The 138,683-nt window shown below is 49.6% G+C and overlaps 5 protein-coding genes across 11 annotated transcripts; 3 read left to right on the top strand and 2 right to left on the bottom strand.

The window, feature by feature from the left end:
• The first annotated feature begins 19,403 nt into the window (after window positions 1–19,403).
• On the top strand, window positions 19,404–23,361 carry FEM1A (fem-1 homolog A). Of its 2 annotated transcripts, XM_062510299.1 has the most exons (2): window positions 19,404–20,253; window positions 20,389–23,361. In XM_062510299.1, the coding sequence occupies exons 1-2, from the start codon at window positions 19,507–19,509 to the stop codon at window positions 21,511–21,513; spliced, it is 1,872 nt and encodes a 623-aa protein (XP_062366283.1). In that variant the 5' UTR covers window positions 19,404–19,506; the 3' UTR covers window positions 21,514–23,361. The 2 variants fall into 2 exon arrangements, with proteins under 2 accessions (XP_062366283.1, XP_062366282.1); XM_062510298.1 differs by having other exon boundaries at window positions 19,404–23,361.
• Window positions 23,362–25,801: 2,440 nt separating this feature from the next.
• TICAM1 (TIR domain containing adaptor molecule 1) lies at window positions 25,802–27,889 on the bottom strand. The gene has a single exon (XM_062510297.1). The coding sequence runs from the start codon at window positions 27,887–27,889 to the stop codon at window positions 25,802–25,804; it is 2,088 nt and encodes a 695-aa protein (XP_062366281.1).
• Window positions 27,890–30,198: 2,309 nt separating this feature from the next.
• Window positions 30,199–40,913, bottom strand: LOC134054356 (perilipin-3-like). The gene is made up of 10 exons (XM_062510068.1): window positions 40,808–40,913; window positions 34,559–34,635; window positions 33,912–34,107; window positions 33,282–33,364; window positions 32,489–33,013; window positions 32,024–32,137; window positions 31,798–31,894; window positions 31,174–31,373; window positions 30,861–30,989; window positions 30,199–30,780 (listed from the first exon to the last, which is right to left on the bottom strand). The coding sequence occupies exons 1-10, from the start codon at window positions 40,911–40,913 to the stop codon at window positions 30,199–30,201; spliced, it is 2,109 nt and encodes a 702-aa protein (XP_062366052.1).
• Window positions 40,914–44,326: 3,413 nt separating this feature from the next.
• On the top strand, window positions 44,327–55,460 carry UHRF1 (ubiquitin like with PHD and ring finger domains 1). 4 transcript variants are annotated; one of them, XM_062510286.1, is made up of 16 exons: window positions 44,327–44,479; window positions 47,019–47,282; window positions 48,044–48,216; window positions 48,626–48,841; window positions 49,588–49,694; window positions 49,864–50,047; window positions 50,817–50,940; window positions 51,015–51,122; window positions 51,879–51,983; window positions 52,516–52,622; window positions 53,173–53,335; window positions 53,437–53,574; window positions 53,938–54,045; window positions 54,178–54,327; window positions 54,570–54,668; window positions 55,212–55,460. In XM_062510286.1, exons 1-16 carry the CDS (start codon window positions 44,327–44,329, stop codon window positions 55,356–55,358), a joined length of 2,346 nt encoding a protein of 781 aa, XP_062366270.1. In that variant the 3' UTR covers window positions 55,359–55,460. The 4 variants fall into 4 exon arrangements, with proteins under 4 accessions (XP_062366270.1, XP_062366268.1, XP_062366267.1 ...); XM_062510284.1 differs by having other exon boundaries at window positions 53,938–54,049; window positions 54,170–54,327; XM_062510283.1 differs by having other exon boundaries at window positions 53,938–54,049; window positions 54,170–54,354.
• Window positions 55,461–57,921: 2,461 nt separating this feature from the next.
• On the top strand, window positions 57,922–128,408 carry KDM4B (lysine demethylase 4B). 3 transcript variants are annotated; one of them, XM_062510255.1, is made up of 23 exons: window positions 57,922–58,003; window positions 66,511–66,661; window positions 68,276–68,451; window positions 69,403–69,517; window positions 70,832–71,025; window positions 85,973–86,022; window positions 88,304–88,407; window positions 90,929–91,066; window positions 100,522–100,718; window positions 101,158–101,190; window positions 104,153–104,322; window positions 108,564–108,988; window positions 109,456–109,576; window positions 112,242–112,420; window positions 113,693–113,915; window positions 116,800–116,876; window positions 117,048–117,103; window positions 117,579–117,687; window positions 122,234–122,419; window positions 122,907–123,071; window positions 123,760–123,879; window positions 124,709–124,801; window positions 125,485–128,408. In XM_062510255.1, the coding sequence occupies exons 2-23, from the start codon at window positions 66,521–66,523 to the stop codon at window positions 125,668–125,670; spliced, it is 3,258 nt and encodes a 1,085-aa protein (XP_062366239.1). In that variant the 5' UTR covers window positions 57,922–58,003; window positions 66,511–66,520; the 3' UTR covers window positions 125,671–128,408. The 3 variants fall into 3 exon arrangements, with proteins under 3 accessions (XP_062366239.1, XP_062366238.1, XP_062366240.1); XM_062510254.1 differs by having other exon boundaries at window positions 108,561–108,988; XM_062510256.1 differs by lacking the exons at window positions 109,456–109,576; window positions 112,242–112,420; window positions 113,693–113,915; ... (6 more) ...; window positions 124,709–124,801; window positions 125,485–128,408 and having other exon boundaries at window positions 108,195–108,566.
• Window positions 128,409–138,683: the final 10,275 nt, after the last annotated feature.

Below are 138,683 nucleotides of genomic sequence, written 5' to 3'. Positions count from 1 at the left end.
GTCTGCAACCTGTACATTTTGCATCTTAGAATTGCAACTCAAACCCATCCCTGCCGACACCCCCAGTCAAACACAGGAACATGAGTGTTTCTGGAGGTGAGGGTGAGGAAATAAATTCGTTCTCAGTGCTGAATGCTGTGCTCCTTGGCACACTTGAGGGAATAGCTGACCTCCTAGCTCGGGAAACAGGAGGGGTCCAAACTCAGGCCCAAACCCCCAGGCACTCAGATCTGGGCTGTCTTTCAGTTCGGTGTGTCTGGGAAGAAATGGAGGGTTGGGGCTTGTGCCAGCCCCGAAAACAGGATGTTAAGGGCTGAAGCTTGGCTTGTCCATTGTAGTGGGAAACCAGAGGGTACGAGCCCCAGGCCGAGGGACACCAGCAGGATGGAGAGGACAGGCTGGTGGCGTTTGTTCCTGGGGAATCCAGAGCAAGCGAACCCCACAAAGCAAAGCTTCGGTCTCACGCTGGAGCCAGCTGGGCTCTGTCTCCCGGCGGGCCGTCCCCGCTGTTCCCCCTCCCAGGGCGAGCTCGGAGCGCGCTCCGCCGGCGCTGCCCCGTTTCCAGGGCTCGCTGCTCGCCGGCCGGACCTGTTGCCGTGTCCGCCTCTGCCGAGCGCCGCTGAGACTCTTACACTGAAGGCGGGCGGTCCCATGATGTAATGCTGCCGCAGCTGCCCGGAGCGGCCGCTGCCGTTGGCCGAGGAGCGGAGTCCCCGCCCGGGCGCTCCTCCCGCCGCCCCCCCGGCGGGCCATAAAAGCCCCGAGGCAGAGGCAGGGCAGCTTCCCCGGCCCCTCCGCCGACAGGTGACCCAGGGACAGGTGAGCCCCGCAGGTGCGGAGGCGGTTCGGGGATGCTGCGAGGGGCCCCTCCCGGCCACCTGTAGAGCCGGTCCCGCCTCTGCCGGGCGGCTCCGCCGGCGCGGGGACCGGCGGGTGCGGGGAGCGCTCGGGGGAAGGGGCCGCTCTCCCCCGGCCCTGGGGCAGTCGGGGCGGACGGGCCGGGGCGATCCCGGGGAGATCCCGAGCGGATCGCGGCGACGGGGCCGCGATCAGCACCACGGACAGCGCCCGGCCGCGCCTCCCAGGCGGGGCTGGACCGGGACACGAGCCCGGCACCGGGAACCGGGCACCGGGAACCGGGCACCGGCGGGGACGCGCAGGACTCTCCGGGACATCACCGCCCGCCCAGAGCCACCGCGGACCGTTCGCCGGGCCAGGGTGAGTCCAGTCCGGAGGGGTCTCTGCGGGAGAGGGGAGGCAGGAGAGCGGCAGACGGGAGCGGCTCAGCCCGGACTCCTGCCCGCAGATCCCCGGGGCCGGCCAGGGATGCCCGGGTCGCGTCCCCATCCAGCCCTGCCCCACGCGGACACACGGGGGTCGGGAGCGCCCCACTGCCCCCAGAGCGGCGCTCGGGAGGTCCGCGGGGTCTGGCTGAGAGCCCAGGGCTGGATGAGGTGGGAAGGGACATGGGGATTGGATGCGTTTTCCAAACATCCCGGCCAGCCTCAGGTAAGACACACTCACAGCCTCGGGTAGGGCAGGGAATAAAAACCTTTGGGAAGCACGGAATGAGTCCATAAATCCAAATGTTACCTGCGCTTCCCATCTACTCAACATCAAAGCTTTATGCTGGAAAACCCAACACTCTTGTTTTGAAAATGTGTCTGACTGGTAGTTCATGTGTAAAGTTGCTCTTAAAATTCCCTAGTTTGTGGGGAAAACAGGACATTTCACCTAGATACTGTTGGGAGATGATGCTTCATGAACAGTTATTTGAAATTATTTTTCCTCCATGGCTGATTCTATCTGATTACTCAAATCTGCCTTGCAGTAGAGGCACACTTTGGGTCCATTGACACATTGTGTTATATTGACACATTGTATTATATTGAAGTGCTCCATGGCTAAATCACAGTGGATGACTTTCCCGAAAATGCTCCCCCCCCCAGAGAAAAAAAAAATTGAGTGTGAACAAATTAAGCAAAGTGGTTGGTTTTTGGTTTTAATTTTGACAAAATTAAAACAGCAGAGTATTTATCTCTGGCTCAAGCTGAAATAAAACATTTTTTTCTCTTTAGATTATTAAAGCAAGGATCTAATGTAGAAAATAAAAAAGATAAAATGTTCAAGTGTTTGAGCACTTTGGAAATTAAGCATTTTACAGAACTATTGCCAGCTGAATTGATTTGCTGTATTTGCTTTATCTCCATTTTTGGAAGCTGGGATATTCCCTGAATGAATTCCTGTTCACTGGAAATTGTCCCCCAGCTCTGCTAAACGTGTGTTTAAACACTTTGCTGAACAGAGGACCAAGGTGGTTCTTACACTTGCATTTTTCCTGAGTGATGTTGGTCTCTGAAAGGAAAAGGAAACAAGCTGTTCTCCATTTTAAGGATACTCCTATTTATTGTTTCAGAATTAAATATTCTGGGGAAAAAGAAGAAAAACATTTTGAAAAGAAAGTTATTTCCTTTCAGGCCTTGAATATCCACACAGCCTTTAGGCATATTTTATTAATTTTAAGGGTGGTAATGTTTCCCTGTGGAACTGGAGTGGAGAGATACCTTTGTTATCTCTCTGGAAATCTTTTAACATCTCCCATCAGTTCTGTGATGTGACTCTGATCTGTCCTGAATGCAACAGCTGCTGAGGTTCAGTCTGGGCAGTGCCTTGTCTCTGCCAACACCAATATCAGGCTTTTCCACTTGAAGTTCAGCTGTAAAATAAGGGGAAAAAAACCCCCATATTCTTCACCTCCTGCCTCAAAAAGCCGTGCAGAAGAAGCCAGAAAATTATGTTGTACCAAATACCTATTCCTGCTTTTATGGGTTTATCTCCACATTCTGGGAAATTGTATAATCAGATTTCATATTTACTATAAAAAACAGTAGGATAGATGATATCATATCCTCAAAGCTAACTAAATTTTGTATTGTGCAGTCTTGCTTAATCAAAGTTTCACTTCCATTTCTTCAGGGCATATTTTGTCACTTTTTTTTTTTTTTTTTTTTGCTGGCTATTCTCTGTAGATCTCATAGATGGATCCAACCCAGAGGTCTCTGAAGAACAGGGGACTCAGGGTAAGGTTTGAACTCAATTCAGTTTAATTTCTGACCCTTTAAGTATTCTTCAAAATGAGTAAACTGGAAATCAATCTGGCAGGAGGGTCCCACGTCACCTGCTGGAAGGAAATATTTGAAGTTTTGCTAGAAATAAATCCCATCCAGATTTTTGTTGTTTAAAATTCAATAGAAATAAAGCCTGCTAAAGGCAGGATCCTCCTTGCCCTGTCCCCCTCCCACCACACAGACAACGTTCCAGGCTCCTGGCTCTGTGTGCCTTGCACAAATATTTGTCTGTGTGTCGCTGCCACTCCACTGCAATCGTGGCATCTGGTAGTAGCTGGAGACTGGGAGGTGCTTGGGAATCTCAGCAGGAAAAGGAGAGTGGATTTCAAACACAAGAGCCCCGATAAACAGGGTGAGGTGCTTGTGCCTTTGGCAGGGATTTGCTGTGCCCAGACACCTGCAGAGGGTTCACCTCTTGGCCTGTGCCAAGGCCAGCCCTGCTCTGGGGCACTCCTGGTCCTGCCCAGCCCGGCCCTGCAGGGCACTGGGGACACAGGACCTGCCCCAGCCCATGCCCGCCTGCTCCTGCAGGCTTCAGCCACAGCTCAGAGAGGAGATCTCGGGGAGATCTGAGCAAAGGATTTGGTTTTTCTGCTCACCCAAATCACAGAATCACAGAATGGTTTGGGTTGGAAGGGACCTTAAAGCTCCTTGGGACATGGAAATTGTGTTCCGTGTGCGTTCAGCACTTAAAGATTCCAACTCTGGGACTCTGGCTCAGGGGTTTAGGAAGGGCAAAGAAAAGATCTTTCACGGTACAGTCTGTGACTCTACAAGTGAACACATGAACCTGCAGCAAGCCAGCAAACCCTGTGGGTCCTTGAGGAGAGAACTTTGCCTTTTGATTTATTTTAATTTGGAGACTCAGAATTTTTCATAAACCTACAGTAACTTACACAGTATCAGGCCCCTCTTCAGGAGAATACAAATGCACTTGCACAAACTTCAGCACTGAACTCCCTCAGGAATCAAACTAAAGTCAAGCACTTGGCTGCACTGAGATTAAAGGATGTTTCCATAATGTTATGCAAAGATCTTTTCTTTATCCTGTGTTACTTAAGGCTGTACATTCTTCCCAAGTCATGCTCAGAAACACAACTCCCTCCTCTGTGATTTTCCAAAGCATTTTAGTGTTTTCAGGTGCCCAGCATGACATATTCCAATTAATCCTGATTTTCAGGGACTTCTAAGCACCTGACTCTTGTAATCAGTTCCTTTCAGAGTGTCTCAAACACAAATGTAAGGTGTCCAAAATTACTAACTACTTTTGAGCCATGATGAACAGTCCACCTACAAGATTCCAGCCCAGGTGAAAATTGCATGGATTCAAGCCCCCCAAAACCAGAGGCAATAGTCAGTACGTACTCCCGTGGGATGACAATGCACCCTGCCATTAGAGCAAAGTTTCTCTTAGAAAGGAGAAAATTGCACCATTCCCAGTGAGATCAAACGCAAATCTTTTCAGTTCAGCTCACAAAATTATTAATGTTGTGGTCTGTAATTCTGGCTAATCAAACATTCCGTTGCTCCGTGTTGCCAGTCGAATGTTCGTGGAGAAATCAATGTTATGAAGAGATGGAAAACTTTGCTGAGCTCCTCCCCTCAGACAAGGAGTCCCCATCTGGAGGGCAGAGGCTCCAGCAAAGGGCAGTGCTTTGGATCAGGAGCAGTGGGAATTTCCCAGGAGCTTTGGATCAGGATCACTGGGAATTTCCCAGGAACAAAGGCCAGTTCAGACAAACCCTTTCCCACTGGCAAAGAGCTCAGGATGTTGAAAGAGTTCTCAGATGCTCCAATGGGTTGTTTAGATCTGCTCAGAGATAATCTGTACCCTGAAAGCAGAGGGGACAGGAGGACAGTTCCCCGATCCCATGGCCAGGAGCACGGCTGAATCCTGACCCCACCAGGATCAGGGAGCAGCAGCAGAGCTGTGCCCCTGCACAGTGCCTGCCTCTGGTGACAGCTGCTCTGGTTTGACCAGCTCCTCCTCAGCCCTGCCCGAGGCACGGCGAGAGATGAGAAACAAAGAAAAGGCAATGGTTTGACTGATCTTTGCAATCCTAATCTGAAATCTAAAGCCATTCCTAAATGAGGTACCTCAAAACCCTTGTCCATAAAGACAGTTCTTGTGATCCCCATTTCCAGGGTACCATAAAACCAAATTCAGTAATATCTGTAAAGCTCTGGTAGTGTGGGAACAGATGGAACCAGAGAACAGAAAAAGGTGATTATCCTGTCAGGTTTGGTCTGGGAGGAAGATTATCCATCTATCTTGCCAGACCTATTTATCGTCTGATTTTCTCCTGGCTTAGCTTTTATCACCTTTCTAATCCTCCCCATCTAATTCAGACAACATTTTATCTCAGCAGTCCTCACCCTGTGCTGATGAAGTTGGGCTTGGAGCTCTGGGTAGGTTTTATGTGACCTCACCAGGGGCTGCACGGGTGGGTGGAACATTAATTGCCAGCTAATGAGTTCACAAGTTTCCAAAATAAATGAGCTGCTGTATTTTTCTACAAGGGAAGTATTATATCTTTCTGCTGTTCTGTCAATGAGGGAATGGGTTTGGAAGAACTCATTTTCTGGAATTTTTAAAGAATGGACTCATTCCATGTAACACACAAATCTAAATGTGTGTGTGTGTGTGTGTGTGTGTGTGTGTGTATCTATACCTGTTGTACAATGTGTACTGAGGTGGATGTGACGTATGAAGTTGGTTTCTGGGATGGGAAATACTGGGATGCATCATTTGAATCAAGCAGGACTCAAAGATAAATTTGAGGCAGGTGGTGTTTTTTGAGTATCGCTCATGATTTGAACCCACTCAGAGAAAATGATGAAATTCCAGGACTCCCAGTCCCTCCCAGTATTCAAGACCCAAATCCCAGTGAGATGGAGGTTCCTCTGGATACCACAGCCCTTTGCCTTTTCCCTTTTCATCCCAAATCAATGGGCTCTTTCCCCACCTTGTTGCTGGTGAATGCATTAGGGGCTAAATTTTATCAGCGATTCCCAGAATAGCTGCAAGCTGAGCACTGGTTAGGGACAGCCAGGAGGCTGGCAGAGATGATTACCTTCAGGCAGTCTCCGTGGAACATCCCAGGGTTCCTACAGGCACAGCCTAATGCGGGACTTAGGATGCTGAACAGAATCCCATTACAGGGCCAGCCATCTCCACACTTCCACACGGAGAGAGCTCCTCGTTAACATGCACACCAGTGGCTCCAGAACACAGCAGCCAGTCGGGGCTCATTAAGGGCAAAATCATTCCAAGGGACGTGGTTTCAGAAAGGAAAGAATTTAATTTCTCTCAGGGTTGGGGTTGAGTTGCAAAGGGCCTGGGGATTTTACTCAGGGTTGTCTTGGAAGCTGTCTTGGAGCATGGAGCTGGACTCCAGAGGCTCCAGAGGCTGTGGTGGGGTTACCTTGAGAAGGACCCACAGTATCTGCCCCAGAGGGACCCTGGCTCACATCAGGGGCACATTAAAATAAATCTTTGTTAGACTTTAAAGCCTGTGTGTCCCCTGGCAGTCAGCAGCCAAGGTGGGAATCGCTCAGGCACGAGCCACAGGCTCTGCACTGCTGATGGAGGCTCTGTCTCTGTGCCTGGTTCTGCCCTGTCCCTGCCCCCCACACCTGCAAAGGTTTGGAGACCAGGAGGGGCAGTTGTGATGAGGAAATCTCAGTCCACTTTTATCACTAGGTATAAAAATCCCTAAGAATTATCATTAATAGATACAAATGAGTCACTGCACAGCTGAAGTGTTGACTTTCTCCTGTTTACCATGGAACAATCCACTAGAACACACAAGACATCCAGTGCTTCAGTAATACACTGCAAATAAACATCTAATTATCAGGTCTGAGAGGGGAAGGACTAAAAAGCAACAAGGATGAAACCATTTGATTTGTCATCCCAGTTTGATTTCCTGTACAGGGTCCTGCACGAAGTGTGCTGGTAGCTCTCCTCTCCCACGTGTGCCACTGCTCCTTGGGAATAACTCTGATGCCTGTTCATTCAAAGCTCAGCTCTATTTTAAAAATCTACTCTCTCTGAAAGGGCCGTCTTTAGAAAAGCCAAAAAATTGTACAGGAAAAAGGACAAAATTGCTTCTCAACAAAGGGGCTTATCAACAGCCTGTCAATAATGTGCCAAAGGCCAGAACCTGCCTTTCAAAGAGGCTCTGAAGCCTCGACGTGTACTTTGAGAGCAATTAAGGGATGTAAGCAACATGATGATTATCTCATGGGTGACATTTTCATCGGCTCTTTGGGAAAAAGGAGAGATGGGCTTGAGATGGCTGTGATCAATGTTCATCCCAGTCCTGCAGAAATGGCAGGAAAACATGTGGTAGATGAGCCTGGAAATCAAAATTGCACAAGGAAAGGAAGGGTGGGAGGAAGAGGTGATGAAGGCAGAAGGATTTTAAATCACAGAAGCTGGGAGAATGAGTTACATGAGAAGGAGAGAGAGAACCTGAGAAATGTAAGTGGGAACCTGTGACTCTTCCTTTTCCCATCTCAGGCCTGTGTCTTCTACCTCCTCACTTATCAGAGCACAGCTCCATCCTGAGCCTGAGCGAAGAGGAACAGAACATTCCCAGGGACTGAGCGATGCCTCGGGGCTGACATGTGCTATCATCACTCTGCTCTTTCTCCAGAGTATTGCCCAGAGAAACTGTGTTTGGGTCATGGAGTCCAACCATGAACCATTCCATCAGATCCATCCCTCCATCCATCCATCCATCCATCCATCCATCCATCCATCCATCCATCCATCCATCCATCCATCCATCCATCCATCCATCCATCCATCCTCCCTCCCTCCCATGGAGGCAGACGGAGCTGGAGGGACAGGAGGGGTGCAGGACAGGGCTGCAGGTGGGAACCTCAGCCAAAGTCTCATTCCTTAGGATAGAGCTTGAGGTGTGAGAGGAGCCTGGAGCTTACCCCAGGAGCAGGGGGATGAGCTCAACCCCAGCCATGCTGGACTGGGAGAGCAGAGCCCACATGGACTCTGCTGCCAGCATCAGACCAGGACAGAAGCCAAGCAGAAGCTCAGATGTTACATGTACCCAGCTGTTTTGGAGCTAGGCAAAATGTTTCATGGAAAACACATCTGCAAAAGCACATTTGGCTGCAGTATTTTCCCAGTTTGCTGAATTTCTTGTTTAGGAAAACAAACTTAATTGCAGCAGAACAAAATGTTGCTTAATTTGCTATAAAAATCTTCTTCCTACATTTCATTTTATAAAAAAAAATTAGAAATGTTAATGTTGAGTGAAACTTTTAAATGTTTGGAAATCTCCATTGTCCCAAAAGATCCTGTTTTATTCCCAGCTCCTCACTGCATGTATCAGCACAGAGGAGTACAAACCCAAATTTCTGAGTGGATCCCCACAAGTGTGCACTCACATCCTGTGCAAACAATTCCAGGCAGCTCTGACAGGCATAAGCTGCTCTGCATCCTCCAGGAGTGCCTTTTGAAGAGAATCTTAATAATAAAAATAATGTTATGTTACTAGTTAAACACTGGGAATAATTCGTCCATCACAGGCAAGCTGTGCAGAAGCCAGGAATGAACCCACACGTTCCCTGGGAGGAATCCCCAGGGTCCCAGCAGGATGCATTAACAGCTCGTCTCTCCAGTGAGCCGTGATAGGAAGAGCAAGGAGCAAAAAAAAGGTAAGGTGGTTAAAAACAACTTGTATTTTTAGAGCCCAGTCTCCCACAGAAACCTTGCGAGATGCTGAGCTCTCCACTTCTGATTTGCAAGGAATAATAGTTTGGAAGCCCAGCTGAGACTCCTGGGCTGTAAATTTTCTGTTATGTTTTTCTCCAGATCCATTTGCTGTCCTGCTAATTAATCCAGGTAATGGCTGGGTTGTTTTTTCCCGTCAGCAGCAGTTTTCCTTTTTGTTAACGCGAACAGAAAGAACAGAAGAACCGATCTCTCGAAGGATCCTGGCTGGCAGCAATATCAGCATCTGACTGAAGAGAACTCAGCCACACGCATAATCCTCGGGAAAATTCATCTCCACCCTCCCGCAGACCCCGGTGAGAGCCCTTGAAGTGGTAATTAAAGTCTATTGAGTGGCAACTGCACCTGTTTAGAGAGGAGAGTGCGGGTAAGAGGTGCACAAAGGGAGATGAGCAGCGCGGAGAGAGGAACTGCTGGAGGTGGGGAGGAAGAGAAGTGCAAAGAACGGGGGGGGGAGGAAAGTGTTGGTTTGTTGAAGTCGATCCAATCAGTTGTGCATTTCCATGCTGCCCTGGATCTGCTCCCTCCCTGCTCTCTCAGCACTGATGGAAAAACTCCGGGGGGTTTCCACCAGCCCAGCCCCGGCCCCGCTGGTGTCAGTCCCGTGGTGTAAAACCTCAGTTCTGCACTCTCCTTGAAGACTCACAGCAGCCCCAGCTCAGCGGGGCTGGTCCTGGACATGCTGGCTCTGGTCCCTCTGCCCCAGCAGAGAGCAGGTCCCTGTGACAGCCTCAGACCCCGAAACCTCCAGCAGCAGAGGGAATCACCGGTGTTTGTGGGTTCTGGCAGATGGGGCCAAGAGCAGAGTCCAGGCAGGAGCACAGGGACATGGAGGGACTGGAGTGGGGCAATGCCCGTTCCAGTAAAGATGCTGAGTTTGCCCACATCCATGGCTCCCAGGTGTGCTGACCCAGGGTCACCTCACGTGTCCTCACCGTCTGTAGGAGAGGCCACACTAATACACTTATTCATTAATTTGATTCATGGATTTTTACAAGGCCCAGAGAGCCAGAGACCAGTGCTGCAGGGTGGTCCAGGTGCAGGTTCCAGGGAAATTTTCATTCTGAGACCCATGGCTCGATCACAGAATTCCTGGCTCCTTCTGTCACAATCCCAGTGTGACCTCGGATGGCAGCAAACAGAGTCCCAGGCTGTTTGCCCTACAGATGAGTTCTAAAACCTTAGTCAAAGACCCCTGCAAAAGCTTTTTATTGTAGGAGTAAATAATCACCCCTTACACTCTACACAGGCACTACTGGTACCATTGACTCCCCTTACCCAGCCCCCAAATCCATTGTTTATGTGGCACTAGAACAGTAATGTGGGCTTTGTCCCCTGTCACTGCAATCCTGTGTGTGCCCCAGAATCAGCTGGGCTGAACCCCCAAGATTCCTGGGGTGAGAACAGAGGGGGACAGAGCACCCCGAGGCTGAGCTGAGCAAACAAGTCAGGCAGAAGAATTCCAATGGTGATGGCAAATTTTTCTCTCTCACTGGACTTGATGGCAGCCAGTCCCCTGTGAATCCCTGACCTTCACACTCCACACGCTGCCTGGGATGGCTCACAGAAACCACAGGAGATTTTTTCCTGTTCCCGATTGTCAGAGCACACAACAATTCTGGTGTGAATGTAGTTGCATCTGTTTTGGACAAGTCCTGTCACCAGCACCTCTGCAGCTTCCCAAAGCTGTGCCAGGACATGCTTTGGTGTGAATGAGGATAGGGAAGAGCTTGTACTCTGAGACTCACAGAATCCCAAATGGTTTGGGCTGGGAGGACCATAAAGCTGCCATGGCTGGGGACACCTTCCGCTATCCCAGTTTGCTCCAAGCCCTGTCCAATTCTACTGACTGTTCCAGGTGGGATTTGAAATTAGTTGTGTGTCTGATCCAACCATTTGGGTATAGTTTGTGGAGACAGACAGACATTCCTGGACAACAGGGTAGCCTGCCAGTCCAGTCCTGTCCCAGGGTGAGAGGAATTGTGCTCACTGGGCAGGGAGGCTTCATGACAACAGTGAAAGCCCAACTGCCAGAAAATCATCCCTAAAATACCCTCCTTGCCTCTTTAACTCCAGTCTTGTGCATTACCCAACTCACTGGGTAGAAGGGCACCATGTGATAACTCACCTCGTTTCTGCCTTTTGACTCCCTAACACTCCTCTCTCATTTTTCCCTTTTAGCCCTCCTGTCCCTTGGCCCTTTTCTCTCTCCACCTTCCCTCTGATTGCTGAGCAGCTTTTTGACTTTTCCATCAATAAGTTTAAAGAGCATTTGAACCGCTGTGGTCCCCCTTCTCTCCTCCCTCCAGTTCCAAATCAGGCAAGCTCATCGATCAGAGGAGCTCAGGAAATATCTGGTGTTTTGTTGTCAGGCTGATAATAACATTGCAGTTGTGAATGGGCTGCTGCAGGCCTGATCATGGACACCTGCAGGGTTTGTTTAATTGCATTTAATGACAAATCCTATACAGAGGAGCATTGCCAGAGAGATTTATTATCTGCCAAAGGGGCAAAGCACAACAGCTCAAAATATAATTTGCACTGAGCATTTTTCCCCCTGCCTCTCTTTAAAGCACGGTAATAAATGACAAATCGGGTAAAGTGGGAGACATGGGGCTGGGGAGGAGGTGGGGGGCAGAGGACAGAGATTGAAACCAAAGGAAATAACAGCAATAAGGCCACATTGTTCTCTCTGCCCTCCCTGTGGTCTGGTGTAGAGGAAATTCTGTTTGTTTAATTTATAGCCTGGAAGTGCAGCTGGGGATCTCTCTGTGATGAGCCTGGTCAGAGATAGCTGGAAGCCAAGAGTCCCCAGTCTCTCCAGAAAGGCTTTTTCCCGTGCTCTGGAGCTAAGTTTAGCTCCCATCCATAGGAACAATTACCGAGGAGCCTCCCCGTGCTGGGGAGAGGGGCGAGGTCCAGCTGCTCTCAGTACAAGGAGCCACGTCCCTGAAATCTCTGGGACGGACCAGAGGTGGCAGATCCCTTCCTGACAAACATCACACGGAGAAATACGGCCCCGCAGGGACAGTCTAGACAAAAACCCCCCACACCTCTGAGCCTGTGATTTCTGTGTCCTACTGAACACCTGGCTCTGAACAGGGAATGGCTGGGTGTGAAACCATGAGATGAGCTCTTGCTCACACATCTCCTGTCTTGATTTTTACCTGTCTAACAATGGTTTGTGGTAAATCCCTTTGTGGAGCTGTGTCCCAGAGCAAGGACTGGAAACTGCCCTTGTCACCTGGAATTCCAGTCCATTTTAGCACTTCCCAAACTGTCTTCTCTCCCAAATTAATTCTTCATTACAATTCATCCTCTCTTCCAGTTATCTTGGGCTGAAGATTGAATTGTCCTGAATTTCTGTTTCTAAACGTTGTCTCACTCCCCAGATGTTTTCATTGCATATTCACTACTGTTTCACATGATATTCGGATTAGAATCACAGAATATCCTGAGTTGTAAGGGACTCAACAAGGATCATCCCAACTCCTGGTTAAATTTTACCTGGGGGGTTTGGGGTGAAGCAGTTTTGTACGAGAACAGATCCCCCCACCCCGTGTTCAGCAGTTGGCTCTGTCCTTACACAAACAAGGTGTTGGGTAACACCTGGGCCCATTTTTATCTGATTTCCTGGACAATGGCAGTATCACTAATGCTCCCTGTTAAATAAGACCACCTGGACATCTCCTGGTATCAGCCCCAGCTATCACAAACACTCCTGCTACCTAGGTCAGCACAAAGGGCTGTTATCTCAGAGCAGCACAAATCCCCAGACTGAAACACCCATCTGGAGTTAGAATAAAGTGTCCACAGGAAGCACATATGTTATAAAAAAGGGGAGGGAGGGAAGGATGGGACTGCTCCCCACGAGCTCGCACAGAGCACAGCCCTTGCCAAACCCTCTCCTGCTGCTGCACACTCTTCATCCTCCCATGGAAGGAGCAGCCAAGGCTGCTGAGCAATGGCTTTATTTCTTTCCCTTTTTTCCCCACCTGCTTACAAAAGTGCCTGTAACAGTTGGGTGAAGATGGGAAGAGGCTGTTCCCTGCCTGATTTCAGTGGCTGAGGTGAGTAAAGCTCTACTGGACAAGGAATTAAAGTCAGGTCCTTTCCATGGGCATGAGCCAGCACTGTCCTTCCACACCTCACCCACGTGAGGGATTAACAGAGAAAAGCTGGGCAGTGAAAGAAAAGCTGGATCTGCACCAAAGATTGCTCATCAACAAATCCAGAGAAGGGGAACAGCAAAAGAGGTTTGTTTTCCTTGCTTAAGTCAGCCTCTCAGCAGGATCCCAGGAAACTCAGCACTATCATTATCTTTCTCTTTGCAGAGTCCTTTTCTCCAGTGTTCCCCAGCATATATTGCATTTGCTTATTGTAGTCAGACTCAAATACAACTGGGAGACAGACAGGTTGACAGAGCACTCCTGGAGAAGTTTATCACAGGGTAGGGCAAGAGGAGTCCCTGCTGAGCCCTGATGTTCCTGTAGAGTCTCTGGAGTGAGAAAATGGAGCAGAAACTCACGGGAACAGCACAAATTGGAGAGATGATTACAGGGAGATTTGATGTGGTCTCAGGAGGAACGCTGCAAAGGGCAGCATCCATCCCTGAAGGAGAGACAGGAACAAGGATTACAGGAGGAGAAGAGCTGAGGAAGGCTGCTGGGAGAAGATGTGCAGGGGGACGTCCCTGAGGAGGAAGCGCTGCTCTCCTGGCCTGGCTCTGTGTGGAAGACTAGTGATTTTGTTGTTGTGTTTGTAAAGGTGACAACAAATCATAGCCTGCCATACAGCCCAGGCTGCCACAACCCGGGTGTGCAAGTTTTGGGGTGCTGGAGCTCCTGTCGTGGCTTATTCTGCTCCTCAGTCCAAATGTCCCTCAGTTCCTTCTTCAGCCCCATTTATATCTTGAGCACGATGTCCCATGGTCTGGAAAATCCCTGGGGTCAGCTGGGGTCAGTCTCAGGCACCCCCAGCCCCTCCCCAGAGTGACTGGATGAGGGCAGGAAAGGCCTTGGCAAGAAAAAAAACATCTGAGTTATCAGCCCTGTGCTCAGCACAAACACAAACACAGCCCCAGAGCAGCCACTGAGAAGGAAATTCACTCTGCCCCAGCTGAAAGCAGCACAGGACCCGAGGAACCCTCCCCAGACACCCCCAAACACACCAGAGCAGGGTCAAGGCACTCGGGCACTGCTGGGACCTCGGTGCCTGGCAGGGCTTGTTTGGAGAGTTGAGCCAACAGGGCCTTAAAATATAAAAAGAACAGATTTTCAACACCACTCAGAGCCTCCATTCTCAAAGGCATTTTGGTGTGAAAATGAAACTCCTGAATCTTGCCGAGGCCAGTGGTAAAAGCACTGAAATATCTTTAATAATTTGGGTTGTTTGTGCTGTTGAGCACTTTTCTCTCTCTCCTTAAAAACAAAACAAAACAAAACAAAAAACAAAAAACACCCCAACCAAACAACCAAACAAAAAACAAAAAAACAACAAAAAAACCCCAACAAAAACAACAACAACAACAACAAAAACAACAACCCACAAAAAATTTACCAGGCTCAGCATTGCCCACATCACTGGTATTATGGCATATGTGATTTAGGAATCACAGAATGGTTTGGATTGGAAGGGACCTTAAAGCTCTCCCAGTGCCGCCCCTGCCATGGGCAGGGACACCTTTCCCTATCCCAGGTTGCTCAAAGCCCTGTCCAACCTGGACTTGGACACTTCCAGGGATCCAGGGGCAGCCACAAATCTGTTGCCAGAAGAGTTTTAAACCTGTACAGATCCCTGTCATTTGATGGTGCCTGAAAGAAAAGATCCAGGTTTCATAAACCACAACGACTCGCTCTCCCCTGTCTTTTACTTCCCCAGATTAAATCCACAGAAAATTAAATCCACTGACACATTAAATCCACACAAAATTCCGAGGGCAGCAGTGCAGCCATAAATGCTTCAATGGCCAGGCTGGTGTCTGATGTAAATGAAACTTTGATTTAGTGTTCCCCCAGAAGCCTCCCCAAAGTGTTCATCCTCTGCAGGCTGATCAAAATCCTCCCTCCCAGGTACCCGTGGCCTCGTGCCCCACATCAGCACAAAAATTAATGTCATCAGAGCCCTGCTGATGGAGGCACAGGACAAAGGCCCTGCAGCAAGGTGGGGATTGGGTCATCCTTCCTGCTCATGTCAGGGTGCCATTTCTCCCTATTTTTAGAATTGTTCCCTTTGTACAGCAAATTGTTTAACTATAGAGACAGTCTGATGTTCACTGGCTCTGGGAGCAGGGACCCATCTTCCCTGGCTTCAGGAAATCACACAAGCTGCTGAAAGCTGGAGATGGATGAAACCTGGGTACGCAGGAGCCTGAAAACCTCAATTTACACTGAACAACCTGAGGAGCTGCTGCAGCCCTGACTGAGCACAAAATAAATTTCTGCAGGTTTCTAAATTATCCACTCTGCTTCAGAAGGAACTCAGGGATTCAATAAATCAGTATTGACTCTGCTCCTAAATTATTTTGATGCTTTTGGAACTCTTAGAACAGCTCCAAACTTCTCCACATTTTGAGGGAAGAGATGGAGAGCAATGGATTAAGAATTCTGGAGCCTTTCACACTGAGGATGTTCCAAACTATCCATCCTAGCCCTTTGTTATTCTCCACATTGTATATCGTGGCTGCCCCAGACACCTCAGCATGGGTTGAAGCTATTTGGCTTCAAAGCAGAGCAAACACAAGCTGTAAATTCCGAGTTTGCAGCCTAAATAAGGCAGGCAGACAGAGAACAGTTATTATTCCCGTGTTATTGGCAGGGAATTGAGACACAGGAAGATTAAATGACTGGCCCAAGGTCACCAAAGGAGCCTCCTGTAAAGGTGAGGGCTCAGCCTGGATTTCTGAAGTCTCTGCCCAGTACTTCAGCCATCCATTCACTTGCTCTTTAAGTACCCTGTCATTATTTCTGTGAAGGAAATTATGCTCCTCCTGCAGCAGCCAGCACCGTGTAATTCAGCTTGTCTGAAAGGGAATATGAAATGGCAGTTTCACAAAAAATTAACCCTGCTGCCACGCAGCCTGGCAGCCCTGTCACAACGTCTCATTTTTTATCTGCTCTTCCTCCCGTGGGGATTTAACTCCCCTCTTATTCCCAGAACTCTGGCTGAGGCTTGTTCTGTGTTATCCCAAAAACCCTACACAGGTGTCCCCTTTGGGGGACCATGGTCTGTAGGGGAGGGACGTGGGGGGTTTGAGCCCCTCGTTCCTGCCCCAGATGTGGGGATTCACCCACGTTCCTGAGCTGCTGCTGGCACAGGGAGAACCCCTGGGAGGAGCAGCAGCAGCTGGAGCTCAGCAGAGAACCTGGGAGCAGCCACATGGCCCCGACACCCTCAGAGCGATGGCACAGAGCCTTTGTTCCCAGCTGTTGTGGCAGTGGAAGTGGGAGCTGTCCAGGAAAGAGGCTCCAACTTTGGAACAGCCTGGGAGAGCTGGGGCTGTTCACCTGGAGAGCTCAGAGCCCCTTTCAGGGCCTAAAGGGGCTCCAGGAGAGCTGGAGAGGGACTGGGGACAAGGGATGGAGGGACAGGACACAGGGAATGGCTTCCACTGCCAGAGGGCAGGGATGGGTGGGATATTGGGAGGGAATTGTTCCCTGGCAGGGTGGGCAGGCCCTGGCACAGGGTGCCCAGAGCAGCTGTGGCTGCCCCTGGATCCCTGGCAGTGCCCAAGGCCAGGTTGGACATTGGGCCTGGGAGCCCTGCTCTGTAAAAGGTTGGGGATGAAGCCCTGAGGCTCCAGGACATTCCACATCCAAGGATCTGCAGGGAGAGGCTGCTGTGACACTTCTCCTCCTACTCTTTATTCCCTCATTACTGAGAAATTTCTTATTAATGGGAAAACCATTTCCATCAGCTGCACTTTACCCCACGAGGTCTCTGAGCCCAGCCAGGAAGGGGGGGGGGCGGGCTCTGAGGTGGATTTGGGACCTAAAAACCTCTGAGGTGTTCTGGTGAATTCCTAATGGATTCTATGGAGGGGAAATTAATAGGAAGCTTTGGTTAATAGATACTTCAGATAAAAGAGCGAGTGCATCTGGTCACCATGGCAACACGAGAGCCAGCGGGGAGAGGAAATGTCACCGTGTCTGTGCCATGGCCTGCAGCACAGGCAGCCTGGAGCTGGGGTTTGCACTGGGTGTTCTCAGAGGGGACAGGGACAGGCACAGGGACAGGGACGGGGATGGGACAGGGATGGGGAAGGGACAGGGATGGGGAAGGGACAGGGATGGGGACAGGGACAGGGACGGGGACAGGGACAGGGACGGGGACAGGGATGGGGAAGGGACAGGGATGGGGATGGGACAGGGATGGGCACAGGGACAGGGACAGGGATGGGGACAGGGACATGGCAGAGGCACAGGCACAGGGACAGGGACGGGGATGGGGATGGGACAGGGATGGGGAAGGGACAGGGATGGGGAAGGGACAGGGATGGGGACAGGGACAGGGATGGGGACAGGGACAGGGACGGGGACAGGGACAGGGACGGGGACAGGGATGGGGAAGGGACAGGGATGGGGACAGGGACAGGGATGGGGACAGGGATGGGGAAGGGACAGGGATGGGGATGGGACAGGGATGGGCACAGGGACAGGGACAGGGATGGGGACAGGGACATGGCAGAGGCACAGGCACAGGCACAGGGACGGGGACGGGGATGGGGACAGGGACAGGGAGAGGGCACAGGCACAGGGACGGGGACGGGGACAGGGACAGGGCACAGGCACAGGCACAGGGACAGGGACAGGGCACAGGCACAGGGACAGGGACAGGGACAGGGACGGGCACAGGGACAGGGACATGGCACTCCCAAATTGGATACTCACAGCCTGGGAATGCCCAGACACACCAAGAGGGTTCACAGTGCTCAAATGAAACTCGTGGGACTTTTTCTGGGTGAAAACATGACGACCTCGTGCCCATTGTTGTGTGTTCTCACAGCCCTGAGGGAGAGGTTGGACCTGGTGATCCTCGAGGGCTTTTCCAACCTCAAGGATCCCTTGGTTCCTCCTGTCCTGACGTGCAAGGAGCTTGCACAGCACAGACACCCTGGAGATGTTTAAGGGACCTTTGCCCCTTTTCTTCTCAAACACAGAATTGCTGGGTCACAGAATTCCAGAAAGTTTTGGGCTGGAGGGACCTTAAATCCCACCCAGTGCCATCCCTGCTGTGGCAGGGACACCTTCCACTGTCCCAGGATGCTCCAAGCCCCAGTGTCCAACCTTGGGCACTGCCAGGGATCCAGGGGAAGCCCCAGTTAGCTTTTCATGGGAAATCCATCCCACCCTCACAGGGAACAATCCCCGGGCACAGATCTCATGTGGCAATTCTGCCACGGACACTCTGGCTCCAGGAGCAGCTGCTGATCCCGGGGACTTCCAGAAGCTGCTGAAGTGAAAATTGGGCTCCTGCTGCCTGTTATGCAAAAGCAGTTTCTTAGCAACAAAAGTGATATTCTGTGTGAAGGCAACAGGCATCAGTGGGATAATCCACTGTAATTCCAGACAAGACCTAAAACGGGTGGATGGACTGAATAATAATCATGACAGACAGAATAATAATAATGGAAATAATGAGACTAAGCTTATTTCCCTGGGTTGGAGAAACCCAGCTATAAAGAAAATACAATGGGAGAAACCCTGTGCCCCTTCTCTGTATAAAGATTAGGGGCACTTAAACTCAACTTATGTCCCAAAAATAGACTCTGGTGAGCAAAGCTTTGCTCATCTAAGCTGAGCTATTTATTGCTTGAGTGTTTTCCCTCACCCCGGGCAGGTATTGTCACTCAAGGATGGAGCGAGCTGGACATAATGTCCCGTAGGGGGAACCGGCGCGAATAAATCTGTGTTCGCTGGTGGGGACGAGGCTTTGTCACCTCCAAGGCAGGAAATTCGTACTTTAAAACGCACCCCCAGACCTGTGCAGGGCCGTGGGCTGGGCTGCGTCATCCCTGTGGCTCCGTTACCGCTCAGCACATTATGACTTCATAAAACCTACAATTAAACCACGTCGGATTAATGCCGTGCAACCGCAGTGTTTTGAAGTGCCAGAACATCAAGGCATTTATGAGAAACAAAACCGCTATGAAATCAGCACAGGCGGGGAGTCACAGACACACCTGGACAGCGCCTGGTCCGCGCGGGGCGCGCTGGGAAGCGTAGTCCTGGCGCTGGTGAAGGCCGTTTAGGGGCACTACCCATCGCGGGGCGATGGGACTACACTGCCCAGCATGCCCCGCAAGAAGCGGGCGCACATCCTTCCCACCTCTCCCCCCCCACCCGCTCTGCCTTCTGGGAAACAGAGTGCGCGGGGCGCGCCGCCGGCCGAGCGGCGCCGCTGCCGGGACTACAATTCCCATCATCAACCGCACGTCCCGCTCCGCCCCGCGCGGCGCCATTTTGTTCCGCAGCACAGCCTGAGATGGCGGCCGGGCCCGGGCGGTGAAGGTCCCGCCGCGCTGAGGGCAGGGGGTCCCGCCGCCCCCCGCCCGCCCCGCGCAGCGCTGGGGCCGCGCCGCCGCCGCCGGTCCATGGCCTGGAGGCGGCCGCTGGCGCCATGGACCTGCGCACGGCCGTGTACAATGCGGCCCGCGACGGGAAGCTGAAGCTGCTGCAGAAGCTGCTGGGCAGCCGCAGCCGGGAGGAGCTGGAGGCGCTGACGGCGGGGCCCGGCGGTGGGGGCGGCCCCGGGGCCGGCAGCACTCCGCTGCTGATCGCGGCCCGGCACGGGCACCTGGAGGTGGTGGAGTACCTGCTGGATCACTGCGGGGCCCGCGTGGAGGAGGGCGGCTCCGTCAGCTTCGACGGCGAGACCATCGAGGGGGCCCCGCCGCTGTGGGCGGCCTCGGCTGCGGGGCACCTGGGCGTGGTGCGGAGCCTGCTGGACCACGGCGCCTCGGTGAACCAGACCACGCTGACCAACTCCACCCCGCTGCGGGCCGCCTGCTTCGATGGGCACCTGGAGATCGTGCGGTACCTGGTGGGCGAACGCGGGGCCGACCTGGAGGTGGCCAACCGGCACGGCCACACGTGCTTGATGATTTCCTGCTATAAAGGGCACCGGGAGATCGCGCGGTACCTGCTGGAGAAAGGGGCCGATGTGAACCGGCGCAGCGTGAAGGGAAACACGGCCTTGCACGACTGCGCCGAGTCGGGCAGCCTGGAGATCCTGCAGCTCTTGCTCCGCTCCAAGGCCCGCATGGAGAAAGACGGCTATGGCATGACCCCTCTGCTCGCTGCCAGTGTCACCGGCCACACCAACATCGTGGAGTACCTGATCCAGGGGGGGCTGCAGCAGGACGAGGCTGCGGGGAGCCAGAGCGGGACCTGTGCCTCAGGTGGGAGCCATCAGAGGGGCTGTAGTGAAGAGGGCTGTGAGGGATGCGGTGCTTCAGCTTCCAGTCAGGACGAGGTCCCGAACGTGTTCTGCACTCGAGAGGCTGCCGTGGAAGCGCTGGAGCTGCTGGGTGCCACGTTTGTGGACAAGAAACGAGACCTGTTGGGAGCGCACAAGTACTGGCGCAGGGCGATGGAGCTGCGCTGTGAGGGTGGGCAGTACCTGCCTAAGCCCGAGCCCCGGCAGCTGGTGCTGGCATACGACTACTCGCGGGAGGTGAGCTCTCTGGAGGAGCTGGAAGCCCTGATCACGGACCCCGACGAGATGCGCATGCAGGCGCTGCTGATCCGGGAGCGCATCCTGGGCCCTTCCCACCCCGACACCTCCTACTACATCCGTTACCGCGGCGCCGTCTACGCCGACTCCGGCAACTTCGAGCGCTGCATTAACCTGTGGAAGTACGCCCTGGACATGCAGCAAGGCAACCTGGAGCCCCTCAGCCCCATGACTGCCAGCAGTTTCCTTTCCTTTGCCGAGCTTTACTCCTACGTGCTCCAGGACCGTTCCAAAGGCACTTTAGCCACCCACCTGGGCTTCTCCGACCTCATCGGGGTGCTGAGCAAAGGGGTCCGGGAGGTGGAGAGGGCCCTGGTGCACGGCAAGGACCCCGTGGCCGACTCGGCGCAGTTCACCAAGACGTTGGCCATCATCCTGCACCTGGTTTTCCTGCTGGAGAAGGTGGAGTGCACCCCAGAGCAGGAGCACCAGAAGCGCCAGACCATCTACCGCCTGCTCAAGTGCAGCCCCCGCGCCAAGAACGGCTTCACCCTCCTGCACATGGCCGTGGACAAGGACACCACCACCGTGGGGCGTTACCCCGTGGGCAAATTCCCGTCGCTGCACGTGGTGAACTTGCTGCTGGAGTGCGGGGCGGACCCGGACAGCCGGGACTATGACAACAACACCCCCCTGCACGTGGCTGCCCGCAACAACTGCCCGCTGATCATGAGCGCCCTGATGGAGGCCGGGGCGCACATGGACGCCACCAACGCCTTCAAGCAGACGGCCTACGAGCTGCTGGACGAGAAGCTGCTCACCAAGAGCACCATGCAGCCCTTCAACTACATCACCCTCCAGTGCCTTGCTGCTCGCGCCCTGGACAAGCACAAGATTCCCTACAAGGGATTCATCCCCGAGGAGCTGGAAGCCTTCATTGAGCTGCACTAGGGCGTGACAGCCGAGGGTCCCCAGCCTGTCCCACCCCACTGAGGTTGTGTGGCTGGAGGGCTCGGGCTGGCTGGGCCAAAGTGCCCAGGGCCGTCGCTGTGCTGAGCTTTGTCCCCATCTGTCACCACCCAGCTGGCGTGTCGGGGCAGGGGAGGAGGAGGCCCCCGAGCTCATGGCTGTCCCTTGTTGTCACCTTCAGGTACCAGCTCCCTCCAGTGCACTCTGTCCACAGAAGGCCACAGCCCCCTGCCCTTCCCTGTGCCACCATTGTGTCCCGAGGAGGAAGGAAATGGAGATTCCCTGGGACCTGCTGCCTCTCCCATTAGTGCTGGATTAACTCAGTGTTCAGCTTTGGAGCAGCTACACATCCCCCACATGCTCTGGCCCTTCCCACCCCACACACCCAACAGATAGAAAGTGAGTGAGGAATAAAATACTCTCCAGCTAACCCCTTCCCCTCCCTCCTGTCAGGTTTGGGACAGCCCATGCCCAGCAGCTGAGGGGCTCGTGCTCTGCCCAGGGATGGCACAGGGCTGGGTGTGCTGAGGATGGGGTTTGTCTCTCTCTTGGTTGGCCAAGTACCAGATGGTGTTAAAGGCCTGAGATTTCCATGATTGTGCATAAAGCTGGGATGTTTTTTCTCTCGTAGAGCCAGGCCCTATCTATGCTGCAAGACTTCTCCAATCCTGTAAGATAGAGGAAGGTCAGTTCTGGTTATACAGTTTCATCCGTAGATGTTGTAGTTTATGAATGGGGAGGAAAAAACTATTTTAAGAACAAAACCCTGGTGTGGTGTTCAGGCCCTTGGCTTGTCCATTCCACACCCATTTTCTCCGTTCCCAGCACGTTCATGCTTTGGCTCCAGAGGGCAGCAGGGGTCGAGCTGGAAAGGTGAATGTGGATTGTTTGGGAGCCAAAACAGCACATGTGGAACTACTTTGGAGGCTGAGCTCTTGCAAGCCCTTTAGGATAGGAGGTACCTGCAGTGTGGAGGTGCTTGGAGGGAGTTACAAAAGCAAGTGAGTTTGTAGTGGGTTTGCACCAGGGTGGACTGAAGGAAGAAGCACGAAATGAAAGTTTAAGGTGCCTCCTTTAGTGTCACCTGCTTGGGCTCTGTTACTGCCCCATTCTGAAACCTCATGCAGTTGGTTCTTAGCAGCTAGTTTGGGCTTTTGAGTCTTCTTTTTTTTTTTTCCTTTTTAATTTTTTTTTTTTTTGTAACTTCACTGAGGATGGTGCTACTTCCAAGGTGGAATTTGAAATCTCACCTGGCTGCTGTTTGGGCAAGCTCCTTCCTTTGATGAGGATCTGCACACACCTTGTTTTTAACTGGGTGGTCTCAGGGCAGGTTTTTGCCTCCACAAGCAGAACCCTCCGTGGTGGAAAACAAAAGAGTTTCCAGCAGTTTGTCCTTGTGCAGGCAGTGATGGGCAGCCCATGGCTCCTTCCCTGGCCCTGAGCAGGGTGGGAAGCACAGCTGAGGGGGAAGCAGCTGCCTGGAGCTCTGGGAAAGGTCCCACCTGGGAGAGCAGACCCCAGCCCCACCCTCGCTGTCTGTGCTACTGAAGCTTCTCTACTTGTATTTATCAGCCTCAATAACCACGCTCTCTGCCCCTAAAAGATATTGTAGATCTGCCAGTACATTTTGCAGTGTTAACTATAACATTTATTTATAAAGTGAGGAGGTTTAACTTGAATTGAGCTGTAAAGTGCAGAGTTAGTTTAGCTGCCTTCTATTTTTTTCCCCTTTTGGCTGAAACCTGGACTAAACTGCAGGAATGGGATTTGTTCCTTTGTGAGCTGATGAGCGCTCTTAACTTTAAATAATAAAACAAAAAATGGCTGCTAGAGTGCAAGTGCCTTGGACTTGTTCCTGATAAGCCTCTATATTCAGGTGTTTTCCTCTATTTTCAGTTTGTTTCCATCCAGGGATGAGACACAATGGGTGTGGAATTTTGGGGTGTTTGCAATTAACGGGTGTGATTGGTTCATTCCATGGTTAGTCCTGTGAAAAAGCAATCTGTGCTGCAGTGGCAAACATTTCCCCTGGAAAAGAGTAACACTCACACTGAAATGACACCTCTTCTTTGTTTTGCCTTATATTTTGTTGTAAATCGAACTGTGAGAGGATCTGTGTTGGATCGGGTGTTACCTGCCTTACACACATGGGGCAGTGGGCACAGCAAGCAGAAAGCAAGGACACGGGGTCATCAGTTTGGTCACCACCCCCAAATCCATCAGGGATGGTAAAAACAGAGGAATTAATGGTACTGGAGTTAGTTCCACACTTTTGGGACCGGGATCCCAAAAATGCTCAGTCTTCCCAGGGAGGGTGGGTGGATAAAATATCTGAATGTTTGTCCTGTCATTAATTGCTCCATCCTTAGTTCTTGGTGCCTTGATGAATGATGGTGCCTTTGTGCTCAAAGTGCCATTTGAGCAGTGTCTGTGGAGCCTGGGGACCCAGACATTCCTCCTATGCAGGTGATCTCCAGGTGTGGGGTGAGCAGCTGCCAGGCAGGTGCAAGGAGCCAGGGCAGGGACTGGTCAGGGCAATTCCCTCTGCAGCCAGGGCTGCAGGCTGGAGAGAGGTGGGAAGGGGCTGGGGGATTCAGTCAGGTGCCACAGCCCCAAGGAGGAGAATATTCTGTGTGATGGAAAAGGCTTCACTTTTTTTTTAACATATAAATAATCTGTAATTACAGAGGGCCCAGCAATTAAATGTTGATAGTAATTACAGGGTGGGAGAAATCAGTGCATGATTTAGGGGTAATTGCACTGAACAGGCCTGATTGACTGTAGGGCCAGCTCCATGTGGGGAGCAGGGCAATGTTTCAGTGATTATTTTGTTAATTCCTGGACAGAGAGGAGTTTTTTCTCTGCTGTGGTGGCTGCAGACCTTCCTGTCCCCCAGACACAGCCCTCCTTCCCCTTTGTGTGATCCAGGCACGCTGGATGTGGCTGTGCTGAGGTTGTTTACGAGCTGGAGCAGCTTCCAGTTGACTAATTGTTTTTATTTATAGTAGGAGAGGAGCTGGAGAAGGAGGGATGTGTGAGTGCTCCCAAGGGGAGGGACTGTCCTGCACCAACTGCAGGGGACAGGAATTGCAGTAACACAACACCTCTTAATGGTGCTCTGGAGGAGAGAAACCAGGAAAGTAAAAGGAGTTCGAGCTCTTGGAGGATGCCAGCAGGCTCTGGAAGGAGTAGATGAGTTAATCCATTGTCACTGGGCCCTGCAGAGTTAAAATCCAGTCTGAGAGCTGGAAGCCAAGTGTTGAGGGCTGCTCAGAGTCTGCTCCCAGGATTTAGAGATGTTTGTGTCACTCAGGGGCTGGCTTGGGGCTCGGAGGGCTCTTGGACCAAGGCAGCAGTGCAGAATGAGGCCCTGAGAGGGCCCAGCTCGGGCAGGCCCAGGGCTGGGATGGTCTCTTGGGCTCAGATCCTGCTGGAACCTGCTGGGGAAGCCAAAGAGTGACAGGAGCACACACAGACCTGCAGGAGTACCGGGAATGGGGTCACTTCCCTGTACCGGTCACAGGGAGTGGCTCCTCGGGAGCTGCCAGCTCTGCCCTGCTGCTGGCCCGGGCTGGGCTGGCTCCGGGCTGTGCTCCGGGAGGGAGCAGCCCCATTTCCATCTCCCGGTGGCTTTGGGGTGACCTCTGCTGACGATCAGGGAAATGGCTGTGCCTGGAGCAAGGGAGGAGGAGCAGGGGCTTTGCTCCAGGTACCCTCCTGGTGTAAAAGCTCAGTGGGTACCAGCCTGGTACATCCCTTGCTCCCCTCCCACTCCCCATTCCTGAATTTCTCCATCCTTCTGCGCTACTCTGCTCACTGCTTTTGGTTTTTCATTCCATTTCTTCCTTAAAGGCAGCTTCCCAAAGCATCCCTTGGAACTTGTCCCTCAAATAATTTGTTCAGTGCCATCTCCCAGCCCCTCCAGCCATCATACAGAATAGTTTTCCGTATATCCCTGATTATCCCTTTTCTAATTCTACAGGAAAGTACCAGAGGAACACAAATAAATTAATTAAAATTTATTTATAAAATCTTCAAGTAGCTCCAGGCAATCAGGAAAACAATTCTCTCAGTTACTTGAAAATAAGCAGAAGGAAAAACAGTTCCAAGAGATTGCCACATCTTTTTTTCCAACAAAAAATACAGACTTTTCTTTTGTGCTTCAGGAAAATGGCACTCTTGATGCATAGAATAGTAGTCCCAGTCCCAGCAGAATCACTCTGATCCAGGATTTGAAATTGATTTTGTCTCAGACCCTGACTGTCCCGGGTCAGACATTGTCCCTGGTGTGCTCCTGGCTGTCCCCTGGCCCAGGTGGGGCAGTTGTCACCTCCATCACATTGTGGTTCCCGATCTGAACCATGCGGGCATTCTGGATGATGAGGGGTGGGATCCCTCCCTGGCCTGGTGGGATGCTGTAGTGGCTTGGGGAGAGCTGTGCTTGGGAAGGGGGAGGATGCCTCTGAGCAAGAGGGGGGTCCGTGGGGGCAGGGGGACACCGGGGCTGGGCTGATGGCTCTGGTGGCCACGGCCATGGTGCTGCTGGGGGCACCCACGGACGGGAGCCCAGGCTCAGGGCAGCCAAGTTCTGCTGGACTTGGTGCCGTTCCAGACGTGCCTGGAGCTTCCTTCTCTGCATCTGGTCCCACAGGGATTTCTTCTCCGTGATCCTCTTAGGGTCAAAAGTCCTGAGTACTTTCTTGGAGAAGAGAGGAGAGCTCTCCTTCAGGGTCACGAGCGCACTGAGCATCGTGGGGATCTGGCTGTGCTCCAGGGCGTTTGCCTTGGGTAGGAACGGGATGACTGAGTCTTGTTTGGCGGGGTCCAGGATGGACTGCATCAGAGCAGTGTCTGTCTGGAACAGGCACAGCTTGCACGGGAAGTTCTTGGTCAGCAGGAGGATCATGAAGGCAGAGTTTTCCATGGCCTTCTGGAAGCAAGTCATGTGGCTGCACCCTGGGATGAAGAACTCCTCACTGAGTGTGGCACCATTGGGCACCCCCATGCTCTCCAGCAGGTTCTTGACCTGGTGGGCCACAAGCTCATCTTCACTGGCGTGCAGGACAACAAATGTGAAGAACTCTGGCTCTGATGGATCCTGGAAAGCAGGAGAGGCTGGAGAGGGGGATGAGTGCAGGGGAGGGGGATGTAATAGGTTGGAGTGAGATTCCTGAAGAGGAGGAAGAGTTGAGGAGAAGGAGTAAGTAGGAGGAGGAAGGGAACAGGTTGAAACAGAAGCAGGGGCAGAGTTCCAGGGAATGCCTGGAATGCAGGAGTCCTCTATGGACCTGTGGGCAGGAGCAGTATCCACTGCAGCCCTTGGGTCAGGGACACCAATAGAGAATTTCATCCTTTCATCCTTCAGCTTTTCATCCTGCTCTTCATCCTGTTTGTCTCTTGATGTGTGAAGCTCTGTCACTGTGCTGGACACATCACTGTTTCGGGCAGGCTCTGCGGGCAGCGGCGTCTCAGGAATGGGGAGAGGGCTGGGATGACAGGGACTGGCCTGCAGAACCTTCTCTGGCCAGGGCCCTTGGACAGCTGTGTCCTGCCCAGGGAGAGAGCTGGGAGAGCTGGCCCAGCTGGATTCCTGCGGGCCGTGGCTCTGTGTGTCCCCGTCGGGGTGTCCAGCACAGCTGGGCCAGGGGACAGACTTGGGGACAGAGGGCTGGGTGTGAAAAGCACCTGTTGGTGATGCACTGATCTCCAAACAGCTGGACAGGGAGAAGCTCCCCTCGGAGCACAAGGTCCGTGGGCCTGAAAGGCCTGAGGTGCCTCCGATAGGCACTGGTGAACTCCTCACCACGTAGTGGGAGCTGGCTGTCTGGGGAAATCTTGTGTCCTCATGGGATCTCAGCGTCCTAAACCTGTCCCCTGAGCCCCCGCTGGCTGCAGCGCTCTGTCCGTCCCGTTCCTCGGCTGGGACGTTGTTGAGTGTCCCCAGCTGAGTGTCCTTGCTGGTTTTGGTGGCAGCCTGGCAGGCTCTGTCCCTGGCCTCAGAACTGCACAGCTTTTCCTGTGCCAGCACTGTGTACACCTGTGCCAGCAGGGCTGTGGCACCTGCATCCAGCTGGGGAGGCTGCACAGCCTCCCCGTCTTCCCGCACTCCTGCAGCTCCCAGTTTGATCTGGTGGATGTACTGGGCTGCCTGGTTATCCCTCAGGGCATCCAGACAAATCCTTGCATCCTCTTCTTGCCCCACAGTAAGCAGAACCATAGCTTGCAGTACCTTGCTGCAGGGCCCAGGTATGGAGTGCTCCAGTTTGAGTTTGAGGCTCAGCAGTTTCTCTGGTGGGGCCTGGCACAGAATGTTGAACACGTCCCTGAAGCTGAGCTGCAGCTCAGCGCTCTGAGCCATCTCAGCAACCTCTGGCCTGGAGCACAGACTGCAGCAGGGATGGGAAAAGCATCTTATGGCAAAGGGTTGAACACGTCCAAGCCTGTGGGGCTTGGGGTGCCCTGGTCGACTCCTGGTACAGCGCAGTGCCCAGAGGGCTCGGGACTGGGGCCTCTCTGTGCTGGGAATCTGCGAGGAGAACAGAGGACAGCGTTCAGAGGGGTGATGGGGTGCTCCTGGAGCTGCCAGGCTCTCTCTCACACCTCCCCAGTATTTTTGCATCTGTTCTGTGCTTGCAGATGTTCCAGTGCTGTCTGCATTATTCCAACTCTGTGATTAAGCAGAGAGCACATTCTGTGTATTAATTTCACATTAATTACAACTGGTTTAAAATAATTGATGAACTAATGCTATATTTAGGTACATCCAAGTGTCTCCTCCAGGCAGCTGGTTCCAGGGCTCTTGCAGGCTCCTGGTGATGGCAGTCAAGGAGTAAAAGAGGTGTAGAGGAAACCCTTCCCAGTGATAACCTGTTTTATCAGGGAACAATTCCCTCCCAGTATCCCACCTATCCCTGCTCTCTGGCAGGGGAAGCCATTCCCTGTGTCCTCCTCTCCATCCCTTGTCCCCAGTCCCACTCCAACTCTTCTGGATCCCCATTCAGGCCCTGGCAGGGGCTCTGAGCTTGCCCCGGAGCTTCTCCAGGTGAACAGCCCCAGCTCTCCCAGCCTGGCTCCAGGGCAGAGGGAGCAGCTCCATGGCCTCCTCTGGACTCTCTCCAGCAGTTCCACGTCCTTCTTTCATTAGGAGACTTTAGATCCCCATCCACAGGTGATCGCGGAGCCCCTGCACTCACCCCAGGCCTCTGATGGGGTTTAATTAAACAACAGGAGTGTCTGGAGGGGAGGAGCGGGTTCCCGGTGGGACAGTGCCTGAGCCCACTGCAGAAACTTTCCTTATTTAAAGGCAGCCCCAGCAAACGCTCTGAAATAACTCTCAGCTGGGGAAAGTTTCCAATTTCGGTTTTGTTTTCCTGTTTCATGAAAACCCTGCAATTACCCAATTGCCTTCGTTCCCCGGAGGGCCGGCTCTGCCCTGTGTCCCCGGCTGGCACGGAGGTGACACGGCCGGGCTGGAGGAACTGGGGAAGCGCCGGCACCGCGGGAGCGCTCCCCGGGAGGGAAGAACAGGCAAGGAAAGGGAGAGGATCAGCCGGGAAGGGGAAGGGAAGAGAAGGAAAGGGATCGTCCGTACCTGCTGCCGGTGCCCCGGGCAGGCGGAAGCAGCGCAGGGCAATGGGCACGGGCGGGGCCGGGGCTGCGCACACGGGCACCGGGACAGACCGGGACAGCCCAGCCCGGGCTCGGTACCCCCGGCAGAAGGGCCCTGTGCCTTCCCCAGGAGCACCCGGATGGGACAGGCAGGGCACGGACCGAAAGCACAAGGCTGAAGCTCCAGGTAGACACAGACGCACAGGGCTTTGAACACAGGTCACGCTTTATTCCAGTGTCTGCGCACCAGCCCTGGCCCAGGGACAATGCCAGGAAAAGTTAGCAAAATAAATTACATTAGAAATTATTACAAAGTAGTCTTTTCTGGGAAACAACCAGAACCTGGATTAAAATCCCTCTTATTTTAATAACAGGGTATCCTAATTCTGTGGCAGGCAGAATACCTGAAGGGAAAAGCTGCCTCATTCATTGAATGGCTGTGAAGTGTTTTACACATGGAGTTACTCAGAGATAATCCTTGAAGTAATTCACAGAACTAGCAAAGATGATTAAAGAAAGGCCACACTGCCATGTGAAGGAAAAAGTGTGTGGCTGATCCATTAAGAGAAATCTCTTCTTGAGAAGCAGCTCCTTGCCCCCAGCTGTGCCAGATGTGCTGCAGAGCCAAACCTCCCTGGAAGCACAACAGGCACAAAGGAAGTTGTGTTTTTAAACGTCGAAAAAGGCAGGAAACTGTATCAAAGGTCAAGCACAGCATTTTCTCATTTCCACATCTTGGGTGAATTAAAAACAAATCCAGCATTAAACATAAGTTGAGATCACTTCTCTCCCACAACTTGTTTTGGCGAGATTTAGCCACTCAGTTGGGCTGAGTTAAAAAGCTGAAGTGAAGGTCCCATCTCCCCTTTCAGCACAGCACTTGGATTTAAAAACAGTAAATCAAGATTCAGCATCTCCCCACCTTGGTTATTAAATCTCCTTACAACTACATGACTGTAAAGGCAGAGAGCAGAAGCACTCGTGGCACAAGTGGGCATGCCCTTAGAAGATCCAGTGCTGTTCTAGCCAAGTAGCCTTGGCCAGAAGAGCTGGAATTTATCAGAGATCTTCCTCTGGTACACGGGTTTTTATCTCCTTTGCAGCCAGGGCCACCTCTGCATCCTTCCTTGCCTTCTCTGGCTTCCCCACCTTCTCCTCCAGCTTCTCTAGCACCTCACACCATTTTTCTGAGAGCCTGTTGGTTCCCTTTGGCTCTTCAGGTGCCTTTGTCACCTCCTGTGATAGCGGAGCCTTTTCCAGCCCGGGTAATTTTCTATCACTCCTCATCTCTTTTTTCTCGTGAGTTCTGCCAACCTGTGTCCCCTTGGCCATGGCCCTGAAGGGCCCCACAATCCAGTTCAGAGGGGTGTTGTGAGTGACAAAGTCCAAGAGGACATCGAGGGACCTCCGGGCCTCTGCCACACGGTCCCGGCTGCGGGCCAGCGTGGTTCTGGAGAGGTCCTGGAAGGACACGGCCCTGGAGAAAGAGCTGTGGAGCTTGTGGATGTGTCGAGTGGCCCGAGACACGGCTTCCTGGACGCTGCTTGGGAGCCCGTGTGTGCTGAGCCGGAGGCTCTCGTAGGCGGGCTGGAGCTGCTGGGTGATGATCCTGAGCATGGCCAGAGTGCGCGGCTCCACCTGCTGGGACAGACACAGCTCAGCCTCGGGCAGGGGAGGGCAGGGCCCGCCCCGCGGGGCTGCTCCGGCCACCTTCGGGATACCTCTGGCTGGCACGCAGTCCTCACTTGGTTTCCTTTGGGCTGGGTCAGGCTCCAGTCCACCCACAGCTGATGGAGCTTCTCCTGCCCCTCCAGCAGCTTCTGGCCAACCTCCCGTTTCACAGATTCTATCTGGCAGGAAAAATTAGAAGAAAGGTTGTACTGCAAGCACACCCAGAGAGGCTCAAGTGCTTCCCTGCCAGGGAAGGATCCAAGGTGACATGGGGCTGGTGCGGGATGGAGGAAGAGCTTCCAGCTGGATAGCAGAGCAGGAAAGGCTACAGACAGGAGGAAGAAAGGCAAAGCGTGTTGGTACCAGTTTTATTGCCAGCTGCAGCCGTGCCAGGGTGTCCTGGGTGCGCTGCCTGAAGCCCTGCAGCTTGGCCAGGGAGTGCTGGTAGGCTCGGTGCCGGAGCCTACCCGACAGCGAGCCCAGGCGCACAAAGTAACTCTGCTGCCTCTTCTGCTCCTCCACGGAGGCCACGCCAAAGCCCTGCACCGTGGTGGCCAGTTTACCTGGGGGAAACAAGAACAGAGCTGCAGCTGTGCTCCTCTGCCAGCTGGGAGGGGTGGGAGAGGTTGGATCACCCATTGGAAAACACAGAGGCTGAAGCTTGCTGTTGGAGCAGGAGGTTTGTAGTTGCTCCTGTGTTAAAGGCAGGTTAGTCCCTGCTCAATCTTCAGGTAAGCAGACTTGATGGAGAGGTTGAAGCGTGAACCCACTTGTTTATTTACTTTGAGGCTAATGGACAAGGACCTGCCAGCAAATGCTTGAACTTGGTCCCATACCATGTGGCAATTTAGTGTTGACAGCCAGAAACATGGTGACAAATTCAGAGCTACCTGTGTGCTTCAGAAGCTGAGTCTTGCTGTGTCAGGTGCTCTCTACTCACATGGTAAAGGACTTGCACCTACAAGCGCCAGGTAAGTATTTTCTTACCTAGCTCCTCCTCGGTCATCGGGAGGTAATGATCCACCAGATCTTCCGACATTCCCAGGACAGATTCCACACCTCCAGCCACTGCCTGGCTCACTGCCTTGGCTTTGCTTATGCTGTTGGTCATCACAGAGTTGGTCATCTCCACACCCTCCTGGAGAGCCTCCCTGCCCTGCTCCAGAGCTGTGTTGATCTTGCTGGTGATGGTGCCATAGGCAGCATCCAGAGCTGTACTGACTGTAGAGGTGACCACAGATTTGGTCTTCTCAACACTGTCCTGAACAGCCCCTTTGGTCAGGTCCACTGCTTCAGTCACCTTGTGGGTCACCAGCTCCTTGGCTCCCTGGGCAGCCCCCACAGCTGCAGTGATGGTGGAAGCAACAGCAGACTTGGTCCTGTCAACGCTGTCCTCCACCATGTGCTTGGTGACATCCACGGCCTCTGTCACCTTGTGGGTCACCAGCTCCTTGGCTCCTTGAGCAGCCTCCACTGCATTGACAATCGTAGAGGCAACAGCAGACTTGGTCAGGTCAACACTGTCCTCTACAATGTGTTTACTGAGGTCCACTGCCTTGGTCACCTTGTCTGTCACCAGTTCCTTGGCCCCTTGAGCAGCCTCCACAGCACTGACAATCGTGGAAGCAACTGCAGTCTTGGTCAGGTCAACACTGTCCTCCACCATGTGCTTGGTGACATCCACAGCTTTGGTGACCTTGTCCACAGCATCTGTCACCTTGTTGGCCACCAGGTCCTTGGCTCCCTGGGCAGCCCCCACAGCTGCAGTGATGGTGGAAGTCACAGCAGCCTTGGTCCTGTCTACACTGTCCTCCACAAGGTGCTTACCGAGGTCCACAGCCTCTGTCACCTTGTTGGTCACCAGCTCCTTGGCCCCTTGAGCAGCCTCCACAGCGTTGACAATTGTGGAGGCAACAGCAGACTTGGTCCTGTCAACGCTGTCCTCCACCATGTGCTTGGTGACATCCACTGCCTCTGTCACCTTGTTGGTCACCAGCTCCTTGGCACCCTGGGCAGCCTCCACAGCACTGTTGACAGTGGAGGTGACCACAGACCTGGTCAGCTTCACGCTGTCCCCAACAACATTTTTAGTGAGGTCCACAGCTTCAGTGACTTTATCAGCCACCGCGTCCTTGGCCTCGCAGGCAGCGTCCATGGCAGATGTCACCTTGGTGGACACCAGCTGCTTGGTGTCTGAGATTACCTGCACCGGGAAGAAGCACAGAAAGATTTTTTTGTTGTCGTTCCAAAACAATGTTTTCCCTCCCTGAAAAAGCTTTTGCACTTGGGTTAGTTGTGCTTGCAGTCTGTGGGAGGGCTGGGGAGGTGAGCACACCTGTATTGACATGGATGTGTTCAGTGCCTCTCCAGCTTTCCCTGCTGCTGCTGAGCTTTATTTATTTCCCCATCTTCTTCTGTAACCATTACAGTTCCATCAAGCCATGGCTTCCTCAGGAAAAGCCTGTCCTTACCTTGTCTGCTGGCTGCTGCAGGAAGGGCAAGCTCTCCTCCAGCTGATCCAGACCTTTACAGGCATATTCATTCACAAGGGCAACTGGAAGAGAACAGGCACCAGATAATTCTTACATTTGGGGATGGCTTTTTGACCCTACAGTGGCCAGTTTGGGATACACTCATGAAAACAAGCCCCAGAAAAATAAATCATCATTCTGGGGTGGGATGTGTTAAAATTGAACAAACCCTTACATTTGGCAGGTTTAAATAGTCTCCATTTTGCCTTCCCAGGCAAATCCAATTTGCAGTGCTGTACCTGCCCTTGGTGGGTAGGACATTGGGTTTAAGAGGCTGGAAAGTGTTGGGATAGGCCAGACTGAGCTCTACCCTGGACTGACACTGCCCCTACCTGGGATGATCACAATTTAGAGTGAGGGAGACAAGCAGGGAATTGCTACTTAGTAACCTAAAGAAGTCAAACTCAATTTCTGCTGGGAACCCTTTCATTCTGGGGCAGTTCAATGTCCAGGAGCTGCTGAGCAGGGGGCTCGGTGCTGGAGGAGAAGGTGCTGTGGGAAGTGGGCTCACCCTACAGGCACACAAATGTCCCCTCCCTCTGTCCCAAGGGTCCCCAGCCCTGCACTCACTCTGTGGCTCGAGCTGGCTCAGGATGGGCTGGGCTCCCCCGACCACACTGCCCACGGCCACGGCAGCCACGGTCTCAGCCACGCTGCAGACACCCCCGAGGCACGGGTGGGACTCCTTGGTGTGAGTGTAGGCAGAGGAGACCAGGTTGAAGGCAGAGCTGAGCAAGGGCAGGCTGGTGACTCGATTGACAGCGCTCTAAAGCCAAGAGAAACAGTGAAATCACAGCCCAGCCTGAGCTGGTGAGTGAACACAGCCCTGTGTCTGTTCTGAAAGGTCCCAGCAAATCCATCTCCTCATCCTACTCCAGCTCAGAGCTGAGGAGACTCATCCAAAGGCCTCCCCCAAGTGAATGAGTCAGGGTTAAGAATTCTGAACTCTGTGCTCCTGAATTCAGAGTCACAGTGGTTTCAGCACCAGACCAGATGTGGAAGTAGGATCTGTAGCAGCTCCAGTTTCAGAGCTGCTTTCATCACTTGGCCAGCCCCAAAGTTGTCTCTTGAGCAAAACAACGACCTTCTGTCCTGAGGGGTTTTTGGTTTGGCCACAGCTTCCTAGGGCTAATCTTTCTGTCCCCCCAGCCTGGCTTTGGGGTGCTGGCAGAGGTTTACCAGCACGTGTCAGTGGGTGATTTATTGCTGGCACCTACCGCAGTCTGCTGCTCCTCAGCCTTCAGCAGATCTGGGGTTGGGGTCTTTCCTGAGGCCATACTGACTTCAGTTGCAGCTGGAAGGAAAAACAGGAGTATCATGAGCACAACTTGATTGCCTCTAAAGAAATAAAATCCTGCCAAAACAGGAGAAAGGCAGAGGGCAACAAATCCATTAGGATCTGTCATTCAGCTGCTCCCAGGAAGGCTCAGGTTGTGTTTTCTCTCTGGGGTGGGATGTTTCTGGCTGGACACCAGGTACCCATCAAAAAAACTCCATCACCCACCTCCTCAGCGGGACAGGGGAGAGAAAATACACCAATATAACCAGTTTGGGAAGGACATGAAAATCCTGTGGAGTTTTCCCTGGAGGATGAGCCAGGTTTCCCAGCTGCAGCATTCCATGGCTACCTGGAGACTTGCCTTCCCATCCTGCTGACCAGCAAGGCAGGAAATCTCACTTCCTGTGAAAGCAAGGCTGAGACATGCTCATGACATAAGGGGATTGAAAATAAAAATGTTGCAACAATCTGAATTGGTATTGGTTCCCCAGCACAGATCTCCTGTTGTATCTGGACACTCCAGTGTTGGTGCTAAACCCAGGATTACTCTCAGCCTCAGGCACAGCAGGGATTTCAGCACATTTGTTCTTCAGAACAGAGTCTGCTTTTCTCTCCTTTGCCAGTTAATTCCTATTCTTAGATTTGTTATGACATTTTCCAGTGGAAAACCCTCAAACCAAAATTCCTCCCAAACTGGATTTCCAAGCCATGCACTGCTCCAGGCTCACAGGCAGACTCTTCCCAAAAAAAGCTTGCCCTCTGAGTTGTGGTGGAGCCCATTGTCTTGTTTCTCGTGTTCTTTGCTGAGAAACAGGAACAGAGAGATGGAGAGAAGTAGTGAAACCAGCATTTGTGAGCCCTGGGCTGGGCTCTGATGCTGGCCAGGGACATCTCAGAAGGTGACTTGGGTCAAATATTGACACCAAATACTGCTGCATTAACCACTGAATCAGTCAGAATTCAGTGAGATTTGAGCAGAGCAGGGATGCTGAGTATCACACGCCTACAGCAAAAGCTGTCACACAAGTTGTCACCTCCAGCCTCTCCAGTGAGAAGCTGGGAGCCAGTGCTCCTCTGGGAGCCCTCCCCAGTTTACCTGCACAGCAAAAACACCAATGGATCCTCACCAGACTGGGAGAAGTTGTAAAAACCCACTCCAAACAAAGCAAGGCTGAATATAAAATCTGAGTCCCAAAGTCCACGGGTTTGCCCCTCTCCCTCAGAGCAGGTTTGTTATTTCTTTGGAGCCAAGCAGGGCTGACTCAGGGGCAAAGCACAGCTCTTTCAACACCATCACAAACAACCCCTTTGCTCAGTTATTTTACTTCTGGACACATAGAAAAAGCTCAAATGGTGGAGTTTGACACAGTGGTGGCCTTGGTATCAGGGCCAGCACAGAGACACTGCAGCAAAAGGAAGAGAGGAGGACTCTGGTTAAAATAATTCAGCAGTAACTCCTTGGCTGATGTAAAACCTGATATAAAATTCGTTTATACTTCAGATTGTACCTTTGAAGTACAGGGATCCTGTGTTAATGACGGATGCAGCCTGCCAGGGACAATCCTTCTTCACAGTCATGTTGGAGCAGGGTTTGCTCTCCACTGTGTGGGAGAAATCCATATTTTGCAATGCCCAGAAATACAGTGTGGGCAGGTCTCCACTGCATGGTTTTATTTACTCTTTCCCTGCAGAAGTGCTGAGCAGCCCTTGCTTTATTTCAGATATTGCAGGAAAGCCCAGTGCTTGGCAACTCTGGGTCAGGTGGTTCTGAATCCTTTGGAGAAGCCACAGCCAAGCCAGGATGGTTGGGAGTGGAAATCCCAGTGGGCAGAGGAACAGAAACAGCACGACTTTGTTTTGGTTGTGGTTTGTTTTGTATGAAAGTGATGACCGGATGATTTCACAGCATTGTTACACCCAAACTATTAGGTCACTGCTGGAGAAAGCTCTTAAAATAGGTGGTTTCAGAATGATAAAACTTCAGTGCTCTTTTCTAGCATCAAGGTCAAGAGATCTTCTGGGATCAGGAGCTGAACTTCAGATCATTGCCCAGTTGGAGTCAGTTTGGAGCAAGGGCACCAAACCCACCCAGCTGCTCCCTTTTTCCTGCCTCATCCCTTACTGGCCTGGCAGAAGAGCCAGGAGCTCTCCTGCTGGATCAGCAGCTCCCTGATTTCTGTCACTGGCAGTGACCAGTTCACCTAAAGCTGGTTCTTCACTCCCCTTGGCTGGAAGCTTTCCCTGTGGGAAGCAGCTCCGTGAGAACAGGCTGCTGCTGGGTGGTCCTGGAGGATCTTCATGTTCAGGGAGCTTCTCCCCCTTCCAAGGGGTTGTTCCTTGGGAGTTAGACTGAGCCACAGCCAGCATGGCTGGTCCAGTGGCTTAACTAGCAATTCCTTAATGACCACTGAGGAAAACAAAGCTAAATTTAGTGCTTTAGATGTGAGCAGGGAGGGCTAATCAGGGCAGAGGAATCCAATTGTGGTTAACGCACCTATTTACATTCTTGTCGAGATTTGTCACTGATACCCGGTTCCCAAAAATGCAGAACTGGGTCATGGGATCTCTGTGGGGAATGAGCTGCAAATGCTCTGAGGACAGAATCACTTTTAGGAGGAAGATCAGATGATTCCCAGCTTTCACCTGAGGAGAGTAGCTTCAGGAGGGCTGGCAGAGGTGCCCATCTCACCTTTCTGGATAAACCAGCAGCACTAGGAAACCTCAAAGATCAAAGCCACCCTTGCTGATGGATGCAGGACTTTCCCCTCACACCTCCAGCAGAAATCAAACACCACGACGTGGCCACCACTGGGTCAGTAACTGCTTGGAGCAGAGATATTTTAGGAAAGAGGAGAGGAAGTTTTAACTAAAACAGCTTCTCAGTACTTCCCAATCTTTCCATGAGGACAGAGCTCTTGGTTTCACCTGGAAGCTGAAACTTGCAGAGCAAGCAGCTCAGCACATTTCTATCTGGAATTTTCAGCTTCAGAAACTGAAATCCTTCCCAGCCATCCACAGCTCAGGGTAGTCATGACCACATTTAAAGCCTTGCTAGTCTTGAGAAACACGAATCCAGTTTGCCAAAGCTCGCCCTGGGAGCTGGCAGAGCCCTGCAGGGACAGGCTGCTCCTGAGCAAGAATTCTCTCGTCACTCAGTTCTCGTGTCTCCACCAGAGGATCTTGAGAAACAGCCCCAGGCAGGGCTGGCATTGCTGTCACAGGAAGGGAATGCCCGGCTAGTCACCCATCCCCCGGCCTCTACAGCATCCCTCTGGTCCCCAGCACCCCCAAACAACGCTGGGTTCTGCACGGGAGGGTGACTGGGGGGAGTCACCTCCTGTGGAGCTCCCCAGGCCAGGATCCACAGCAGACGTGAAGCAGAAAAGAACTTTTAAACTGCAGAGTGCTCAACCACAGGACAGACATTCATGGAGTTACCAAGGAATCATCTCAAAGCTGGGAAGGAGCCTTTAGGGAAGGGTTTAAGTGCCACCATGGTTTGGGTTGGGAAGGACCTTAAAGATCACCGACCTGCAGCCCCCAAACCTGCCAGCTGTTACCCAGGGCAGGCACATCACAGCACCAGAAAATGTCACCTTTGGCCTTAGAAAGCAAAGCCCACCCCATGGACAGCCAAAGCAGGGACACAGCCGCCGGCTCCCGGAAAGGAAAAACCTGTGGCACCCCCAGCCAAGGGACCTCCGGACCACTGCCCTGGCGAGGGACAGCCCCGGGGAGTCACCCCAACCCCCAAACAAGCCATAGACCCCCCCCAAGCCTCCCCCCAGCCCAGCCTTACCTGCCTCCTCCGCGCGGCACTGGGAGCACTGGCGGCACTGGGAGCAGCGGGCGCGGCCCCAGTTAAATACCCCGGGGTGATGGAGCCGGCCGGGCCAATGGGGAGCGGGGGTGGGGCCGCAGGTGAGGGGCTGGGGTCCCTCGGGGCCTTGGAGGCTGTTTGGGAGCTGCTCTTTGTCCCCCCAGGAGGGACGGACCTGGCAGGGTGTCCAGGGGATCTGGCAGAGGGTGTCCATCCCTCTGTGCTTTAGCCTTGGGCTCGTGGAATTTTGGAATAGCCTGAGTTAGGAGGGGCCCCCAGGGATCACTGGTGCAAGCCCTGGCCCTGCACAGACCCCCCCAGCTATCCCCCCGTGCCCGGGAGCTGCCCCTGCAAAGAGCTGCTGGTGGAGCAGGGTGCTGGGACAGGAGCTGAGCCCCTGCCTGTCCCCCAGCTCTGCCCTTGGGCTGCTCCTTGCAGGGGGACACAGATGTTGTCACCAAGTGCCAGGGAAGCAGGACATGGGTTTGTGGTGTGAACCATCATCATCATCGTCCTGATGTTTTCTTGGCAAAGCTCCCCCTCCCCGCAGCAGGGCTGCTGTGCCTCCCTGAGGAGTCAGACGTGCTCTCAGCCCGTGCCAGCACACACCTGATGATGAAACCTTGTGCTTCTCCTGTTTGCTGGGATTTTCAGGGTACGAGTTGATTTATTGTTTTTGTCCTCACAGAGGGCACAGCAATGCAGGACTCCAGGCAGCTCGGGGCTTCTTAACAGCTATAACAAATACTGAAAACTCCAGTTAATGCTTGTCTTTTCCATTTGTGCCTTTTCATCTCCAGCTCTCAAAAACTGGTTTGAGAACATCAGTTAAGCTTCCTGTTGTCTGTTTTCAAGATCAGTGGGAGAGGAAACTGAGGCACAGGTAAAAATTATCTGAAGTCTTCTAATGCTTACAGTGGTTGAGTCACCTTGTTTTGGGCCACTGCATGCAGGAGACCTTAGCTCTGTTTCTGTATTGCCATTCAGGCAAGGAGGGTGCCAATGGTTTTTGAAAAATGTGCTGTTAAGATGACAAAAATGTAGACAATTGTCACTCCTCAGCCTTGGGACTGGAAGGAATCCTCATCCTGAGGCTGACTTAGCTGGGAGTGTTGGCTTTTAATAATTGTGATGTTTGTAAGGGAAATAAAAGTTGTTCTTGCCTATCCTGTGAAGAGTTGATGGGATGAAGGGTTTCTTACAGGAACAGGGAATCAAGAAATGAGTCCTGTGTGTTTTGGAGTGTTGGTCTGCCATGGCCAGTGCTGCATCCTCAGGTAATGTGTCAGTGATCCAGGTGGTTCATGGGTGTGAAGTGCCCCAGTGGGTCAGTTGTGGTGGGATGGTGAAAGTCTCATGGGACAGGTTCTATTTCAGCACTGTCTGCATGATGCACCTTCATGTGGCTGTGGTTGGGCGCAGGGGAATGTGAGAAGTGATAACCAGTAATTAAAATTAACCAGGCAGTGTTTAATATCTAATGTGTGCCTTTGATATTAGGGTAAAATATCAGTGCTGGGATTTCCTGTTGGGTGGTAGAACTGCCTGCAGGGTCAGGACACTGCATTTGGGGGATTGCAGTGTCAGAACAAAGGTTTGCACAATCATTTCTGTGACCCTTGGTGCTGTATTAAAGACACAGATTTAAATCTGAGATAAAATCATCACTAAGAGGTTTGGTGGGTGTGGGAGGAGCGTGGGAGGAAGTGGAGAAACACGTTTGGGGAAGGGAGAGGAGGAGCAGTGTTGGTTGGAGCACAGGAGCCTGTGCAGATCTGAGCAGAGCTGCAGCATCCAGAGCTGGGGCAGGATCCTGCAGGTGTGAACCCCTCCTGCTGCCCTGTGGGAGCCAGGAGCCCTGTCCCTCAGCCCTGCTGCTGCTGCTCCTCTGCTGTCCTTCAGCTGCCTCCTGGCTCTGCCTGCAGGGTTTCTGTAGAGTGCAAACCCTGCAGGTGTCTGGGGGGTTTGGAGGGTCGGATCCCCGTGTTGGGATCCATTCCTTTCCCTGCTCTGTGATGTGTCACACTCAGCATTGTCCCTTTGGGGCCCAGAGGCCACACATGACACTGGAGTTCCCGCTGCAGATGTTTATCTGCTGCATCTCCCTGGGCACTGACTGCATGAGTAACCTGTCACCATGCCATGGTCCCCTTCCCCATGTCCCCTTCCCCACATCCCCTTCCCTGGAGCAGGCACAGGCACGAGAAAGGGTGAGAATGATGACACTGATGATTCAGGGCTGGGGTATGAGGAGCTTTGGTTCTGTTCCTCGGCTAAGCAAAGGAAACCCTTGGGCTTCCAGAGCTGCCCAGGCAGAGGGGACAGCTTTGTGTCATTGTCATTCCCTGCTGTGCCAAGCCCACCAACCTTCCTGGTCCCCCCAGGCCTTCAGAGCACTTTCCTGGCTCAGGATGTGCTGCAGGTCTCTGCTGCCCTCCTGCTGCATCAGCCCAGCATGATCCTCCTGTCTCATGTGCCTGCTCAGTTCACCTTGAGGGTCCCCCACTCCTGCTCCCCTTCCAGCAGCTCTCCTGGGCTCCCCAGCCCCTGTTCCCTCTCCAGGCCCTGCTCTCCTCCCAGCAGCTCAGCCCACCTCCCCCAAGGACAGGTGCTGGCAGGTTCCTGCTCCCCTTCCAGCCTCCTTGCCCTCAGCAGGGAAGAGCCTAATGCTTCCTGGCTGCTCTCCCAGTATTCCAGTTCACCTTTCTGCTGCTTTTTCAGGCTGCAGGATGGTTTTCTGCGTGCCTGGCTGCTCTTCCCTCTGCTGCTGCTCTCCTGCCTGAGGTCAGCTGGGATTGGTTTTGGTAGATGGGAGAGGGGATGTGTCCCCTCCATCCCTGATTGTGGCTGAGAGCCCAGGTCCTGTTTCCCCAGAGCCTCCTTGGCACGCCCCAGCCCTGGGCTTTGCCCAGCTTTACCCCTGTGAACTGCTGCCTGTTCAGCTCCCATCACACCAAGATTTGCATGGAGGGAGGGGAATGTGGAATGTGGAGAGTTCCTGGGTGCAGTGTGACTCTGGATCATCCCAGAGCACGTGGGGCTGGAACACCCCTGCACTGCTGCCCCTGACTGCAGCCCCACTGCCTCACCTGGGGGCAGGTTTCTCGCTGTGCCGCGTGTGACAGGCCTGAATCATCACCTGTCCTTGGGAACAGCTATGCCAGGAATATGTATTTATGCACATAAAAGCACAAATTCCAGTGCCCGTGTCCTGCTTTTGGCTGGGATAGAGTTAATTTTCTTCCCAGTAGCTGCTCCAGTGCTGTGTTTTGGATTTAGCATGGGAATAACATTGATAAGAACTGATGTTGTAATTGTGTCTGAGTTGTGCTTACTCCAAATCAAGGACTTTCCAGTTTCCCAGGATCTGCCAGTGAGCAGGGGCACAAGGAGCTGTGTGGGAGCATGGCCAGGAGAGCTGACCTGCACTGGCCAGACAGATATTCCATTCCTGCCAGTACAGAAACGGGGGTTTGGTACCTGTCTGTCACTGCTGTGGGACGAGCTGGGTCAGGGGTGGTGGATGAATATGTTGGACAGCTCTGGCAGGGAAGAATTCCTTCCCAATATCCCAGAACCCTGCTGGGCTGCAGGAAGTGCTGTGGTGGGTTCAGGTAAATCCTCCAGTACATCTACAAGGACAAGAAACGACTTTGTGTCGAGGCAGAGCCTTGGGTCCTGGGAGGAAATGAAGCCTGGCTGCTTCAGGCTGTGGGTCAGAAGACATGGCCCGAGCTCCCCAAAATCCCCCAGGCCCCCGGCACCGAGCCCATCCAGGCCTTGGCTGCCAGCCCCTGGTCCGGGGCTTGTCCAGGTCACAGAGAGGAGCGGGACAGGGCAGAGGTGCTGCCCTGAGCAACCTGTGCAGCAGCCAGCACACCCGGGCTGGGAGGCCACCACGTCCTGCTCCTGCTGCTCTGTGTGTTCTAGTGCAGAGGGCAGGCTGGGGAGCGGGGAGGGGAGCACGGGAGGCAGGGTTTAACGGGGTTTAACAGGGTGTAATGGGGTTTAACGTGGTTTAACGGGGCCTCCCGTGCCTCGTGTTCCTTTGTTCCTCGGCGCAGCCGTTCCAGCCCAACCCGCCCGGCCTCTGTCCTCCACAATCACCAATCCTCAGCCTTTCACCCTCCTCTTCAAGCAGACTTCTCTCAGGGGCCTCTTGGCCATGCTTTCCCCCATCCAGTGGTTGTTTTAAGCAAATAGTATCACTTTTAATTTCCCTATAGCACCAGTGGTTTTGGGGATAAACACCCTGCCGGACCAGTCCTTTCTGTCGGCTCACACGGCCGCGCCATGGCTCTGCTGTGTCACCCAGGCCACATTGTCACCAGCAGGCCCTGCCACAGTGGCACAAGTCCCTGCGGAGCTAACGGCCTGGGGAGTTACAGCCCTTTTGTGGATTAATTGATTTATCCTGATTATTCTGTTTATTTGAATTCGGTTATTCGGTTTATTCGGATTATTCGGTTTATTCGCATCAAGGTAGGGCCTGGCGGCCCCCCGGGGGGGAACAGGACACTTTGGGGGAAGGGTGGCTGTCACAGTGGTTATTGGAGTCCCCTCTTCTGCTGGGGCTCACCAGGTTTTAGGACAATAACCGGTATCGTGCCCACGGCCCCTGGGATGAAGCCATTGGGGATTTGGGGGTTTTTGCCTCCACCATCGCAGCGGAGTGGGGCGCGCCGGGCCGGGTCACTGGCGGGGGAATCCCCGTTGTCGCCCCCGGTTCCTGCGGGTGTTTTCCCGGTCCCGTTTCTCCCCCAGGCCCCCCCCTCCTCCGGTCCCGGTTGGCGGCGGCGGCCCCGCCCCACCCGCGCGTTCCCGCCAGCGGCGGCCAATGGGCGCGCGCGTGGCGCGCGCGGGGCTTTTCCGCGCCAAACTCCAAAGCCCGCGAAAAGCGCGCGCGGCACCGGCTCCAGCACCGCACCCCGGTGAGTCCGCCGGGACCCCCAAACCCGGCACCGCACCCCGGTGAGTCCGCCGGGACCCCCAAACCCGGCACCGCACCCCGGTGAATCCGCCGGGACCCCCAAACCCGGCACCGCACCCCGGTGAATCCGCCGGGACCCCCAAACCCGGCACCGCTGCCCCATTGCGATCCCGCCGCGGGCCGAGGAGCCGCCGGTGTCACCGGGAGGGGAGGACAGCGAGGGGCGCGGGGGGTTCCCCGCCGTGGCCGGACCGGGAGGCGGCGGGAGCGCTCCGCGGTGCTCGGGCGGTGACAGCTGGGTCCGGTATCCCAGACCGGACGCGTCGCTCGGGGCTGCGACAGCGGGACCGACCCCCACCCCCCGAATGGGCCCGCGGGACGGGGGGTGTGGTCGCCAGGGGCGGTGCCGGCGGCACCGGTGCCCTACGGGCCCGGGGAGTGGCATCGCCCCGCGGTCTGCGCGGGGATGACGTGGTCGGGCTGGGGCGGGTCCGGGCGCGGCGGGGGTCGCTGACACCCCGCGATTCCCCTGTAGTGCCAGGTTGGCTGTGCGGTCGAGGGGCCGGGGGCCGCGTTGCGCGCGGTTCGCCGTGTCCGCCGTGCCGCGGGGCCGTGCCGGTGACGGCCCCTTTAAGAGCACGCGCGTCCGTCCCTCCGCCCCCCCCAGCCCCTTTATCCCCTCTCTCATTTGCATGATCGCGCGAGACTCGGCGCGTGGGCGCGGCGGGCGGGTTTCAATTGTGGCGCGAGATACGGCCGGCGCGAGCGGAGCCGTTAGGCTCCCGCGTGGGGGGGGGCGGGGCCAACCCCACGCGGCCAATCAGCGGCCGGGCCGGCCGGGTCGCCGGCCAATGGCGTGCGGCGGGCGCGTGAGGGCGGCGCGGCCGCGGGCTCCGGGCCCGCCCCGGCGGTGCCGCCGCTGAGCGCGGTCCCATTCCCGGGGCAGCGCCGGCGCCATGTGGATCCAGGTGCGCACCATGGACGGCAGCCAGACGCACCGCGTGGACTCGCTCTCCAAGCTCACCAAGGTGGAGGGGCTGCGCCTGCGGATACACGAGGTGTTCGGCGTGGAGCCCCAGCGGCAGCGGCTCTTCTACCGCGGCAAGCAGGTACCGGCGCTCCGGGGGCATTGACAGGCTCGGAGCGGACAGCCCCGCCCGGCCCCGTTCTCCTCTCCAGCTGAGCACGGTTGTTTTAATTTATTTATTTTTAATTGCGTGGAAATAAGGGGTTTTGCTGCCATCTAGTGATCCCCGGCTCCCTCCCGAGCTGCTCCTCCCGTGGGTTTGCAAGGGCAGCAGCCAGCTGCAGAGTAGCCTTTATTCTTGCTTTTCTTTACTGTTTTCCAACTAACGTGTTGCTCTTTTGCCTTGACATCGCCTTTGTGAAGTGTCTGAAAATTACCAGTGATTTCATGGTCTTTAAAGTGCTTAATGTTTTTGAGCCTTGCAAGTTTTCGCTGCTCTGAAAGCCGTGAAGATCTCGTTTTTCTTTGTAAATTGGGAAAAGCAACTCATGATTTTGAAGTTCCTCAGCTCTGATATCAAATTCTCACTAGGTACAGAGCCCTTGAGTGGCTCAGCGCTGTATTATATTCTCAATAATACGTTTACAATTGCTGTTGTACTAGTGTTTTCTTCCCTGTGAGTTAACAATGTAATCAGCACTGAAATCAATGAAAACAATTTCAAAATACAGTTTCTGTATCCTGCCTAGTCCTATGCTGCTAAACCTTCATGCTAGAGAAACTCCTGATCTGGTGTTTGGTTGATCACAGGATTCGTTTCAGGAAAAGCAGTGGGATGCTGAGTTGGGTGGAGATGGACAGTTTTGTTTCTAGCTGCTTTTCCTTCTGTTTTAAGCAGTCTTGTGCTAACTGTACTCTGTAATTAGCAGGTGTGGATGTAGAACATGGAAATACACCTGGACTAGCCTCAGTCTAAGCTCAGGTACCAGTTGTAGCATAAAGAGAGGCTTGCAGGATGGAGAAACACCTCGGAAGGGCTGTTGGGTGTAAGCTGTCTGCTGGGTTAGTGTTGATTTGGATGCACTGATGACCCGTTTGTATTGTAAATCAGGTGGCTCAGGGCAGGTGCCACCTGTCAGCCTTACCCCGGGTCTGTGCACACAAACAGATTTTCAGAAGTGCTGATCTCGGTCAGGATGCCCTGACTCACAAAGGGAATCAATCCCTCCCGCAGCTCAGTGCTGCTGAGCTCAGGCAGGAACATTCCCAGCGTGGGCCAGCCTCTCTTAGGCCTTCTTCCCACTGGGCTTTGTCTGGCTCTTGGAATCCCTGCAAATGCTCAGTTTCTTACTCGTGAGCATTCTCAAATGGGGTTAGGAAATTAGCTGTTGGTTAAAACCTGCCTCCTTTGTTGGAGGTTTGTCGTCAGTCCCGGGCTCTTCTTTCTGGCTGTGCTTTGAGCTCCTGTGGTTTCCTGTCCTGCTCCTGTTCCCTTTTCACTTTGCACCTGTTGTCACTCGTGTCCTCTGCTGGGCGTGTTCCCATGTTTGTGACACTGAGTCTTGGCTGAGAAGGAACAACCAAATTCTGGTGTATTCCTATGCATCTCGAGGAGTTTTCATCTAAACCAGAAAAAAGCTCAGACCTCTTCCCGTGCAGTCAGATTTCCAGGGATTGTTCCATAGCCGTTTGATGCCATAAATCAGAATTGAATTATCATAGTGATTCCTGTGAAGTGTAAATTTTTGTGGTTTTGCTCCGCTTCCCCTGATAGAGAACAGAGCTCCAGGGATTGCTTTTTCTGGTGGTTTAGACTGGAAGGGGATGATCATTTCCTGTATAATTTCTTAGTCAGACCTTAAATATGTGGGGAAGCTTGTCTGAACTTCTGACTGCTCCGTGGGCTCCAGCCTTGCATGTTAGCTCTGAAATGGTTGTGCTCCTTACAGCTCCTGAGAGGTTATTGAGGGACCTCTTTCTTCCTCTGCACTTCTCTTTTTGCAGGGGCAGGGTCTTGATTTGACTACAGATCGTGCCAGACTTGCCAAATAATCTCTTAGAGTTAGAGAGGGTGTGAAATTAGAGCACGCCTGGCTACGCCAAAGAGTGATTGGGTAGTTTCAAGTTGAATTGAATATTTTTTGATTCTACTTTCAATGGAAAAAATGTGTATTTACTTGGAGAGAAGTGTGTGATTAACTCTGGCTTCTACTTAATGCTGTGATTACTGGAGATGGTGTGACAATAATCTAGTTCACACACAATTAAAATATACAGACAGTCTGCATTAGCATTTGGGGTGTGTCTGAATTGAGGAAGAAATAAGTTCCCTTTGAGTTTGTAGGTTATGTGGAATTATCTCTGAATCCTGACAGGAATGTGGGGTGTCTGTAGTTGTTGAATTGATGTTTCCAGGGAATGTGCTGCAAACCTTTCCAGATCTCATAGAGGCTGGGTAGCAAGTCCAGGCTGCATGGAAGCCTTGTTCTCATAGACTGTGGTGTGGCTTAAAAAAAAAGAAAAAAAGAACATTTTAAACAGCAGGACTGCAAGAGAAGAAGGGCCCAGAATGGCTGATAATGGTTGCAGAGCCACGTGGTGGATGCTGGGCAGAGCGGTGGGTGGCTGGAGCCGGGCTGGTGCGGCAGGGATGACCAGATGGTTCCGTGCTCTCCCTGCAGATGGAAGATGGGCACTCCCTGTTCGATTACAACGTGGGGCTCAACGACATCGTTCAGCTGCTGGTCAGACAAAGCCCAGCCCTGCTGCCTGCAGCCGGCAAGGAGAAGGACTCGGAGCTCTCGGACAGCGACTCCGGCTGCGGCTCCGGCCCCAGCGAGTCCGACAAAAGCTCCCACAACGGGGAGGGGGCCCTGGAGCTGGAGGCACAGCCCAGCACAGCAGCTCAGCCCCTCTGGACAGACCCCGGCTTTGGCCTCTACAAGGTGGGTCCTGAGAGCTGAGAGCCCTCAGAGCTCTGCCCTGCCCTGCCCTGCCAGGGGAATTGTTCTCTCTGCTGCAGAATTGCCGAAAATCTTTCACATCCCAATTGTGTGGGCACTTCCTTTCTTCCTCTCAAACCCTCCAAGAACAAAGACAAAAATACCAACCAACCCACAAACCAATTCAATGCAGTATGCTGTAGGTCAAAATACTTAATTTTTTTTCATTTTGTCCTTTGAACTAAAACTACAGTACATTAATTGATTAAAAAAAAGGGCATTCAGAGTGTCTGTTGTTTTGGTTTTTTTTTTCCACAAGTTTTCCCAATATTTTTGCTTGGAGTCACTACATTTGTCAAAGCTGAAACTTTCTTGAATGAACAAAAGAAAATCTTGAGCAGCTGTTGAGAATCATCTTACTTCTCTGTTTCAATGGATTTTTATTACAGATCTAGTGATGTCTTTGCCAGGTTAGGAGGAAGACACTCTGAAACTTACAGACTAACCAGTAATGCTTTGGGCTTGCTAACAAGGCTGGGTTTACATGTGCTGGTGTAGAATGGATTTATAACCTTACAAATTCAGCCTAAGACTGTAGGGCTGCACAACAGGACCAGGAAAGAAGAGGAAAATTTAGTTTTTAAGGTGATCAAATATCTTGATAATGGTGCAGTTCTTGAGATGGTTAAATCTTCAAGTAGATGGGAAATGATTGCCTGCTTTGCAAACCCCTTTTGGTGAGCTGTGCTCTCTGCTCTGTACAGATCAATGACTTGGTGGATGCTCGGGACACGGACATGGGAGCGTGGTTTGAAGCCCAGGTTGTGAATGTGACCAGGAAAAAACCCAGCAGTCAATCAGCTGAGAGCTGCACAGATCCTGACCAGCCCACAGCTGTCCCTGAAGAAGATGTAATTTATCATGTGAAATATGACGAGTGAGTTTTGTTTTGTTGCCTTCTTGGCCAATAAAATCATTTGGGTCATGATGTGGATGGGAAATTTTATTGCAGCTATTGCACAAATTAAAGCACAACTGGGCAGTGACATAGTAATTATGTCATTGAGCCCTGGCAACTGTAAGGTTGTTTTGCAGTTGGAATTCCAGGGAGCTGGAATCATGTTTTTGTGGATACCAGCATTTATAGGAAATGCTGTTGTCCAAGTGTTAAAGGGAGGCAATAGCAGCAAATGCAGACTGGTTGGTTCTGGCTGTGTCTGTGTGGGAGGAGATTTTATTTTGATGGTATTCTTGTGTTGCACAGCAAAATCAACCTGTCTGCATAACAGCTGTTCCTCCTGAGAGCTGCTGTTGGATGTGACTTGTGTGCTGTCCCTCCCTTGCAGTTATCCTGAGAATGGGGTGGTGCAGATGAGCTCTGGGAACGTTCGGGCTCGGGCTAGGACCATCCTCAAGTGGCACCAGCTGGAGGTGGGGCAGGTGGTGATGGTCAACTACAACCCTGATGAGCCCAAGGAGAGGGGATTCTGGTACGATGCTGAGATCCTGCAGAAAAGGGAAACAAAAATGACCAGGGAGCTCAATGCAAAGATATTACTTGGGTAAGCTGTTCACTTAATAAATAATTAATAAATTATTAATTTAATAAATTGAATTCCTCATCTCTGCTTCAGCTTTCTGAGGTCTGAGTGACTCTGCTCAGACAAAGAATGGCACAACAGCAATGCTGGAGACAGATGAAAAGTGGCCTGTCCTTTTTGGGTGACTAACTTCAGCATTCTGCAGTTCAGATTAACTTCCACTGAGGAATTGGAGACTTTAAGGAATGCTGATCCATGGATTCACTTAATGCTGAAAGGATGCAGAGCCCCATACTCACCATGAGGCAAATTATGTGTTAATTATCCATAATGGCTTCACAAGAACTGCAGTGTCATATTTTGTGGAGATAGGATGATGTAGAATGAACTTTCACTTTATAAAGGTAATGAAAAATCATTCCAGTTCTCTCCTGAAGGAGACTCTCAACTTCAGGAAGAAAAGGGTGTATTTTTTAAAAATGTCAGGTAATTTTCACAGGGTTGCCAGAATATTCCTCCTTATTTCTCTCACCACAGTGATTTTGACTTTCTGACTATAAAATATGAGAAGCATTAGTCTGAAATATATCTGGGGGCAGGGGGAACAGTCACTCTTGATAATTGAAATGCTTACAAGTACCTGGATTCTTCTTGAGACAAGAGGGGGTTAATTCTAATTGCACAAAAATGATTTGATTCATGCACAGCTGTGAACTTGAGCTGTGGGATACTTCCAAACTCTGATCTCTTTTCTCAACTTCTTCTAGGGAAGCTGGTGATTCCTTGAATGACTGCACAATTATATTAGTGGATGAAATCTATAAAATTGAAGAGCCAGGCACTGCTTCTCCCATCAGCACTGGTACCCCAAAACGTGAGTCTGCTGTGGAACTCTTGCATGTCTGTCCTGCCCTGTGATGTCCTGCCAGCTGTGTGTGTGAGGACCAAAGGTTTCAGAGTCCCAAGACATGTTCAGTTGTGCTCCTTTGACCATTTCCAGTGGACCTTGGCACTCGCTGAGCCAGGTTTGTGTTTGCTCACAGGACAGAGTGGACCCGTGTGTAAGGCCTGCAAGGACAACCCAAACAAGACCTGCAGGGTCTGTGCCTGTCACATCTGTGGGGGGAAGCAGGATCCAGACAAGCAGCTCATGTGTGACGAGTGTGACATGGCCTTCCACATCTACTGCCTGAACCCTCCCCTCAGCAGGATCCCAGATGAGGACTGGTAGGTTCTCAGGAGGGGTGGGGGTAGCACAGTTCCATCTGATTAGGAGCAGGAGCTGAGGGCTGGGGCTTGAGGCTGCCCTTTTCAGTAGCTGTAAAGGGATGTGTGTGTTTTGGGTTTTATTTTGGTAAAACTTCACAGCTTTTCTTGAGTTCAATGAGAGTAGGTTTTAAGCCAGTGGCTTGCGCACTCCTTTTCCTAATTTTGGGATCTAGGTGCCTTTTTTGTGTACCTGCCTAAGGCCAGGGCTTGGAGCAACCTGGGATAGTGGAAGGTGTCCCTGCCATGGCAGGGGGTGGAACAAGACGAGCTTTAAGATCCCTCCAACCCAAACCAGCCTGGGATTCAAAGAGGACCAGATGAGAATTTGATGTTGGGAGGCCTCAGTTGTGCAGTGGCTTTTATGGTCACTACAGGCAGGGCCCAGGCTCTATCAGATAAGGCTGGTTTGTACATGAGATGTGTACAGTGAGAGATGTGGAGAGTGAAATGCATCTTTCACTAGACACAGAGTTAATGAAATGCACTGCTTCATTCCCTCTGCACTGTTTCAACACTGTTCACAATGATTTTATGGTACAGCTGTTTCCTGACACATCTGCAGTGGCTGGTGCAAGGACAGGAGATGTTGTAGGTCCAGTTCCAGTATGGAGAGTGTTTCCATGTCCTGTCTAGTTTCACATGGGGAAATTGTAACATAACTCACTATGTGTGGAGGAAATGCTCCTGATTGAAGGCTTTGCTGCTTGTTAATTTTCACTGACTTTAGGTATTGCCCTGAATGTCGAAATGATGCAAGTGAGGTGGTTTTAGCAGGAGAGAAATTAAAAGAAAGTAAAAAGAAACAAAAGATGGCATCTGCTAATTCCTCCTCCCGGAGAGACTGGGGCAAGGTCAGTCCAAAGCTGTTTTACTTGGAGTTGTGTTTGTTCCTTTGGGCTCTTGGCTGATGCTGCTCTCTGCCCAGGGCATGGCGTGTGTGGGGCGCACCAAGGAATGCACCATTGTCCCCTCCAACCACTATGGACCAATTCCTGGCATCCCTGTTGGCACCATGTGGAAATTCAGAGTTCAGGTATGAAGCTGAATCCTGGCCTGACCTGCTGTGGGGAAAAAGGGGAATGAGCCAGCTCCTACAAGAAACCTGAAACAGTTAATGTGGAAATGTGTGTGTCACTGGATATATGGAAGGGCAGAAGGAAAAGAATTCTGGCTTTGTCTGCATCAAGTATTCCATAACTAATGCTGCATTGTTGGGGCCCATCAATGCTGATTTATTTTGTTTTAGTGCTCTTTTTTTGGTAACTCAAAAACCCCAAAGCAAACAGATTTGTTCCCAGTAGTTTGTCCTGGAGGTGTGCAGTGTACCCTGGCAGGGGTGTTTCAAACATCCATACATATGAAGCAGAAGGTTTCTCATCCTGTTAGAAGGTTGGGGCAGAAAAAAATCACTGGCTTATCCAGATCTTGTTTTCAAGTATTGAGGGAAGGTTGCTATTATAAGTCTTTGAAAACTTTATACAAATATTTGATATCTGTATTATTCTTAAATACCCGGAGCCTTTTAATAAACAATTTCAGTAAGAAATATCCTAGTTGTTAGATTTGCACCACAAACCTGATCCATGTATTGAATTTACTCATACAGTCAGTGCCTTAGTTTCTTAGAAACATTTTTAGTTTTTTCTTTCTTCTTCCTGGAGCTTTTTGGAGGATGATGGTGAGAGCAGCTTCCCCCTGCGATACACGGAAAGCAAATGTGAAATAGCCCAAGCCCAGTGCTGTGTGGGTGTTGGGAGCAGCTCCCACCAAGACTGATTTTGTTTCCCAGGTGAGCGAGTCTGGGGTGCACAGGCCCCACGTGGCAGGGATCCATGGCAGGAGCAACGATGGGGCCTATTCCTTGGTGCTGGCAGGAGGATATGAGGATGACATCGTGAGTGGATTCTGATTATTTATGCACAGAACCAAACAAACTTGTTAGAGCAAAGGCTTGACCTTCATTTCTTTTTACATTCTACATCAAGTACTTGCTCAGCTTCACCTATTTGCAAATGAGGCAAGGAAAAACTGCAATAATCTGTGTCAGCCTGAGCCACACAATCATCCAAACCCAGTTTAATAACCCTGTGCCAGCTTTTGAGCCCAGAGTTCTGACTTCTCAGGGCCTGCATTACACCCACGGTTTGCACAGTCTCGTGGGCTGTGCTGGTGATCCTGTGTGAACCTGGGCTGCTCAGGGTCCTTGCACTCCTCAGAGCTGTGACAAGACAGCATTGTCACCCTGGCCTCCTCTCCTGACAACAACCTCAGGGACAACCAGAGACTGGCCCAGTCTGGGAGCTTAAATACAGGAAGCATCTTTCCTATTTTTGAGATTGCCCTGCTAAACCTACCTGGTTGAAGGACTCTTCTGCTTTTATTGAATTCTTTTTTGTGCCTGTCAAACCCACCCACGTTCGTTTCAGGACCACGGGAATTCCTTCACCTACACAGGGAGTGGAGGGCGAGACCTGTCGGGGAACAAGCGCACGGCAGAGCAGTCCTGTGATCAAAAACTCACCAACATGAACAGGTTGGCACCGTTTGTGCCCCATTCTGCCCTTAGCACCTGGCAGCGCAAGCGACTGTGGGGGCTCTTTGCATCCAAGCAAACTGAGCTGGGCTGCAAACAGTCCCCAGAAGCTGGCTAAGTGGAAGAAGGGTCAGAATCGGGTCTGAGCTGTGGTTGAGGCTGCAGATCATTTGCACAATGGGAATGCTCCTTTCAGTGCACTGCAGTGGGACAGAACTGTGAGAGGTGTTGGCGTTACGTGCAATACTGGCTGAAACTTAAAAACAGAGCAGTAAATTGATGTAGGAGTTGTCCTGCTCTCTCCTGGAGACCTTTGCAGCCACTGGTCACCTTGGGAGACCAGACCATTTGTAATTCTGAACTGCTACTCTCTCTGGCCTTGATGGAGGAAGTGATGTGTGCTGGTGCATTAGGGTCATGCCATGGATAATCAGCTGTGTAAAATGTGCCCCATCAGGAGGTTCAGTGAGTGCAGAGGTGTCAGGGTCACACAGGTTACGTGGCACTGCTGTGTCCAGGCAGTGACACCGAGCTCTGCTCTCTCCTGCAGGGCCCTGGCTCTGAACTGCAGTGCCCCCATCAATGACAAGCACGGGGCAGAGGCCAAGGACTGGCGTGCGGGGAAGCCGGTGCGGGTGGTCAGGAACGTCAAGGGGGGCAAGCACAGCAAGTATGCTCCCCTGGAGGGCAACAGATACGACGGCATCTACAAGGTGAGGAGGGCTGGGACTTACTGTCTGGACTGGGAAAAGATGACGTGGATATGGCCAAGGGGCTTTGGCAGAGCGTGATGGACTTGCTCTGGCTTTTCCAGGTTGTGAAATACTGGCCTGAGACAGGGAAATCTGGGTTTCTAGTGTGGCGTTACTTGCTCAGGAGGGATGATGAAGAACCTGCTCCTTGGACCAAAGAGGGAAAGGACAGGATGAAAAAGCTTGGCCTGACAATGCAGGTACTGCCTTGGGACATCACCTGGACTCTGAACTTGATGGAGAGCACGGATTTTTCTGTTAAGTGTTCTTCCTGAGGGTGATCCTTAGCTCTATATGGAGACTTAGGGGGGATATAAATGCTTCCAGCCTGCTGGGTTGTTTGTTTTTATACATCAGGAGGCTGAAAGGACACAACCCACTTTTTTTTTGTATGAAATTTCTATAGGCTGTGAAATCATTCCCTATAGCAAGGATTTGTTGCTGAAAACAGCTTAAAAGTGCCCCTGGAGCAGTTGTCCAGAGGTCACTCGTGCACCTGCCTTGGTCTGTGAGTCTGACCCAATGTGTCTGCATTGGATGCTCTTTGTTTTGTTTCCCTGCAGTATCCTGAAGGATATTTGGAAGCTGTTGCAAACAAAGATAAGGAAAAAGAAAATAATGGAGATGATGAGTTTGATAACCCAGGGAAAGGGAAGAGGAAAAGGAAATCAGCAGGTTTGTGGAGTAGGCAAGTGGATATAGAAAGCCTTGGAGGTTTTTTGTACATTTTACTTGGTTACTCTTTTCTGGGTTTTTTTGGTTGTTTTTTAAAAAAATCTTTGTGTTTTCTTTCAGGTGGGGAGGAAAACCTTGTCACCTCTCCAGCAGGGTCTCCAAAGAAAACGAAAGTTGAGCCATACAAGCTGACATCCCAGCAGAAATCCCTTATCAAAAGTGATGAAGCCAATGAAAAACTGTGGAATGAAGTGCTAGAGGCTCTCAAAGATGGACCGGTACCTTGGGCTTTCCCCCCAGCTGTAGTTGTGCTGTCCCCCGAGTTAAAGAACAGCCTCAGACCTGAACTGATCTGATTTTAGTGTAAACACCCCCAGCAGGTTTGATGGGACAGATTTTGCATATTAAGATTTGCTGAGAATCTTTCTATGATCAAAATAATCCCTTGTCTTTAATGGTGGAGTTTGGGTTAAATTATGTGTCTGTCAGCACTCAGTTGATTCAAACGTTGTCTTTGCAGAAATTTCTGAATAAAGTGGAGGAGGCCTTCTTGTGTATCTGCTGTCAGGAGGTCGTGTTCCGGCCAGTCACCACCGTGTGCCAGCACAACGTCTGCAAGGTGGGCTCTGCTGGGCTGGGCTGGGCTCTGCTGGGCTGGGCTCTGCTGGGCTGGGCTGGGTTGGGCTCTGCTGGGCTGGGCTGGGTTGGGCTCTGCTGGGCTGGGCTGGGCTCTGCTGGGCTGGGCTGGGCTCTGCTGGGCTCTGCTGGGCTGGGCTCTGCTGGGCCGGGCTGGGCTCTGCCGGGCTGGGCTCTGCCGGGCTGGTGGGAAGCAATGGTTCCCTATGAGGGTGGTGAGGCTCTGCAGTGGATTTCCCAGGGAAGCTGTGGCTGCTCCATCCCTGGCAGTGCCCAAGGCCAGGCTGGACAGGGCTTGGAGCAGCCTGGGATCAGGGAAGGTGTCCTTGCCATGGCAGGGTGGGACTGGGTGGGCTTTAAGGTCCCTCCAACCCCAGCCAGGCTGGAAATGCCTGCTCTCTGCTGTGCCCAGCAGGAATGCTCCCAGCAGCAGTGCAGTGCCTCTGCTCCCTCTGGGCCGTTCCCAGCAATGTCGGGGCTGTGAGCCCAGCTCCCCATCCCTGACCTTGCTGCCTTCTGTCCCCAGGACTGCCTGGACAGGTCCTTCAAGGCCTCGGTGTTCAGCTGCCCCGCGTGTCGCTACGAGCTGGGGCGCAGTTACAGCATGGAGGTGAACGAGGCCCTGCAGAGCGTCCTGGCCCAGCTCTTCCCCGGCTACGGCAGCGGCCGATGATCCCCCAGAGCACTTCTCCCTCCTTCCCTCCCCTGCCTTCCCCACACCTGCCGCGGGCTTAATTTAAAACAAACAAAAAAAAAAAGGTAGTTTGTGTTTTCTCCCACCCCCCCCCCCCCCCCCAAAAAAAATGGTTTAAAGTCTTCCTTGTTTTTTAAAAAAACTGTAAACTCCAAGGATTATCCTTTTGTATGTTCGTGGATTTTGTTTTTGTTCTCTTATGTTGAACTTTGCATTTTATTTTTTTCCATCCCCTCAAACCTGCCATTCATCAGCACAGAATTATTTGTTTCTAATGGACTGAAAGTGCTTCCGGTGAGGCTGCTAATAATGAGGAAAGTTCTCAGAGTGCCCCCGTGCCCCTTTATTTTTATTTTTTATTCCAAAAATGGCTTGGTTGCTAGAACAATCTTCACTGTCTGGGGATTTGGCCATCAAGGTAGACTTCACCTTGGCAGCATTTTGATACTCAATTTGTACAAGATGGTTCCTGGCTTTGTACCACAAGTGGGATTTTGCTATTTTTTTGTAAGAATTGGGTTTTATACATTTGACAAAAAGCCATTTCCTGCTAATTTTGTATCTCAGAACCAGAAGGCTGCTTGCTTAGAGCCAAGTGGTTGGAGCAATATGAAGTACTACCTCACTGGACTTCTCTTAGGGAAGGATTTGTTCAGCCAGGCGCTGTCCCCTATCCCGAAATGCCATTGTGGAATATCCTAAAGCCATTCTTAAGTGCCTTTTGTCCTTTGCTGGAAGACTGGGCTCTGGATCACCATCAAGGTCTCCTTTTTTTTTCATAAGCACTGAATAGTTGGGACTTGCCAGCCGGATTCTGTGGGAGCATGGATCACTGTAGCTGTGTGTGATTAGCGGGGATTTGCAGAGGATCAGGTTTCCTAGTCATAGATGTATTGGGGAGTTTTTTTTTCTTTGTTTCACTGCATTTCTACCTGGAAATGAGAAACAATCAATTCTGGCTTTTTAATGAACTGTTTTGTATTGGCCTTGCCTCCAGAAGGCTCCCTTGGTCTCCCTCTAACATTACCAAAGTTTGCAGTTTGATACCTCAGCAAGACAGGGATGTTTTTAATCACACTTTTCTGCAGACAGACTGGAACAATTGTGCCTATTTTTGGTTTCCTCAATTCTTACCCTTTGGAAGGTGATTATGTTAATATGTTAGGGAAAAAGACCCCACAACATTTTATAGGTTTTTTTGGTGAATTTGTCAATTTTTTGTATAATGTGCAAATTGATGTTCTCAAAATAAATATCTTTTCAAATTAATTGTTGACTGTTCATTGGGGGTGAGTGAAAGTGCGGAAGTGTTATTGCATTTAAATTGCAATAACTGCAATAACTTCCTTCGTTTATTGGTTTTGTTATTATTTGGAACTTGAAAAACAAACTTTGTTTCGTCCACAGGTGCCAATGTACTGTTCCGTTAGTGGCTTTTTTTAAGCAACAATTAGAATTCCTCTGCAAACTGGACATTTTCTGGTGAGATCTGCCAAGATTATCTTTCCCAAATTATAAAGGCCTGCTAGGAAAAGGCCTGTGCTGCGCAGTGAGCGGGTTTGGCTGTGGGTACAAAGGAATTTCACGCTGGGATGATGTGCTGGGTGATGTTTCACCTCCCACTCACACCCGGGTCCATTTCTGGTGCAAAGACCCGGCATGGGAACGGTAAGGAAGTTTCCTGGGTAAGTGACAGTAACAAAAATCTAACCCAGGATCTGCTTCTATTCTGGGAATTCCCAGTGCAGGCACAGAATCCAGGATGTGCTGGGCACTAATTGAGTGCAAATTGGCAAAGGCACGGAGAGTTCCCAGGGCTGGAACCGCAGGCACCATGGAAAGAGATGCTGGGGCAGGTTTGAGTGCCCCGAGTCCCTCTAGGGATGGTGACCCCAAAGGGCCCCGGGCAGCGCTGGCCCAGATTTCATCCCCTGCACCCTCCCGGGGCGGCGGGGATGGGACTGATGGTCCCCGATATCCCCTGATCCCCAACATGCCCCCCCAATCCCAAATATTTCCCTCCGCTCCCAAATATCCCCCAATATCCCCCGATCCCAAATCTCCCCTCCCCGGTCCCCGCCGTTTTCCCCGTCCCCGCCATGCCCCGCCCGGCCGCGCGGGGGCGCGCGCGCCCGCCGCTCCCCGATTGGCGCAGCGCGGCCGCAGCGCCCCCGCCCCGCGCTGTGCGGCTCCTCACGTCCTCACCGCCCCGCCCCGCCCCCGACGGGCACCGCCCGCCGCCAATCAGCGCCCGCCCGGCGCGCGCCTCGCCCAATGGCGGCTGGGGGCGGGCCGCCGGCCGCGCACGGCCGCGTGCGGTTGACGGAACGCGCGTGAGCGACGGGAGCGCTCCCCGCCGCCCCGCCCTCCGCCGGGCGTGACGCCGCGCCGCGCCGCCGGCCACTCAGCGCCCGCGCTCGCCTTGTTATTCGGCGAGCGGCCTCGCTACTGGCTGGAGCCGCCGTCCGTCCCCGGAGGCGCGGCCAATGGGCGCGAGGGCGGTGCCGCGCGCGGCCAATGGGCGAGGCCGGGAGGCGGGCGCAGGTGGTGGCCGCGGGGCGCTGCGCTCGCCTGGGAGCCCCCCTTCGCTGCGCCCCCCGCGCCGCCGAGGGCCCCGCGCGCAGGTACGGCCGGACCGCGCCCCCGGCACCGGCACCGGCCCCGGCCCCGGCCCGAGCGGGCCCCGCCGCCCCCGCGCCCCGGCTCCCCGCGCTGCGCCCCCCTCGGGGAGCCGGGCCCGTTGCCGGCCCGAGCCCCTTCCCCGCCGCTCCCTTCCGGCCCCGCGGCCTCCCCCGCAGGCCGGGTCGGACGGGCCCGCAGCCCCGGCTTTGTGTGGGTGGGAGTCCCGGGCCGCTCGGGCTGCGCCGGGCCAGGGGCGGCCCCGGGGTCCCTCGGGCCCCGCAGCCCGGGGCTGAAATCCCCGCCGGGGATTCACCGCGGGGATCCGGGCCACGAACGCGGATCGATGGCGATTCCGGGGGTTCGTCTCGGGGCCCTGGGTTGTGGGGGCGAGCAGGAGCTGCCGCTGGCTCCGGCTTCGGTGAGGGCGCTCCGTGCTGGGAAATCCGGGGGCAGGAGCGTGACAGCGCCGTGGGGTTCGACTCTTTTATCTCTGTTTTCCTCCTCCGGAGGCCCTCAAAGTCTCAGGCCAAACCGAAGCTCTTTTCTTCTGTTTTTCTCTCGATCATCGTGCTGCTCGTACATGTGTGTGGTGTTAGCGGGACCCCGCGGGGGGAGCCCAGCCCCGAGCACCGGCAGCTGCGGGGTTTGTGTGTCCGGGCTCGCTGCCGTGACTTCCCGGGTTCCGGCTGCTCTTGCCTGCAGCAACAGAGAGAGATGGGATGTGGGATGTGGATGTGGTGGAAGAGGAACTCTTCAGGAATCCCTAAGGGTCTGCAGAGGGGCAGGGGCTGAGCTCTGCTCTGGGACAGGGACAGGAGCCCAGCAAGGGCTGGAGCTGTGTCAGGGCTTGGATGGAGCTCAGGGAAAGGTTCTTCTTTCCCCCGAGGGTGCTGGGCACTGCCCAGGCTCCCCAGGGAATGGGCACATTCCCAACCCTGCCGGAGCTGCAGGAGCTCTCAGGGATGCTCAGGGTGGGGTTGTTGGGGTGTCTGTGCAGGAGCAGGGGCTGCACTGGATGATCCTGTGGGTCCCTTCCAGCTCAGGACATTACATGATTCATCCAAAGGTGGTTCTTGGTTTTCCTAGAGCTCTCAGTTTTGAAGCTGTTCAGGAGCCGGGGGTGTTGCAGAGAAGCTGCTCTGGACCCCTTTGTATTGAAGAATGAAAGTCACCAATAAGGTTCAGTTTCATCTGTGCTCCCTCTGTATTTTAATGAAGCTGCTGCTCTGGCCTGGGACATTGGTTTTTTGCTCTGTATCTCGTTTGTGCTGGGCCAATGTAAATCTGTTATATCAAGCTGGACCCTCCCAGAACTAAGTTTCATTTAAGCAAAAAGAGTTAATTTTAAGGAGCTCTGTCCATGTGAAACCTGATAGTGTTTCACCCTCAGCGTTGCTTCTTTCCTGGGAACTTTTGCTTTTTTCTCGTCAGCTTCCTTTTCCTGTTTCCCAGAAATCTGAAATCCCAGAGTCGGGGAAACCTAGAATGGCACGCTTAGAGTTACATTTCAGCAATTACATCAAGGAACTGTTGGAGCACCCAGTAACTGCTCTGTGACAGCAAGTGCCCAATTCCTGGGTTTCCCTGGAACAAGAGAAGGAACTTGGGGCAGGTTGGCCAATTCCTGCAGTGCCTGGAGGAATCCTGAAGGAATCCATTGCTGTTCCTGTCTCATGAGAGGCAGGAGTTCCTCCCATTCAGAGGAGATGTAGGTGGATATGAAGTGATTCCTTGTTCCAGAGCTGATGTTCATGGATGAAACATTCACTGGAGCATCTTTTGACAGGAAAATTCTGTCTAACACTCTGTGGTGGACTGTTCTCTCTCCTTTTTATGCTGCCTAGGAAGAGATAATTCCCTTGACTGATCCAGTGGGACCAGAATATATATGGTCCTATATATAAACATTATGTATGAAATATGTAATATATATACCAAAGAGCATTATATATATATATATATATATATATATATATATATATAAAAGGAATCAGTTTTGTCAGTAAGTCAGAACACTTTGGTAAAGACCCAGGTACACAGGTGTCACGTTGCAGATTTGGCTTTAGGGTGAATGTAGGCTTTTATAAATAAAACCTCTCACACATGAGAGGTTTCACCAGCTTTTGATGGGAAGTCAACAGCAAAATTCACTTTGAGGGAGAGTCCCACCTATTTAGTTTAGATAATCCTGGCTATTGGTCCATGGGAAGTGCTCACCTGTTACCTGAGCTGTGGGGACAGTGCTGCTCTCACCTCAACTCATGTGCACCAGAGAAAGATTTAGCAGATCAAGTGAGAGTTCCACAGCTCTGCAGGTGTTTTAGGTCACCCAGAATGCAGACAGCTCCTGAAAACTTTGAGCTATTTCCATATAAAAGGTCACAAGAAATTTGATGTGAGTTGGGAAAACCAGTTTGGCCAGCCCTGCTGGAAAGGCACGGGAACTCTGTGGGGATTTTGCATTTATGCAGGGTTATGTTTTATTTCCTCCTGGGATGTCCAGCTGCACTATAGCAAACATCAGCATTAGGGGGCTCTGATTCACCTTGCAAGTTTAAATCTCATTTTTGAGAGCTGGGAATCCACCTGAGAGCAGAAATAATTATTGTGAGCCACCCAGGCAGCAGGGAGGAAAAGCTCCTGGCAGTCCGGAGAAACTTGGTGTTCCTTAATTAATTCTGGGCAGTCAGGAGGACTCGGGACTGATGATTTTCCCCCTTCCTGACTCACTCAGTGCTCAGGGAGTGCTGTGAGGAAGGGTTTGCAATGCCTGTGCTGCTCCACATTCCTTCACTGGAGCATCTGTTAATAGCAAAGATGGATGACAGCTAAATATGTCACCACAAGTGAGGGATTTGCTTAATGGGTTTGGATGCCATGGGATTCTCCCGGGCTGCAGAAGGCACTGCTGGAAATAATTATTTGTCATCTGGTAAAGAATTCAAGAGGGTTTGTCCATTTGCAGTAGCAACTGGAATCCTGGGGTACTGCAAAATGTTGGCAGAAATCCTGGCATTTCCCACAGGTTGGGGGATATTTATGTCTTACCACTGTGGGGTGAGAAAGGTGTTTTTCCATTTTCAGTGTTCTCCTCTGAACTGATCATTGCTTAATAAGATTTTCTCTTTTTAACCTTTGTTCTGGACCAAATATGTTCTGTCTTGTCACAACTTGGGGGTAGAGTCATTTGCTACCATGGCTTAATTAAGGTACTTATTTTCATTTGTATTTTCGTAGGGTAAATCACTCTCCTTTATAAATGAGGCAGTTCCTCAGTCATGATCTTACTGGATTACACAGAACACGTTTTTATTCTGCCCTTCCTCAGTCTGTGTGTGCCTCACTCATGGCAGAAGTGACCTGAAGCTTCATTATTTTTATGTTTCCTTGCAGTTTCATAAGGCTCATGAACAAGCCACATACAGAATACAGGATTGTGCTTTTTTGCTAAATCTGTTAGAAATCCTTTTTGAATTTGAATACGACCCAAGAAGTCAATGTTGGACACTGTGAGGGGTTAAGGTGATTTGTGAGGTGTTCTGATACTCCTTCATGATTTTGGATACACCCCCAGGGCGATGGAGAGGCCTTTGGTGAGGTTTTTGGTGCAGATAAGAAGTTTTTATGAAGTTTCCCATATTTGATCTCAGTTCTATTGGCAGAACAAGCAGCACAGCTTTGCCTGGGAGGGGCGTGTCAGGTTTGGAGCTGCAGCTTCCAGAGAGACCTGGATTAAAGAGAGCTGGGAGAGATTCAGGTTGTCTGCTTTCACCTGGGGTTTAGTTCTGGTTAAACTGGCACTCCTGCAGTCACAGGCTTGGCTGGAAGGTGGGACATAGGAGAAACCTGGGGGGGCTGAGGGTGCTGGGGGTACCTGTGCCAGGTGATCCTGAGGTTCCTATGCCAGGTGATCCTGAGGTTCCTGTGCCAGGTGATCCTGAGGTTCCTGTGCCAGGTGATCCTGGGGTACCTGTGCCAGGTGAGCTGGGGGTTCCTGTGCCAGGTGATCCTGGGGTTCCTGTGCCAGGTGAGCTGGGGGTACCTGTGCCAGGTGATCCAGGGGTACCTGTGCCAGGTGAGCTGGGGGTTCCTATGCCAGGTGATCCTGAGGTTCCTGTGCCAGGTGATCCAGGGGTTCCTGTGCCAGGTGATCCTGGGGTTCCTGTGCCAGGTGAGCTGGGGGTACCTGTGCCAGGTGATCCTGGGGTTGGTGCTGCAGGGCCGTGCCAGGCTCAGAGCTGCCTCTGCCCATGTTCAGGGATCCTGGGATGTTCTGGCAGCTGGAACTGGGTCAGTGTGTCACACCCAGCCTGGGCACTGCACCAGCCAGGGGCTGCCTCCTCTGTGGGCAGGATGGGCAGAACCACCTCTGACAGCCCTGCTTGTTATGATTTTTTGTTAGAAAAATCTAAAGGAGCTTAGAGAAGTTGAGCAAGTTACTGAGAACACCAGGCTTTTTCTGGCAGGGTTGTGGAAGGAAAACTGGGAATTAGTCAACCTTATTAAGGTGTTAATCTGATGCAGGAGTCACCTTCTGGGCAAAGCTCTGCAGTAATCGAGGTTCCTGGTTGCTTTGCAAGGTTCCTGATGTCCTTTCCCATAAGAATAAGAGACTGTGGGATTCTTCATTCTAACATTTGCAGTTCTGCTGCTTTGGATTGAGGTGCCATGGGTTAAAACTTGAAATTCTTGTTCAGATTCAATGGCTCAATCCACATGAAGTGCCTTTTCTAGTGCTTGTTTCTTAAGCTGTTTTGGAAATACTCCTGAAGCCTTGCAGTAAATCTAGTGAAGATAATAAAATGCAGCAGAGATAATTCTGCCATGTAGCAAACTGGGGCTCCTGCAGTCCTTGGTAAGGCTGGGCCTCAGCAGAGGTTTGAGAACTGATTTTTGTGGTTTTAGGGTGAGTTTATCTTGCCTGTTCAGTCAAACTTTTTGAGTTTTTGAGGTTCCGGTCTGGATTTAGTCAGAAATAACCATTACATGTTAACTACCTTGCCTCAGGCAATAATAAACTGTTTTAAAGTCATCCAAATTTATTGCTCTTAAATGTAACCGCTTCTATTTTTCTTTTAAATACTGTTTGTCACTAAATAATTTTGTTGTTAGAGAAATGTGTGGGTAACTGTGCACTTCTACAGCAAAGAGGGTGTTTTGGGGGAACATTTTATTTTCCCATAATGAGCTACATATGCTGCTTGATTTCAAGTACAGGAGGATCTGGAATTGTGGAGGAACCTTGTGGAGTGTAAAATTTAATAGAAAATGACTCTCAATTTGTCAAATCCCAAGCACTGTAGCTCTTCATCCCTGTGCTGGATGGGAATGTTGTCTCTGTTCCTCTTTCCCAAGTATTTCCTCTGTTATGTTTACTTAACCTTTATGAAGTATATACAAAACTCAAAGCAGTTTGAATGTTAAAAATGTAATGAATTGAATATATAAATGTTTTGGGGGGAAAGGTGTTAGTTTAAATCTTTGCTGTAATTGTACGGTTGTTTAAAACTGGGCTGAGCAACAGCAAACTTCAGACTTAAAAATTTACACTTTGTCTAAATGCTGGAATCTGATTCTTGGGAATAGAGGGGAAGGAAGAAAAGTTGTCTCAGATATCTTTACACCATGTAACCATTATAGTTTTAATGTATATATAAATATATGTAACTTCTAGTAGCCTATTTTATACACAGAGCTGATGTCTTGCAGAAGTTTGTCTTTGGTTCTGCTAGGAAACTGGATAGAGCCCGGTCCATGAGAATTGATGGAAATCAGAGTAATTTGTTGGCTTAGTGAGAAAGGAAGTGGATGGAAATAGAAGAATCTGCCCTTTGTGTTCTAGCCTAATTCATCAAAAAATGCCATTTCAGATAAACACATCAGGTTTCCATTAATATTTGTGTGCAGGACTTGGTAGTTAAACAATGAGTTAAGAGCAAGTTTAAAGGAGATTGCATGAGCAAGGTTCTCATTACTGTTGGGGAAATGCCTCAGATACTGAGTGAGGCAGAAGTTAATGCGGGCACAGTTAAAATCTGCATTTTGTTGGTGCAGTTTTGTGTCAGGTGTCTGGGTGGTGGCTCAGGACATTTCCCTGCCAGTCCTGCCCCTCAGCCCAGCCCTGGAGCCATCACAGCCCTCGTGGTTTGTGCTGGAACTTCGGAAAGAAATTCTCTTCTCCCCAAACTTTCCCTGTGGCTCCTGGGGGAAGCTCCCACATCTCACTGAAGTCGTGGACCTGATTCCCCCTTCCCATGAGCTCTGTGGCCATTCTATTGTAATGGCTTAATTAGTTTGATTAGCTAAATGTACATTATCTGAGATAGGTGTTGAAATGTTCTTTAGATGGGACTGCACATGGAAAAATCTTGTGCTTTGCTGTCTCTGGACTAAAGAATTGCAGAGTGCCAGGTGTTGATGCTTGTACTGAGGGAGTAGACCTTTAAATTAATTAATTAAGCTTTGCAGGAAGTAGTTTTATCCTTTAATTAATTGATTAAGCTTTGCATGAAGTCGTTTTTGATCTCCCTTCCTTTACTGGAGCATGTATTTTCAATCTTTGCTCTGAGTGCATTGGTTAAAAATCAGAATTTTGTGAGAGAATCCGGAGGGAAGGATGGGATAAAGCCTGGCTTTGGCTGTTTGTTTTCCCTGGTTGTGGGTAAAGCTGTAAATCCTGGGAAGGCTGTGTGGAGCAGATGGTGCTGGCAGGGCTCCTCTCCTGAGCCAGCTCCTCCTGGATCCTGGTGGTACTCCCTGCTCCCTTTGGCCCCCCTGGCATTTCCAGACCTGGCAAAAATAGCTCCGGTGCTCCTGGGAAGGTCGTGGCAGAGTTTGGGATGGTTCCTGTCCCTTCCCTGCAGCTCAGCCCCGTTCTCCTGGGATCAGAGCCTGCCTTGGGTGCTTTGGAGCCAAGCCCTGGCAGATGGATCCCAGCTCATCCCGGGCTTCCCTCCCTGTGCTCCTGCCAAACATTTGTGTGGGAGAGCGTTCCCATGGGCACGGATCAATCTGCTGCTTCTCCTCCAGGGCTCACCCTGAAACTGCAATTCTTCTTCTCAAAAGGCAATTTTTGTTCCTGGTTTGGCAAGGCTGGGAATCTCTTTGGGCCACCCTGGAGATGGAGGGCTTGGTTGAAGGGTCCTTTTGTTTCCAAACTGCAGCAATTTCTGTTGGAAATTGGAAGTATCTTGGGGTGAAAGGGGTGAAATGGTATTTTGCTCCCTCAATTGCTTTTGCTCTGGGATGTCCTGCAGTACTAGGATTCATAATTTGGTTTTATTCTGGACTGGGTTCTGCATCTCTGGCTCCTGGTTTGGGGAGGGCTTTTCTGACTGTGAGAGGCTGGGATTTTATGCATAAAATTCTTTTAAAGACTCCTTGGGGGAGGACATAGGACTCGCAGATCCTTGTTTTGAAACAAATTTGCTTAAAAAGTTACAGTGTAAAAATGTTTTCTGCTTTCTAAAATTTCACTCGAAACTCTTCATGTGCCTTTGAAATGAAAAGTTTTATCCAGTTAAAACGAAACCTTGGTGCCCACTTTGGTGTGTGATGCTGGTCCTAGTGGCAGGAGCTGGGAACATTGGCTGTCTCTGGAGTTCTGGGGGCACTCCCTGCTTTATTTTGTGTTTTCCTAACGCTGCGAGTGCTCCCAGGAGCATCTCCAGCACTGCTTAGCTGCTTTGCAATCACTTTAAACACCCTTGAAATGCTTTTTATGGGTGTCAGAGTCTGGCTAAAGCATTTCCCAGCTTTATCCTCCCACAGCCCAGCACTGCCCTCTCCTGTCCCAGCTGCTGCAGCTCCTCCAGTGCAGCTGAAACGCCACTGAAACCTCTGATTTCCCTTGAAGATTTCCAGCATAACCTTAGAAAAGTCCATTCGAAAAATGGTGATTTCATCCTGAATTGTTTGAGGGTTTATTTCGGATGTTTTGGAATTGTGCATCTCGTGTTTCTTGCCTGACACTTTGTTCTGTTTATGTACGTTGCAAATACAAAGTGTAATGAAGCTACATTAAACAAAATACACCTTGATTTTATAATTTTTAATGTAGTCTAGCACACGAAAAAACTCCAAAACTGGGGAAAGCTGTTGTGTTTGAACCTAAACAGAAAATAGTGGAACATTTTGGTGGAAAACTTGCGGGGTGGCAAGTTCTGCACCCTGGCAGTGCTGAAGGTGGTGAGCAGTTGTTATTTTTGTGCCACCATCCTGATGAGACACCACTTTCTCTGATGAGCTGGGGGGAGATGTTAAGCAAGTCTATATTTAGCCTCTGTCCAAGATCCCAGGTGATCCTGGTATCAGGAGTTCTGACTAAGTGGATTTTTAGTTGAAGCTCCTCATATCCGTGGTAGAGGGTAGTTCTTAAAATCCCCCCTTGTGGGAGTAGAGGGAGAGAAAGAAAAATCTCTCTGTGGAACTCATTAGTTAAACCCCAGAGGTTTTAACGAGTTTCTTTTTCTGCCCCTTTCCTTCCTCCACGCCTGCGTGCCCTGTGCAGGACTGGAGCGATGGGGTCGGAAAACCCGAGCCCGCAGAACCCTGGCTGTAAGATCATGACCTTCCGACCCTCCCTGGACGAGTTCCGCGACTTCGGGAGGTTCATTGCCCACATGGAGTCCCAGGGAGCCCACCGGGCTGGGCTGGCCAAGGTGAGGGTGAGGGCTGGGATGGGATGGGATGGGATGGGATGGGATGGGTGAGAGCTGGGATGGGTGAGGGCTGGGATGGGATGGGATGGGTGAGGGCTGGGATGGGTGAGAGCTGGGATGGGATGGGATGGGTGAGGGCTGGGATGGGATGGGTGAGGGCTGGGATGGGTGAGGGCTGGGATGGGTGAGGGCTGGGATGGGTGAGAGCTGGGATGGGATGGGATGGGATGGGTGAGGGCTGGGATGGGATGGGTGAGAGCTGGGATGGGTGAGGGCTGGGATGGGTGAGAGCTGGGATGGGTGAGAGCTGGGATGGGATGGGTGAGAGCTGGGATGGGATGGGTGAGGGCTGGAATGGGATGGGATGGGTGAGGGCTGGGATGGGTGAGAGCTGGGATGGGATGGGATGGGTGAGAGCTGGGATGGGTGAGAGCTGGGATGGGATGGGTGAGGGCTGGGATGGGATGGGATGGGTGAGGGCTGGGATGGGTGAGAGCTGGGATGGGATGGGTGAGGGCTGGGATGGGCGAGGGCTGGGATGGGATGGGTGAGGTCAGGGCTGCCTTCCGAGGGGCTGAGTTCCTGGTGGTTTTTGTGTGTGTTCCTGGTGGTTTTTGTGTGTGTTCCTGGTGGTTTTTGTGTGTGTTCCTGGTGGTTTTTGTGTGTGTTCCTGGCAGTTTTTTTGTGTGTTCCTGGCAGTCTTTTTGTGTGTTCCTGGCGTTTCTTTTGTGTGTTCCTGGCAGTTTTTGATGTGTTCCTGGCATTTTTTTGTGTGTTCCTTGTGTTTTTTGTGTTCCTGGAGTTGAGCTCTGGAAAAGTGTACCTGGAATCTCTGGTCAGGTTATGGAGAGAGGAAGGGAGAGGAGCTGCAGGGCTTTTGTAGAGCCATGGAATGTCCTGAGCTGGGAGGGACCCACAGGATCATCCAGCCCAGCTCCTGGCCCTGCACAGACACCCCAGCAATCCCACCCTGGGCATCCCAGAGAGCTCCTGCAGCTCTGGCAGCCTCGGGGCTGGGACCATTCCCTGGGGATCCTGGGCAGTGCCCAGCACCCACTGGTTAGGAGAACTTCTTATGTGAAACTTCTAAATTCCAGTACCTGACACAGAAGTGCTTGGAAAACACCAGGACTAAGTGATTAGAAAAGGTATTTCTGTGACCATGTCACCACTGGCTGATGAGATCATTTGTTCAGACAAGGACTTGTTAGGAGTGGTATTTAGCTGGCCTTAATAAAGCACAGTGGAGAAATAAAGCTGTTAGGCATGAAATAATTCTTATTTCTTCTAAAACATAGGTCAATTACTGGGTTTATTGCTGCTCTAAAGAGAGCTGGCTATTGATGAAGAGCTCTCCGTGGAATGTTTCCTTGTCCACTCAAGTGTACAAGCAATTACCTTCCAGGACTCTGCTAGGGAGATTATTTTAATAAAGCTTGTTGGTGACTACCAGATGTTGTAAAGAAATTACTTGTAGGATTAATTTGAGCATTCCAGGTCAGTTTTGTGTCTCTCCCAGCTGAAGTTCAGAGCCGTGTAAGGGAATTTGAGCCCAGCAAACCCCACAAACTCAGTGTTTGTAACAATTCCATATTTTTGTCCCCACCATGGCAGGTGATCCCCCCCAAGGAGTGGAAGCCACGGCGGACGTACGATGACATTGATGACATGGTGATCCCAGCCCCCATCCAGCAGGTGGTCACGGGCCAGTCCGGGCTCTTCACCCAGTACAACATCCAGAAGAAGCCCATGACCGTGGGCGAGTACCGGCGCCTGGCCAACAGCGAGAAGTGCGTGCCTGGGGGGCCTGGGGAGCTTTTCTTCCCAGAAAATAGCTGCCAGGAGAATGCAGCCCTATTAAATGTGAAGCTCTTTTGGGGAAACTGCTTTTCCTTGAGTCACAAACAAGTTTGTGACTTGGTGGGTTTTGGTGTGTCTCCTTTTTCTGGGAGTTGGTGTTGGAAAGGTTGTTCAAGGTCAGTGTTTGGCTGAGAATCTCCCTGAAAAGAATGGCTTGGGACCAACACAGGATCTCCTGGCTGTTCTGGGAAAGGTGTTCCATGGCTGGGGTAGAAATCCAAATACTCAGAGTGCTTGGGCTGATACTGGTGGCACGAGTGTCTTCCACAGGGCCTGGGGAGTCTGCAGGGCACTTTAGTCAACTGGCATGTGCCACCTGCAGTTGTGTCCTGCTCCCAGAGTCTGGACTTTCCCAGAGTTCTGGAGGATCCTGGCTTTTAATCAGTCCTGAGTTTTTGCAGTCATGGCTTTAAGATGAAGGAGGGTGGATTTAGGTGGGATATTAAGAAGGAATTCCTGGCTGGGAGGGTGGGCAGGCCCTGGCACAGGGTGCCCAGAGCAGCTGTGGCTGCCTCTGGATCCCTGGCAGTGTCCAAGGTCAGGCTGGACATTGGGGCTGGAGCAGCCTGGGACAGTGGGAGGTGTCCCTGCCATGGCAGGGGTGGCACTGGGTGGGATTTAAGGTCCCTTCCAACCCAAACCATTCCAGGATAATGAGCTTTGGACTTCTTCTGGCAGCAGAGAGCTCCATCAGCTCAGGGGCAGCATCTCCTCACATTTCTATGGGATGGGATGTGCTGCACCTCCTGTCAGCCAGCCTACCCCTGAGGGTTTGTGCACAGGTGGGAGAGGCAGAATTCAGTGAATTAAAGATGAAATGCACCCTCAGCTGCTGTGCTGGCTGCTCCCAGGGCTCCTGACATGCCTGTGCTCCCTGGCAGGTACTGCACCCCTCGGCACCAGGACTTTGAGGACCTGGAGCGCAAGTACTGGAAGAACCTGACCTTTGTGTCTCCCATTTATGGGGCTGACATCAGTGGCTCCCTGTATGATGCAGTAAGTGCAGTGCTTCTCCTTCCCTCATTTCACACATGGACACTGACTTCCTTATTGCACTTGGCTCATTAAGGAGCAGTAATTCAGAATTTCACTGGCATAACCACCCGAAAAGGAAAGCTAATACCTTGGGTTTTTTTTTTCCCCTCATTACAAAAGTGGGACTAAACTTCCCCTGAGATTCAGGATGATTGTCAGTGGAAGCTGTGAAAAGCTGAGTTTTAGTAGAGAAATGAGGAAAAGTGTGATTTAAACAAATTCCTATGCAGACTGTGGCAAAAAATTGTCTATACCTTGGGTTTTGTTTCTTTTTTAAGGTAATAAAATAGAGATTTCTGTTGAAGCTCCTTAGAAAGCCAGAAAAAGCAGCATTTCAAGGAAATGGTACTCCATCAAAAATATTTTTTGGTTCTTAACGTAAATAAATTATTTTCATTTGGATTTTAAGTTATTTGCATTTGGATTTTAAATTATTTGCATTTGGATTTTTTTCTTTGTAGGCAGCTCCATTAGGATACAATGTACCTGCACACTGAATTATTTTACAATTCAAATTGTTTAAGCTTTTCCATGGTGAAATTTCATCCTCTACTTCAAGTAATTCTGTAAATGATAAAGGTTTCTCTCTTCTTACTCTTTTTGGGCAGATAATGTAAATCTCTTCCTCTGTAGTTTTCTTCTTGAGTGGAAAGTGACCTTTTTTTTGAATGTTGTCTGATTGTATGTGAATGTACAAGTATCTTTTTATTATCAACGTGGTTTCATATGGGATTAATTAGAATAAGCAGGGATATCTGAGGTGCTCAGAGCCATGGACATGGCAGGGGTGCAGAGGAGCTGGTGCTTGGCTGGGAGTGTCACATCCTGTCCTGTTGTGCTCAGGGTGGCACCCAGCCAGCCACAGAGCTGCTCTCCAGGTGCTTTCTGTTTGTACCTGAAGCTCTGAGCTCAGGTAGGAGGTTCTGCCCCTTTGGCCACACTGAGGTGTTTCTGATCAGGGGAAGAACATCTGAGAGGAGTGTGTTTTACCCTGAGTTTATGCTGTGTTCATTACCAGAATTAATGCTGGGGTACTGTCCAGTGCAGGAGCCTCTTCAGAGTGCTGGAGCTCCCTCCTGCCTGTGGGCAGAGAGGAACATCCAATAAATAATAATAAATATAATAAATAATAATAATTAATGATAATAAATAATAATTCCTGGGAGCAGGGGGTGTGCAGTGAATGCAGCTAGCACCATCTGAGCACTGGGAGGGAGCTGTGGGCTGTGCTGGCTCCTGACATTTCCAGTACAAACCATTTCTCTTGGGTTCCAGGACGTGGATGAGTGGAACATTGGCAATCTGAACACGCTCCTGGACATGGTGGAGCACGAGTGTGGCATCATCATCGAGGGTGTGAACACTCCCTACCTCTACTTTGGGATGTGGAAGACAACTTTTGCTTGGCATACAGAGGACATGGATCTCTACAGCATCAACTACTTGCATTTTGGGGAGCCCAAATCCTGGTAAGTGGGGGCTCTTGGACACCACTAAAATCTCCTTTCCCCAGACCTACCAAATTCCTTCAGGTTTACCTCATCTCCCAATTCCCATTTTTTTTCTCTTCTTGCCTCCTACTCTACATTTAGAAGCAATTTCACTTTCTTTCATGCTGGCTTGCTCAGAGGCCTAATTCCTGACTTTTCAGCAGGATTAGGGAGACTTGTTGACATCACGATTAAAACCAGATTTCAACACTTGGGGATTTTTGCAAACTAATGCACAGGAGAGCAAATGGGGACGGGGATGTGTGGATGCTTCAGAGGCACTGTAATAGTGAAACACTGTTGTTCTTCACTGTGCTCTAGGCAGGAAACATCTGTTGCTTTCAAATTTCCATTATTTAAATACACAAATATTTCACAGCTCCAGGGACAAGTTAAGTGAAAAGGTTACTTTTCCACGGTCATTTTTTGGAATGATGGTAAAGCATTTTCCAACACTGTGGATGCATAGACTGGTTGGAAATAACTTTCCACAAAAGCAGTAGATAGTTAAGGATGAAATAGAGAATTTGGAAGTCTGGAGTAAGTTGCCAAGAGCCAATGTGCTTCTTTTAAAAGCAGTTGAAGAGTATAAGAGCAGAGACTCAGCAACCCAGGGGAGCTTTGCTGAAGATCTTGATGTGACTAATAAATATTGACATTTGCGTGCAAATGAGAGCAGAAATGTCACAGGGAGGCTCTGCTGTCACCATGCCCTGGCAGAGGCAGACAGATCCTGCCTCCTCCTCCCTCCTCCCGGGGCTGTGGCTCCCTGGGGACTCCCAGTGGCTCCGGGTGTTGCTGCCTGTGGCACATAAAAGCCCCCAAGAGCCAGGAGGCTGGAAATGAATGGCTCCAGTGCTCTTTTCCAGGCCTGGAAAGGGGTGCAGGGAGGGGCTGACTCTCTGAGACGTGAATGGGAATTTTTAAAACCCTTCCAGCACGTCATGGAATCTGTTTGCCAACATTCCTGATCCTTGGGCTCACTGTCCAAGGCAGATGCATGAGGATTTTGCAGAATCTCTTGTGATACCTCTGGTAAACAAGGCTGAACTCCAGAAATGTGTTTCTGGACTATGACTGGGATGTGACTGATCCCAGGGAAAGGTTCTTCCCCCAGAGGCTTCTGGGGAAGGCACTGCCCAGGTCACAGCCCCAGGAGTGTTTGGACACTGCTCTGGGACAGGGTGGGATTTTTGGGGTGTCCTGTGCCAGGCCAGGGCTTGGAGACTGGTGATCCTGTGGGTTTCCAGCTCAGAACATTCCATGATGCAGTTTGGATCCTGTCAGTTTTTCCTCCAGAATTCCTGAATTCCAATCCATTTTCCTGGTCCCATCTCCAGCAGATGGTGCCACAGCCCATGGGAAGCTCCTCATCTCCTTTGCCCACGATGCTCGGGGACACCAGCACAGTCCCAGCAGGACTGGGCAGCTCCAGGAAGGGTGGGAGCAGCTGGCCTGAGGTTTGGGTTGGGTTGTTCCATCCTTTCTCCAGCCATCCTGTGCTTGTGAGAGTCACTCGTCTTTTAAAGCTGCTCCAGCTGGGGAAAATGAGGATTTTGTAGGGATTTTGAGGCCATATTTGGAGCAGAAGCTTTCCCCCTGCAGTGGAGATTTCCTAGGCAGGTGGCAGGTGTGACACAGAGTGGGATGGATTGTGACAGGATGCCACTGCTGCTTTGGCAGGGCCTCCCTGCCCTACCCTGGAGCACCAGGCAGGAGTTTGCCACTACCAAGCCACTCCTTCCTTGTTCTGCCCTGGGACAGCTCCTCTTAAAGAGTCCTCAAGCTCTTCTCTGAACAAGCATTGGCTGCAAAGAGTGAATCTGAATCCCCTTGGAGCAGATCTGGAACTTTCCAGGTACCTGAGGTGTGCTGGAGTGGCTGCAGCCACCGCAGGGCTCAGCTGGGGGAGCTCTTGGACTGCACTGCTGCAATTCCAGTGCTGCAGCCTGGCTTTGCTCAGGGATGGCTGAAATGTTCATTCTGTTTTGCCCGCGCCACCTCTGTGGAAATTTCCCAGCTTCCTTCATCCTTTTTATAGACTCTGTGGCTCTGACAGTGATCATCTTGGAAGCACCTCAGGGAATAGCAGGAGTGTGGAGAGTTACAAACTCTACCAGTTTGGGGTTGAGCTCTAAAATAAGAGGCAGAGTTATTGTTTAGCTGTCAGAGGTATTTATTCAGTGGAACCAAGGACTCTGTATATTGGTAGTATCTGCTTCAAAATTGCCTGTTAAAAACCATAACTCTTTCTTTGTATCTCCTATAAATTATCTTGGGGTGCTTCTCTCCAGGCTGTGGGAAGGGTGAGGAGCCACCAGCCCTGCTGCCTTCTGAAGGCAAGGGAGACGGGAGTGCTTCCCTCACAAGCCTCCTTTGAGTGGGTTTGAGGACAAATCTGTATTTATTTCACAGAATCCCAGAACTGTTTGGGTTGGAAGGGACCTCTGGAGACTCCCCAGTCCAAGCCCTGCCAAGGTGGGGTCACCTGGAGAGGTGACACAGGAAAGTGTCCAGGTGGGTTTGGGATGTCTCCAGACAGGGAGACTCCATGGGCAGCTTTCCCAGAGCTCTGCCACTCTCCATGGAAAGAAATTCTTCCTCAGGTTGGGGTGGGACACATCCTCTGCCACCCCCTGGGGATGTTTGTGTGGATTGATGAGGTGTTTGCATGGATTGGTGTTTGGATGGATTGATGGGATCCTCTCTCAGCTGCCCAGGCCCAGCTCCTGCAGTTCCTCCTCACAGGAGAGATGCTGTGGAGAGCTGAAATTCCTTCTCAGGGAACTCTGGGTGGAATGTTTGGACCACACAGAACCATCTCTGGTGAACAAAGGAGTTGTTCTGCTGGGCCAGGGGGGATCTTTACTGAGTATTTCATGTCTCTCATCTCTGTCTTTGCAATGTTGGGTTTTCCCCCCTACCAAGCAGTTGTTTTGTGGGGATTGCAGGTAAAATCAATGTGTGGCTTCTTTGTGCTGAGATGTGCCTGGTGTGGCAAGTCCTGAGTGCTGGGTGAGTGTCTCTGCAGCTGAGCTGCCAGCCCTGGCACAGCAGGACAGGCTGCAGCACCTGCAGGGCTCTGCACTCCCTTGGGCCACTGGGATGCAGCTCCAGGAGAAGCAGATAGGCAATGAAAGGTCACCCAGTGATGGAGAGCAAGGGGGTAATGGCAAACAGCCATTTTCCTGTTTGCAGCCTCGTTAAATGATTTATCTGTGCCTGTGAATTGCAGTACATTTATTTACTGAGCTCTGCTGTTGTATCAGGGAGGGCAGGGCTGTTTCTGCAGTCCCCATTCCAGGGGGATTTTCCCTCTGGATGTGCAGTTCCCAGGCACAGCTCTGCTCCTCACTGTTCTCACCCTGCTGCTCTTCCCAGCTGGAAAATCAGGCTGGCAGGTTGAGGAGGAGGAGGCACAGGAGGTGTGGGCACCCCACACCTGGGAGCAGTTGTGTAAGCTCATGTGAACCCCTCAGGCAGGGAGCTGCCAGATCCAGCCTTTCACTTATTTTTTTTCTCAAATTACAGTAAAATGTCCTTCTCATGTCAGGAATTTAATTGCCACCTTTCCATAGTCTCAAACTTCTGAAAAAAACAAAATGTATTTAATTCTGCAGCCCCATATAAAACCTCTCATGGTGGGAATTTTTGCTGTATCAATTATACATATTGTGTATAATTACCTCATACACTCCTGTGTGAGATCTAAAATTGAGCCTATTGTCAAACGGTGCAAGCAGAAACTGATTTTATAATGACAGAAGCAACAAAGCTGAGTGCCAGGCTTCATTCTTCATGGTTATTGTGGCATTTTATTGAGGAATGGATGTGGCTCAGCCTTTGCAATTCCAAAAGAATATTTTTAGACACCGAGGTGTTCCACCAGCACTTCCTTTCATCTCCATAAAGATGTGCATTCCCTCCCTGGAGGCTTCCTAGGGTGGGGAAGTGCTGCAGGAAACTTTGAACCTCAGTATTGTGAATTTGCCAGATACACTTTAGGAGTGTAACATCTCTTTTTGTCAACAGTGTACCACCTGATTGGGTAATAAAGTTATTTTTCTTGGGTATTTTGTTACCAATCTTGCTGTACAATAACAGGATTTAATTTACCTTCCCTGAGTGCTGGTGGGATGTTGCACTCTTATTTCTCTCAGAAACTGCAGGTGTTAAACCAGGCTGACACTGAGGAAGGTAATTGATTTTTATAAAATGTCCCTTTTCCCTTATCATGATGGATGTTTAATCCCCTTTAATTAAAGCAGGGAGCCAGCTTTAGCTTTTAAGTTATATCATCTCCTCTCCAAAACACTCCCTCGCTGGAAGTGGATCATGCCTAATCTGTTTGACTTTGATATCACAAAGTACACTTTATGCCAGAACAGCAGTTTATGTAGAATTAAGGACAAATTACCAAAGGAACTTTAAAATAATATGATTAGTTGGAAGCACTGGTCACAGATACAATTACATTCTAGAAACACTTCTGGAATTCTGTCTTGTGAAAGTCTGAGGATTGCAAACCTGGGAGTCCATGGAGTTACCCCAAACCTTTGTTGATTAAAATATTGGAGAATTTCTGCTTTCTTTCCTGCAGGTGCCCAATGAGGCTCCCTGGGTGGGGCAAGTCCAGCCAAGGAGGGCAAATCCTCCTTCTGGCTGTCCCTGGGTCCCTGGAATGTCCAAGGCCAGGCTGGAGCAGCCTGGGACAGTGGGAGGTGTCCCTGCCATGGCAGGGGTGGCACTGGGTGGGTTTGAGGTCCCTTCCAAGCCAAACCAGTCGGTGATTCTATGGTTTTCCTGTGACATCCTCAGTTTAATGCATTTGTAGTGTCTGGTAGTGCTGCTGTCAGCAGGGAAACCTCACCTTTGCTGACAGGGCTGTGAGGGGGAGCTTCAGACCAGGACTGGGGGTCCCCTGGCAGGGGATTCTCAAAGGAGCCCTCTCTGGCCTTGGCTAAAAGCCCCTCCTGAAGCAGCAGTACAGAAACATCTCAGGTGCTGAGGATCTCCCTGGTTTTATTTCTCTCTCTTGTCTGCAAGAGCTACAGCTCTCTTTGCTGAACTTTTGTCCTCTCCTCCCCTCAGGACAGGAAATGCTAATCCCTGGAAAACTGCCTTGGAGGAGGAAAATGGCCTAATACAGTCATGGAGCTTAACTCTCCCAGCTTCCCTGCTCCTTGTCCATGCAGGGTGCTGCCCCTCACCCCTCTCAGCATCTCTGTGATGTTCTGCTCTGTCCCCCTGCTGTAACACTCTCCCAGATGCTCCATGAGCTTGCTGTAATCCCATTGCAAGCAGCTGCTGTGATGTTTGGTGCAGAACTGTGTGGCTGCAGGGCCAGGGCATTGTCCCTTCATCATTTATTGCCTCCTGCTATTCCCTCCTGTCTGGGGTACTGCCCAGGCTGCAGGAGTCACTGCATGGATCAGATGGCACTGCAGGTGTTGGTTACTGGGCTCTCAGTAGCCCCTGCACCCTGGAGATCCTGAGATGCTTTAGTTGGAGTCACAGCTGAGATTTGCCCTTGAGGAAGCTGATGCTCCACACTGAGAATTTTTATTTTTCTGAGTTTCGCTTTTCCTGTTCATTGGTGTTAGGGAATTCAGGAGAAGATTCTGCAGCCCTTTCTTCCTCAATCCCCAAGGTCTGCATCATCTTCCATGGGAAGTGTGTGAGGTGTCCTTGCTCCTAAAATTATTCCAGGCCTGGCAGCAGAGGTTTGGAGGCTTTTTGGGTGGAGTGGGAAGAAAGAAGAAGCAGGGAAGGCTTTTTGGCCCTGGTGGCAGCTCCTCACAGCTCCCAGATTTCCTTCCTGCCTTTGCTGTCCCATGTAATCTGTTTTACAGCTCTGCAGTTCTGGATGGAGAAAGAGCAGAATTTATGGTGATGGTTGATTTATAGATTAGCTGCAGCACCATTTGCTCTCAGGCAGATTTGGCAGAGCAAGACCCTTTTCTGTTGATAAAAGGGAGAGAGAAAGGAATAGGGATATTCATTAAAAGGGATAAAAGGAAAGTGAGATAAAGTATGGCCAGGCAGAACAGCTTTTCACTCTCCTGACTCTCCTAAAATGAAGGTGAAATCTGCTCTGGAATGGGCTTTCTGCACGTGGGTTTGCTGGGAGATGCAGGGAAGGAGGGATTGTTGGGATGCAGAGCTGTATTCCCTGGAATTCCCTGTTAACTGAGAGCAGAGAGTCATTAATACAGCCCTGCAGTCATTAGTTAATCAATACCAAGCAGTCCCCTTCCTCCTGGAGGTGGTGCTGTGGTGGAAGGATCAGGGACAGGGTTCCCTTCAGGAAGGGGACAGTGCTCACTGCTGGTTTGCTCTCAGAACCCATGGGCTCACCACCTTGTCCAGGGCCTGAATGAGCTCTGGCTTGGATTATCTTCCCAATTGGGTGCTGCAGTTGGAACAGTGGAGATTTCTCTTTTTCATAGACTCAGGTTTTTGTGATCTTTCATTAGACTGTTGTGAACAGATTATTGAAAGGTCATTTTTCTGCTGCAGAGGAGGCACAGGGTTTGGGGAGTTAGGACTCCAGTATTGCCTTTCTTCATTCACCCTCATCTAACCAAGAGCAAATGCCAGGAGGGTCAAGCCAGATTCCAGGACTGATGGAATCAGCTTGGGACTGGTGTGAGGAGGGATAGATGGATTGATCTCGGCCTCAGCACCCCTTTCCTTCAGCTCCATGCTTGTGCTTCCCCTCCAGAGCCCTCTTTGGTTTTTATTCTCACCCAAACCCACTTCAAAAGGCACGGAGTTATTTTGTGCTTTGCTGCCATTTCAGTTTTCAGTCTGTGCATTTTCTGTCCATCTTTTCTGAGCCTGTTCCCTTGGTTGAAATTAGAAATTGTAGAGGTTCAGCTGTGAGCTGTTGTAGCTGACCCAGCAAAGGGGAGACCCTTCCCACCTGTGGCTCCTCCTGGCATTTTCCCTGGTGGTTTTAGCAGGAGGTGCTGATCTGGGCTCACGTCCCCATTTCCACAGCAGCACCCTGGGGTGGCTCCTGCCCCTCTGCCCTGCTGGTCCCTGCTGTGGCTGCAGTTCAGCAATTGCTGCCAGCCCAGGAGCCCCATGAGAGAAACATCTCTTTGATCCAGGGAGGCTCCTGCTCCAACCCATTCCTGCCTTCTGAAAGTGTCTGCTCAGCTCAGGCCTGGTCTGAAATGAAGATCTCTGGAAGTCTGGCAGGATCAGATTGCTTTAATAACAGAGGCTTGGAGCAGAGCTCTGGGACTGAGGGGCGGGAGTTGTGCTTCCATGCTCCATCTCCCTCCTTCAGCCTGAGCCGACTCCCATGGGACAGTGAGCTTGCAATTCCAGCCTGGCATGGAGCTGGAAGCAGGGCTTGGGAAGGCTGTGAGGAACCAGGAGTGCTGCTGCAGAGCTTTGTCTTTATTCACATTTTGCTAACACGTTGGCAGAAATCAGCGGGGATTTTTTTTTTCTCTCTCTTTACTCAGCAGAGAAAATTGTCGAGGGGTGATGCCAAGTGCAGCACAAGTGAGTTTTAAAATAAAGAGGGGCCAGTAGTAATGACAGCACTTAAATAACACTCGGTGCTGTCTGAGAGCCGTGCACTCATTAACCCCTTAATGTTCCGAAGAATAAATGTGCTGGGTTTGCATCCATTTCATCTCCAGCTGCCCAATCAGCCACACAAAGGGATCAAACAGAAGAAATAAAGGAAACTTTACAAACTGTGTCAGTGATCTTTATCAAATCTCAGCTACAACACTTGTGGCTTTGATGCTGACAAGAACACAGCTCTCACTTCAAAGCAGTTGTAGTTGGGAACGCTGCAGTTTGATGGATGAGGAGCATTAAGCCTTTGGAATGCTGGATTTTTTTCTCCTCAGAAAAGGAAAGTGTGTGTGTGTAGAGGCACTGCACCTCTAGCACAAGGGGTTTCCTAATCTGAGAATATCTTTGATTACTCATAAGCAAATTTCTTTTGTTCTGCTGTAGGCAATTATCAGTGTTTTTTCAGGAGTTTGTGTTGCTGTGCCCAGTGAGGGAGGCAGCTCACACAGGTCACTTGGTACAAGGCACACAAAGCTCTCATCTCCCCTGGTTACCTTTTTTTCTTATTGTTTCTGGAGCTGAAATGAGCTATTATTTTAGAATACAGGCTCTTTGAAGCATAATCTTTGTTTTTCTTTCTATTTGTATGGTATCCACTACAAAAACAACCAGTAATTAATAATCTGATTGCCAGTTTAGGGAAACACAAATCTGATGTGAACAGGTTCTTCCAAACAAATAACGGGGAATGGCAAGGGGATGAATATTGTAGTTATTCATCTCTGTTGAGTTGTGTACTAATTATCTTCTTGGCTAAACTGAATGAGTAAATGACTTCATAATGCTTCTCCCCAAACACCATTTCTTAGTAAAATGGCTCCTTCATGCTGCTCTCACTGCAGGCAGAGCAGGCTCTGGGTTATTTTTACAGTGGAGGGAGATACTCTCCAGTGTGCTCTGCAATTTTGTGCTTTGTGCTGGGCACTTGTGCTGTGGAGCTGACTGGACTGGGGCACTGAGAGTCCTTCCAAGAGCAGATTGTTGTTCACATTAAATTCTCTGCTTTAAAAAAATGTATTTAAAAAATTGCATTTGCAGTTCTGGAAAAATCTCCTCTTTGTATTCGTTGAGTTGGGGGTTAGTGAATGTCTGAAAGTAGCCCATTGTGCTAATCTTGGAACTCAGTTGTACCTCTTGAAAATTCATATGGCTTTAAAATCAGAATTTTAAAAAGCTCCTGTCTAATGTCACTTCTTGAAACTAATGGCTCTTTAATCCTATTTCTAGCTCAAGGCAACTCTGAGGGTTGAAGAGTCTTTTAGAAGTACATGATTGGCACAAGTTAGGCTTGACTCTAATCTTCCAATACTCAATCCCCAGGGATTTGATCCCAGCTTCAGAGTAACCTGAGATATTCTGCCCATCCTTGCTGGAAAACAAATGGAGAGTTCGCAACCACAACCTCAGTTTCTTTGGGCAAGAAGGAAGTTTTTCATCCTGCTCTTCCATTGGCAGTAAAATTGCTGCTGTTTCTTCATACTGTGGATAATGAGGAAGTTCTGTGTGTGGAGAAGGGATTGTGTGCAGTGAAATGGGCCCTGTGGGTGAGTGCTGGGGCTGTTTGGTGCTGCCCAGGCCCTTCCTGAGCAGCTCTGCCCTGATTTTCTCTCTGTGCTGGTTCCCCAGGAGTTACATTGAGCAGCTGTGGGAGGCACGTGGGTTTAGTGTGTTTTGGGGTTGGGATTTGGTCCTGTCATTACCTGTTTACTCCTAGTTATGGCTTTTGGAGTTGATACTCTCTAGTCTCTGTGTTTATTTCTCACTCTGGGTGTATTCCAATAAAAATGTCATTATTTGAAATCATTGATGCTGCTGGTCAAAGATACTGAATCCCATCATCCATTGTCCTGTGAAATGATCCATTCGAGATAAAAGTGCAGGCACTTGATACAGGTTTTTTGCTAGGAACAAGGATCTGATCTCCAGGCAGTGTTTGCATTCCTGATGGGAAGGAGCCATGGCAGAAGGGGAGAAGAGAGGGAGGTCAGAGATTCTCTTTTCCTAACCAGGATCTTGGGAAGGGAAATGGGAGATTTCCAGCCCATTCAGTGTGGGCCAGCCTCAGGTTTGATGAAGAGAAGAAGAAAGGGAGTTGATTTCAGTGTTTTAACAAATTGTTGGGAGAGAGGGATGAAAGGAGGTTAATTATGGAGGAGGATAAAGATGAGGAAAAGAGAGATGACTGTGGAAGGGAGGTGACAGTGCTACAGGCAAAGGAACAATCAGTTCTTGTTGTTGAAATGCCTTTTTTCTTTTCTCATACAGGCAAAACAACTTAAAAATAGTGTTGGACAGCAGAAGTTGGACTCTTATCCCTGTGAACCCCTCCAGCTCAGGATATTCTGGGAGATTCTAGCACAGAAACCCCCACCTGTACCCTGAGCTTTGCTCTGACACAGTGAGGAGATGTTGTTTAATGTTTTACCTTGTAGAAAAATGAGGCCTCAGGAGCAGGATCTGAACTTTGCAGGGAGGGAGCACCCTGTGCTAATGCTGGTTCTTAATGGTTCTGTTGGATGATAAATATTCCTGATGGACCAAGGGGTTTTCTTTGGAGGCTTTGCTGCTGTAGTGGGGGGCTAAAGATGTTGAAGGTCAGGGTTCAGATTCTGGGTTTCTGGGCACCCTTTGCCTTACAGAGACTGAAATAGCAGCTTTTCATTCTGTTTGTCGTGGCTGAGAGCACGTTGGCATTTGAATCTTAAAGGGTCACTGTTCTTGGCACAATTAAATCTGCTTTGAAGACAGATAACTCACCCCGTGTGACACATTGGCCTGGGCATTTTAAATGTGCTGCTCCCGTTCAGTTTGTGTTGCTTATTCAATAATTATGGAGTGTTAAACTGTGTGGGGCCTGCTTGGGCAGACCTTGTGCACACACTGTGAAATTGAGTTTCTTACCTTCTCCCAGGAATGGCACTGAAGTGACATTTGCAGAGTCTTGTGGTTGAACCTCTCCCTGCCCATGGAGCCCAGACTGGCAGAGAGTGGGTGTGGGATTTGTGAACTAATCACTGCTTAATTGCTCTGCCTTGGTGCAAATGAGGGTGTATGAGGGTGTAAATGAGATGTGGAACAGGTTGGGAGGACAGCTGGAGCAGGAACGGGTCTTGGAAGCTTTGGGGATGTTGGCTGGAGGGACAGGATGGTCTGGTCCTCTGCCAAAGGTAGGGATGGCTTCAGGTGAGGAAGATTCCTCCTAAACAAGGAGGAAACAGCTATGAGCAGACTTTGCTGTGGATGAAGTTTTAGGCTTTTGGCCACTGGAAGCCAAAACTGAGCTGACTCCCTTTGAGGAGGCAGCAGTGAGGGGAGAACCTGGGACTGGGAGGTCCCTGAGGAGCAGCAGGTGCTGGAAGCTGCTCAAGTGAATTCCCTCTTCCATAGGTCCTTGGTCTCCAAAGGGGTCCCTGCATCCCAGGATGGCCTGGATGCTCCTTTTTACTGACACACTTGTTTAATTCTTAATTCACAAGACATTTGCTTATTTATTCTCATTGTTCCTGATAATAATTCTAAGCCATTAGAGGGGAAAATTGTATTCAGAAATGCTGTTTCACACTTTATTTGTTTGATGATTTAGAGCGATAGAAAATAGCACATTTGCTGGCTTTTATAGTCTGATAATTATCCACATCCATCAAGCCCCATTCCAGGGGAATAAACAAAACACCAAGAAAATTACTCTATTAATGATATCCTATGATGGCAAAGAGGACAGACCTCTCTTTTGTGTTAAGGGTGGAGAGGGGACTGTCCAGTTAAACTCATGATGGGAAGGAATTCCTGGCTGGGAGGGTGGGCAGGCCCTGGCACAGGGTGCCCAGAGCAGCTGTGGCTGCCCCTGGATCCCTGGAAGTGTCCAAGGCCAGGTTGGACATTGGGGCTGGGAGCAGCCTGGGACAGTGGGAGGTGTCCCTGCCATGGCAGGGGTGGGAATGGATATTTAAGATCTCTTCCAATCCAAATAATTTTGGGATTCCATGATTCCATCTTAACACAAGCAAGCCACCCCTCCAGGAAGATAATTTCCTAACACATTTCTAGCTTTTGGGCAAAACCTTTTGGACCTGTGATCCTGACTCAAGAACTCAGAAAATTACTTGGAAGTAGAGATCAGAAATGATGGAATTAGGTTTTGTGAAATAAGTTTGGAAGCTGAGAGTCTTTCCCACAGAACAGCAAGTTCTAGATGTGTACAAGTGGTACTTGATCCACTTCAGGGATTTTCTGTTGTTTTGGTGGAAAGTAGAGGTAATTTAAAAGGCTCAGTATATTACTTTCAGGTTGTTGACTTGGGGGTAAGATGACATTTGAGTCACAGAACTATAACTTCTCTTATCTTGAGCTGCTTTTTCTTTCCCCATTGTGTAAATCTCATGCTCCCTGGCAGAGCAGCAGCACATTTTTCCTGCTGTAATCCCCAAACTGCTGAGTGGCAGGTTTTGGGTGAAGCCTGGCCCTTTGTCTTGGTCCCCCTGTGCAGGGCTGACCCTTGGAATACAGACTGCAAGCTCAGTCCTTGGAAGTTTGATTTATCTTCACCCAGCTGCTCGTTTGGCTCTGGCCATAAATGTCCCTTTTCCTGGGGACCAGAGGGGCAGATCCAGGTCGGTGTTCCCAGCACTGGGGGCTGTCAAAGTCATGCTTGTAGAAGAGGAAATTATTGGATGTTTTTTACCATGCCCAGACCTGTGGGTTGCCTGTGGAACTGGGGTTTTGCAGCAAAGCTGAGCCCCAGCTGTGGGGATGGGGACAAAGCCCTGTGGTGCTGGGGGACACCAGGAGTGCTGTCCCCAGTGCTGGGGCTGTCCCAGGGAGCAGTGGCACACAGAGCCAGCCCTGCTGGTGTTCATTGCTCCACGGCTGCACCCCTTGGACTGCAGCAATTTTTAATCTTTCCATGGTTGTTTTGTCTTGTAATCAATCATTCTGTGTGTAGATGGAGCTCAGTCTGTGCCATACATGCAGGAGCCTTCTGTTTCTCTTCCTGGTTTTAAATAGCAGCCCGAATTCTGTCTTTATTGCCTATCTTTATGTAAATCAGTCAGATTTGTGAGCATAACTTAAAGCAGAATTTGACCTACTTTTAATTCTCTTCTGCAGTTAATATTTTGAATTCCTAAGAATAAATGCAGAGGGATGTGTAGGCTCTGCTTCCTAAAGACTGGCCCAAAGAAAAAAGTTAATTTCTAAAATTGGAGTCAGCTATTACCATTCTGTGCTGGGATATTTTGATTTGTATATAATTACATATAGTTCTTTTTTATAAGCTGGAAATTCCTCCTCTCTGCCTGGTTTCTATCCAAGTAAGTCTTTTTTCTTTGTCTCTCCATGGGCTGTTCTCTAAAGCCTCACTTGGCTTTTTGCAGGCTGCAGTTTCAGATAACACAATAACCATGTTCCAATGTATTAAACTTTTAACATCCTCAAGATTCAATTAATCTTATCTTTACAACTCCCAATTACAGGCACTAATTAAGTGAAGGTTGCATTGTAGACTGGGGATATTACATTAATCATCAGCAGCCTTGTAGCCATAAATTAGTTCTTTCCCAATCCTTCAGCATTTTTCCCAGAAGGAATGGAATGTCTCATTTCCCTGTTTTAAGGGACATTAATCCCACAAAGGAGCTTTGGATCGGGATTAGTTTTATCACATTTATGTAAGTGATGAATGGTCTTTGTAAAATAAAAGCCACTAGCTTTGTCCCAGACAAATGAAATTGAATTGTTTGATAATTATGCAATTTAAGGCACTGTCAAACTTTGGTCAGGGGATGTTGGGAGTCCACTGCTGCATTTATTATTTTACAAGATTAGGTGCTACATAGTGTTTTGCCTTAATTTTTTTTTAAGCCATCAGTTTAAATCAGCTTAGTGCCTAAAGCCTGAAGCCCCCTGTGTGATTTGTGTGCTGTCTCCCCAGCACAGGTGGGTTTGATTTCCTGACACAGGCTGGGGCTTCCAGCTGCTCCTCCCCAGTTGTGGTTTTCCACTGGAAAATGCAGAATTTGGCTGAAATCCCCCAAACCAGGGGTGTTCTGAGCCCCAGAGGGACAGTGCTGGGCACCTGTTGTTGAGTACCCTCCTGCAAGATCCTCTTCCCAGCACGGGGTAATGAGAAGGAGGGGTTTGACATCTTTATTGGAAATAGCAAAAAGAATGCATTTTTTATTATTCACTTTGAAGAGAAGTTATAGCTGGCAATAAATGCCATTCCCACAAATGTAAGTTCTCAGAATTCTCTGTCACAAAAAGCAGGGAGAGCCGTATTTAATTTGCTGCAGAATGTAACCAATGATTTACAAATTTCCATTGGCAATATTATTGTGTGTCATCATGTTAAACACGTTTAAATGTATCCTGGTATCCAGTTCTCTTCTTATAAGCTGAACACATAAATATTTGTCACCTGGGCTTTGCTCCTGAGAATATTGTGAACCTCAAAGCACTAAGAGATCTAACAGTTTTTGGGAAGAAAAAGCCATTTGAAGCTTCCCTGCTGTTTGTACGTGCTGGGCACACCCAGCCCTGTGTCTGAGACCTGTGGAACAGTTGATTGTTTTTCCAGAATTATGTTCATATAAAAAAAAATTCACTCAAAAAAATCCAGTCAAGTTCTTTTGCATTTTATTGACCCCTAATCTAAGAAAACTCTTTAGGAAGTGTAGAAGTTGTTACTTACACCCTTTAATGATGTTTTCATCAGCACACCCTGCGTTTTCAGGCTCACCTCGTCAAGAAAATTATTGAATACTTTAATTTCATTATTTCACATCAGACAATAAAATCCAGCATGGACATAAGGATTGAGCCATGACTGCATGAGCTGTGCTGAAGAATCTTTACTTTTTTGAATAAAGTATACAGAAGAAGGTTTATTTTCCAAAGCACACAGACCCTCCTTCACACCTTTTCAGCCCATCAGTTTCTTGCTTATTAATATTTAGCACAGTTTTATTTTGCAGACATTTCCCCCATGGAGAGCACAGCTGCTGTTCCCTGCACTCAGTTATTTCTGGGGTTCCCAGTGCTGTATCATCACTTTGTCTTCTCGATTTTCCTTCTACCTTGTGAAATCTTGTGATGCTGTTTGAGGAAATGGCAGGGAAATCACACGCTTCATGCAACATGTCTAAGGACTTGTATTAAAAGCTGGATTTTCCCATGGATTGTATGTCACTGATGGCTTTCAGACACACAGAATTGTGGTTTTATTGCCAGCCGTTGTGTGCTGTGCTGGTTATTGCCCCGTTTGTTGCTAGCCTTTTCCTTTCACTACGTTTGCATTAAAAACTGTTTTGGTTTCTGTCTGTCCCCCCAGGTATGCCATTCCCCCGGAGCACGGCAAGAGGCTGGAACGCCTGGCCAAAGGTGAGCAGAGCCTCAGGCTGGGCTGGGGAGGGACTGACCCTGCTCCAGGTGCCTTCTGCTCCAGGTGCCTGAGGACAGGACTCTGCTGTGGTGGAGGAGCAGCTTCAGAGCCAGAGAATATGGCAGGGAATTTTCCTTCCAGGTCTTCCCTCCAATCCTTGGTCTCCTGGCACGGCCTGACCTGAACTAAAATTCCTTGAATAACCCTTGAATTTTGAGGTATTGAGGCCAAACCCTCCCATGTCTGGGTAATGGGTTTAAACCACAATGGCTTGGGTTGGAAAGGACCCTAAAAATCCTTCTAGTGGAGCAGGAATGCTCCCAGGGATGGGGCAGCCACAACCTGTTTCAGTGTCTCAGCACCCTCAGACATCTTCTGGCTGATATTGAACCTAAATTCCCCTCTTCCAGTTTGTACCCATTGCTCCTTCACCCTATAAATACATTCTGTATTTGGTGGTTTTCCTTTGATTTTGGCCTCATCCTCCTTTATTTTTAGTGTCATAAAGTTCATATTAAAAAAAAAAAACAAAACCCAAACCAAAACAGTGCAAGGGAGGGGATAAAAGAAAAGGAAAATGGAAGTGGGGGGAAGGCAGGGTTACTTTGAGCTATGACAAACTCCCACCTCTCAAGCTTCAGGGAAGATGTCTGGCTTCAGAAGTGGATATGTTTTAATTTGCTGGTGTTGTTTCTATTTTTGTTCACTTGCAAATGTTCAAGGAGCTGCCCAGCTAAAAAAAGCTGCTGGGCCAGAATAATTAACTCCAAATCTCTGTGGTTCATCTCCAGCATGGCAGCTGGGGTGGTTTAAATCTGGTGGTGAGGGTAGGAGCAGGCAGGGAAATCTGGAAGACTCTGATGCTAAAGAAAAGAAGTTCTAACACTGATTTCCCTGAAAAAAGGCAAATTCCTGCACTGCCTTTTCTTGCTGAGCATGGTCCAGGGTGTCAAGTGGAGCAGCTGACTGGGTGGGGTAAATGCAGAATAGCTGGGGCTGGATGTCCTGGGGCTTGGTGCTCTTGTTTTCCTGGGCACTGAGCTCCATGATCCCTAAATACAAATAACACTGGAAAAGGCTGCTCAGAAATGTTGCATTTCAAAGCTGCAGCTCAGTCATTTGCCAGGTTTTAATAGATGAAAAAAGTAATTTTTATAAGAAGTCAATCAATCAGATGACTTCTGTTTTGCAGACTCTGAAAAAGCACTCCAAGTCTGACAGGAGCAATAATAAGTTTCTTGTTGTTTGTAACTAATTTTTACGGATGATCAATTTTGAGGCATGGAGATGGCTTGTGCTGTAAAACCAGGAGAAAATTATCAATGATCTGGTCTTTATTTTAGTTTCCTCTCTGGAAGCTGGGTGGATGATGATTTAACTCTGCAAAGAGCCAGAATTGCTGCCTGGCCATTCCCCTGTCCTGTGCATCAGTGGGGAGAAGTTTACTGTGGAGAAATGAGTGTGCAATTAATATGGAAAATGAATAGCTGGGCTGTAAATGGGCTCACTGGGAGAGCCATGGAGCCCATGGAGAGAATGTTAATGTGTTGCCATGTTATTGGTGCTAATCACTTAAAATGTGCTTCTTTATTAGTGGCTTTAATGAGAGCCACTTAAACTGTGCATTAAAAAGAGGAACTGCAGAGAGGGACGACAGACTGGGTAGCAGACAGTCATAATTTTAATTGAAATGCTTTTAGTACAAAAACATAAGAAAACCTGGAATCCAGTAATCCTTTTGACTTTCTGAAACCCCTTCCATTATGTCTCATCAATTAGTTTTGGTTCCAGAGCTTGGGTTATTTGTTTTCCTAAACTGTGATGGGTTTGAGTACCTATAAACACACAGTTTATTATGGAACCAGCCACTTGGAGGAAAAGGCATGATCTTGAGAAAAATCAGGTTACATTGGCTGAGCTGCCATGGAGGGGTTTGGTCAGTGTTTACCTCTGGCTTAGTTTTCTTAATTATTTGTAATTTGTTTTATAACCCATTGTGAACCTTGGGTAGAATTTGACACATGGTGGTGTTGAGGTGATGACTGGGTCAGGTCCTGCTGCCTCTGCCACTTGTTGGTGACCACTGTGAATGTGTCCCTCGTGCCACTGCCTGATGGAGATGGACATGGAGATCTTCCCTTTCTTTTCACTGAATATTAACATTTTTTCCCATTAGGTGATATGTAGGGCAGGTTGATCTGGAATCTAACATGTCGCGTTGCTTTCCCAAGAACAGCCCAGCAGTCCTGTAGTGATGCTCCTCCTTTGATGTCTCCACAGGATTTTTCCCAGGAAGCTCTCAGGGATGTGATGCTTTCCTCCGGCACAAGATGACCCTCATTTCTCCCTCCATCCTGAAGAAATATGGGATCCCCTTTGACAGGGTAGGTGCAGGGTGCAGGAGAGCCTGCAGGCTGGGAGCACAGCACCACTGGGGGAATTGGTTTCATTTCCAAGGGCATTGCTTTGCTGAGTGCAGCCCAGCAGTTGGAACCAGCTCTGCCTGCAAAAAGGAGGTTTTGGGGTTTGCCTGAGACCCTGAAGTGAGGAAAAGCTGTCACTGAACAAGCTCTGGCAATTAGGGAGCCTCTCAGGTAGAGAGAGGTGAGCTAATGAGGATGTTCTGGCTCTCCACTGGTGATTCAGAAACACTTTTTGATTTTCCTGTGGGTCCAGTAAGACCCAAAGTGGAGCTGGCTGTGCTGGTTCCTGTTGTGTAAGTGTTCATGCTGCTCTAAGCCTGGAAGGATCCCTGCAGCTCTTAAGCCCTGCTTTGAAAAGAGGGGTCATGTTTATTTGGTATGATCGTTTTAATGTGCTTATTCTCAAAGTCTTGTGGCAAGAAGTAAATCTCCTCAGCCAAGGGTGGTTACAGGGATTTATATCTGTGCAGAATCACTCAAACTGCTGCTGCTGCTGCTGCTGGGTGTTCCCAGCACATGGAGCCAGAGCTGCCTGTGGATGTGGGAAGTGTCAGAGCCCTGCTCCAAACTGCTTCCATGGAGTCATGGAGTGGGAAGGGACCTTAAATCCCAGCCAGTGCCACCCCTGCCATGGGCAGGGACACCTCCCACTGTCCCAGGCTTGCTCCAAGCCCTGTCCTGGAGCAGTGGCTGTTGGAGAAGGATCACTGTTATTCACAAACTGGGAGCAAGTGCCATTTTTCCTGAGGAGTAGAGAGATAGGATCCCTTCATCCGAATTCTTGGCAGATTTCAATGAAGTTAAAATAGGCAGCATTTATAAATCTCTATAATGCTGTTCTGGAAAAAAAGAAACAGATCAATACTAGGGCTTTTTAATAATTAAAAATGTGTATTTCTGTAATCTCCTATTGATTTCTCCATTTATTCCTCAAGAGCTTGCAGAAGTCAGTAAATTTGGGGCTTTCTTCATGAGTGGCAGTTTGTGCTGGCTTTCCTTCAATAGTTATTACTTTTCTGCATGGCCTATCCATCATCTGGAGTGTTCTCTAATTTATTGTGGGATAATGTTGACAGCAGTGCCATGGATGATGTGGGCTTGAAATGGAGACACCAGGATGTGCTTTCAGTGACAGAAACATAATCTGTTCTTTTTCTGGAGCCAGCAGAGTAGCACTGCTGGGCTTTGTGGAGGGGATGGATGCAGGCTGGACTTCAGCAACTCCTCCTGAAATCCTGCAGGAGCTTCTTGTGTATCACAGCAGCTTTTATTCTCTCTTAAAAATTATTCTTCTAATATTAATGCCATCAGCAAGTTGAGATGTTGGCCCAGCCAAGGGGGAAGTGTTTGAACTTGTGTCTGTTTACATTTTGCATTTGGCCCCATGGTGGTGTTTGGAAGTGCAGTCCCCTGGAGTCTCTGTGGGCTCAGAGCTGCTGGGCTGGGAGTTCTGGCTGTGGGAAGGAGTCCAAATGGAATTCTTGGCCTGTGACAGCTGTGAGAGTTATGTCAGCACTGCTGCTTGGAAAGACAGGGAAGGTCAAGCTTTGCCTCTTCCATACCCCGTGGAGGGGAGGTGCTGCTCATGGGGGGCAGCTGGGCTGGGAGGTGCTCTCATGGTTCAGGCCATGCTCTTAACTGTTGAACTTCTTTTTTCCCAATGGTTTTTCTGCACAGTTTATAAAATGAGGGTTTCTTTAGAAGCATCAAGATTGATTTGCCTCTGGTTCTAGCTGTGATCCGTAGAGTTCAACCCTTATTAATAATGTCTGTAATGCTTTTTGTTGTTTTAATTTTATTAAAGTCGAGTCACAGGATGGTTTGTGTTGAAAGGGACATTAAAGCCTATCCAGTGCCACCCCTGCCATGGGCAGAGACATCTCCCACTGTCCCAGGGTGGTCCCAGCCCAGCCTGGACACTCCCAGGGATGGGGCAGCCACAGCTGCTCTGGCCAGTTCCCAAAGCAGACAAAAGCTGGGCTGGAGTTTTTCAGGTGTTTGATTTTTGGGTGAACAGATGTGAGTGAGGCTGATAAATATGAGTGGGGAATTAACCACAGGGAAGGGCAGGAGGTGCTTCAGAAGGACTGTTAGGAGGGAAATCCAGGGCTCTGGCATGGGGGTGGGAGTGAAGGTTTGGAACTGCCATGAGCCAAAGTGGTCACATCAAAGATCTGTTGATCTCTTGGAATGCTGCGGCCTGAGACCTTTTTTGTAACTGGAGCCTGCAGGTGTAAATACTTCAGATCATGAGACCCCTTCCCTCCACTGTTCTGAGTTTTTCCCTTAAGAGAAATCCTGGAGTGTTGCTGCAGTTCACCAGGAATGTTCCAGGCTCAGCCAACAGCTGGCAGTGACTGCTCAGCCAACCCTGCAGTGGGAAGAGATGTCAGCAGTGGGGATTTTTAATGGTCTCTGTTCTCAAGCTGCTGCATTAAGTGACCTGTGGGGTTCCTCCCCTCCTTCTTCCTTTGTTTTTCAGATCACCCAGGAAGCTGGAGAGTTTATGATCACATTTCCTTATGGTTACCACGCTGGCTTCAACCACGGCTTCAACTGTGCAGAGTCCACCAACTTTGCCACCCTGCGCTGGATCGACTACGGGAAAATGGCAACACAGGTGGGCTCAGCTGGGCTGGGACAGCCAGCCCTGGTGACACCCAGGGCATGGCACGGGGCTCTGACCTGTCCTTGTTCCCCAGGACTGCATGGGAAACACCTCTGCCTTGGGGTGTGCTCTCTCACTGTCCCACAGTGCTGCTTTTGCCTCCTGATAATTTGTTTTACTCGGAGGGTGTAGGAGTGATGACTTTCTCAGGTGCTACATTTCACCTTGTGAACAACTTGTTTTGGGGTTGGTAAGTTGGAATTAGTTTCCTGGTGCATCCAAACTGTGTTTCACAGTGAGTAAGGTGTCTGATGTCACTGAACACAACTCATTAGGTACACACTGGAGGGGAAGGAATAAGCTGGAAATACTTTTAAGCTTTAATAACACTGTGGTAATAACAGTCTGAAAATACCTGAATTCCTCTAATCTGTGCACTCATTTAAGTTTGGAGAGTTAAATTATTTCTCCTTAGGGCAGATTCCTGGTGTGCTTTGGTTTGTGACTGTACTCGTGCTCTCCTGGTTTTAAAGTCTGCAGAATAACTGACCAGCAAAGCTCATTCAGGAGAATCTGGGAGGTTCTGCCATGGGCAGGGACACCTCCCACTATGCCAGCTTGCTCCAAGCCCCGTCCAGCCTGGCCTTGGACACTTCCAGGGATGGGTCAGACATTTGGATTTGTTCTGGAGTTAAAGGGATGGTAAGAAAAACCTTAAGCTGTAAGAGACTTCAAATCAGTGTCAAGTGTCTGAATCTCAAAAATAGCCAAGCAACCTTGGTTTAAAAATGTAAAAAATGGTGTTTGTCTGCTGTGACCTTGTAAAGCAGGTTTTTGTGTCGTGAGTGGTCATGGTATTACACCCCAGAAAATGGGGTTTATCATGGAAATTCAGACAGACCCTTAACTACAACAGAGCCAGCAGGCACCACTCGAATATTAAAAGCAATTTTGGGTTCAGCCATGTGTTCACAAACAAGTGACATTTGGGAAGTGCAGTTTTAGATGGAGCCTCCATGCTTACATTGTTAAGCAGCGTAGCATGAAATTACTGAACAAGCAGCAGCAGAGCTGGAGCAGATCTGGGGACACAAAGTGGAAGTGTGGAAGGAGATGCCCAATTTATTCCCATTGCACTCCGTGGCACTTGTCTGGTCTGAGCTTCCTGGTTAATACTGCTCTAAAGCATGTGTTAATTAACCCTGGCATGCCTGATTGGGGGTCCCAGATGAGGGGGAGTTTGTTACACTGGGAGGGCAAAGCTTGGTTTAAATCTCCCTGAGCTGCCTGCACCTATGTGGGGAGAGAATTCCTGAGAGAAATCAGGAGGAAATTCCTCCCTGAGAGGGTGGGGAGGCTTGGATTGGAATTCCCAGGGAAGCTGTGGCTGTCACTGTATCCCTGGAAGTGTCCAAGCCCAGGCTGGATGAGGCTTGGAGCACCCTGGGATGGTGGGAGGTGTCCCTGCCCATGGCAGGGGTGGCATGAGATGAGATTTAAGGTCCCTCCCAACCCACACCATTCCACAATTCCTGAGTATGTGATTTTTAGTTAACTACTACAGCTTTCCTGTATTTCAGAAATGACTTTATTGGTTTATGTGCTCCCAGGCACAATTAGATTATCTTTGCTCACATGCAGGCAGGTTTGGGTATTTTTTTTCTTACAATGTACTCTGTTATGAAAGTTCTTGGGAAGTCTGAGCTGGGCAAAGCTCTGCAGGCACCTGCTCCTCCTGCAGTGACCCAGCTCCTGGGGGTGATTCTCTCCTTTCCTTGGGCTGCCAGCACAGCTCTCTTGTCCTGCCAGCACTCAGGAGAACGGGGACAAGGCAGGGTTTGTAATTAACATTAGTTGTAATGTTCTCCTGGACATGATCCTGGGGAGGAGATGTGGATCCTGCTCTGCTGAGAGCAGTGTGTCATGGTGCAGTGCAAGGTAATGGCTCACCTCGGAGAGCAGAGCTGTGCTAATTACCTGCCAGATGGGTGCAATGTTCTGCATCCCACAGAGAACCTGCCTGGGCTGTAGAAAATACAGAATTACCAGCCTGGAGTGTAAGGATCTGCTTTTGAGACACTGCTCCTGCTCTAATTGTAGAACAAGTGTCATGATTAGCAAAAAAAAAACAAAAACAAACAAAGCCATGGCTGCAGAATAGTGTGGGAAACTATCAGTGGGTAAATCCACTTGGATATATAAATTAGTAACCAGGATGGATAGATCCTTAAAAGCTCCAGTGGAAATTGGTTTGGTGAATACCAAGTGAATAATCTAAGCAGTCATGTTTGGTTCAAAGCTTTTTGAGAACCTGGTGTGAGGTTTTGGAGCCTTTCTCTCTTTGGGGTTTTTAGTCAGAAGAGGGGCTTTTTCCTGGGTCTGATTTTCTGATCCTCCTGTGAATTGCTCCTCCAGCCCCAGTGCTGGCTGTGGTTTGTGACAGGCCAGTTCCAAGGGGCAGGAATCTTCAGGACTGGCTTTTGTGTGCTCTCAGCAAGGGTCAGATGCAGAGGAAGGGTCTGACCTCCTCCTTCATTAATTAATTGTTAATTAATGCATTACTTCTGTGGTGCTGCCCCACTGGGAGGGTGGATGTGTCCCCTCCAGCTGGACATTGTGCCCAGAAGTGCTGGAAAGAGCAGTTTTTAACTGTTCTCCCATTTATTGCTGATATAAAAGTCTCCATCTGTCCTGGAGGAGCCTCCTGCTCCTCCCTCCCAGCCAAGGTGACTTTGAACCACCCTCAGCTTTCCTCTTCACCTGATCCTGGGGAAAGCAGAGCAGCAGATCCTTGTTCAGGGATGGGAGAGATCTCCAGCTGCTCCTGGGGCTGCCAGGGACAATCCTGTGCTGTCCCCAAGGATGCTGGGGTCATGCCAACATGCCAGCCCCTCTGCAGGGCAGGGGATGCTCCTGGGGAGCTGCAGTCCTGGGACTGACGTGGGTGGCACTGGCACAGGGCACAGCAAGAACAGTGCCAGGGGAGAGGAGTTCCCAGGGGTTCTCACAGCTCTGGAGATCCTGGCACAATGGTTCAGAGTCAGCTGGAATCCAAATATTTACTGTGGACTTCAGCATCAGCATTCCTGATCCAATGGTAGGGCTGAGGAGGGATGGGTTTATTTGTATATAGTACAGTTAATGTTTGCCTGCATAGGCAGAGCTTAGAAATTAGGGAGAAATATTTCCCTTTGTTCTCTGTAGCTGGAGTTCCTCAGTCATTTGTCTTCCATTTGTCACTTTATTCAACCACCAAACAGAAAAAAAAAGCTGCTGAGTGAAAGGCAGGAAATTACAATTTTCATTCCTTGCCATCTTTTTTTTAAAATTTCTTTTTATTTTGCACCATGAGGCTGCAGTTCCTGCCTGCATTCCTGGTTTCTTGTTTCTGAAAACCTTTGGATGCCTCCACCAGAAGGTTCTAACAGCTGTGTCTTTGCCCAGACAACCCTTTCAAACCAGGGGTTTCAGCAAAGTGCCCTCCCTGTAGCTGTAGTTGGTGTCCTGTGAGCCTCCTGCTGTTCAGAGTCCCTTTCAGAGTGTAGAGTTTTAGCAGAAATTCAAATCCCAGCTCAGCTTTTCTATTTCTTTGGCAAAATGGACTGAAAAGAAGTGGATGGGAGGGGAACAATTTCTGCACTTTCCTTTCAGTTAAGGGCAGCCACTCCTGGAGAAGGTCTGGGCTCCTGCTGGCTGCCACTTCCACACCTCCCTTTATCTCCTGTTTACTCCAGACAAACTGCTGGAATTCTCTCTCCCAGCATCACAGGGGTCAGGCTGCCCTTCCTGCCCAAACTCTGCATTTTGGGCTCTGCAATAAACTCATTCCAGTGCTCCCTGCAGAGCCCTCTGCTCCGGGGAAGGGGGCACAAAGAAAACTCTTCCCTTTGGATTTTCCTGCTCTGCCAACAGAGGGGAATGTTTGGATCCCAGCCTAAGATCCTTTGCATGGTTTGTTGCTTCTAAACCTTCTGCTCCCTCATTTTTTTTGTGTACCATATGTATAATACAGAAATAATCTCAAATTTACATTTGGAATATCTGTGATTTAATGTTGTCTAGCATGTAATTTTCTAGGTAAAATTGAAGCTTTCTTCTTACTATTCACATTTTAGTAGATTTTTTCCCTTCAATATATCTATATTCCCAAGAAAATAAAGATTGTGAAGATTTTGCAGAAACCTGTTTGGTGATACTGCAAAATTGGTCCCTGAAATCAGGCAAATCAGAATTGTATTTTTGCATTACTTTGTGTCTATGCCTCAACTGACTCTAATTAGACCTTTTAAGCTTAGAACACACAAAAAAATCTATTATTAAATAGCATTTCCATAGTTTATTTTTGTCAGACATTCAAAATTGCTCTTTTATTCTAATTAGACCTTTTAAGCTTAGAATACATTAAAGAAATCTATTATGGAGTAACATTTCCATGGTTTATTTTCATCAGACAGATTCAAAGTTGCTCTTGTACAAATTCTTCCACCTTTCTTCATACTTATTTTCTTGTATTATTTGTAAACACCCCTAATGCCCTGCTCTTCATTCTGTGCAAGGAAAAGGAACTTTTACAGCTTTTTTTTTTTGTGCTGAGGTGGGAAGGGGATGGTGTAGTTTTTTGGAAACTGTCTGGAAGCTTTGTTTTATCAGCTCCTTTCTGTGCTCCTTTCCTGAGGTTCTTGGCACAGTTTTTGTTAGAGAAGGAAGTTGGGTGAGCAGAACCAATCCCTGGATTGGTTTCCAGGATTTCATTTCCAGGATTCCAGTGCTGGGTGCTGCTGGATGGGGTGGCTGAATGTCCCTGTGGCTGGACTGGTACCACCAGGTGCTTCTGGGTGTTGGGCTGGGACCAGTCCCAGGGCATTTCTATCACACAGAAATTCTGTGTCTGAGAGGGACCGGGGTGACTCCTGCACCCCAGGAGTCCTCAGGGAGCATTTTGGGAGCAGGCAGGGAGGAATCGTGCCCTGCAGCCAGGGACAGGGGGAGTCCATGGAAATCTTTGCTAATTGTTTTGTTTATGAAGCTCTGGGAAGAGTTTCCAGTGGGTTTCCTAATGAACTGGTTTGTTGTTGATGCTGGTAATTACTCTGCAAACGGGGGGTCAAGGCTCATCTTTTTTCCCACAAGCTTCCAACCACCAACCATTAAACACAAACTCTGCACTTTGGGCCTTTCCTCCTCCTCCTCCTCCAAGTTTAACTCCTCACTCACTCTCAGAACTGCTGCCATTCATCTTCCAGGAGCTGAGTGGAAGGAAAAGGAAACTGGAGCCCCAAACTGACTTTTTCTGTCCTGTTTGATTCCAATAGCACATCTGGAATATGGGAACAACCTGGATTGCTGCTGCTCAGGAGCACTGGTTATACTGGGGGCCTGTTGGAACTCTCTGCTTTGTCCTGGCAATGTCCAGGGAGAGGCTTTGGGGTTTGTCTGTTCTCTGACAGCCAAAATTCCTCTGCTGCTCTCTCACAGAAGCACCTCACCTTCCCAGGAACCTGTACTAGGCTTCACTGTTATGGAAAGGCAGGTAGAAAAGCTTTAAGCAAAGATTTTGGTCTGGCATTGAAAAGGTGAAAGAACTTCAATTTCGAGCACGTTGGGTTTTGTGATGGATAAATTTCCATTAAGGCCAAGTGGGAGGCTCAGCTGAGTCTTAGCAAGTGCTTTCATCTGAATATGAGGGTTTTTTTCCATGAAAACCAGAGGTGCCACTTGAAATATGTAATTTTGGTGACTATTTCTGCATAAGGAAAAGGTTTATTTTCCATTAACCTTTCCTATGTGATGGAACTGCTGAGGTTCAGTTCAGTGTTAATAGTTGGGAATTGAAGGAAATATCCTCACAAAACTGTTTCTGAAGGTTGAAGTTGAGTGAGTCTGCATTTTTCCATAAATTATTTGATTTTATGACTTCAAGGAGACAGTCATTTTATTTGACTGTTATTTTATATAGACTTATTTGTGTTTTTATGTTAAAAAATATTGCAAAGGAGATAATGGTTGTACATTCAATAGCCACAAATTCCCCCCTGTCAGTCTTGGAGTTAGAATTGATGGGACAGGGCTCCTGCTGTGGTCTCATATTTTACCACAGGCTCCAAATTAGGGTTGCAGATAATAAAATAATGAGGAAAGGAAGAATGTTGGGGTTTTAGGCTGGAAAAAAAGTTTAATTGTGCATTTCCTAACAGTATTTTTCCATATGCTTGTAGTTAATAAAGCCATTAACTTATGGAAAAGGAGAAGTGAGGCTGGGAAAAGCTTTCAGAACATGGAATAAGTGAAGTTCCTGCAGATTTGGTGAATATGGAAGCTCCTCTCTTGTTGCTCCCCTGTAACCAAAGGCAAAGAACTGACCCTAAAGCTGTTGATTTTTGGTTTGGTTTTGCTCCACTCCCCTTCTCAGGACTCGCAGTGGGTCCTAGGAGATCCCAGTTATGAATCTTGTGTTGTTTATTCAGTTGTTTGATCTGTGGCTCTGCCAGCCCTGCTGTCCCAGGGGTGGACTCTGGCTGCCAGCCTGGCAGGGATGGGGGACAGGGGAAGGTGCTGCATGAGATCTCAGAGCTCCTGGAATCTCTCTGCTGTCATTTGCACAAAATGCTTGTGTTGCCATTCAGTCCTGTGCTTTGGGTGATCTTGTCACCCTGAAATCCTTCTCAGGGCTGGTGATCCACAGGAATTCTGTGAATTCCCAAACTGGAGCTTTGTGGTTCAGTTTGGTCTCACGTAAAGGAAATGAGGTTTCGTGTCTCTCCTTAGTGGTGATGTTTTAGTGTTGACTGGCTCATTTTTATTTTTTTTTCTATACAGTTTAATAATAGTGGAATATAAAAGTGTTAGAATTTGAGGGAATTTGGGAGGATAGATTCTCCAGAAATTGGGGTAGGGATGGACAGAGATGGGGGGTGTAGGCATAATGTCTTTTAGGAAAGACATGCTTATGACCACAGTGAAAAGGTTTGAAAGAAATACAGCTCTGTGTATGTGGAAGGGGAAGGCAGGGTGTGGGACTGGAGACAATTGCCAGGGAACAGCCCTGCTGCTTTTGTCCTGCTGGAATGGAGCAGGGCAGGGAATTCATTGCCAAGGCAATTTCTGACCCATCTGCACCCTCCCTCTCCTCCTGGTGCTCCCCATTCTCCCTCTGCAGCTCTCTCCCACACACAAGAACATTCCCTTTTCCAGCTGTGTTGGAAGCATCAGCAGGATCTCACTGCTGTCTGAGGGGAGGCTGTGCAGAAGAGTCCTGGCCATGCTGGGAACGTGGCTGTGACACAACTGCAGCTGAGAAAATATCACTGCATGGTCCGGAAGGAGCCCCAGAGGAAGGAGGCTTTGTAAATTATTCATGCTGGCTGGTGTGAAAGCAATAGAATTAAATTAAAATTGAAATATAAACATACATCATGGTAGATTTGTGGACAGAAAGGAGCTTGGCTGCTGTGGGATGTGGAGGCCACGGTGCCAGTGCTGAGTCCAGCCCAGCAGAATCCCCAGAGCTGTGCCCGGGGCTGCAGCTGGGGGAGGCTCTGGAGCTGCTGCCTCTGCTTGGGAGCTGCTCTGGACACCTCTGGCCCCGAGTGCCTCGGACTTTGCTGGCAGATTTGAAGGTGTGGATGTGTCAGTGCTGCACCTCTTGGGTCCAGGTCAGTATCAGCAAACACAATTCCCCTTCTAAGCCATTTTCAGCCTCTGAGGGGGTCAATGCCCAGAGCTGTGCTGGGGATGCTCTTCTGTGCTCCTCTCTGTAGCTCAGCACAAGGGCTTTTAAACTTTCTTAGGCAAAATCTGTCCAATCCCTCAGGCCAGGGTTGCTGGAGGTGCTGTGGGAAGCTCCTGCCTGGGCTGGGGTTGGAACCTTGGGTGCCATCTGTGTTCCTGCCCTGCAGTGGCCAAATTGCATTCCCAGCCTTGCTGGCCTCAGCCGTGTTTCATTAAATGGAGTTTTCCTGAAAGTGCCTGTCCACAAATGTCCTTCCCACTCACACACTGGGTCACCAACACTTCCCCAGTCCCTGCACAATGAGAAACAGGAGCTGGAGGATGTGGGATGGTGGAGAACTGTGCAGAAGGAATCTTGTCTCTCCCTCTCAGTGAATTCTCAACTATGACCATGAATTATTTAGTGATGGTGGTGAAAAGGGAAGGGAGAACGGGGAGAAGCAGGTTTAATTTCAGGCATTTCTGCCAAAAGAATGGATAGAGTGGTTTTGAAAAGGTATGGAGGAAGGGTGGAAGAAAGCCCCAGACCAGTCCTGCAAAGTGGCTCCAATTACTTCAGCTTGGAGCTGAAAAGCAATTTAGTGCAAGCAGGGCTTTGCACCTTAGAGCAGAACCCCCGGGAGAGCTGTGGCTGCAGCCCCCAGAGGCACTGGGGGGTTTTTGGGTCCTTTTCCATCCTCTGCCTTCTTTGGATGGAGTTTAAAAGGCTGACTCTTTAGGGCTGATGTCAGTGCCCAGGGTGAGTCCCCTTGCTGCACTCAGGCTGTTGGTTCATCACAGCAAAGGGATGCATCCAAGAAAAACCACCTGGGAGTGCTCTCTGTGCCCTGGCAGGGGTGTAACTCCAGGTTACTTCTAATGAGCATATGCCACTGAAATGAATAAAGCACATTTTCTCCCACTTAATGCTTTGGATGCAGGTTGTAGTTACTGCAGGTTTTTTATTTCTTCCCTGCTGTGCAGGATTGCTGTGCCATGTCAGGATGTATCATTACGGAGTTTAACTGCCCTGTGCTCTAGGTCATGCTTTGGTTCCTGTCAGGCTTTTCTCAGTTATGAAGTGGTACCAATAATACAATTTCAGCCTGGGAAACTCTGCCAGAGAGAGGCTGACATAGAGGGAACATGGGCTTGAGGGCAGCTCTGAGCTGGGCTGGACCTCACACTGTAATTGTGCCTAATGCACAGGGCTCAAGCAGTGCCAGTCCTGGAAGCTCTGCCTTGGTGAGGGGCTTAGAGGGAGAACAAAGTCCTTGGGAACAGAGTTTTCCACAAGCCCTGGAGAGTGTTGGGTTTTCCAGGAGCAGGTAGAGCCGAGGCATTGCCAGCACTGACCCCTTCCAGAAACCCTCTGCAGGCAGCTGTGGGCAGAGCTGGCTCCTCTGGGGCAGGACAGTCCCTGTGTGACCTGTGTGGGGTCTCTTGCAGTGATGTTTGGACTCTCTTGCAGGGATGTTTGGGATCTATTGCAGGAATGTGTGGGTTCTCTTGCAGTGACCTGTTTGGCTCTCTTGCAGTGATGTGTGGGGTCTCTTGCAGGGATGTTTGGGCTCTCTTGCAGGGATGTTTGGGCTCTCTTGCAGGGATGTTTGGGCTCTCTTGCAGTGACCTGTTTGGCTCTCTTGCAGTGATGTGTGGGGTCTCTTGCAGGGATGTTTGGGCTCTCTTGCAGGGATGTTTGGGCTCTCTTGCAGGGATGTTTGGGCTCTCTTGCAGTGACCTGTTTGGCTCTCTTGCAGTGCACGTGCCGTAAGGACATGGTGAAGATCTCCATGGATGTGTTTGTCAGGGTGCTGCAGCCCGAGCGCTACGAGCTCTGGAAGCAGGGCAAGGACATAGCTGTCCTGGACCACATGAAGCCCACGGCCCTGAGCAGCCCCGAGCTGGACGCCTGGAACGAGACCAAGGCAGAGCTGAAGGCCAAAATGCTGCGCAGGTAAAGAGAGGCAGGGCTTGAGGCTGAGCCCTGCACTGCAGCTCAGCTGCTGCCTCTGGAAATGCTGCAGTTCTCTTTTCTTCCTATGTTCTTTTCCTCTGCCATTTGTCTGAGGTAATGTGTCCCTCACGGTCCTGTTTCCTTCCCCATGTTTTAAAAGCACATGTTTTTCAAAGTGGGACACTCTGTGCCCCCTCACATCTCATCTCTTATCCTGGAAGACCAAAAAATCTATAGTGAACATTTGGAGCTTCACTGATCAGAAAGCAGGAGTTAAAAAAAGCCCATCAGTTGCAAAGGGGATTTTATGCATGCCTTTCTGTGCTTCCTTTGATCTTTGTATTAATTTTCTACAAGTCTGTGATTTTTGTGTGTTACAGCATGCTTGAATTGAAGATTTGGCATGCTAACCTTTTCCTGTTGGAATCTTGCTTTATAGGATAGGAGATGAGGAAGAGGACAACAAACACCGGTATGTGACTTGTGACTTCCCTCAGCAACTTCAATCCTTTCATTCTTTCTCCTGGCAAGTGTCTTAAAATAGCAACTCTGGGACTCTTTTCCTCTGTTACTGAGTTTTGTGAAAGCCCCCAGGAAATCTTCTCACCTTGAGGTTCCTCAGGTTTCATCTTGCTTTGGATTTCTATGATCTCTTCCATCACTGGAGAACCTCAGCTCTCTCATGGCTCTTCTGGTTTTCACTCTTGAGTTGCTCTCCTGGGCTGGCAGGGATGTGTGGGGAAAGTGAACTGGGCACTGATAAAAGTGCTGCTGCATTTTTGTGACTGTTCAGGGTTCCTGATGCAGCTGATGTTTGCACAGTGGAAGGTACTGTATGAACACCAAGGATTATTTTCCCTCCCTGAGCCTATTACCCAGCAGAGAAGCCTCTCTCTCAGCCTGAGCCTATTGCAAAAGATCCAGGTACCTTTTTTGCTTATCTGTTCAGTGTTTCCTGGATTATCCCAGCATTATCCTGGAGCAGTTTTGAAGCTGTTCAATACTCCTTAGCAGTACTTTCTCCTGTGCTTATGCCTTTCCAAGACATCATTTTACTTGAAGCCTGACTTTTCTCAGCAGGATGGAGGGATGGGATTCACCTCTGCCCAAACCTTCACAGTTGTAGCTACTTAATTTAAGTCACTTTGTGTTCTGTTCTTCAAAGAGTACAAACGCTGCTTTTTTGTCAGCTCTCTTGGAAAAATGGAGCTTTTAAACTCTGCAGAGAGGTGTTATTTCTTCTCTAAGGTCAGTCAGACTTGGTTACCTTAAAAAACCCAACTTTGTTTACTTTTTGGCTTCAGCAAGAGACTGTTTTAGTCCAGTCCCCACCAGCCCATTTCTGATGTGTGAATTCTGTCAGACACAGAACAGCTTCACTTCTGGAAGTGCTCAGCCTTCAGCCTGTAGTTCTGGAAGTACTTTCTTTAAATGCTGAGCTTTCTGCCTCTCTCCCCCACAGCCCCTGAGTGAGAAGAACACTGCAAAACAGGTCTTTTTTTCTCTCCTGTGAGCACAAAGCTCTGTGCTGTAATTTTTGCCTGGCATTTCCACATCACAGGAATAAAACACACTTTGCTAAAACCAGCTTGTAACACTTGACTCTACTCCTCCTTCAGTTCTGGAATGTTCCAGCTGCAGTGGCAAAGTCTTACAGCTTTATCCTCACCTCCCACCCCACGTTCCCCTCCCAGGGAAGGTGGTGTGTTCTTGGAATATGGGTGAGGAGCAGAGCTGATCCTTCTGGGTTCAGCCCCTGTTCCTGCTAATGGCTGTCCTGCAGGTGTGAAGGCACCAGCTCTTCTTGGAGGGCCACCATCTGCTCAGAGGCTGGCAATTAGAGGTCCCTGTGCATATGGATCAGCTTGCTTTTCTATTCATCGTTCATCTCAGGTTGAATTTTTTTCTCCCTCCTTTGTCAGTTTAAAGGCTGATTAAGGGCTCTTAACTGTGTCGTGCTCCAAATCTAATTAGCAGCTGAGTTTTCTGGGCTCTGAGGATGGGGAGCTGCTTTTTAGCTTTTCTAGACTTTGGGACTGATGAGCAAAGAGTGTTTTAGTCTTTGTCACAAGATGGTGGATGTGAGGCCATAAGGAAAATGATGCTTTCAACCGAAGAAGAAGTGCCTAAATGCTAAAAATGGGGTAAAAATCACAAGTTTCTGAATCAGTCCTTCTGGAAAAGGAGAGCTTGTTGGATTTAAACCTGAAATTCAAGGAATAATTCTACAGATTCTGTAAAACCCTGTGCTGAGGCTGGCTGGGATGGAGGTACTGGGATTACTGCACCAGTTCTCATAAGGCTCAGAAGTTTTGGCTGTTTCTTGCCCAGTGCCAAGGCTTTGTCTTGTCCCAGTGTGGCCCAGTGGCACCCTGGGGCTGGGAGGGAGCTGGGGAGGGGACCCAGCTGGCCCTGAGTGGCCAAGGGGAAATTCTGTGCCATAAAATGTTACGGGCAGCAATAAGAACTGATTTCTGAGGTGCTGTTTTTGAGGGCTGGCTGGGCATTGCTCTGCCTGGGGAGGTGGTGAGTGGATTTCCTGGGCTTCTTTCTTTCTTAGTTTTATTCTTTCCTTCACCTATTAAACAGCGTTTGTCTTGACTTACAAGTTTCTGGCTCTTGTTCTTCCATTTTTTCCCTCCCTGTCCCTCTTGAACAGTGGGGAGTGTCTGTGAGGGTACTTGGCTTCCTACAGTTCCCAACCCAAAAATCTTGTTCTGACTTTGGAATTTCCATTTCTCTTTGCGTTGCAGCTCCTGTAATCTTTGCCTTAGTGACACTGACTTTAAAAAGAATGAGCAGCATTGCTACTGCCTCATTAGTATTTGTCTGTTCTTATTAATATGCATATTTTTTAGTTAGATTTCTTTAAGGCCTTGGACCTTCTGAATTTACTGCTGAAAAATCATAGACTGCCTATTGATTTTGCTCTGAGCATTCATTATGGTGTGTTTTTGGGAACTGGCAGTGCTGGGTAGTGTCTCAGAGCTGGAAGATGATGTTTTGCAGACTTCCAGCAGTTTGCCAAAGGGAGGCACGGCCAGAATGAAAAGAAATAATGGAATGGAAGCAGAGGATGAAAGAGAGATTTAAACAAATTTTCATCTGTATTTTGAAATACAAGCAAAATAGATGGAAACCACAATTAAAATCACTTTAACTGCAGCTTGTAAGCTTACATTAGTAATGGTAGGAAGAAGCTCTTCAGGAAACCCAGACAATTAATGGCTGCTGTGAATGGGTCTTAAATGTTGTGTTATGCAGGGTTCATCTGTTCCCTTTCAGATATCTCTTTTGCCCTGTAGCTGTTTTAGCTACCTTGTGTTTTCTCTCCAAAGAAGATCCTTTTATTTTGTATTCAGCTTTTTAAGCCAGTGATGGTTTTCTATTTTGAAGGCTGTTCTTTCATGTCAAATCACACTTCTGTATTTCAGGTCTCACAGAAAAAGGAGTCAACCCAGAAGACACAAAACAGAGGATCAGAAGTCTCTTGGGGATGTCATGGCTATTGAAACTGCCTTGGAAGATGTGAAAGTAAAAGAGGAGCTGAAAAGGGGGCCGGATCTGGAGGAAGAGGAGAGAAGCAAAGGGATGGAGGGAGAAGGTGAGGCCAGAGCAGAGCTCCAAAACACCTCTGTGAATAACTTGTCTGCAGCTGTTTATTTCTGTTGAAATATCAGCAGAGTTTTCCCCAATATTAAATCTCTGCTCACTGAAATATGTCATCATTCACAACAGCAATTGATTTTTCCCTCTCTTTAAGGATTCATTCCAAATAGCTTTTTTGGCAGGGCTTGAAAATTCTATAGGTCCAAACTATTACAGGATTGTAAAAATATATATTATGTGAGGAGTATTTTAAATTATTTCATAGAGAAACAAATAGATGTATTTTTGTGTCCTGCTTTGAAAAAGAATGATTTGTGCACTGCCTTGTGCAATTCATCTTTCCTCTTCTCCTCCCTTTGTTCCCATTTTTCAGAGACTGAATCCAGGGAGCCTCAGTTTGGGTGGGATCCACAGCTGCTGCACGAGTCCCACTTGGGTTTCTTCAAGTTTAGCTGGAGCAGGGAAGCTTTTCAGCTTCCTCTGCATGAAATGTAAAACCTTCACTGACAATAAAGCCAGGCCATGACACCTCCCAGTCCTTGGGGATTCCTTCTGCACATCCAGTCCCACACCCTTTGTGCAGGGGACTCTTCCTGTGGCACCTTTTCCTTGGCTGTGTAGAAATGGTTGGAGCTCTTGCTGGGAAAAAGCTGATTTTTTTCCCCTAGTGTGTGGTTTAGTAGTTTTTGTGTCTGTGAAACACCCACTCCCTCTTGGAGGCTTCTCCAGCACTGCTTACAGGGAATTAATTTACATCTATTGTATATATCCATTATTTGTTTGGTGTTTGGAGAAACTGATGCTGCAAACTGTTTAGAGAACCTCGATAATGATCATAAAGGAAATCTGTGGGAGCTCTGGGAAGAGAATTGAGGGCTTTGTTCAGAGTCTTTCAGCTAGACAGTGTATTTTCTCTTTTTGTGGGAAATAAGGAGTTGGAGAACCATTGTTGCACAGTGCAGATACTTAATTTCTATTGCCCTAAGCTTGAGAGCATCAGCAGTGTGTTAAATTGTCTGCTCTTAGCTCTCCTACATGTTTAACACTTGATGCTTGTAATAAATGGCCCGAAAATGCTGATTTTTCTTTGGAGACGAGAGATAAGTGACAAGGACAGTTCTGAGATCATTAGAATGGCCAAGAAATAATAAAAACTGTGTTCTAGCTGAATGGCTTCCAAATCATACACTTCCACTACTTCTTAAGAGCTCTGTAACTGTTGGCTTAGGAGGGAAAAGCTTATTTTCAGCACCATTGCAGAAGTGCCACTGGAGCAAACTCCAGCTTGGTGTGGCTGCTCGTGAATATTCAGCTTTCCTACTGCAGTACAGCAATTAAATCCCAATGGCTCCTCTAGTTTTCCACATCCTGCTGTCTGCATTGCCTCTCACCAGTGTCTTAGGGCTTCATCTTGAAGAAGAAAACAGCATCTGTTTGGATGGCTCTGCTTGTGGCAATTCTGCTCCCCCCGCCTCCTGCACTTCCTTTCTTTATTCCCCTGGTTTTAATTTGACTTCATTTTCTGTTACACCAGAAGAGATGACCTTGAGAAGGAGAAAGAATGAGATTTCGAAGTAGTCATGGTTCCAAAGTAGGTCTTGTGCTTTGTTGGTTATTTGGACAAGCTGAGTATTTATAACTCGAGGTTTTCAGGATTTCTGACCCAGATCCCTTATGGTGTTTACTTTTTTGTTTTTATGACTCAGCTTTATATTCATAATTTATTATGTTGCTATTAATATATTTAGAATTCTTAGCAGGTTGTCTTGGGACGTGTGGAAGGAGAGTGCTGGGGCTTTGCCCTTACAGCAGGAATGCTCCTGGGAGCCAGCAGCTCTTCCCTGTGGGGCTGTGCCCGCGCAGGGAACTGCCAGCCTGAGTGCCAGCTCCAGGGCTGGGGGCTCCAAACCCCCCTGGGCAGCCCCTCCCAGGCCTCTCTCATTCCTGTCCAGGAAGGAATTCCTGCTGGTGTCCAGCCTGACCCTCCCCTGCTGCAATGGGAGGCTGTTCCCTCCTGTCAGGCGGTTGTACAGAGCCACAAGGGCCCCCCTGAGCCCCCTTTTCTCCTTCTGAGCCCCCTTTTCTCCTCCTGAGGCCCTTCCTCAGCTCCCTCAGCTGCTCCCCAGTTGCCTGAGCTGTGTTGAGGATTCAGGTTGTCCCTGGGCAGGCAGCACAGCCCTGCCACTCGTGTTCCTCGTGTCCTACCTGCAGCTGCCACCCTCCTGTGGAAGGACAGACAGACAGACATTCCTCTCTTAACCCACCTCTGCATGTGTGCCTTCACTTCCTTTTCCTTCCTGGGACTGTTCAGGATAGGCTCTTGGAATTTTGCCTTCCTTTTTCCTGGCTTCTGATTCCACGGATTCACTTGCGAACTCGTTTGTTCATCTCAATGCAAAAACTTTGAAGCACAGTTCTCTGTGCCAGCTGCTGTCAAATTACCCTTTAGAAGTCAATAAAGCTGGTGAATGGCAGTTGTGGTGCTGCTGGGGAGAGAATTCTTGGAGTGTATAGAGACTAAATATGATCTGGTTTTGTGCAACTGGGAAGAAATCCAATTTGCCTTTCATTCAATATGTTTGTTTCTCTAAGGAAATTCAATATTCCTTTCTCTGTGATAGAACAAACCAGTTTATGTGAGGGACTGCCTACACGAGTACAACTATAATTATTTGAGCTGGACTTATTCACATTCTTATAAGTTAGTGTAAATAAAGTGATCAGACTTCTGGGAAATGTTGGGGTTAAGGTGATCCCTAGGGGATTTCAGCAGGAGTTTTGGCACTTTATCCTGTTGTGGGATTATTCACTCTTCTTCATGCAGAAACCTCTGTTTTGTGATGGTTATTCTGATTTTCCATTCATGGATTGGGCTGGTCAGGTTCGGTGTAGCCCGAAGTGGAGGGGTCTGGGTGGGTTGGGGTTGGTGAAACTTCTTCCCTGGGGGAGCAGGCTGTCCCTGATCATCCCAGCCTGGAGACTTCCCCTCAGTGGAGAGCAGGAATTTTAATCACTGCTGTAAAATGGGAGTGTGTGGATCCCTTCCCAGGGAAGAGAGGTGGGGAAGCCTTTGACAGGCCAGTAGTGCCTCTGGTGACAATACTGAGATGTTTATCTGCTCAAGAAGTGCTGTCACATCCATGAGGGCTGAGCAGATAAACGAGTGGCAGTGAGCTGGGAGAAACAAGGACATGGCTGTGAGTAAAGGATATCTCAGGATCCAGCTGAGCTCCGTGCTGCACCTGATTTATGCCTTAAAAGCATTTTTAAAGAAAGCTTGATAGCAGAAATCTTTGGGTAATAATGATCCAGGTGTCTTTGTTAGCTCTTCATTTCCTAGGGCTGTTGGGTGATTTGAAACACAGTAATACCCAGAAAAGAGCTGGGCTTGCAAACACAGGGAGCAGCAAATTACAGATACAGAATGGGGGTCTCCGAACTCTTTGATTGCATCTCCTTATCAACAAACAAAATCTGAGCATGCCTCTTGATGTATGTCTTTATTTATATACACATTTTTCATATATAGCATAATATGCCCATTATGAATTTACAGAAAAAAACATATATTAGAAAAGGAAGGCATAAAGATAAAAAAATGTTTAAAATACTTATTTTATGATTGGTACAAAAATATTTCATTCCTGCACCCCAGTGGGTGTTTTTGTGCCCCAGACTTTGGAGGACAAAGGACTCGAAACACACAGTTATGGCTAATGTGACATATTACAGTTTTTTTGGCACGCTGTCCTGTTTCCTAGGGATTTAGATATTTTCCCTCCAGGAAATGTTGCTTTTAGCAGCCTTTGTGCTCCAGTCAGGAACTTAATAGTCCATAGAAATGACACAGGTATTTTCTTTCTGAAGTGGCTTCTTTAGGTCAGTGCTGAGGCACAGCTGAGTGTGTGCAGCTGTCAGAGTGTCCATTGGAAAGCAAGAATTCCATGGTGGAACGTGCTAGCCTAGCACTGAGAAAGGACAGAAAACAAAAATTCCATGCCAGCTCAGCCCTGGGCTCTGGGTAAGGACAGCAAACAGTAATTCCATGTTACCCCAGCCCTGGGCTCTGGGTGAGGACAGCAAACAGTAATTCCATGTTACCCCAGCCCTGGGCTCTGGGTGAGGACAGAAAACAGTAATTCCATGTTACCCCAGCCCTGGGCTGTGTGCAGGGACAGAAGTGCTGGATTCCCAGGAGCTGTGCCATGGGCTCAGTGTCACTTTTGTCTCCAGCAGGGGAGTGCAAGGCCCGGCCGCGGCCCCCGAAGGCCAAGGGCGAGAGGAAGAAGAAGCAGCAGCCGTTCCACCCCCAGCCCCCCGTGCCGCCCCCACAGCAGCCCCCCGAGGCCGGGCCGGGCCCGGCTCGGCCTCAGGGACCCTCCCCGACCCCGGCCATGGGGCAGGGCCGACCCCCGGCCCCCCTGAACGTGGTGCAGCCCTCGGAGGCGCCGGCCGAGGAGGAGGACTTCAAGCCTCGGCCCATCATCCCCATGCTGTACGTGGTGCCCCGCAGCAAGAAGGTGGTGTTTGACAAGGAGCACATGTCCTGCCAGCAGGCCTTCGAGCAGTTCGCCACGCAGAAGGGGCTGGGCTGGCGAGAGCCGGGCCCCGCCAAGGACCAGGACGGCGCCGAGGCCGAGCACGCCCGGCTGGCCACCGAGGTCAGTGGCCACGGGCCGGGGTGAGGAGGGCTCCAGGACCGGGCTGGGTGGGTGCTCAGCCCGCTCTGGAGGGTGGCGGTCTGGCCTGGGGCAGGGCTGGAGCTGCATTTGCTTTTGGGTCCCTTCCAAGCCAGACCTGTCTGGGATTCCGTGGCTCACGGTTTCCGTGGGGTCCCCGGCCGCCTGTGTGATTGAGCGGACCTTTCATGAGCCGGTGGAATTGGCAGCTTGTAGGTGTTCTGAGGCTGTCCCCATTTAAAGGAAGCTCTGTAGTTTGCCCAACTTCTTAAGAGTTAGTGTTGGCTTTTATCTGCTCCAGGAGTTGGCTCGGAAGGCCTCAGTGGTTCAGCCAAAAGGCAGAGGAAAGTTTGCCGTGTGAATCCAAGAACCCTCTGACAGGGGCTCTGCCTCTCTTGTCCTGTTCCCTCCTTTGGGGTGCTCATCCAGCTTGTTGTGCTTCCTTCCAGGCTGCTTCTGCCTTCTCCAAGATGAAGATGGAGATCAAGAAGAGCCGGCGGCACCCGCTGGGCAAGCCCCCGACGCGCTCCCCGCTGTCCGTGGTCAAACAGGAGACCTCGAGCGACGAGGGTGAGTGAGCAGCACCAGGCACGTGGGGATGTCCTGTCTGAGCCAGGGAACTGCTGAAGCCTTTGGCAAAACTGGGTGGCCTGAAACTCTGTGTTAGACGTAGCTGGTAGGAAATGCAGTGTGTTCCCGTTTTGATAACCCAGCTGGAAACAAAACTCTTCCGTGGGAGGTGTCACTTGTCACCTCCCACCCTTTTTTCACTCAAGAAAAATATTTTGCTGGCTGCAGGATGAGGCAGCGTTTTGGGCAAAGGGAAAAAAGAGTTTGCAGAAAATAATATCTTAAAGGCAAAGCTCTGTCTTGGATACTGCAGTGGGATGGGATCTGTTCCCCTTGGAGGCAGGTCTGCCCTCCTGTGTGTGAGCAAAGCCAGTTCTAACCTTTTGTTTGGCTCCTAATTCACGTCTGTGTTGGGGTCCAACTTTCCTTGGCAGATGCAGAAATGAGAATGAAAATGTTTTTCAGTGTTTGACTGTACATCATTGATTTTTCTTTTCCCACATTCCAGTCCCCAAGAGTCTGGACCAAGGAGAAAGAAAATGTTCTTACCTCTCACTCTGTTTTGTGGTGTAATTTGGGGCCTTTCCCACGCTACTCAGAATATGGACAGGCCCCCAGTAAAGAGCTTTTTTGTGCTGGGTTGGGCACATGGGTGTAGCTGGCAGTCGCTGCTCACAGCTCCTCATTCCAAAGGACAACATCTTCCCTGTTCACTCTCCTTCAGGAATGCATGCATTGATTTTAGAGCAGCCTCCTGCAGGAAGGGCTTCTCCTGAGCACACAGAGCTCCTTTCCAAGTGTGTAACATGGAGTGAAGTGTGCAGATGCAGCTGAGACTTACCTTGTTTTGGTGTGAGACCTTGGAACCAGCTCTGTGCTGGAGGATCCTCATTAGGCAAATTCTTCTCACTGCTTTGACTTGCTGGATGGTGTTTGGGGACTTGGCTGGTGGAGCAGGAGCAGCTCTTGTGGAAGCTGGCATTTCCTGGGGACTGATTTGCAGCTCTGCTGATCAAACAGATTCTTCCCTCCCCACCAGGGAAAAAAGGCAGCTCCCTGCACCCTGGGCTTTTTCAGGGAATGATGTGCAAGGATGATCTGCAGGCTGCAGGAGGAGCAGTGAGCATGTAAATTAAGGGAGTGCACATGTTACACAAAGGTTCAGCCCAGACAAATAGTTTGCAATGTGGGAGCCATCCTGAATGCTTTGTGTCCCCCTGGATCCATGCTGGGAGGAGCCAAGGTGACAGCACACCACAGTCATTCCCTTTCTTCTTTCTCTCTGTCACTCTGGATTAGGCTGCTGCTTTCACTGATTTCTCTGGTATCAGAAATCCTGGCCTGTCACCTGATGTGCCTCGACTGAAATTTGGAGAAGAGTGGGTTTTGATTCATGTCTTAAAAATAAACAAGATAAGACACTTTTTAGGAAGTAACCCTCATATGAAATGTGACAGAGACACACAGCCAGCATTCATCACCTCAAAAAAGAGGTTCATTAAACACAGTAAAATTTCCACATTGTCTGACAAATATGGGTAACATTTAAAATCTGAGATGTAAACTCAGCTATTAACATTTTACTCCAAGTTCCTTTTATGCTTTCAGGTGACCCAAGAGTCAGGAAATCTTCAAAGGGAGGGAGAACTGGGAAGGAGACTTAGACTTGTAGAGTAGAACATAAACTGCTTATTTCCAGTAATTAACAGTGAAGCAGTGAACAATTTAGTTTAATGTGCTGAGCTCTGGGGATAATGTTCTTCCAAGATGGTTTTGAGTTCCCTCTTCTTTTTGGAAACTTTGCAGATTGGTGATGCAGGCAGTGATTTACACTCAGCCTTGTGTGGAAAATTTCTTTAACACTTACAGTGATTCAAAACTCCTTCATAAGGAAGGGTAAGAAACTTGGACCCCCAGACTGCCACAAATGGATTTGAAATGGTTTAATTGTGAAATGCCAAGGACATTTTAAAGGTTTATAAAATAAAGAATTAAGAAACTAATTAGCAGGAGCAGTCCCTGACAGAGCTCTGGCATAGAGAGGGATGGTGGGGAATGCAAATGGAAGGTTCAGAGGTGTGGGAATGGCTGGGCCAGAGCACTGAGCCCCAGGCAGAGTCTGTGTGTGCAGGACAGCTCTGGGATGTACCTTGGGAGGGTTGGGTGGGACCTGGGAGCTGGCCTGGCACAGCAGCACCAGCTGCATGCAATGCACAGCTCCCAGAGCATGCAGCTCCCTGCTGGGGACAGGAAAGACTCATTTCCTTGCACTGGCATCCTGAGTTTTGAACCTACTGAAGTTTAGATGAAATCTTCATTAAAATGATGGTGAAGGTTTCACAGCTGGAAAGGAGAGGCAGTTCCAAAGGCAGTAAATCTCCATTCTCTCCTTCCTCATGGCCAGTTCCTTCAGGTCAGTGCTGTCCTCTCTTGTGTATCCTGTCCCCAGAGGGGAGATTCTGGCCATTTAAGGAGGTGTTTGGGGCATAGGCATACGAGAGCCCATGGAGAAGTTGAGTGTTTTTATTTATTGTGCTTCTTGTGTTGCTGAGACCTGAGCTGTGCAACTCACCCTTGCTCCTTTTGCCTTTTCTAACCATAAACTCTTTTGCCTTTACTGACTGCCCATTGTTTTGGGATATGTTTTTTTTCCTTTTCATTCTAGAAATGTTTCCATTTTCTGGAGAGGAAGATATGAGTGATCCAGAGGCTTTGAAATCTTTACTTTCCTTCCAGTGGAAGAACAAAGCACTTAATTTTCCAGCTGAAAGGAAGTTCAATGCAGCTGCTGCCCTGAGTGATCCATACTGTGCTGTCTGCACCCTCTTTTATCCCTATAACCAGGTAACTCCTCATCACAGAGCCAGGGAATCATTAAGGTTGGAAAAGTCCTCTAGGATCAAGTCCAGCTGTGAATCCCCCAGCACTGTGTTCACCCTGAAGCCACATCCCCCAGTCTGTACCCCTGTGTTTTGTATCCACGTGTTTTTTGGGATGGTGACCCCACCAGTTCTCTCTGCATCCTGTGCCACTGCCTGTCCACACCTTCCCTGAAGAGATTTTTCCCTAATATCTCATCCAAACCTCTGGCAGTGCTCAGATGGATAAATTAAGATGCAGACATTTCTGATAGAGACAAACCCATACAAATTTGCACACCAAAGAAATGTGTTTGGATTTGGCAGTGGTTGGAGCCTTTTTTGTTATCTTTCCTGGCTGCTCTGGCTTGCCCAGTGTTCATTTTGAAATCACACTGAAGGAGTTTTGCAAACACTGTTCCATGCAGAGAAAAGTCACACCAGGCTCCTGTTTCCATACAGGCCTGAGTTGCTGAATTTATGCAAACAAGCCACAAAATAAAAATTTCCTGAGTAAGCACATCCATCACCTTTTTTTGGAAACTACCAATATGCTTTGGGAGATGTTATGAGCGGAAAGGCAAAATTCATCAGATGAATTAGTTATTTGTGCAGTTGTGCATTGATTTGTTCTCACATAAAGCCAAATCTGGCTTTGTGTGCCCACCAGGAGTTCGTGCCTTAGATACCTGGAGCTGTGTTGGAAGCTTTTCCTGAGGAAAGCAGAACCCACCTCCCCCTTCAATAAAATCTCTTGATTTATTATATGGACTGAAAATAAAATATCTGTTCTGATTGCTGGCTGCTGTGAGGAAAACTGGGTGCAGCTGAGCACTCTGTCTGCTACCAAAAACCTTGAAATGTTCTTCAGGAGAACTTCTTGCAGGAAAAGTAGGGAAAGATGCCAAAGGGATGGGAGAGGGGGGAGGGAAGGTCTTGCTTTTAGTAATATTTTCCTTTTTATTTTTCCTTGGTGTTTTCAGCTGCAATTTAGGAATTTAGATTTTTGCAAAAGAAAAACCGGAAAAGCTGCTCATTATTCTAATGCTTCTAGGAGCTTTCACAACAAATCACAGATCCCAGTTGATGCCTGAGGAGGAGGAGGAGAAGCAAGGCAGGGGTGGAAGTGAGCATTTGAGGCCATTTTTTGGCTGCCTGGTGCCAGGTGCTCAGTGATTTTTTAGCAAAGGGGTGCTCAGAGTGGGAAGTGAAGCCATGGCCAGCCCAGGCTGTTGCAGTGATGGGGTTTTCTCTGCAGTCCTCACAGGTGGAGAGGGAAGCTGCCCCGGGGTCTGCAGGGGAGCCACCCTCCTTCGTGCACCTCTCCAAGTGTGGGCAGAGGAGCAAGCCCCTGATCCCAGAGATGTGCTTCACCTCAAGTGGAGAGAACACCGAGCCCCTTCCTTCAAACTCCTACATTGGAGAGGATGGAACCAGTCCCTTGATCTCCTGTGCCAAATGCTGCCTGCAGGTTCATGCTAGTGAGTGTTTCACCTTCCCCAGGGCCTTTGGGTCCTGACAGACTCAGCAGTGTGTGTGGCTGTAGTTGAGTTCCTTCTTGGCACGTTTGTATCCTGTCACTCCCGTTTTTATCTTTCTCTGTGCAAGGATATCAGGAATCCCAGGAAGGTTTGGGTTGGAAGGACCTTAAAGCTCATCCAGTTCCCATCCCCTGCCATGGGCAGGCAACCTTCCTCTCAAACCATATCTGTGTGTTCAAGTCCATCTTGGCAGTCATTCACCTTAAAAATACACACCAATATTTTTTTTACTGCTTATTTTGCGGGCTGATTCTTCTCTGTCTCACAGAAGATTCCTTCTTTTGATACCTTTAATTTTTTGTAATAAAGCAGAACTCAGAGGCTTTATTGCACTCTTTTCTCTCACATATTTTGTTCCAATATTGTTCTGCTGGGGGATGCTATATTGTTCCTGCATGCAGCAGAGATTATGGGGTAGTTTGAGACATATTTTATTAGTGTCTGTGATAGTGTTTGTAGTAATGGCACTTGATTACAAAAGGGAGCATATGTCTGTTTGCTTCCCTGATAGTTATGTCTAAAAGAAGATCTGATTAATCCTGGTGGAATGTACCTTCAGTGGAGATTGTACAGCATCCAGTTAACATTTGTGACGAATTACTGTTCAGCTGTTTGATCTTGACAGATGGGGAATCTTATTTGACTTGCATCAGCTGGAATTACTTCTGTTGTTCCAGTTTTAGAGTCTGCAGGTCCCCGTGCAGCTCAGCAGGGCTGGGGAACTGGAAGGCAACTTTTCTTTCTGTGCTGAATCCCTAATTATGGTCATTTCTGACTAATCAGGCCATGGGATGCAGAGTGGGTATGAAGGAATTCTGCCTTCACAGTTCAGGGCTGCTGCATCTTGTCCATCCTGAGGCCTGCAGTAGTCCAGTCTGTCAGGATGGTTTCTGTGGCCAAATTCTATTTAAGGACAAAGGGGTGTGGGCAAGGTGATGTTAATCTGCAAGCTCAGACCTGAGAGTCCTCTTTTCTTAGAGAAACTCAGTTTTATATTTTGTCTGTGCTCTCCCCTTGAGGCCAGGACAGGACAGATGTTAAATCTGATGGAGGCTCCAGTGCCTCGTTGGGTCTGTGACATCCTTTGACTTTGCTGCAGAGAATCCATTTGCTTTTATTGCAGGATTGCAGTGGTGAGGTGTATTTTGGCTGACTGTATTTCCAGCTGGCAGCCTGTGTGTTCTTGGGAAGTGCCCTCTCAAGCTGTGCTGGGTTCCAGCAGCCAGGGGAAGGTTTGGGAAGGTGTCTGAGCTTTTGAGGCACTGACAAAATCCATTTTAAAAGCATGTGTTTCTTGGTCTGCTTGGATTATCCTCATGGGACAGCCTGGGGTTCAGTAAATGGGACTGTTCTGCCCTCACAGAATCACCGAGGTCAAACATGAGACCAGCAGCACCACCCTGCCCACCACCAGCCTTGTCCCTGGGTGCCACATCCCTGACTTTCCTGAGCAATTCCAGGGAGGGTGATTCCACCTCTGCCCTGGGCAGGCTGTTCCAATGCTTTACAACTCTTCCCATGAAGAATTTTTTCCTAATTTTCAGTCTAAACCTTCCCTGGTGCAGCCTGAGGTTGTGCTCATGGTCTGGCTCTCCCTGAGCTCAGTTTTGGACTGAACACCCCGTCCCTGTTCTAGGCCTGGGTGGAATTTGCTTCCCTGATTTGCCATATGATGAAAAGAGACCTCAAAAGTGGAGAGCAGCTGCAGATCCATAGTATTGACTTTTTTTGACATGCTGTTTATCTGGTTAAGTGGATGATATTTATAAATCAGGCTGTGGTGGCAATCCCAGTGCTCTCTGAATGTCTTCTTTTAAGTTTAGTTCGGTAATTTGAGTTTGTTGTTCCCAGCTGAAATTTTCTGTTTGGTTTGTTAGGATAGGTGAAAGCTGGATGGGATTTTCTTGGGAAGGATAGAGGCTGGATGGAATGAGCTGTGTGTTAGTTGAGATGCTCATCTTCAATTTTCCACTCAGTTTATAAGCTTGCAGGAATCACACAGATCTACTTTTCCAAAACTGTATCTGTGTCTTTTCCCCATTGTTTTCCGTGACAAACCTCAGTGCCTTTTATAGAATTTTAAGGAATTTTTTTGTTCTTATTTTCCTGTCTCTCTAATACCACTTGACTGTTTTGGTGTTGTTGAAGGAGGATTTGGTGCTTGCATGTTACAGTAATTGATGCTTTGTAAAATGAGATGTTTTTAACACTTCCTTTAACCATAAGTTAAATACTGTTAACCATGTGGAATGCAGGTATTTGATTTTCTTGCAGTATTATTTGGTTTGTCCTTCCTCATAACACCACACAGCAAAAGTAACTGCTTCAGCCTTGCCAGAATTCAGTGCCCTTCCCCTTTTTGATGTGTGAGTGCACTCCAGCAGTGGTAGCATCACTTTGGAACCCATTTCCTGCCTAAAGAAACAAAGTCTTGCTGTTGTAGTCCTTAGGAAAGTGAAAAACCAATATGAGGGTTACCTGTGAGAGGGGTTTGGGTTTGTTTGTTTTCAGACCTGCCGGTCCCAATTCCCATTTTGTTGGAGTCTGTTGAATACAGCTCCTCAAATGCTTTCAGAGTTGCTTGTGAGCTGAGAAGCTATGGGGTGCAGCAGGGCAGTGCTGTCCAGGGCAGAGCTGTCCAGGCCCTGCTGTCCAGGGCAGAGCTGTCCAGGGCAGGGCTGTCCAGGGCAGAGCTGTCCAGGGCAGAGCTGTCCAGGGCAGTGCTGTCCAGGGCAGGGCTGTCCAGGGCAGGGCTGTCCAGGCCCTGCTGTCCAGGCCCTGCTGTCCAGGCCCTGCTGTGACCAGGCTGTGCTGTTCCTTGCAGGCTGTTACGGGATTCGGCCGGAGCTGGTGAACGAGAGCTGGGCGTGCTCGCGGTGCTCGGCCGGCGCCTGGGCAGCGGTAAGGACCGGGCACAGCACGGCTGCCACCACTCAGCTGCTGCCAGGACGTGGGTGGTGGGAGGGCTCAGGTTGCCTTTGACATCCCAGGTGGGATGCAGTCACTTTCTGGGGAGGGTGAACAGCCTGGCAGAGCTTTTGGGTCCCGTCCTAAGGAGCTGTGTTCCCGCAGGAATGCTGCCTGTGCAATCTCAGGGGAGGAGCTCTCCAGATGACCACTGATGGCCGGTGAGTGCTGCCTTTGAGTGCATTTCCCTCCTGTACTGCACCTGATCTGCTTGTCTTGTGAATTTGGTCTTAATGCTCAGTGGTAGCAGCAAGTTTTGGTGTTCTGGAGGGAACTGCTCCTCGCTGATGGGGTGGGAGGAGCCCAAGTGTCTGTGCTGCCCTACAGTGCACCAGGCTGCTCAACAGCAGAGCTTCTGAACCCCTGCTGGATGTGGTTGTTTCTCAGAGGGAAGTCTCCTCGGAGAATGTTTAGCATTGTGCAGAGTCAGGTGTAAAAGAAGGTTGATCTCGGTTGTTCCAGAGACATTTATCTTGAGCCACCCTGATCAGCAGTCCCTTGGGAACCTTGCCAAGGATGCCAACCCCTGGAAATGTGCCTCGATGCCGAGGGAGGCAGGGAAATGTTAACTGCCCTCCTGAGCATTTCATTCAAGTAATGGCAGGCCCTGATTTGTGTGTTCTCTTTGCTCCCCAGGTGGGTGCACGTGATCTGTGCTATTGCTGTTCCCGAGGCGCGTTTCCTCAATGTCATCGAGCGTCATCCTGTGGATATCAGCGCCATCCCCGAGCAGAGGTGGAAACTGGTGGGTGTCTTTTACTGGGGACAGTGCTTGGGAACAAGAGGGAAAAGCTGTAACTAGACAGAAAACATTGTGTGGGTTCATAAAGCAGCTGAGATTGGAGGTGATCTCGCTCTCATTTCCAAACAAAAGCTGCACTGTTTGTATCTGCTGAGCCCTGTCAGACACACAGCCAGCTCTGATTTCCACATGTGTCTTTACTCTCTGGGAGTGTGCTGTACCCTGGGCAGAGCCTGGGACTCCTTCCCACCTGCAGTCAGGTGTAAACTGCCTGAAAACTCAGTTTACTCCAGGTACTGACAGCAGGAGTGCACAGGAATGTGGTGACTAGAGAAGAGCTGACTTGTTCGTCTCTAATTCATCTTTCCCTACAACATTTCTCTTTTTCTATCAAGAAATCTCTTGTAGAAATGAATAAACATTTCTGTGACCCTGACTGCAAGGCAAGACTGCAAAGATTTTAATACAAGCCCAGCTCCAAGTTGTTACTTAGCTGTGTGGCTTCATCTGAGGGATTAGTAATGGACGATTCATTAGCTCAGAGCAATTTATCTTAATGTTAGTTAATGCTCCATCACTGTAGTGTGTTATTGCAAAATAAATTGTGCTTTCGCTGCTTTTTTTGGTACAGAAGTCAGCTGGGTGACACAGTGTGGGATGGGGAAGGTGCTGGAGCAGTGATAGATGGGTTAGTGCTGATGGATTCGTTAACAGAGCTGCTACTTAGTGCAGCCAGCCCGGGTGAGAGATTAGGAGGAACCTATCCCTGCTTCCAGAGTTATTTCTCTGTTGTGCAAATGGGTTTTGTACACAAATGTGAATGTTAAAAGCATTCATTATTCAGCAGGAGTGATGGGGCAGTGCAATGCCAGGGTGATAAATCTTGCAGCCGTGGCTCTTTATGGATCAGCTGACACTTCCAACGTGCATCCTCTTCATTACCAGCACTTGTAACGCTGAACTTAAAATCCTTTTACACAACACTCACTTGTATTGCTTAATGGAGCCTCACGAGGAAACATGACTTAATTCATTAACCCTTCCTTGGCTACCTGGCAGCCCTGCAGAGCCAGGGCAGTGTCTGTGTGTGTCTGACTCTGCTGCTTTGCTCTGCTCCAGAGCAGAGCCTGTGCCTACTAGAGCCTCTGCACAGACCCACTGCACCCACTCCTTCATTCTCCTTCATTCCTCAATTAAAACTGCAAAGTTTCACAGAATCCTAGAACATCCTGAGGTGGCAGGGTCCCCAAAGAGTATCAGTCCCAACTCCTGGCCCTGCACAGACACCCCAACAATCCTATCCTGCATTGTCCAAATGCTCCTGGAGCTCTGGAAAGAAATTTTGTTTGATTTCTTCTGTTTTATTCCATTTCCACCTTGTGTTTTCTTCTGGCATGATGGGCTTGGTGCAGTATTTGATAAAAGTGGGAAGGTGACTTTTGTGGCTGGCAAAGGAGAGAAGGAATGATATGAAGGGTGAGGACAGTTGATGTGAATGGATGAAGGTAGTGGAGGAGAGAGGGGTTAGGAGTTATCCATGGTTATTATTTGATTTTTTAATATGTTTGTATTGTTTTAAGTTCCTGTGATGAGGGCTGAGGTACCAAGGAGTGGCAGTGATCTGGTGAAAGGTACAGCCTGTTCTCTGAGCATGGACCAGGTGTCCCTGTGCAAGCACAGACTTTTCAGTCCATTTGTGGGCATGGCACCATTTTCAGCACTGCAGTTTCCTGCTCCCAGATTGATGGCACATTACAGGCCTGTGCACGTAAATTATTTATGACGTGGAAATTTGGAATAATTAGCTGTCATTCCTCAGTGGAGTAAATGAATTGCAGTGTTCATCATGCAGCAGACAGCCCATTTCTTACTCTCAGCTGTGACCTGACTCTGGTGTGCATTTATCCTGAAGATTTCTCTCCTGTGCTTTGGACTCTTTTCCCTCCCACAGAAAATGCCTTTAAATCTCCATGTGCAGCTTTCCCACAGCACCTGGCACTGCTGTTTCTGTCCATCCCATCTCCCACACTTCCAGATCTCCATTTTCATATGATCCCAGAGTGGTTTGGGTTGGAAGGGGCCTTGAATCCCACCCAGTGCCACCCCTGCCATGGGCAGGGACACCTCCCACTGTCCAGGGTGCTCCAAGCCTGCCCTGGGAGGGGTAATGCTCCCTGAGCCCCCAGTGTGTCAGCAGCTCTCCCTGCTGCTGGGACCAGGGGATATCGACAGATTAATAATGGGATCTGTGCTATTGGCTCCCCTCAGTCCTGCTGGGCACTTCCCTGGTGCTTATCTGCCTCTGGAACATGGTTTGCAGAGAGATAAAGGCTCAGCTTATTAAAGGCTAAACCCACGTTCTGGCAGCACTCAGGCTCTGGCTTTGAATTTCCTGGCTTTTGTTCGTTTGTGTAAAAAGGCCAAATTAATCTTTGGTGTAAACAAACTGCCTTCAGTTAATTCAGAGGAAGGAATGGGAATTATTTCATATAAATGAGGGGCAGAGCCAGGCAGGGAGTGGGGTGTTGCTCAGGAATAAGGAAGAACAAATCTCCTGTTCCTTGGCATCTTTTGCTTTCAAGGAAGAGAAGTTCCTGGAGAAGGAATCCCGGAATCCCAGAATGGTTTGGGTTGGATGGGACCTTGAAAGTTTTGGAGTTCTACCCTGTGCCATGATCAGGGGCATGTTCATTTGTTCATTTTAGCCATGAAAGGTACATTTGTCTCACGTGTGTGATGTAAATTTTGCCCTGATTTGCCTTGTCCCAGTCTCAGATAAGGTAAAGAAACTGCCCCACCCCTGAAAGTGTGCAAGGCCAGGTTGGACAGGGCTGGATGGTTAGGATGAGCTTTAAGGTCCTTCCAGCCCAAACCATTCTGGGATTTGCTGATCAGTGACAGATCCCTGGAAATGTTAAAAACTGAGTGATGTTTCCAAATGGATCCTGGAAACATTGTGCAAACATCCATTCTTTAGACTGGCATTCCCAAAAATCTCCTTTTCTGTATTTCTGAGGGGCTGGAAACAAGAATTAGTGCTGTTATAGGGAGTGAGGAAATTCATCTTCTTTCCCCAACAGCTCCTGCACACTGTTAGTGCCATCAGGCTCAGGATTTTTAGCTTTGAGAAAATGTGATTTCTTTTTAAAGCAGTCACATGTCTTATATTGATTTTCCTAATAATTGGGTCTGCTTTGCAGAAAAAGAGTGTGAAAATGTCTCCAAGATTTCAAACCTGTTCTCCCCCATAAATCGGGTGTTTTCATACAATATTTTTATTTCTTTTGTTTGCAACACTGACTGAATTATCTACAGTAGTTCATCTGACATGGATGCCAATAAAATATTTATGGTTGATATGCTTATGCATCTAAAATAAACACACAGTATTTTTTTCCATTATATGATTTTATATTCCATGAGATCTATTCGACACAATGTCCCATTAAATATAATCAAGCAAATTGCCACCCAGTTCCTGGGTTCTGTTCTTTCAGAAAAATGGAAATGTTATTTTCCAGCAGTGCACCTGTGAGGATCCAGATGCTGTTGGAGATAATGCAGTGGAGGTGCACTGCTGTGTGTGAGGGTGCAGCAGTTCTCTGGTACCACTGCTGGGGGTTTGCCTGGTTCCAGTGAGCCCAGTCCAAACTGGAGCCCAGTCTGTCTGTGCCCAGCATGGCTCTGCAAGGCTGTGGGACTGGAGGTGCTGAGGCAGGGAATGATAATGCTGAGGCAGGGAATGCCAATACCTGCTGGAGTTTCTTGGCTTGCAGAGATCCTCAGTGGGTGCACACAGACAGGGCTGGCAGTGTGGGCCTGACCCCTTGGTGCAGAACATCACTTCAGCCCTGGCACTGCAGCCACGGGCTCCGTGCCATGCCAGGCACCTGTGCCACATCCCATGGGGGCTCTGGGGTCTCTGCACAGCTCCAGGCTCTGCTCCTTCCAGAGGACTGAGCTCTGGGTGTGCTCCATTGCAGAGCTGTGTGTGACTCCAGCTATGCCCCATTGCAGTTCTGTCTCACTCTAGCTGTGTTCCATTGCAGAGCTGTGTGTGACTCCAGCTGTGCTCCATTGCAGTTCTGTCTCACTCTAGCTGTGTTCCATTGCAGAGCTGTGTGTGACTCCAGCTGTGCTCCATTGCAGTTCTGTCTCACTCCAGCTGTGCTCCATTGCAGAACTGTCTCACTCCAGCTGTGCTCCCTTACAGAGCTGTGTCTCACTCCAGCTGTGCTCCCTTGCAGAGCTGTCTCATCCAGCTGTGCTCCCTTACAGAGCTGTGTCTCACTCCAGCTGTGCTCCCTTGCAGAACTGTCTCACTCCAGCTGTGCTCCATTGCAGAGCTGTCTCATCCAGCTGTGCTCCCTTACAGAGCTGTCTCATCCAGCTGTGGTCCCTTGCAGAGCTGTGTCTCACTCCAGCTGTGCTCCCTTGCAGAGCTGTGTCTCACTCCAGCTGTGCTCCATTGCAGAGCTGTCTCACTCCAGCTGTGCTCCCTTGCAGAGCTGTGTCTCACTCCCTTGTGTCTCACTGTGCTCCCTTGCAGAGGTGTGTGTACTGCAGGAAGAGGATGAAGAAGGTCTCGGGGGCCTGTGTGCAGTGTTCCTACGAGCACTGCTCCACGTCGTTCCACGTGACGTGCGCGCACGCGGCCGGCGTGCCCATGGAGCCCGACGACTGGCCCTACGTCGTGTCCATCACCTGCTTCAAGCACAAAGCAGCAAACCAGAACGTAGGCTTTGGGCTGGGCTCGGGGCTCCTGTGCTGGGGGGTGGATTGGGGGATTTGGGGTTTTGTTGGGCTGTTTTGTTTCTGGGGTTTTTTTTAAATAATTTCTCCCCACCCGTGCTGGCTCAAAACGTTTTGCGCATTTAATGCGGAGGGATTGCCCAGGAGGCCATTGCTGGGGATGGCTTTAATCTGCAAGAGGACTGGTTTGGATGGGGTATTGGGAAGGAATTCCTGGCTGTGAAGAGGGTAAAACACTGGCACAGGGTGCCCAGAGCAGCTGGGGCTGCCCCTGGATCCCTGGAAGTGCCCAAGGCCAGGTTGGACATTGGGGTTGGAGCACCTGAGACAGTGGAAGGTGTCCCTGCCATGGCAGGGGTGGCACTGGGTGGGATTTAGGGCCCTCCTCACCCAACCCATTCCATGACTCCATGGAATTTTGGGCAGTCTCCAGCTGTGGGTGGCAGCTGACCCTGCTGTGTCGCCCGCAGGTGCCGTTCCGGAGGGAGGTGGCCCTGGGGCAGACAGTGATCACCAAGAACAGGAACGGGCTCTACTATCGCTGCAGGGTCATTGGCACCAGCACCCAGACCTTCTACGAAGTGAACTTCGATGATGGCTCCTACAGTGACAACGTTTACCCCGAGAGCATCATTGTAAGGCAGCTCTGGGGACACAAACTGTGGTCTGTGCCTTGGGCTGGAACAGCAAAGCTAAACTTTACTTTTTCATTTTAATTTTTAAGTTGCTGCTCGCCTAGAAAATCTCATCCTGCTCTTCATGACAGATCTTGTTTCTGACATGATCTCATTTATTTTTTTGGTTGCTTTACAAAGATGTGGTCTTGCTGAATGCAGATGACTTCACAGAAAGCAGTGTTTGTTCTAAATTTCATCCTATTTGTTTTGTGCTTGAATAATCTTATTTTTCAACTGACAAGTGTGATTCATGGGGGAAGCAGATTGTCCGTAAGCAGATCTGGTGCAAAACAGGGAATTCACTTAATAGAGGGAATGTCTAGAAGAGGCTGATTTGTCAGCTCATGCATTGCCTTCCTGATTGTGCCACTGATTCACTGAGTTGCCCTGCATGTTTCTGAGATACAGGAGATGTGATGCTGTGGGATTTGTAATGAGAAATGTCCATGAACTGGGTGCTGGCAGCAGAAGGAGCTGCCAGAGTTGATTGCTGGTCTCTCAGGCTGGTTTTGTTAGAGATGCCCAATATTAATCACAAGCAGAAATGAATCTTATTGCTTGCTCCCATGTTATGTGATTTTAGCACACCTCTGGCTCCTGAGCTGTGCTGGAGTTGTGTCTCTCAGCCCTCTCTCTCTGTCCCCAGAGCAGGGACTGCATCCAGATGGGGCCCCCTCCAGAGGGGGAGCTGGTGCAGCTGCAGTGGACGGATGGGATCATCTACAAGGCCAAGTTCATTGCAGCCCAGATCAGTCAGATTTACCAGGTGAGTGAGGCACAGGGGTCCCTGGGGTGCTGCTCCAGGCTGGGAGAGCTGAGCCTGCACCAGGGAGGTGGGCAGAGCAGGAGGAGGATTTGGCAGCACAGATGATTTATTCCCTCTGAGTTTGTCCAGCCTGAACTTGACACCCCTATTAAACTGTGCTCTGTGTCCTTCTGCTTTACACAGAAAAGTGTATTAAAGTCTTGGGCAAAGGAAATAAGAATCCCTTAAAAACTTTTAATAGTTTTAACATTTTGCTGTGCACGTTTCTATGAATAAACATCCATGGAACATCTGATGCATAATTCATGATATAATCAGTGCTTAGCAAAAAGGGTTTCATGGGAGGAGTTTTTTGTACCTGGCTGACTATTTCTGCTGGTTGAAATACAAATATACTTTAGTAGCTGGAGTTGTTTCCCTGTGACCTGTGAAAATGCTTTGTTTAAGATGAAAGAAGTTCTTATTACCATATTGGCCTGAATACAGGGCTGCTTTTATTAAAAATGAAAAGCTGCTTTTTTCAGGATATGAATCAAAAATCAGTAGAAATGTGAGGTGCTGGGCCAGCTGGAGTACAGATATTTTGGGATCCATGGAGCACTGAATGAATCCACTTGGATAAGACAGAGGTGCCTGAAGAGCACTGAAAGCAGCACTTTCAGCATCCTCACCAGAGCTTGGGAGTGCTCATTCCACAGCAACCCTGGAGACATCCATGGGAGCTGGCCCCTGGTGCTTGCTGGGTGTTCCTGGAGGGCCCAGCTGTGGGTCAGGATGGGAATGAGCTGTTCAAATGCTGCTTCTGAGCTCATCTTCTGCCTCCCTGCAGGTGGAGTTTGAAGATGGCTCTCAGCTAATGGTGAAGCGTGGGGATATTTATACCTTGGAGGAAGAGCTTCCCAAGAGAGTCAAGTCTCGCCTGGTGGGTACCACAATAGCAAATAAGAAACCAGCTGCAGCTTACAGAACTCCTTCACATTTTTTTCATGTATTTTTTAGCTATTAGGTGAAGGCAGCCTCCAATTTCTGTGGCTGTAAAACTGCTTGTCATTCCCAAAACACACAGAGTGGAAGAAATCCTGGCCATGAATGCTTGAGAGGCACAGAAATAACTTTCCCCTGCATGTGTTCAGCTCAGAGCTTTATTTTCTCTGGTTAAAAGATCATGTTCAGATCATTTTACACCATATGAATTCAGTTATATGGAGTCATCCTGTCCAAGTGTGAGGTGAGCTGGGCTGCAGCTCAGGGGTTTCTGAAGAACTGATTATCACTGTGGGACCAAACCCCCTCTTCTCACCAAACTGGAGATTTAGAGTGTGGCTCTTACCTATAAATCTCTTAATCTACAAGATCAGGCTGTCTTTAAGTGCATACAGTGGAATTTCTGAGCCTAGAAAAGTTGAGGGATTTTGCTTCATATCTTTGTTTTGGTTCCAGACGTTCAGGATGTTCTCAGACCTGGTGCTTTGCCCTCTTAAGGCCATTTCATTTAACCAGGTGATGAGGCTGGAGAATGCCCAGCTTGCTCCCAGCCTAAGGGGACTGAGGGTGTCTCCCTGTGCTCCTGCTTAGCCCCTAAAGGTTGTTTTGTGTCTCCTGCAGTCCCTCAGCACTGGGGCCCCTCAGGAAGATGTATTTTCGGGAGATGAAGTGAGAGCTGCCAAGCGTCCCCGGCTGGGGAATCCCAGAAATCCTGAAGAATATGGACAAACCCCAGATTACCTGGCCTTTATGGAGAGCCTGTTGCAGACACAGTACCAGCCTGGGACTCAGAGCAACATGTTTTAACCAGGATTCATCCAAAATATTCAATTAACCCTTTTTGAGTTCATGGAAACATAAATAGGAATCTGTGGAATGGAAGACCAGCCCTGTGCAATAGTCTGCTGTGAATTTCTTTCATCTCCTCTTGGTTTGGACTGCAGGAAATCCCTGTCTGGCTGCTACCTCGACCTTGCCAGGAGTTGCTGACCAAGAGCTGGGGAGCTTGGAAACCCTTCAGCTTTTCACACGGAGACCTTGGAAGAGTTTCTACAGATGGAGCTTTGTGACTGGTTCTTTTTTTATGAGGAAAGGGTTAAAATTTAACAAAATGACTTTTTCAAACCTATCAAACTTTTGTCTTTCAAGGTGCTATTACATTGACTACTGAAGCAGCCTTTGGAATCGTGTTTTCTGTACATAGACACCACCTTTGTGAAGTTTTCTATGAATGAGCATTATTAAAAAAAAAAAAGCAAGCAAAAATAGGAAAACGAAAGTTTCCACAAAACATTTTTCTAGATTATGGCTTTAAAACAGAAAATAAATGAAATCCTCCCCCCTCACCCCGAAACGAATCATGACTGATGTTACAGTGGGGAGAGGGAGAGCAAGAGCAGATGTCCTGGGATGTTCTGGGTTCTTCTTTTGTAAAGAAACACTGTCTTTGTAAGCTGGGGAAGGTGGGGGGAGAAATGTTCACATTGGGATGTTTCTGCCATTGGCTCTCTGAAAGCCCTGGGGTGGATGTTGGCATCGCTGCCACGTCACCAGGGAGGGGCTTAGGGAAGAAATGGCCAGGTTTGGCTCATTCCTGTCATCCTCCTTCCCCATCTTTGCCATCACAGTTGCTTTCTAGTTCAGGATCAGCATGGCTTTGAGTTCAGTGTGCCCCCCAGGTCTGGCAGGTGTGCTGCTGCTCCTTGTGTTAATTCCTCACGAGAGCTTCAGGGGCTGCCCCGACAGCACTTCTCCCTTAGGGACATTTCTCTTTCCTTTGTCTCTTAATTTTTAAATTTTTTTTTGAGTTGTGCTCCTTAGTGTGAGAATCATTCCATGACAGAAGCTTGGGAGGTGTTTGTATGTTTTTCTTTTACCTTATTAAAGAAGAAATTCCCCAAACATCTGATTGTTGTGACATCCTTTCCTTAAGTAAAGACTGAGTTACTCCTGGGGAAGAGGAGTGCAAGCCCTGCCTTTGACTGGACTCAGCTCACCGAGGACTGAAGGAGCATTAAAGGCAAAGCCCAGCCCTGAAGTGGGGACTGGGCAGCTCCCACCTGGACCTTGGAAATGCCCCCGGGCTGAAGAGCTGATGTGGAGCAGTGCTTGGGAAAGAGCCTGATGCAAACTCTGCCGAAGTCACTGCAAAGTCTTCCACTCTCTTTGGAGGACCTCAGGCAGTTCAGAGGGAGAGAAGGAGGCCCGAGCTGGAAAGGGGCTGTGGCAGAGCTGGGAAGGTTCAGGTACAGGGGGGAAGAGGGCACCTGGGCCAGCTGAGCAACCTGGAATGCTGCACTGCAATCTTTTCCACTAAATTCCCTGAAATTACTGGATGGAAAGAGACAATATTCTTGTTTTTATGATTATTTTTAAGCCCCTTTGCAAGGTGGTCGTTGTTCCGGGAGAGGCTGTTAAGCAACGCTCTGGCTGGATCTTAAAGGGAATAAGTGGGAAGGATTTGTGGGCTAGCAGATGGTAGATTAGCATCTTAAGAGACTCCATGGGTATTAAACTGTCCTAGTGAAAGAGTGGAGATAGAAAAAAGCAATTTAATTTTTTTTTTTACTTTGGTTTTGTTCTCCCTTGAGGATTGGAGTTCCCATCCTTTCTCCTGCCTGTGCTGTGGGTCCTTTTCATGTGCGTGGCTGCAAGACCTTGGATACAGGGTTCTGCTTTTGGGTTTTTTCTTTATTTTATTTCAGAGTTTTTGACATTTTCAGTAGGTGTCTCCACAAATAAAACCAAACTGAGACTAATAAAAGTTTAAAAAAATTGGCAAGGTTCTCCCGAGCCTCGGTTGTTCCTCCTCCAGAGCTGTCTCCTGTCGGTTGAAATGTGATTAAATAGAAAACTTGCTGTATAAAAAGACTAAGAATGTTGCCAGGCCACGAGAAAAATATTTAAAACAATTGAAAGGGAAATTTAACCAGCAGAGGAATTTTTTTTTTTTTTTTGTGGTGGGAGGGAAGGGTGGGATGGGATGAGTGGTTGTGAGCGACGGGGAATTTCCTCTGCATGCTCGAGTCCTGCAGTAGCACCGTTGCTGTATCCATATGTAGAACCTTTCCCAAATACTATTTATATTGTAAAAACAGAAGTGTGTTTCCTCACCCCATATCCAGATGCTGAGTTATGTTGAAACATGAACCTGGAACTGTCGAATGCCCTTCCTTAGTGCAAGGGTTTTTCTCTCCTTTTGTTGATTTTTAAATCTCTCTTTTTGGTTTAGGAATGACTTGTGCAGGTTCAGGATAGTGGCCATATTGAAAAGGAAATAGGAAATGCACATTCCTACCCCTTCCTCCAGTGAAATATATTTGTAAGTGTCTGATTATGTGCTATAAAAATAATGATTTTTTTCTTACTCCCCCTAGATTAAGGCTGTGATGTATTTTTGCCTATTTTTTTTTCTCTGCCTCTAGGTTCAAAATGAATTAAAGGCTGTTGAGCATTTCAGAATGACACTTTTTGGGGGGTTGAAGTCTCTTCATTTCTAAGCTTAAAGTCTTTTGTGGAGCAGGAGGTCGTTGAACCTCCTCAAACAGCATCTTCCTGAAACTTCACTTAAACACCTTAAATTTCCCATCCTGAGCTTTTTGATAAATCCCTCTCCAGTTGTTGCAGGATGAGGCCGATGCTGCAGGTCGTGTGAAAGAAATCTCCAACTTCCAGTGTTTTGCAGATTAATGATTTTCCCTTGACATATCTGAGGAATGCGGTGGGGAGGAACTCTTGGAGCTGTTTGAGGTTCGGGTGTCAGGAGATTCCAGCAGCACCGGGCAGAGGGATGGAGCCCTTGGGGCCTGGGAATGGTGTGGGAATGTACTGGGAATGTACTGGGAATGTTCTGGGAATGTACTGGGAATGCTGTGGGAATGTACTGGGAATGTTCTGGGAATGTACTGGGAATGGTGTGGGAATGTACTGGGAATGGTGCGGGAATGTGCTGGGAATGTACTGGGAATAGTGCGGGAATGGTGTGGGAACATACTGGGAATGGTGTGGGAATGTACTGGGAATGGTGTGGGAATGTACTGGGAATGTACTGGGAATGTTCTGGGAATGTTCCGGGAATGGTGCGGGAATGAGAAGCTCGGGAACACGGAGCTGTCCCTGGTTTGTCCGGGGTTTGTCTGAGGTTTGTCCTGGGTTTCTCCCGGGTTTCTCCCGGGTTTGTCCGGGGTTTGTCTGAGGTTTGTCCCGGGTTTGTCCCGGGTTTGTCCTGGGTTTGTCTGAGGTTTGCCCCAGGTTTGTCCCGGGTTTCTCCCGGGGCTGTCGCAGCCCGGTGGGAGCTCCGGGAGGGCCGGGCTGAGCTCACACGGGGGATTTTAAGGAGCTGAAGCTCGGGAGTTGGAGCAGTGGCCCAGTCAGAGCACCTGGCACAGGTGAGACCCGCGGCGATCCCGAAGTTTCAGGAACAGAGTGAACAAATTGCTCGGGGCTGCAGGGGAAGGTTCCCGAGGAGCCTCTGTGGGTTCCTGATTTCCAGCCCCACGTTCAGGTCACCTCTTGTTCCTTGTCCCATGAACAGTGACTGGGCTGGCACAGGCACACAAAAAAGGCAGTTTGGGCACAGTCCTGATGCTCAAATGAGCTGGAGCTGTTGACACAGAATTATTTGGCAGCTTTGATAGCAGAAGAAGAGAAGTCCTTGGGTTACTTGCTTACCAATAGGAAATCACTGGGAGTTATTTATTCTGCATGAGAGCAGCAAAACAATTAAATTTTTGGTTTCCAAGAGGGGAAATGTAAAGGTCACTGTGCAAATACTGTTTGGAATTACACAGCGACCACATCTTAAGCACTTTTCCTGTGGAACAAACAGGATTTTGGCTCTGTTTCAGCACAGTTCACTTTGGCTTACCTCTCCACCCCAGCCTTGCCATTTCAGATGCCAGCTGCTAATATCCCCTAGCAGCCAGTCTGTTCTGAAACAGGAGTGATACCCTCCCCTGTGCCCCAGATCAGGGTTTAAAAATAAATAAATGGCCAGATCCACTGCTCATCTGCTTCATTGAACGGAGCCATCTCTGGAAAACGCAACAAATTGTCTTTGATTAGGAGTGAATGGCCAATTAGCCATGATCCAGGCCAAGATGCTGCTGTGGAGAGGAGCAGGGATTCATCTGCCTGAATAAAGAGATGAATCCGAGGTGCCTGCAGGTACAGAAGGGTGGCTGAGCAGTTTTCACTGTGGAGAAGCCACGAGGCAGGAGAAGGGCTCAGTGTGACTCTGATTTCCTCGGGGGTGCTGAGGTTTCCTTCTCTGTTACCTGAACAGCTCGGAGCCACCTGGAGCTGGAGCCGTGTCTGGTTAATCTCGGATTCAGCTCTAACACGGAATTAACGCTGCAATCCAGGAGCTTTGTGGCCTGGCTTGGGTGATTAGTGTGAGATTTTTGTCAGCGTGAAGTGAAAAATCTGCCCGAGCACGACTGTGAGATCCCTGTGCTCAGGGATGGGTCTGGGTTACAGGAACAATTTATCATCACATTTTTCACTAATTCAACTTAGAGACAATTGGCTCTTTGTTAAACGCTGCCATTTCTCACTTCTGTGGTACTCCCAAACCAAGGAGCTGCCGTGTCCTGCTGCAGCTTCCCAGCCCTGCTGCTCCTTTCCCTGTTCCCTTTTCCCTGTTCCCTTTCCCTGTTCCCTGTTCCCTTTTCATTTTCCTTGTTCCCTTTTCCCTGTTCCCTGTTCCCTATTCCCTGTTTCCTTTTCCCTTTTCCCTGTTCCCTTTTCCCTGTTCCCTTTTCCCTGTTCCCTTTTCCTTTTCCCTTTTCCCTTTCCCTTTCCCCTTTCCCTGTTCCCTGTTCCCTTTTCCCTTTTCCCTTTTCCCTGTTCCCTTTTCCCTTTTCCCTTTTCCCTTTTCCCTTTCCCTTTTCCCTTTTCCCTTTTCCCCTCAGTGCAGCCTCCCTGTGCTGCAGTTCCCAGGTCTGGGTGCTCCTGGTTACCCTCTGCTCCTGCCATCATCCCTCCTCCTCCTCATTTTCATTTTCCTGTCAGTGGGGGAAGCTTTTCCATCTGTACAACTTTGCTTTCAATTTAACAACTCTGCTTTCCTGTAGGAAATTGCAAATAGGCTCCCCCAGCTGCTTTGTTCCTCCTCCATTTCTTTCCTCAGGATCTGCTGCCCTGTTTTGGGAGAGGAGGAAGAAAATTCAAGGAGCTCCTGGTGTTTCCCTCAGGGATTTCTGCAGTCCAGAGTAAGGAAAACAAATGAAATCAAGGTGGTGGAACCCACCAGAATATTTTACACTTATTTTCATGATTTATTAACTCCAGAGTAGATGGGGGAAATTTATGGCATTGTGTTTTTGTGTTGCTGGAGCATCCTGTGTGCATAATTTGAGGTAGGATTAATTCCTGTGTGCTAAAGGAATAAAAAACCACAGTGAAGAGGCTTGTGCCTGGAAATGGTTTCCAGTCTCTGCTAGAACACGGTGAAACAGGATAATGGGAAAAATAATGGGAAATGTGGTTTGCTGTGTAATCACTGGCCTCTGGAGATTTTATTTTGGTGACTCAGCAGACACAGCAATGAAAACTTGAGGCATTTGGCCACTGCCAAGGTCGTGGTTGTTGCTCTAACAGCAGGATTTGAAGTTTCACAATAAATTTGGGGCAAAAAGAAAGAGAATTCCAAGGTGTTTCTGGCACCCTTGGCAGCTGCCTGCACACAGGGACATGGGCCTGGCAAAGGGATGGAATGAGATTAGGAATGGGTAAAATTATTCCAAGTACATAATTTCTTCAGGAGGATTATTTGTTCCCAAGTCAGCTCTGCTCAGCACTTCCAAAGAGGGGATGAAGCTGGAAGGAAAAGAAAATAAACCAGGGAAGTTTCTGGTGCTGTTTTGGTTCGGGATCCATCTCGGGTGTCGTGAGCTGAGGTGTGGAACCACCTTTGGCCCAGCTCCAGCAGCCCCTGCCCAGGAAAGGCTCAGGAATTCAGACAGAGACACCAAGGGCACAGCCAGGGAGGGAGGAAGCCCTGCAGAGGGGCTCTGACACCTCTGTGATTCTCTGAGCCTCCTCTGGAGCCTGGGGGGAGCTGAGATTCCTGCTGCACCCCTGGCTGGGAGCAGCTCCCTCCCAGGGACCCCAGTCCTGTTCCCCTCCCTGCCAGGAGCAGACAAAAGCCCCGATCTGATAATAGAATCTGGTTGGAACAGCTGTCTGCTGACAAGTATAATAAACTGTATTAATGGTGTCATTATTATTCCCTAATTAAAAGCTAATAACTAAGAGTTAATTGCCTTTAAAAGATGAAGCAGCGCCATGGCAGGGATTTATCTCTGTTTTTCTTTGCTCGCCTGGCTGTGCTGATATTTTCAGGCTAATTAATTGAATCAAATCTTACTGAAAACTAATAATCTCTCTGTGTCGATTCAGCCAATTGAATTAAAAGGTATTTGCTGTGTGCTGGGCTTAAACAGCTCCTCACATATTTATAAATACGTATCTCTGTATGTGTGTGTTCTTGGCACCTGGGATCACGGGGTCAGCAGAGCCCTCAGTGGGAAAAGGCTTTGATGGGGAGAAGTTTTTCCTCACGTTCAGAGGAAGGACATGGAACTTCCCACAGCCACAGGGCAGGGCTGGATGGGATTTTGGGAGGGAATTCAGGGAATGCAGGGTGGGCAGGCCCTGCCACAGGGTGCCCAGAGCAGCTGTGGATCCCTGGATCCCTGGAATGTGCAAGGTTGGACCTTGGGGCTGGCAGCCCTTGGGGCAGTGGGAGGTGTCCCTGCCCTGGTCAGACACAGCTCCTGGTTCTGCTGCTCCCATCTCCCCAGCCCTGCTCCCCACGGGTTTGTGTTTGGGGTGCAGGTGCAGTCCCAGAACCGCGTCTGGAACTCCCCAAAAGTGACCCCTCTGCATCCCCTCTGTGACACTCGTGTGGTGCCAGTTGAAAGGAACCAAATGTTCTCTTTGGAAGTTCACTTTATCAGTGTTAATCTTCTGTGGAGTAAATTTTATTCAAGTTCCCCAAAGAACAAATTGTAAATTCATTAGTGCCCGTTTTGGACTGCACCTTGCCTCATTTTGGGTAAAAAGGAGATTAGAAGTCATCTGGGCTCCGTGATAATTAAAAAGAAGATGCTCAAACATAATTCTTAATTAAACAGTAATGAGATAAGAACTTGTGTAGTATGCTTTTGGTCTGTTGGAAAGATGCAGAGGTTCCCATTGTAATTATGTGATTTATGATCTTCCACACAAAGATGTAATTAGTTTTTTCTCCCCCCTTTTTAAAATTTAAACATTATTTAGATAAAAACTTGCCCAGCAATTTGAATCTGCTTTTCCTGGGGGAATACTAATTTGGTTTGATTTATCTTTAGGTTTCAACATAAAAAAAATATTTGTAGCTAAAAGAGGATACCCTAAAACATGACCCCTCCTGAAAGTCCAAGAGCTCTGAGGAGAGGGAGGTGGGAGAGGGGGAGCGAGACTATTGAGGCTAAGAAATTGTGAAAACATTTCTTCCTGCTTAAAAAGTCAAATTTGTGTTTCCAGGGCTCACCTGTGGGAAGTTTCCCCCGTGACACTGGCCTGGCCTGTGGGGGTTTGTTTGTGCCTCACCCTCTGTGCAGGTGGAGCCAGCCCTGGCAGCTGCAGGGGGGGCTGGAGGAGCTCTGGGGTCTCTTCCAACCCAAACCAGTCTGGAATTCCAGGTGCTGGATCTGTAACTCCATGGCCCTCCAAGCTTGTTCTGTTTGATGCTGTTCCCTTCTCCCTCCTCCCAGACATTTTCCCTTGTCTGGCCCTGCAGGGGCTGGGGTTGGGGGTCTGGTGCAGCTCCAGCTGCAGCTCCAGCTGTGGCCCAGAGCTCTGCTGGCACCAGGGACATCCCCAGGGCTGGCAGCTCCTCCCTGGAGTGCTCTGGAGTGAAGGTGGCTGCATCTCAGACTGGGACTGCCCCATCCTTCTTCTGAGCCTCAGACCCCACGCAGAATCCCAGAATGGGATTTGGGTTTGGGTTGGAAAGAGCCTTAAAGCTCCTCTCATTGCATCTCCTGCAGACACCTTCCACTATTCCAGGCACTTGGAGCCCTGTCCAGTCTGAGCCTTAAGCAGGGGTTGCTGTCCTGAAAGATAAAAATCTGGGTTGCTGTTTGCTCACAGAAGGCCCAGAGTGCCATCCCCACCCTGCCATCCTGCTGCTACTGCCCTGGGAAGTGCTTGGCCCCCCCAGCCCCGAGATGGGAGAAGGGGCTGGTGGAGCAGGAACCTGACTCACTGATGTTCAGCAGTTTCCTGAACAACACCTTACATGGCTCAGGCAGAACGTTATATATTTAAAGAAGTTTTTTTGTTTGTTTGTTTTTGTTTTTTCTTTTTTTTTTTTTAATCATTTGGACACAGTTTTCTCCCCGAGGGGTTTATTATCCTCAGTAAGCCCGGGATAAACCCCTTGTGTAACCCATTAATCTGGGGTTGCCATCTGCACTCTGCGTGTGCCCCAAGTCCCTGGGCAGGAATTTCTCCTCTAATGGCTGCAGGGAGCTGGGCCTTTGGTGTTCCAGGAGATGAAGGCACGGTGGGATCTGGGCTTGGGGCTCTGATCCCTGAGCAAACTGCAGATGAGGGATGGATGAGCAGGCAATGGAAAACCAGGGAGATTAAAGCTGGGCTGGGGTGAATTCATCAAATGGTTGGAGAGTGTGTGTGGTTACACAGACAGGGTTTTACCACCCTCCCAGCCAGGAATTGTCACCTCCTCCATCACCTCTTGCACCCTGGCATCCCAGGTGCTGCAGTGGGAGTGACTGAACTCGTGGTTCCCTCCTTGGGAAATCTGGGAGCAGCTCCCTGTATCCCTTTCCCAGAGGATGAACTTGTAGCAAGAGTAAGACAATTTTCTCAGCACCTCTGAGGGTATTTACTTTTTCCATTTCAGTTCTACATCTGTTCACTTGCCGACTTGGAATTTGCAACCATCTTATTTAGGAGAAGGAATTGATTTCTTGGTCTGTTACTGCTGCTCTTGGTATAATTAAAGCATATTGCAACGTGAGGAATTTCTCCTGGCCTGGGAACTGCTTTGCCACTTGGGTAATTCTGTAAACCAAGAAAAGCTTTTCCTTTTCCTCTGGAATGTAAATTACAGTTACAGCTGCTTTAAAGCCTTTGTTCTGCTTCAGGGCACTGGGGGCTCTTGGTTTAGGGCTGTGCAGGGGCCTGGGGGCTTTTGCAAATCAATCCCTCTGGGATTTGGCATCCAGGCTGCTGCAAATTCCAGCTGAGGCACAAACTGGTTTTGCCCAGCGTGGTGTAAATGGGAACTGGGACAAGCCTGCTCCCTCCCAGCCCCTTGGGTGGGCTTTGCTGCTCTGAGCTTTATGGGGCAGCACTGGGGTGGTCGTGGGGGTCTGGATGAGCCTTGGGCAGAGCCAGGGCTCTTGGAGACCTTGATGAGACTGAGGAGAATCCCTTCAGGAGATTCTTCAGGCCAGTCCTGGGGCACCTGGAGATGGGACCAGCCCTGGCCAGGCTGGGGGCAGCTCTGAATCCTGCCAGGAATGTTCCTGCCTGGATCTGCTGCTTGGAGCCAGCACTGGGCCATGCCCTGGACAATCCTTAAGGAAAACCCGAGCTGGAGAAATGGGTTTGGTTCTGCTCTGTGTCCTTCTCACCTTTAATAAAGAGGGCTCTGAGATCCCTTGTAAAACCTGTCCATGATCTGGAGCCCCTGTGACAGCCCTGTTCTGTGAAATATTTCCTGCAATGATTTACTCTTTCCACCCCTGGACATCTCTCATGAAGTCAAAGCTGTCATTTGGAGCTCCTGTGAGAGAGAGAGAGAGGAGAGAGACAGAGAGAGGGAAAAAATCCCTGGGATCAATAAGGAACAAGAGCCCTCCCCCTGCCCTGCTGTAAACGGGCATTAATGGGCCATCACTTGGAGTTTAATTAAAACCAAAGCCAGCCCCGTGCCAGGTTTCAGGCTGGTGCTGTCTGGCACAGCAAATCTGGAGGGACTGAGCTCAGAGCAAGAATTCCTGTTTCATTTGCTCTTTGCACCTGGGATGGGCACCAACCACATCCAAACACTGTAACTGGGGTTGAATTCCAGCAGCTTCTCCTGGGACTGCTCCCTGTGAGCCTCACTCTTGCTGGGCACTGCCCAGGCTCCCCAGGGAATGGTCCCAGCCCCGAGGCTGCCAGAGCTGCAGGAGCTCTCTGGGATGCCCAGGGTGGGATTGCTGGGGTGTCTGTGCAGGGCCAGGAGCTGGGCTGGATGATCCTGTGGGTCCCTTCAATTCAAGATATTCCATAATTCTGTGAGAGGATTTTACCCTGTATTTGCTCCCCTAACTGGCTTCCTGTGGAGTTGGTTGGGATTTTTTGAAAGATTTACTTAGTTCCCAGCTGTTGTTCCAATTCTCTTTGCCACTCACCTTCCTGTGCTCCATGTGGAATTTATTTCAGTTCTGTGAGGGGTTTGCATTTCAGCCCAGGGGATGGTCACGGCAGCTCAGAGAGGATGGAACCAGAATCAGAGCCTGGAGAGCAGTGATGGGAATGATTATCATCACAGAGAGACAGGAATAGCAGCACTGGGAGTGCAGGTAGGCAGGGAGGGAGGCAGGGGAGGGCTGAGAAACAGAGCTTAGAAGAAGAAACAGTTTTTCCTTTCTACTCTTCAATGATAATATAAAGTGAGCATCAAAAATCCCCTCCCTGATGTGAGGCTGCTGAGGTGCCTGTCCCGTGTCTGGTGGCTGAGCTGTGGAACCACTCGTGCTACAAATTTCCTTTGAGCCCAGATTATGGAGTCAGAACTTGTTACTATTCCCAGACTGCCTGGAGGGGCTCACGTCCATGAGACGTGGTTATAAACCAGGAGATTTCTGGGGTTTATTCCTTTCTCTTTTCTCCTGTGCCATCAGGGCTGTTGCTGTTTGATGTGTGCTTGGCTCCCTCCCTGCTCCATCTCTCACATGGAGTAACAAAATTTTGGAGGTGGTGTCATTCCCTGGGATCTCAGCTCACCTGGTGCTGAGCATGGTTCTCTGTGAACTTGCTAATTAATTTTTTGTTCTTTTCATTGAGCTGGTGTCAGGCTGCTGCTGGTGGTGTCGGTGTAGTAGAGAGAGGGGGAGCTGTGGCAGGGAGGGAAGGAAGGATCCCAGATCCCAGATCAGCTCTTCCATCATTCTCCAAACCCCTGCCATGCTCCTGGCTGCCATAAGGTGGGTGAGGTGGGAAGCTCAGGCTGGACTGGGCCCACCTGTGAGCCAGGCTTGGGAAAGCCTTTGGCTTGGCTTAGGGTCTGGATCAGTGGGACAAGGAACGGTTTTCAGGGGCTCAGAGAGTTCCAGAATGGTTTGGGTTGGAAGGACCTTGTAGCACCAGCCTTGTGCTTGAGCTGCTGCACTTTTTGGGTCCAAAGGTCCCCCCAGGAGCAGCTCCTGTGCAGCCACACCTGGCTTGTGCAGGTGCCTGTTCTCAGCAGAGCAGAGGGAGAGCAGCTCTTCCCTGCCCTGGGCAGCAGCAGGATGGATTTGGGAGTCCCTGCCCCTCCCACACACACAGGGCTGCAGCACGTTCAGACAATCTTCCTTTAATACAAAGTCAATATATCTACATACACCGTGGTATGAAAACCACTTACTGTTTCAGTTTGAAATAACAGTGTGAAAGCAACAGCACTTTGCTCTCATACAAAGAAAAAAACCTCCCCCCTCCCCCCGACTTGTCCAGTAAGATTTTGATTTTGCTGCAACATACTTAGAAATTTGGGCAACTTTCACACAAATAAGTAAAATCTCGAAGAAGCCTTTCAGTCGGTTCTTTTTTTTTTTTTTCTCTTTTTTTTCAGTTAAAGACAGGAAATGAGTTGTGTGGGGGGCTCTGGGCAGCACTTGATGGCCATGATTACCCCTTCTAGAAAAATAAAAAAAAAGGAGAGGGCAGAGGTGAGCAGAGTTTGGGGCAGGGTGGCTTTTCTCAGATATTCTGTGCTCTGTGCACAGCTGCAGGAAAACTCCTGGGCACCGGAGCCACAGCCAGCACAGAGTCAGGGCAGGCTGCAACACACCTGGGATGTTAAAACACCTGATGGGTGTCAAGGCTTCAAAATCACATCTGTCTCCAGTCAGCAAAAGCCACTGGTGTTGTTGAATCCCCCAGTTCAGCCATGGCCCTGTATGGCCACAGCTGAAGGGGAGGGAATTGGCACTGCCACCACCCCTCCACCTGCTGCTCCCCACCCTTCCAGGGACCTGGATATGTCTGTGATTGAAAACAAGAGAACCCAAAAAAATTAATCATAATTAAAAAAAAAAATCCAGAAAGGACATTTTGTTCTTACATGAGCAAGTTAAACCTTTTAAATGGTAGAAAAGCAATATGTAGAAGTAGCAATTTGCACTGCATTTTTATATATCACAGCCATTACACGTAACATTTCTACAGTGAAAAAATAGACTGTCTTTGAACATAATATGAACAAATAAGCAAATTTTTCTTTTAAATTCATTGACTGATATTCTTTGTCTTTAAAAAAAAAGGAAAAAATACACTATTTAAAAAAAAGGTAATGTCACTTGTTACAGTTACATCGATACTTTAAAGAAAGCCACTCACAGTATTTGCCATTGGATGCACCTTCCTGGATCTTTCCCAGTTCTTTTACAGCTGGGGCATGTTGGGGACAGTGGGATGTGGGAGATGTGCAAGGAGTGCAGTGGTGCTGGGCCAGTCCTGAGAGGAGCTCCCGAGAGCTGCTGAGTTCAGAGGCGAGGGGCTGGCACCAGGGACCTGCTGGATTTTGGAAATCAGTTTCTGCAGGTGTTTCTGGG

This window comes from Cinclus cinclus, chromosome 28, assembly GCF_963662255.1.
Source record: "Cinclus cinclus chromosome 28, bCinCin1.1, whole genome shotgun sequence".
NCBI lineage: Eukaryota > Metazoa > Chordata > Aves > Passeriformes > Cinclidae > Cinclus > Cinclus cinclus.
Note: the sequence above shows the minus strand (reverse complement) of the source record. Positions and strands in the feature narration are given on the sequence as shown.

What these genes read in the sequence shown, in the direction of transcription:
- FEM1A (XM_062510298.1), top strand. Translation starts at nt 19,507, where the DNA reads ATGGACCTGCGCACGGCCGTGTACAATGCGGCCCGCGACGGGAAGCTG.
- TICAM1 (XM_062510297.1), bottom strand. Translation starts at nt 27,889, where the DNA reads ATGGCTCAGAGCGCTGAGCTGCAGCTCAGCTTCAGGGACGTGTTCAAC.
- LOC134054356 (XM_062510068.1), bottom strand. Translation starts at nt 40,913, where the DNA reads ATGAGACAGGAGGATCATGCTGGGCTGATGCAGCAGGAGGGCAGCAGA. An exon ending in GATGACCGAGGAGGAGCTAG is followed by an intron (nt 31,374 to 31,797) that starts GTAAGAAAATAC and finishes TGTTTCCCCCAG; the next exon opens with GTAAACTGGCCACCACGGTG. An exon ending in TGCAGCTGGCAATAAAACTG is followed by an intron (nt 30,990 to 31,173) that starts GTACCAACACGC and finishes TTTTCCTGCCAG; the next exon opens with ATAGAATCTGTGAAACGGGA.
- UHRF1 (XM_062510283.1), top strand. Translation starts at nt 44,327, where the DNA reads ATGTGGATCCAGGTGCGCACCATGGACGGCAGCCAGACGCACCGCGTG. An exon ending in CCGGCTTTGGCCTCTACAAG is followed by an intron (nt 47,283 to 48,043) that starts GTGGGTCCTGAG and finishes TGCTCTGTACAG; the next exon opens with ATCAATGACTTGGTGGATGC. An exon ending in AAACTCACCAACATGAACAG is followed by an intron (nt 52,623 to 53,172) that starts GTTGGCACCGTT and finishes TCTCTCCTGCAG; the next exon opens with GGCCCTGGCTCTGAACTGCA.
- KDM4B (XM_062510254.1), top strand. Translation starts at nt 66,521, where the DNA reads ATGGGGTCGGAAAACCCGAGCCCGCAGAACCCTGGCTGTAAGATCATG. An exon ending in TTTGGGGAGCCCAAATCCTG is followed by an intron (nt 71,026 to 85,972) that starts GTAAGTGGGGGC and finishes CTGTCCCCCCAG; the next exon opens with GTATGCCATTCCCCCGGAGC. An exon ending in GGAGACCTCGAGCGACGAGG is followed by an intron (nt 109,577 to 112,241) that starts GTGAGTGAGCAG and finishes TTTTCATTCTAG; the next exon opens with AAATGTTTCCATTTTCTGGA.